General features: G+C 39.9%; 2 protein-coding genes and 1 long non-coding RNA gene across 5 annotated transcripts in view; all 3 read right to left on the reverse strand.

Moving 5' to 3' along the window:
* LOC135327293 (uncharacterized) overlaps nt 1-7,651 on the reverse strand; it is an 11,601-nt gene extending 3,950 nt beyond the window's left edge. Inside the window, exon 1 of the long non-coding RNA XR_010387396.1 lies at nt 7,470-7,651. This is a non-coding gene — a long non-coding RNA (uncharacterized LOC135327293). The remainder of the gene's footprint in view (nt 1-7,469) is intronic.
* Nucleotides 7,652-62,984: 55,333 nt separating this feature from the next.
* Nucleotides 62,985-103,966, reverse strand: STK31 (serine/threonine kinase 31). The gene is made up of 23 exons (XM_026103704.2): nt 103,924-103,966; nt 103,777-103,829; nt 102,157-102,255; nt 101,082-101,156; nt 100,258-100,416; nt 98,133-98,485; nt 95,931-96,120; nt 93,827-93,942; nt 92,702-92,861; nt 86,328-86,450; nt 83,998-84,177; nt 80,266-80,382; nt 79,111-79,230; nt 78,504-78,635; nt 77,002-77,103; nt 75,931-76,011; nt 75,442-75,567; nt 74,606-74,731; nt 74,257-74,343; nt 73,290-73,439; nt 71,326-71,451; nt 69,208-69,276; nt 62,985-64,640 (listed from the first exon to the last, which is right to left on the reverse strand). Exons 1-23 carry the CDS (start codon nt 103,949-103,951, stop codon nt 64,416-64,418), a joined length of 2,997 nt encoding a protein of 998 aa, XP_025959489.2. The 5' UTR covers nt 103,952-103,966; the 3' UTR covers nt 62,985-64,415.
* A 1,756-nt stretch (nt 103,967-105,722) lies between these two features.
* Nucleotides 105,723-118,490, reverse strand: FAM221A (family with sequence similarity 221 member A). 3 transcript variants are annotated; one of them, XM_064506312.1, is made up of 8 exons: nt 118,433-118,490; nt 116,784-116,957; nt 116,122-116,312; nt 112,887-113,093; nt 111,493-111,600; nt 110,696-110,784; nt 108,987-109,062; nt 105,723-106,405 (listed from the first exon to the last, which is right to left on the reverse strand). In XM_064506312.1, exons 1-7 carry the CDS (start codon nt 118,480-118,482, stop codon nt 109,000-109,002), a joined length of 882 nt encoding a protein of 293 aa, XP_064362382.1. In that variant the 5' UTR covers nt 118,483-118,490; the 3' UTR covers nt 105,723-106,405; nt 108,987-108,999. The 3 variants fall into 3 exon arrangements, with proteins under 3 accessions (XP_064362382.1, XP_064362381.1, XP_025959494.1); XM_064506311.1 differs by having other exon boundaries at nt 105,723-106,410; XM_026103709.2 differs by lacking the exon at nt 118,433-118,490 and adding an exon at nt 117,879-118,420 and having other exon boundaries at nt 105,723-106,410.
* Nucleotides 118,491-127,164: the final 8,674 nt, after the last annotated feature.

Genomic DNA, 127,164 nt, shown 5'->3' on the forward strand with positions numbered 1-127,164 from the left:
CAGTACAAGCAACAGCAATCAAGAGCACAAGCCAACCAAGCCAAGGGCACAGGTCAGGAAGTCTTGGCTCTGCCCTGAGCTTCTTGCCCAGCTCCGGGTGAGCTCTGCAGCTGCTTTGTTCCTGCCCCGAACCCTGGCAGCGCGGCCTGTCCCACAGCTACATGCTGCAGATTTACTAGCCAAATGCTGGGCAGTGCTGAAACAATGCAAAGGGCAGTTGCGTGTTGTTTAAGAATGGACCTTCTGAAGTTAATGGCACTTTTTAGTGGTGCTTCAAACTGAGCACAGATTTAAGCATTATAGTGATTCGGGGACTTAGACCTGTTGCAGTCAATGCGTTGCTACCAGGAGCTCCTCTTCTGTGCTGCAACACGCGGCCCATGCGCAGCCGCGGCAGCAGGAGACACGTGCCTGCGCGTGGACACCCCAATAGCACCCCCTGAGAGGGACCCAAGCATAGAAAATGCCCAGTGTCAAGGACAGAAAAGCAATTCATCTCTTTGTTATTTTGCCCGCAACACCAACCAATTCATTAGCTTGCCATATTTTTATTAAAGACCACAGATTAAAGGCAATTTATAAACAACTTCTATCCCTAGCAAGAGGATAAAAGAAATGTTAAATGGTACTTTCACCAGTATTTCAATTGGTAATATTTTAAAAAAATAAACAAAGCAGGTCTCAACAACAGTCAGTCTTTCCTACATACTGGTTAGTGATTTCTGATACTATATAATTTCTTAGGCATAATCTGTAACTGATAATTATAGAAACACGGCTTTTTCTTAGTCAAATTATGAAGCAGAGATGAAAGCAAACTCACCCGCAAGGCTACATTGATATTACATCACACTTTTAATTGAAACCATGAAACACGGCAAGGGTAGGAACATGAGAAATTAAACCCTGTGGCTTGCTCATTTCTTCCTTCTGGTTGCCATGTCAAGGAGAAAGATGCAACGGGCACCAGGCAAGTCATCTATAATACGGGCTTGGAAACAGCCGTTCTTATAACTTTACTCTTTTGGCTCTGCCGTGCACACAGACACAGAAAAGTTGTGCTAGAAAAATACCAATCTGCTTCTCCTGCTTTCTCCTAGTTGCTTTCTTTCATACTTTCATTTCATTTCTGGCTTCTCCAGATATAGAAAACTGGCCCTTTGGACACGTTACATCAATGCAATCAAGCCAGGTAAATTTTGGCAGTGAAGTCTCTCTTGCAGGAGAGCAGGCAAAGTTTCCTTGGGGGAAATGCCAGCTTAGTACACCAGCAAGTAAATAAACGGGATTAACAAGCAGGAACTAAATGTAAAATACACTTTCATCTTAGCATCACTACGAAAAAGAGCAAAAGGAAGGTAAAAATGAAACAGGCAACAACCTAGTTGCTAAAATAAATATGAAAAATAAAGATAGAGAGAGAGAAGAAGGAAAAAAGGGGGGGGAAGAGAGAAAGAGAGAAAATAATTTCAACAAATAGATGGGAAATAGCGTTATCTTTACAGGGAATCCAGCAAGGAGACATGCCCTGTCTGAACACAAGAGCAAAGCATTAAGCTTCCGAAATTTAATCTGGAAACACTGAACTGTTCCATCAGCAGGGTTTAATCCTGCGGCAGTTTCTGCAGCAGGAGCCATGGGAGCAAGCACACTCCTCAGCTGCTAGGCGGAGAAAGATATTTTCCAGATGTGCGTGCCAGGCTGCTGCAAGCAGCCCTGGCCCCGACTGAAGCCCCCCGAGATCTTTGCCACCCTGCGTCCCGCAGCGTGCCGCGCTGCAGGCTCAGCGCGGCTGCAGCCAAAATGACCCTCGACTGTCTCAGCGAGGCAGAGAGGTAGGGCCAGCCCTCCCAGGGAGCCCTCCGTCTAACCACGCGTGCCGTGGCTGCCGCTTCCCAGCAGCGGCAAAGCCGCGGGGACACCCGTCACGCCGCTATCAGCGCCATCTGCCTTTCTGCTGCCGCTCCACCGCATCGCTGATACGCACAATGCGCGCACCGATACGCGCGGCCTGGGCGAAGCATCGCGGCCCCCCAACAACTCCTTCCTCTGGCAAGTTCCACAGAGAGGGATTAAACAGCAATGCTAGTAATTGGAAAAAAAACAGATTTACACAACAATTTATTCTCATAGTATGCATTGCTGTCTGGCTTAGACTGTAAGCTCTTCAGAGTAGACAATATTTCCTATCTTAGTCAGCACATGGCGGGCACCAGTAGAGATGTTCAAAGCCAGTTGCAGCGTTCAGCCAGATAGCAGCCACTGAAATTAAGGGGTGTTGTGCATCTGAATCCCTTAGTCACCCATTTACGCTTCCCCTTCCTCATAAATCAAAGTACAGGAAAGCAATTTAATCAGAAATACATGCAGAATTAGCAGCACAATTCATCTCCTTTACGCTCTTCCCTATACTAGTTGCTTTTGATAAGTAGAGTCAGCAAACAACAAAACAGCAAAAGAAAAAATAATGAAAAATTAAAAACCCTGCTAGTATCACTGTGCTGCAACTTTCATGAAGTCCTATTCCAGTTTGAATCTGAATATTCTTCTAGTTCAGCGCAGGGCAGTTAAATAACTGGGTTTTCAATTTCTTAATAAGGATCTGATTCTAGCTGTATTACTGCCAAGCTCTGAAGTTGCAGACTATATTTAAATATTTGTTTTACAAAAATGCGCAGTTCAGTCGCAACGGTGTGACTAGACCTCCCTTACCCAGGATCCTGCTCTGATGCAATATGCTAATACGCTTGCCAAAGGAAATGGCCTGGAGGCCACGCTGGTAGCTTAGCAAAAGTATAATAGAAATGGGCAATGGCAACAAAGGAAAAAAAGCAAGCCAATTATTAAGAATATAGCAATTAATAACACATAAAGCATTACTGGAAAGGTTAGAGACTCCACTGTCTTAGAAAACAGTGCTTCTCTGTGGCTCTCCCATCTCACAAATAATGCAGCCAGACTAGAAGCCAATCCATAAGGGCAAATAAAAAACTTAGGAGCACAGAAAGCCTTTTAACAAAGCACTGGAAAGATTAAGATTACTCAAAGAAAACTTAATGAGAGTCTACGAAACAGATGTAAAAAGACAAAGAACACCATGGAATTAGCCCTTTACCCTCTCTGAAAACATAAGCCACAAGATGTACAGACAAACCAATAAAATCAATGTATTTTAGGGTGGTGGCAGAAGGTTTTCCACACAATTATAATCCAAACATGCTGTCAAAAAAATATCATAAAGGCTAAATATCTTTAATGGATTCCCAAAAGACATTATTTTCTTAGAAAAACATAAGCCTTGAAGTAATATAGGACATGCTAAAATGCAGATGGAAGATTTTAAAAAAAAGAAAAAGAAAAGAGAAAAAAAAAAAAAGTGTTTCACTAAATAAGCCAGATATTGATGGCTCTGAATTAGGAGGCAACTTCCCCTGTAGAAAGCTTATTCCATCTTATAACCCTTCAAAATCACTAACTGCCTCTGGCAACTGTATTCTTAAGTACGGCAGAGCGAGGAACCTGTGCCAGAGGTAACGCCAATGAGAGGTGCTGAATAAAGCAACAGGTAAAATACTAAATACGCCATAAGATGCTTGTGAAGAAAAGAAGGTGTGTGCTGCCTTTCGGCTGCTAGCACCAACCTGACCAGCCCCAGGGACTGGCTCCAGCATACACCACATTTGGGGCAAAAACCACAAAGAATTCGTGGTTCCTTGACCAGCTCTTTGCTGTCTCTGTGCACTCAGAGGCTGCTCCACACTCACTGGGAGTTCGTGTCTACCACTCCCGACTCCTCAGAGCCCTTCTCTGGAATTATTCTTAACACACTAAAAAATTAATTAATTCTCCTCCGTAGTAAGATGCCGTAATTACACTCTCTCTCTTCTCATTTAAGGATTAATTTACATGAGGACTCGATGGCACTGCAGGACAGTAATATTCCAAAGGCAACTGTGACCCGGGAACTTTGCAATAGGTTTCGACTTTACATAACTGCTGAGGGCTCCACACATCATCAAGAACATGGCCTTCAGCAGTATACATTTCTTATAACCACCCCAGCTTTCAGCAGTGTTGGCTGAGAAACAGATGCCTTCCTGATGATAGACGGCCTCAGGGAGAAAATAGATGGCTCTGACTGTTTTCCCCCCCGACTGAGCCTGTCTATCTTTCTCTCACACACAGAGCAGTGACCCAGCCTTATTTTAGACTGACAATGGAAGAGAATAAAATGACACTTCTTGACCTTTAAGAAGTGTTCACTGATCATCGCTAACTGACCATTTCACTCATGCTATTACTTACCTGCTTAGCTATTAAGAAACAAAGAAAGCTGAAATTCAGTGTACCTTGCTCTTTATGAAATACTACAAGCAATGTCCTGTTCTCCGTGCCACAACTGTGTGACTTCAAAAAAAGGGGGGAGGCCTGGTCTGCTGTTCGCTTTCGGCTCCCACTGGAGACAGTGGAAGCGAAAATATCTCACATCAGATAAGGCACTAAATGTACGTACCTTACAGAAGCAGACTTATCAGCAAGCTTAAAAAAAAGAAAATCAGTTCTGGGTCAGAACAGACAGCACGCATTTTTTTAAATTAAAGCCAGAATAAAACAGCAGTTAAAAGCAGATAGTTCAAAGATACAAAGGGTCCAGTTTGACTCTCTATATGCAGTGCAAACATAACCATAGAGCCAGCCTCACTAAGCAAGTACATCTCCAGTGAAATCTAAGCTTGGGACTGCAGTTTATATCCAGGCACAAGGAAGCTCCCAACTACCTTGCTGAGGACCCGACCACACTGTGACCAGGGCTACCTGGACATCAGTCCTGGCATTCAGCCAGGACCCTACGCAAGCTCTGCAGCTGGCATTAGACCCCATGTAAGGATAGTTCATCATTCTCCATATCCACATCGGACAGCTGAGGGCCACTCCGTGCATGCACAAGCTCAAGTCACAACATCGACTGACACCTAGACATATTGATGACAAAAAAAAAACAAAAAAAAAAAGAAAACCCAGGCCAAAAATTTAACATCTCATGGGAAGCACTGGATGTACCTACCTCACAAGGAGCCAGACCAGCTCAGACACACAGAACTGATTCACCTGGACATAAGAGACAGTCTTGAATTCAGCATCCAAGAGGGCGCTAATGCACTGAACCTCATCCAGGCATTAGTATGCATTCAGCTCACTGCAAAGAAGCTTTTTGGCACTCAAAGCAAACAGAAAAGCCTCGAGACTGCAGAGAAAGTAAATCACTAATCTCTCTCATGAAGACTAACTTCAGCTGAAGATGGAACTGATCGGAGACATACTCCCCATTACTGCCAGGGAGCTTCTGTTCTCACAGCGCCACTCGCCCTTGGGCAAGTGATGACTTGTGACAGGTCCTCTAATGTCATTGCGGCACCTGACGTGCTCCAGGCATCCTCTCAGCACCTCTTGATACAAATCTGAGTGCGTGCGTGCAAAACACCAGGCTTTTACCCCCACTCCCACCAACCTTTTCTGCACATCCGGTCTCTGCCAGTGTCACACAATGATTGAGAGAGGCCCAGGGATGGACTTGCACCAAAGCTAGCGATGCTCTTGGCCACTGATCTCTACCGCAAGACCAGAGGAGGAGTTTGGAGGAAAAAAGTGCAGCTAGGCAGGATGGAAGGAGAGGACCTTGGGTTTTGTCAGGAGGGTGGGGAAAGCAAGCAAGAAATTTGTCCAGTCTTGTTCAGGCTCGCTCCACATGGCGCCAGCCAGGTACAGGATCAGAGCCTACCAGAGAGCATTTCCTCTGCTGACCCCAGCTCTTCCCTCGCACTTGTACACCCTGATTCTGGCAATAATAATTAGGGGGTTATAACTGTGAGGAGTCTGGCTTGACCAGGATATTCAACACCTTCACCTTGCTGGTGACTGCTAACACGAATCTTCCATTACGATCCAATAACCTACACATGGTGTCGTTCGCCCACACAGCCTTGCAGGGATTCTGCGAGAGCTTTGCAGAGACAGCAGTTCCCACCACTCAGAAACAGGGACTTCGGCTATCCCACTAAGAATATCAGCAAGCTGTCACTCCATACTATCAGTCGCTTTTCTGTGAAACTCTACATCTACGACGTACATCATAATTCTACTGTTCCTGTGGTTTTAGGCCTTAATTACTCCACATCACTCAGTTCCTTTTGTCTTTTACTTATTTACTTACTTACTTAATTTTATATATATATAAAAAAATATATTTACACATATTTATATATTTCATATATCTACTGTTATATATTAACCAAGCAGCATGCCACGAAAACTGATATCAGTATATGTTTGAAAGTGTAGAAGCAATGATGTGGAAAATTAAGAAATAAGATTAAACTCCTAAGCGGTAGGCTGGAATACTTGGAAGGGGTATTAACAAGTACACCCATTCAAGAGCTATCACAGTGGGAAAAATCACCTTAGAGTTAAAAATACATTAAAAATCATACTAGATTTGCAGCATGAAACACAAACCAGTGACAAAATCTGGGGGCTTACTATGATTACTTTTCAGCAGTTCTGTCCTCTCTAAAAATCCTTGCAACTCTTGCTCATGTTTCTGCCACCATTCCTAAGACTGTTCTCTTTATTCACATCCTTAATGAAAACAAATTCTAATGGATTCATGGCTGAGGAAGGGTGCAACGTTCCTCGCCTTGAGGAGCCGAAACCTGCTCTGTTTGTAGCCCTGTCAGAACAGTCATACATATTCTGACCATCTCCCTATGCAGAAACCTAGACAGACATGTATGTGGGGCTACATTAGTCCCCAAAACCCACTTTTTTCCTTGCTGAAACCATCAAAAGGATACCAGCAAATAAGCACCATTTGTGAAGGCCATTTCAGTGATGTATTCACCGGTTCATCAGGGGACAGACTGTGATCCAGTGAGGATTTCTCCTCTGTGTCTATAAGAGAACTGCATCCACACATTCATCCTCTTCTCTCCTTTCCCTGCTGTTTTCTTCCTTCCTCTAAAACATACTATGTATCTTTCTCCATCTTCACGCTTATTAGGAAATTAAACACAGATCACGAAAGACTATTCTGGCATTTCTCAGATTCACCTAACAAATACTTCATTCATATTATTTCCATTAACTCACGATGTGAGAACTGTTTTTATCAAGTGACCTAAGGAAGTAATATTTGGAAAAAATTAAGACTTTGCATTAGCTGTTCAGTCAATGACTACTGAATTTATGGCTTAGTACTTAGATTTATTTGTATTATATTTATATTTTATTGCCTCTTACAGTGGTTATTATTATGGATGCAACAGGCGTGCAAGACTTTATTACTTCGTACATAAATGAGCAGAACCTGAGGGCCCAAATCAGTGAGGAACTAAGGGAGAAACAGCAATCATACTTCATGTTCACGTGGAAGGGAAGGTAAACAGAAAGCAGGATTACTAACCAGTTTTTACCTTAAAAACAAGAACCTGGAGGCACTGGAAGTAGCACAGGTTTCAGAAGGACTCTCGTTATCCAGCACATTACTTCTGAATCATGACACCTCTTGCAGTGCAGTGCTCTACAACACAGCTGATGGGAGAGGCGTGGAGGAGCGCCCTAGGACCGGGGTGGGAAAACTAACAGAGGAGGTGGCAGGAAACAGATATACGCCCTGTGGAAAGGAAGGGAAAAGAGCCAATAGGAAGAGACAGCTATTGAGGGGATTTTCACCTCCAGTACAAATCATGCATGAATTTCCTGACTTCTTCAGGCCAGGGTAGATACACAGCTCCCAGCAGAAAATGCAAAAATACTATCACACTACCGCTGTCACCACAGTTCACTAGTCTATGGGCAGAGGCAGAGCGGTCATTTTGAAAAACAGGCTGGAGGAATTGAGCAACCTCGCTGCAGGGACAGTTTCCCAGAAAGTCTGTGGAAAACATTATATCAAAACTATAATTAGAACTAAATCAAGCCTATCAACTTTTTTGGGGCTGAATTAGCAGTGAAGAATGACGGTTAAATGCAGACAAGCCTTTCAGTTAAATGTTTTCCATATCCATGCTGACCACCTTTCAAACCCAGCTTAATCCATGCTTGGCCCTGTTTCCGACTGCCCCCCGATGCACACACCAAACCACAGCGACGTGCGTCTGACCGGCTGCAACCGAGGGGCCAGAGCCTGGCACCATCCATACGGAAACGAGAACCCACCGGACGGAAAGAAGAACAGGGGATGGCAGATACACTAGTGGGACAACGCCTGCTGGCAGTGGCAAAGTCCAGCTTTTAGGGGCACGGGGAGGAACGAGAGGACAGACCGCACCGGGGTGGAGGACAGTACCTCCCTGGGGTGACAGCCAGGCCCCACTGCTGAGGGACCCTGTGTGAGACCCGCACCCGTCAGCCGAACTTGCCAACTCTCTGGTTTCAAGGGCGCTGACGGGAAACGGAATAGCAAACATCTACATGGATTCATCCATATTAGGTACACATTTCATTTATAGGTTTGTCCTTTTCAGATCAGGTGCAACTTCTTTGACTCTGGAACTACATGGAAATGAAGCTTTACACACCTCTAACCCATGAGAACTACCAGAGAACAGGCCAAGACTTTATAGTGCCACTAGACTGCAAAAAACATGAAAATGTGGCTAAGACCTCTTACCTCACATTAGTGAGAGACTACTACTACTTGATCAGCTGCCACAATCCACCAAACGCTACAGCACGGCAGCAAGCTAGAACCAAGTTTCTGAGAAATTCCTGAATTTCAACAGCAGAATTTAAAAGTTCCTATTTTTCCAGTCCTTCGTTTCTCATGAAGACAAAGCATTTCCATTCAATTTTGCGTTTATTTCCATCCTCTTTTTTTTTTTTTTTTAACAGTAAAGTAATTGCAACCACCAAAATCCTGAGCTAAAACTTTTGCAGCACACTCCTCTCCTTGGCTGTACAAGCATTTTCCTGGCTTAGCCGAACCTCTGATGGCTTTTTTCCAGCATTAGTTATTTTCTCTTGTTCCCTTCATGTTCTCTGTGCACAAAACTATAAGATGCTATTTTGAAATAGACTACATTACTTTCACAATACAGCTTCAACCCACAACTCCCCTCGAAATCAGTGGGACTGCTCGTTAATAATGCACTTCTCAGCCAGAGCAAGCATACCATCACCTGTCTCACTTGATGAGTGAAAGCAAAGTTTTCCAAGTGGGACATGCAAACTGATGATCTGCTCTGCAAAGTGAGCTTCAGTATGAGCAGAAAGCATTTAAATCTCTGCAAATTAGAGCTACTTGTTCAGATGTCCAAATCTGGCTTCAAGAATCTTCAATATTGGTTTAAAAAACGGCCTGCATTTTCTTTTCTTTTTTACAAGATGGTAATATTATTTTTTAACTATCCATTCTACATAAATATTCAAGTAGGTTTCTTAATCATCTTCCCTTGCAAGAAACATAAAAAGATGGGTTGGCCCCTCAGTACCAAGTCAGTTCCTAGACTCACCATCAAGGGAGCTTACACTGTCATATTATTTTTCCATGTGTTCCTTTTCTTCCAAATTTTCAAGACCTGAATAAAAATGAGAAGCTATTATACAGCACAGAATAAAAACAGATTGCTCTATACATTTTCTTAGAAATGACAATGTTTCACTACAAATCAGCACATTTTATCAAATCAGTTTGTTCTTCATCTTCCACGTATGTAATTTGATTCCACATCCACTTGTAAAACGGACATTTTTCAGATTAATCAGTCTTGATCTTTTGGTCACATCATTTCAGGGCACAACAAAGATTACAGTAAAGCTTCAGTGAAGTTTAAGGAGATCTGCCCACATGTCCCATGTGGCCGTGGCTTCCCCCGAGGGGCCTAATCCAGGTCTAATTTCAGAAGGAGCCAGGTTAGGGCAAAAATTTCTGAACGTGCATATGGCAAACCTGCAGACATTCAAGAAAAAAATCCTGCAGAGTCTTCCACCAGTGTTTTGCTGTACTAAAGCATCTTTGTTGCCAAGATGCATAAAGAAACCAAAAGGAAAATTTGTTATTTTGTTTGTTTGTTTTGTTTTTAACATATAATATATATCTCACCTAATGCAAACCTCCAGTGGCTTAAGAGAAAAAAGTTCTCTGTCTTCTGTTTGTCTTCAGCATCTTTTTTCCTGGAATTTCTCAAGAAGAAACATTTCCTCTCCTGGAAAAAGGACAGGTGTGTTTACTGTCTCAAGAGTGCTCCCAGCTTGCATACATCAGTGTAAAAGATAGTAGCCCTTAAGAGAGACAGGACTCTGGGCTATGGACCGGATACTCCTTAAGCTAGAGGGTATCATGCCTATGATTCACAGCTTGATTTCAGTTACTTTTCACTAGATCATAAAGAAAATACAGAAAACCAGTAGCCTATCAACAATAAATACGTCAATGCCCACAAAACACTTTTAACTACTGCTGCCTATCTCAACTGCTACATTTCATCTGGTACACACTGCTCCCCCAGATTCAAATGTATCTTCCCTACTTCAAGAAGCTTTTATTTGCTTTTCAGAGAAAAGCATTGAGTGAGGCAGAGTCAAGCTTCTGCCTTTGTTTGATGTTAAAGGTCTGAAACCTTTGAGTTTTCCATTTCCTTAACTATTTACTGACGAAATAATCTGACAAGGTCACACTGAACTATGGTTCAAAGGCTATGGTAAATTTGATCTTGATTCCATCACTGAACTCTCAAAAATTTATTTACTTATCTCCAAACCACAGAAATATGAACAAACTAGATTCTAGAGCACTTATCTTATGCCAAGATGAACTAGCAGTTCAGCAACAATCTTTCTTATTTCGCTGCTAGCACACGTGAAGAAATCTGGTGTTTAGAGCATTCATTTTCTACCTGTCAGTTACAGAATTCCTTTAGAGACTCAGTTTGTCATTATCATTGAAGAGTGACTAAAAAAATCTCTGAAAAAATGCCTATGCAAAACCCACATTGATATAATGATTCAATACACATACATTTACCACACAAAAGTAAATATTTTACTTATCTGCCATTATTCAGTTTTAATCAAGACTTTTTATGGTGACTTAATTAATCAATGTAATTTCCTATTAAACTATTTTTGCACCTTCTCTTCACAAAAAGTTTAACATGCCAATACATTAAAATACAACTGAAAATGCTATATTCTATTAAGACCAGATTTTCAAAGTTAGGTTAGGTATGGATTCCCAGAGAGCAGTGCAAAAAGTATGCTAGGCACCTTCATTAACACTTTCCAGTTCAACACACCAAGACATACAAAAGAGTTTGACAGTGCAACTGTGCAGGCACCATCACTATCGCATGGATGTATCACTCCAGCCAAAAATGCAGAACTACAAGACATTTAGTTGTGTTAAACATGCAATACCCAGCCACTACCTATTTGCACATATGTACACAACTGCACATAACTAATTGAGAGAAGTCTTCCTCCTAATGCTTTCCATTAAATTTGGTGTCAGAGACCTGCAAGATGACCTCACTGCAGCCAGCACTCACATAGATGCACTCACCTGCTGTTAGTTTAATCACAGAATGACATAATCTGCGAGGTTGGAAGGGGCCTCTGGAGATATCCAGTCCAACACTGCTGCTCCAGCAGGGTCAGCTGGAGCTGGCTGCCCAGGAGCAAGTCCAGTCAGGTTTTGAATAGCTCCAAGGGTGGAGACTCCACGACCTCTCTGGGCAACCTCTTCCAGTGCTCAACCACCCTCACAGTAAAGAAGGTTTTTCTTATGTTTAAGTGGAAGAATTTTCTGTGTTTCAGTTTGCGCCCATTGCCTCTCGAACTGTCACTGGGCACTACTGAGAAGAGTCTGGCTCTGCCTTCTTTGCTCCCTCCATCAGATATTCATACACACTGATAAGATCCCCCTCCAAGCCTTCTCTTCTCCAGGCTGAACAGTCCCAAGTCTCTCAGCCTCTCCCCATATGGGAGGCATTCCTGTCCCTTCATTATCTTTGTGGCCCATCACTGAACTTGCTCCAGTAAGTTCATGTCTGTCTCGTACTGGGGACTCCAGACCTGGATCCAGCACTCCAGATGTGGCCTTACCAGGGCTGAGTAAAGGGGAAGCTTCATATCCCTCAACCTGCTGGCAACACACTGCCTAATACAGACTAGGATACTATTGGACTTCCTTGCCACAAAGTTGCATTGCTGGCTTATGTCCAACTTGTTGTCCACCAGGACCCTCAGGGCCTTTTCTGCAAAGCTGCTCTCCAGGTGGTTGGCCCCCAACGTATAATGGTGCATGAGGTTATTCCTCCCCAGGCACAGGATTTTGCATTGCCCTTAGTCAACATCATGAGGTTCCTGTTATCCCATTTTTCCACCCTGTTGAGGTCCCTCTGAATAGCAGCACAACCATCTGGTGCGTAAGCCACTCCTCACTGTTTTGTGTCAGCTACAGACTTGCAGAGGATGCATTCAGTCCTATCATCCAGGTCACTAATGAAGATGTTAAACAGTACTGGCCCCAGTATCAATGCCTGGGGCACACCACCAGTGACTGCCCTCCAGATAGACTTCATGCTGCTCATCACAACCCTTTGAGTCCAACAATGCAGCCAATTTTCTATCCACCTCGCTATCCTCTTATCTAGCCTGTACTTCATCAGTCTGTCAGCAAGGATGTTATAGGAGACAGTGTCAAAAGCCTTTTTAAAGTCAAGGTGAAGAACATCCACTGCTCTCCCCTTGCCCACCAAGCCAGTCATCTCATCATAGAAGGCTATCGGGTTGGTCAAGCACAATTTCCCCTTCATAAATCCATGCTGATTTCTCCCAGTCACCTTCTTGTTCTTCATATGTCTGGAAATGGTTTCCAGGATTAGTTGCACTATCATCTTCCCAGGGATCAAGGTGAAGCTGACCAGCCTGTAGTTCCCCTGATCCTTCTGCTTGCCCTTCTTGAAGATAGGAGTGACATTTGCTTTCTTCCAGGCCTCAGGAAGGTCCCCCAATCACCATGACCTTGCCAAGATAATCAAAAGCGGCCTTACAATGACGTGGCGCAGCTCCCTCAGCACTCACGGGTGCAGCCCATCATGTCCCATGGATGTTCAGTCTGTGTAAATGTCCACTAACCTGATCCTCCTCCACCAAGGGTAAGTCTTCCTTGCTCCAGGCTTCCCCTCTGGTCCTAGGTGCCTGGGATTCCTGAAGGCCAGTCTTACCAGCAAAGACTGAGGTGAAGAAGGCATTGAGGACCTTGGCCTTTTCTGTGTCCTTTGTCACCCAGGCCCCTGCCCCATCCAGTGGTGGGCCCCTGTTTTCCTTGGCCTCCCTTTTGCTGCCAATATACCTGTAGACACCTTCCTTATTGTTGTTCATGTTCCTTGTCAGATTCGATGCCAGGTGGGCACTGGCTTTCTCAGTCCCATCCCTACATGCTCGGACAGTGTCCCTACAGTCCTCACAGGTCTCCTGACCCTGCTTCTACCTGTTACACTCTTTCTTTTTATGTTTGAGCTTTGTCAGGAGCTCTGCATTCACCCGTGCAGGACTCCTGCGCCTTTGCTCTATTTCCTGCTTGGCAGGATCTGGATCAGGATCAGATCTTGAACTTGGAGGAGGTGATCCTTGAAAATAAACCAGATCTCCTGGACCCCTCTTCTCTCCAGGACTGTATCCCATGGGATACTAATGCTTATGTTAGTCTGTATACAGACCCCTGAGCAAAGCACCTAATGCACTGGCAGCAAAGACCGCACAGCTAGAAATGTCTTCACGAAGGTTTCCAACTCAAGACCTGACAGCACACTGCTAGCACAAAGTCATTAACCCTGAGGCGTCCCACTCTATTCTGAGAAAGCTAATAGTAAACCCAATCACGTTACCCTTTTCTACACCCTCTCCTTGTTCAGCTAGCTCACCTTTCACATAAAGCAATATGAGTGTAGCATATGCTTTTACAGTGATAAAAACATGTTTTCTCTTTGTTTCTCAGCTTCCTTCCAAATAATTCCTAAGAGCTTATTCTGCCTTTTTGACCACTGCAAAGCACAGAGTTCATGTTTTCAGAGAACTATTTAGCTTAATTTCTAGTAATTAGAAGCCGTAAATGTCTAGGTGGATCTGTGGATCTTTTTCCACATCTGTGGATGTTTTTTCCTCACACGTATTACTTGACATTTAGCAACACAGGGCTGCACCAGTCAGCTAGCACTGCTCAGCTTAGCCCAAGATCTGGCAATCCTGACTGTTAGGCCATTCTTACAAAAATACCTTGTGAAGGGCTTAGAAGTTAGTGTAGTTATATGCTTGATGACTATCAGCACCAGAGATCTGTCTGTCTGTTCTCATGAATCTCCAGCTAACAGCAGCCTCTTTAGTACTGCCTCTGGCAGCTGGGGGGAACCACCACAGGTTCAGGATGCTCTGGTTTATGATGGGAATCACTCAATACCCACAGGTGAACTGGAATTATAGGGGGTATGAATTAGAAAAACTCAGTCTTGTAGAGCCTGTCCCTTTCAGTCCGTGGAGGGTTCCTCAGCCAGCTCTCAGGCCCCAGACTGTGTGTATATTCATACCTTTTCACAGATGCTGAGCTCCTGGGAAACTAGAGCTGAAATAAAAATGGAAGAGTGTAAATATTATTCCCCTGATACTGCAGAAGCAATTTATTTCCCCAACTGCATTCATGTTGTGTGTGTGGTGTTTAAAAAAATAATAACAATCTTCATTTTTGAAGCATTCAGTATTTCCTGGGGCTCAGCAGACCTTTATTAACCTAATAACACCCCATCTTGCCCTACAAATTCCAAAAGTACATGCCTTGTTTAATCAAGGTTTTTCCTGAAAAGGGTCTTGGAATATAAACTGAGCTTCTTTACAGGCAGACATTTCAAACTCAGAGATACACATGCATCCTCACACACACACATGCACATAACCATCACTATATAAATATATGTAACTACATAACAAGTGCTGAGTGAAAAACACATTCTTGTCTGCTCAGTTTTTCCAGAAAGCGCCTTACAGAATTTAATTTTAAATCATCTGGACACAAGGGAAATATCTCCAAGATTTCTTCCTCTTCTCCAATTAAGAAAATTCCATTGACAAAGACATTTTTGCATGGTCTCTTCAGCAGAATAGCAGTCCATGCAGTTCTCTGAAAATCTCCCAAGGAAACCAGCAAGAAATTTCCTCCTACAGCTATCACCAAAACAAAACAAAACAAAACAAAGAAAACCCTCCATACAGGGAATTTTATGTTTTTGTAAGCTCATTTTTTTTAAAAAAAACAAAAGGCATAATGCTTGCTACTTCAATTTTTTTTTTTAACACAATCCTAGAAAGCTGTTTTTTACATTTTACCTAAAGTGTTGCATATTCTGCAAAAAGGGCATGAATTCAGGAAATGAAGTATTATTGTCCTCTTCCCCAAAAAAGTGTTATTTCTTCTAAAAAAAAATTCTGTATTGTAAAATCTGGCTTTGAGCACAGTTTTGTATATTCCAAGTTTTGTATACACCACCCAGCAAGCTTATCTAAGGCAAGGGAGGCTAAAATCATTTCCAGGGCAAAATCTGAAAGGTCTGCACAGCTGGAATAGGTTCAAATCTCAGCTCCTTAAAGTATTTTGGACAGCTTTTCTTTCTCCATATGGACAGAAATTCTCTAGCGTTGATCCAAACTTCCAAACCTGGACCCTTGAAATTTCAGCGGATGAGAGCTAACAAAAAAACCCATCATCCACAGTGGAAGGAGTTAAGTGGGCCTCCTTTGGGAGGAGGTTCACACTGGAGCACCAAAACCTACACCTCTACCTAGCCAGGTTTGTTTAGATGAATGTCTCTCATTGTTTACTCTATTTCCCTGAGCATACTCCATCACTTACTGTCTTTTGCAATGTATTTGTTTAATAGTCAGTAAACCTCTTGCACTGCTTTTCTGCAAAAACAACTAGAGCCTTCCAGATTGTTTTGCAGCTATGTGGTGAAAACAGCTCTTCTGAAGCCTGGAGAAGAGAAGGCTTGAGGAGGGGGACGGGGAGAAATCTCATCAATGTGTATAAATATCTGATGGAGGCAGCAAAGAAGGCAGAGCCAGACTCTTCTCAGTAGTGCCCAGTGACAGTTCGAGAGGCAATGGGCGCAAACTGAAACACAGAAAATTCTTCCACTTAAACATAAGAAAAACCTTCTTTACTGTGAGGGTGGTTGAGCACTGGAAGAGGTTGCCCAGAGAGGTCGTGGAGTCTCCACCCTTGGAGCTATTCAAAACCCGACTGGACTTGCTCCTGGGCAGCCAGCTCCAGCTGACCCTGCTGGAGCAGCAGTGTTGGACTGGATATCTCCAGAGGCCCCTTCCAACCCCAACTATGCTGTGACTCTGTGAAGGAAATACCCTCATTTTCAGCCAACACCAGTTTTGATGCAATGTTTTTAAATGAACGCTATGGAGAGATCTGTACGTTGATGGCAACCAAGCTCTGCTGCCTTGCTGAGGCAAGTAATCTTCATGACTCACACTAAGCACTAAATAAATAAGCAAAACCTTCTTGTTGTTCCCAATATGAAACACTTGAAAGAGCTGTCTTAACACTAACAGGAAATATTCAAGTCAGTTTAGTAAATCAGGGCACTCACTGTCCCAGTCGTCCAAAAGTACAGCATAAATGGAAAGCTGTTATATGCTGCCTCTCTCTTTTTTTGGCTATCCCCCAAATTCATAATTAAGAACGATGTAAGTGGGATTAGGATATTCAGCAAAATCTGAATAGTTTATGGTTTCTACTAAGTTATTTCCCATGAATCCAAAGAGCTCATAAGATCATTCTGAATAATGAAGTAAGTTATTCTTATAGGGACAAGGTATCATTATCTAATATTCATCACGACAGAATATAGTCATGTTACAATTTATACTGCAGTATCCAAGATAGTATCTAACATCCATTATGAGCTGTGTCTTAAACTGCCTGTAATACATTTAAATAAAGATATCAGACAGGTGAGATGTTCTACAAAGATGCCATTTTAAAACAAAAAAAATGGAAAAAAGTGCCTTGACTGATATAAACACAATAAACTTCTGACATCTCAAACTCGTTATAGTGCACTAGCAAGTATAAGGACTGATGGCTATGGTAAAATCAATAGAGAGAAAGAGTTTCCTTTCCTTCTGGAAAAAGCAGTACAGTATCTTCTCTTCACTGCACCAATCCACCTGACTGTTACTCTTGGCATCTGCCCAACATGCTTCTCACTCTTTTTGTTAATGCTACATTCATAAAACAATCCTTGTTCCCCCTATTTTACAACACCAGGCTCTGAACACAATTTAAGGTTATAAGGGATGCAAATTACAGCACTGTATTTATTACTTCTAGGAAAGTAATTTAACTGATGAATTCTCTTTCAAGTCTAAAAGTTGACCAGATGATACGGCATAGCTGATATGCCAGTTCCTTCCTCTGGTTTACCAATAATAAAATGCTAAGATTATCATGCAACTAGGCAACTGGGTACCAAACAAGTTGTAAAAAAATTTTAACCCTAACAACCATACATAGATATGTAAGATTCCCCAGGTATGTAATCAGTGGGGAATGGCTAGATTCTTCTGTTGAATCATCCTGTTACCACAGACAAACTAACATTAGCCAAAAATATGTGGCTTGTGTCCCTTATGGAAAAAAGCTACTTTGTAATAATAATGGCTACTACATGTGAGATAAAACAGAGAGGGGATCCTGATGTCAAAATATACATCTAGAAAAGCGGTTTTTTTGGTGACGTTTCCCCTGTTTTGTCCCTTGCACGTCATCAGAACTTTTTTTTTCTTTTTTATCGTGCCTGAACTTTTCACAGCCATGTTCTTACCAACGATGTTGAAAAAGTCAAAGACAAGCACAGCAGCAAAATGCCCCAAACGACCCACACTTGGCAGTGCAAGAGAGGTTTCCCGGAAGCCAGCAAGGAGCTCAGAGAAGCCCTCTGCAGAGCTGCTCACGGCAAGTCCGCGCCTGCGCCAGGGCAGTGCAGAGGCCGCGCAGACCCAGCTCTGCCTCCCATCTGACCCGCGTTCCTGCGCTCCCGCTGGATACCCCATGCTGAATGCATTTATCACATGAAGTCTTTCACCTTTTTGTTTTTTTAATTGAACAGCAGGTCGGGGTAAGTGATCGAATACATAATTTGATAATACAGAACGCCGGTATTAATTAATAATTTGATACACAAATCATCATTTGCTCATCTAATGATTAGTTTTCCTTACCTTCATCCAGGTCTGGTGGCGAGCCTCTTGTGGCAGGTCCTTCTGGCCACAGCCATATTTGCAGCAGATTTTATTGCTGCTCAAAAGTTAGGCGCCTGTCCATCTCACCTCCAGGTCATATACTGTCAATTCATACAAACGAAGAGCAGCGTGGGATGGGACAGTTGCTTGGGTTTTGCCCCTTTGTAGGAGAGGAATGTTCATTTGTTTAAAGACAGAACATATGGATTCAAGGGCCCAACACAGAGATGACTGCAGCTCAGAGTAGTCCTATCAACATTAGCCTTTTAGCTTTCTCCATTAAGCCTAAGAAAAGGAAAAGAGTTAGAATAATGCAGAAAATTTTCATGAGAGCACTAGGGTCATTCAGGACACTTGATCCTCTAAAATTATCACATGGAATATGTCCACCTGATTTTATCAGATGCATCCCAAATCTGGCAGTAATGGTCCATAGGAAAAAACAGGGCTAAGTTCTTGAGGCGAGTGGGAAAACCTTCCCCCACTTTTCCCCCACTTTCCTCGGTGGGTTTACTGAATTCTTATAATGGTGAGGGGGAAACACACACGTACACCCCAAAATCATCATAGCAAAGAAAAGAACAGGTCTTGTACAACTGTCCTTTTCTTTTTTCCAAACACAAATATATATGGCACACAAAGTTTCCTCACACCTGTGACGCACTCCAGGCAGTGCTGGCCAGGCAGTCCAGCTGGCGGCGAGGGGGCCCGTCCCAGCCCACAGGCTGGCTCCTTCCACCTCTCCATGTGCTCTCCTGCACAGCCCTCCTCACCACCGCAGGGCCCACTGGGGACGAGGAACTGCTTCAGACCAGCACCTGACCCAAAGCACTGCAAGGGCCACAGCGCTCCTGGGCTGCCGGAGCTGTAAGTGCCCAAGCTCTGGGGCATAAGGATCACCTATCGTCACTGCTGAGAGCCACAGCTGGGAGTGAAAAACCACCAAAATATTTGCTCTGTTGGAACACAGGACAAGTGTTTGAGAATCTCACTGAAGGGGTGGGAGAGAAAAAAAAATTAGCCCTAAAGAGGGTGCAAAGCAAGGCCCCAACTCCACAGCGCTTTGCATGGTGAAGTCCTCTGTGCACACAGTGCAACTTACAGCACTGAGGTCAGAAAACATGTAAAGAAACCCGTTCTCCAATAATTCAAACCTTTTCAGTGCTGTTTGCAATTAAGAGATAATGCATTTAATTGCTAATTGCAGAAATCAGTCTTGAATTTCAAAAAGCCAAGGGAAAAGTTACTTCTCCTAAATTTCACTTATTTAATTGGCATACACAAGCCAGTGTATGGACTGAAATAGTAGAAGCAGTGGGTTTAGCTGTTGGAATTCATATCCTTCTTCAAGATTTAGTCAGCCAATTTCAGGCTGCTTTGATGACAATGATTCTGGCTGGATTCTGGTCTCTTGCTACACAGTAGCTCTACATACACATTAAAAAAAAAGAGAGAGAGAGAGAGAAAACTTTGCAGGGCAACCTTTTTTTTTTTAATGAAGGTATCATTCAGTTTTCACCTATCTTTCAAAAAACAGAGAGAGGGAGAGAGGGAGGGAGGGAGAGGCAAACATGCAGATAAAATGGAAAAAAGATCCTCAGCCTTTTAAATACAAGAAATAATACCCAAATTCCAGGTCTGTAAATTATTTGAAAACATACAACATGGTTCAAATTTGGCTTTAGCGAAGAAAGCTAGTCACTCTTGAGGAGAGATGCCAATGCTTTTGCAGTGAGCGATGTCATTCAAGCTGTCTGTGAGAGCTGCAAGCCTGACAAAAAAGCCTCACGGTGGTTCTGAGCTGTTGTTATTATTAGGCTATAACATATGTAAGCATCCTTGACACATTCAGCTTGTCAACACATTTCAATCTCAGGAGGAGTCTAAATAAAATCTTTGCCTAGCATGTTCAGTAACGCTCTCAAAAGGCAAGAGGGAGAGGGGAGGGCAAGACTACTGAACACAAACTGCGAAGAGATTGTGGATTTTGAATCACCCAGAGCAATAAGAGTCAACAGTGGCTTAATCTTTCATTTCCTTTCCATAATGAGCCTGTCTCTATGAATACAGTTCTCTTGCCTCTCAGCTGTTATCTGCCACTTCAGAAAGCAAACACAGCTTCAAATTTGACAGTTTTCTTGTTAGCCATCGTTCTGAAACCGGAGGAGCTCTCTCCTGTTGCTGTTGATCTGCAAAGCCAGCAGCTCTCAGCCCCATCCTGCCCTGACTGTGGTCCTGTCACTCCAGTGCTAAGGCTTTCTTCAGTTTAGTAAATTTTAATCAAAGCTTTATCTCCCACCTTCCCAACCAGAGTATCTTTATTAAACCCTACCACACTTGAGTTTCTGCCTTTCCTTTCGTAAGAAAAACCTAAGTTAGAAATACTGCTGGACAGTAACACTGCATCCTATAAATCATCTGGTCTAGAACTGATGGGGAATTTTTCTGACAAAATTTCAACTGTGAAAACTTTTTCAGGACAACAACAGTCAGAAAGAGAGTTCCACAGATCAGACCAGCATTAAGCCACAGGAAAATTGCTTGCTTCTTCTATCGAAGAAAAGTCATGTTGGGAGTTGTCACTTCTCAAAGCCTGTAATATATGAAGGGTGATAGCCAAGTTTGTAACATCTTGTTGGAACAGCTATATTTAATAAGAAAAACCGCTCTGGATCAGACAAAAGATCCATCTACCCCACGCCCAGGCTGCCACAGTGATGAGTAGCAGATGCCTCTAATAAAGAATAAGCACTGGACAAGCACACCCCAATACCTCTCCCAGCGCAACTTCCCTGCTTCAAATAGTCTCATATTTGGGCACATTCTAAAGGTGTCATCATCATCTGCTTAATAGCCAAAGGATTTTTCTTCTTCTAATTTTGTTATGTTTTGGGGTGCAAATAAGCCTTCAGGAATGAAGCCTTCTGTAATAATAGTTTCTGTTGTTAGCTAGACACTGTGCAAAGTTGTTCCTTTTCTGGTTCGTTTTGAACCTTCAACGAATGAAGACCATTTGAAGACTACTTCTTGTAGTACAAAACACATAATAACAAACATTCCCCCCCCCCCTTCACTATACCCACTCATGATTTTACATGCTGAAATGAAAAGTCTTGCTTAGATCATGGATGATGCACCACTTTAAAACCTGAGTGTGTTTTTTCTTTTATTCTTACGTTCCAGTTAATTTTCAAATTGATACTGTTAAATTCAATTGAAAGATTGAAGATTTTCATAATAATGGCAAAACAAGAAGTGCAGTTAGTTTCAATTCATGAATAATTTCATTTTCACCAAATATTTTCATTTCTTTTTGGGGACAGGCAGGGGGAAGAAGGCAAAGACCTTTAGTAACACTAACTGGAAAAAGCATCAAATTTTCTTGTCAAATCTTATTACTGAAGTTTCAGGATTCCAGCCTAAAAGTCAGGCATTCAGGAATGACCTGTAAGTATTTTAGCACAGGTAGGGTACAAAGACAACCATGAAAAAACTTTCAGCCCATTCCCCTGGTTAAAGATGCCAAATGTTGATGTGGGCCATCAAACACCATCTGTTCTGCAGAAGCTGGTACAGCAGCACCAGGCTGGTAGCCTGCCACAGACAGGATCACACTTGTTGAAATGAATGGAACATAAGAACATGCCAAAAAACACATTTAAATATGACAAAGTAATCAAAGATCCATTTTAGACATTTAGAAACTCAAGTCATTTGCTCAGGGTGTTAGCGTATTATATAACACCCAGAAAACATTGCATTACATGCACTCAGAAGGCTTTAGACTATCCAGGGATGTAGACTGAAGTACAGAGATGAAAACACACCAAGCCAGCAATGCCTGGCTTTACGCCTGAAAGGCTAGAATTAAGGAATGTCCTTTGTCATCTTTCAGTCTTTGCCCGAAGTGAAAACAGGAAGGTGCTGTACAGATTTATTAACTGAAAAACACTTGAATATTCAGAGCAGAACTGACTGCAAGGCAGCTTAGCCTCCTTCGCTCAACACTAACAACAACAGCAGGCTGCCTCTGCTAACTATCACGGTCCTTGTCCAAAACTTGTAGATTCCAGTTAAGCAAGTGGCCAAAAACATCTATCAAAGTACAGTTGTACTTTTTTGTTGATTCCAACAGTTATTAGGGAGAAACCTCAGGTGAACCTGGCACCAAAGCAAATCCCAAGTGTATATTAAATAAGCCACAATGACGAACACGTGACACAGAGCAAGCTTTCCATGCAGAGTTACTCGTCTACACTTGGGGTTTGTGCTAGCAGAAGGCTACTGAGGGCTTAACTTTGGATAAACTCCCAGTGAAGGCAAGGCAAATATACTTGTTCCCTACTCAGCATATGCACCTCACTACACTGGAATCAAACATCCTTCTGACCATTGCCCTTATTTCCTAATGCACTTGCCTATACAGCTGCTTCTAGCTCCAAAGAGCAGTCACTGAAGCAAGGTTAATATGCATGCAGGCCATTGGTGAACGTATACTCAGAAAAACATTTCAAACAGAGCATCGCTTTTGCACTTGTAGTAAAGAAAGCACAGCCATGCAGACTACTCCAATTCATCACACAAGCACACCTGAAGACACAGAAAAAAGCAGTTAGGAAAATGGTCCAAATTCAAGTATCTGATGATGACACATTTCCCAGCAAATAACATTTTGACTTCACAACAGGCAATGAAAGCTCAGATTTCAGCAGCATTAACTTCAGTGAGCTTTGGGAGAGGAGCACGGCAAAAAATAGTGGAGACCTTCCAATATTTACAGATGCCATTTTCTCCCTTTAGATTAGCAAGTCAAAAAGAAACCTACAAGATGAAAGGCAAAACCTTATTAAAAACACCACATTATAAGACTCATCAAAAATAAATGATGAATTGGTTAAACTCACTTACAATGTTTAAAACCATAAAGCTTGTTATCAGAGTGGCCCAGGTCTGGGATTTCCCCCTGCCAAGGACAGCACCAGCAGAAACCGTTAAAAAGCACTCAGGAGCAAAGCTAACTGAAAGAAAAAAAAAAAAACTTCCCAGTGGTACAGGACGGGCACTCAGAGGGGGAAATTTACTGCTTACAGTCTTAATACGTAAGGGGCTATTTGGCTGGCACTCGCGGTTCCCTCTCTTCCACACGAAACAATTGCTCTCCCCACAAACAGCGCTGCTGAAGTCAACGCACTGGCACCAAAGATACCTTGCTGCTTTTACCTGCCAAGTCCTTCGGCCCAGCAGACCTGTCCATCCCCTCCTGACACAGCTGCACAGTCGTATGCAGGGAATTAAATCCGCATTGTCACCAGAAGGGGCCGACCTGCCCCCAGCCACACACTCCTGCCCTTGTGGCAGGGTCATGCTCGTGTGGCCATCTGGTCTGCCAGATCCACAAGCTGACACGTAGTTTAAAATTAATTCTGAAAAACAAGGTTGCTGACTAACTGAAAAGAGATCCAGCTTGCTGAGCAGCTGCCTGAAAGCCAATGCTGGCACAAAGGAAGGAGCAGAAACACATGGGCGGGCAAAGGGCAGGACTGGCCACTTTGGAAGCATCACAGACTTTGATGAAGATAACCTGTTGCCAAACTGCACCCTGCAATCAATCGCTGCATCGCTTGCAAAGCACAATCTCTCAAGCACATTGGCTTTTTGCGTTTTGTCTCAAAACATTTTTGGAGCACCCAAGGGAAGGGCAATCTAAATAGGAAAATGGGAGGCATCTCTGTTTTCCACCCAACTATTCCCTTGGGCAAGCCATACAATGTTCTCTGCCCTGTGCTTCTCATCTATACATTGTGATGATACTTAAAAGTACCTGGATCCCTATTGTTTAGCACTTTAGGTAAATCATTGTTATAAAACTCCTCAGAATATGCAGAAGCATAACTCCTCCTTTTCTTTTTGTTTCCCTTTGCTTAAGGACACTTCTGTTAGGACCAAATTCTGTGGGATGAATCAAAGTTTTTCCTTGCTCTTTCACAGCCTACCTTCTGATTTACCTGGCTTGATGTAACTAGACCGTTTAGCACAAGTTACACAAGTATACGTATTACAAGTTAACATCAAGAGATAAATCAAATGTGAAAAACTGCTTTTGTTATCAACAATTGTTCAGTTAGTCATCAAGTCATTAACTAATGATTACTGTCTTCCACCCCCAAATCTCTTGAGGTTCTGGTTCAAGTCCAGGGTGCCTTCTGGTTAGCAGACCAAATTTTTTAAGCCTCAGGATACATGCAGGAGACAAATAGCAGAAGTTGGGAGAAAAAACATAGTCTGAATCACAGACAATTCAATCACCCAGTACCTAACAGGTTGATCACAGCAAACTCACACACAATTTCACACCAGGCATGAAATTACATCCTATTACAAGAAGAAGGACAACAATTGCAGGACACTGAAACCACAGATCATCTACAGCACTGTTTGCCTCAAAGATCTTTCTCAGTGCTGGCGGAAGAGCTCTGGGACTGAGTTACACAGAGTGAAATTCCCTCCAAGTAAGCAACTATCAAAGAACCAAGGCACTACAGGAGCGTGGGCACTCTGTAAGCCACCTAAGTCCCCTGTAAGCATCATTTTGAAGGCCTGAAGAAAGTATGAGTGTTGCATTGGTTCTTAAGTGCAACATATACAGAAGATGCAAATTAAGTTTAAGGTTATATTTATTTTTAATCATGCTTCAGGGCTTCATGATCTCCAAGTAAACAGGTAACCACTGCATACACATAACAGACAATTCAAGCAAAAGGACAGCGAATTTTTTTTATTTTCCAATCCCTGAAAATAAAAATAATCATAGATGCACTTAGTAATAACAGACAAGAGCATTTACCAGAATTAAGCTATTTTTTCCTTTTGAAAATTGAACAAAGTAAGAGTTGATGATTGAGCTGTGAAAACAAATGATTCAGGCCTCAGAGAAGGTAAATCTGAATTTAAAACAGTTTTACAAAAAGCTATGAAGTTGTTAGCCAACCAGTAGGGGAGGTTTTGCCTCCTATTTGATTACTGACATGAAAGTCACTAAATCCCAATTTTCCTGATGAATCACTGAGAGTGGGTTAGCACAAGCCACCATTGTGCATTTCTGTTTCTTCAAATATATGTATCATGGTCCGATACACAAAATTTTCCTTGAGTCATCAAGTAGTCAAGTATCAGAATTAGATTTACTCTCATTTGCTGAAGAGCATTAAAAGAAGAGCCACGCTCATTTAAGCCAATCAACTTAGATTGTTTTTGCTAAAGCAGACAAGAAATCTAACTTGCTCAACAACGGAACAGGGCTTTTTTTTTTTTTTTTTTTTTTAAAGAGGGCATATCATACGGCTGCTTATGCTAAACAATCAATAAGCCAAGATTCTTTTTGAATACCAAGTCCTTATGACTTCCAGGAAAGCTGTCAGTTATCTACACATCTGAATACTGGACTCTGAGTCTGAAGGACCTTCTTCCCCTGAAGATGTGATTAACAGACATTTATTATAACAGCTTGTAATCGAGACCTGCATATCCATGCCATCCATAGCTGTATGTAGTAGACTAATAGCATCTATACAGATTTGGTTGTAAAGGGGATTTTTGATAGTTGTCAGAATACTATATGCTAACAGCACTCCTAAACAACTAAATCCAAGAGAGAAACTGTCACTAGACCTTTCCTGGGATGAAGAAATACTACACGCTACTAAACATGCATCAAACCAGCTTCCACACAAGCCTAAAATACAAGAAAAAAATGTGCATGTATTTTTATAGGAAACGTCAGCAGGAAAATAAAAAAAATGGCTCTGGGCTAATAAAAGACCACAGATTTGCAAAGCACATTCCTATGCAATAAACAGCAGGCTTCACAATTGACAGCATCTGCTCTCTGGTCTTTCACACTTTAAAATGGAAGTATGTACCTCAGAGTGAATCAAGGCTAAAAGAGCAGAGACAATCCATAAAAGGAATACAGCAGCCCAGTATTAACACTTTGTTAGTCACTACTACAATAACTACAAAAAGGGAGAAACTAGCCCTTTAGATCTTGATCCACTAACTACACCGGGGCCAGGACTTTACCGGAAAAATTTATCTTGTACACTCCCAAAACCAAGGAGAGTAGCTGGGCACTGTTATGCTTCTCAGCTATTGCTATACAGTTTGAGGTGAGCAGTGCACAAGTGACCCGGGACCCAGCTCTGGGAGGCGAAGACGCACCACCAATGGCAACCAAGTGCCTCCAGCACCTTTCACAAGTGGGAACACAGTCCTCCCTGACCACACTCAGAGAGAGTCCTCCTCTCTCCCACATCTCCTTTCGTCCCATTTACTCCAAAGGTGCTTTGTCAGAATTCAGCCATGGCAGGAAAGGTATGTTCTTTATCACAGACTACCTTCTCCGTACAGATACCATCATTTTGCATTAGTCCATTCCAGCACCACTTAACAAACAAACCAACAAAGACATATGCATTAAATTGTTCATGGGAGGAGAGAGCTCTTTTCAGAAGAGCCACAGGTGATGTGCAACCTCTTAGGCTCCTGGAGAGGGATCTGCAGCTCTGAGTTATAGACAGACAAAGGGGAAATCTTGTGTCTTCATTTACAGCCTAGCCTAGGGCTGAAGCACCTGCATCAGTCTGTGACTCACAGCCTCTTCTGGAGGTTTTCTGGATCACCTTGCTCTGCTGTTTCCAAAGCAGGAATCATTGCTGTCCTTGGGGTCTCACCTGCAAGCGGCAGCACTCTCCCTGTCCTCTGCACATCATCATTGCCATCGGAGCGCTCTGGCAGCCCTGGGCTTCTGTGCCCTCAGCACTCGGGGAAGATTCAAGTCCACACACCTTCAAAGGAGCACGACTCCTACCAGCTTTTGTGGATGTCTGGGGGAAAGATGACTTGCGGGCTGCCAGAACGCATGGCCTTGAACTGGAGCTGTGCTTGTTCTCATGGGCTAGAGCACGCAGTGGTGTTTTTACAATATAGTAGCAGTTTTGGCAGTAAGAGGGAAGACCAATTCCAGCTTCAGCATGGTTACAACACTGTCCTAAGAGGGAAACAGGTGCCTAAATCATGCCAGGTGTCCCACTTCCCATAGACAAATGTAATAACCACCAACCAATCTCACATACTTGGGGACAGGGATACCAACACTCCCTTCTACCCATCTTTTTGGATAAGAGTGGTCATAATTACTACTTCCAGCTGACGACTTCTGTACCGGCTGCTCCCCTGGAGCCACAAGGACTGAACAGTAGATACCATGGAAATTCCATGGCACATGAGCAGGCCTGTGATTTAGGCCTCTATCAAGGTTTGGAAGCATCTGAAATTTACCTTTTTGGATTTAGGCACCTGATTCTGCTAAATATTACAGAAATGACTAAACACTTTGTGGTTGTATAGGATATGACTACAGGTAGGGACACATACAGCCATAACATGAATTAGAAAAGACAAGAATGAAAACAGAGCACTATTAAATACGCAATAGTAACAGGATAGTATAAATTATGTAATACATGATAGTTCACGAACACACTCTCTTTGGGATTTTGCAGTAATAAATCACGAAAAAAGATACAATAGGCAAGATTGTTTGTGCCCTTCGTGGGCCGAAAGTTGGAGCAATTAAATTTCTGTCATACCTTTGGAGAAACAAGTATTTCTGCATGTCATTATTCAAATTTATCAACAAAAACAAGTAAACCTTCTGAAAAGGGGCTATCTATAGTGCTGTACACTAAATAATGGAATATTTTGCCATTTATAAGCTATACATGTAAAATTCACTTAATTGTAAGTAGAATACAGCCTCCCCAATGAATCAAATCCTAAGTCTGTAGTCACTAATGATGAAAGCATAAATTTAATCTTGAATCCATATGACTCTTCTCTCAGCAACGGCCATAAAGAAACACCATATTTATAAAGGTAGCAAAATTTATTTTTGAGAATAGTAATATAAAGATGCGGCTTTAAAAGCAATTGTAACATTTTACTAAAGGTGCCTGTAGATTTTACTTCCAGACAGCAACATTAAAAGCATATAGTCTGAGATGCTGTGAAGCACCACTGACAGACTCCAAGTAATTTCTGCATCAAACCCCATAAATTCCTGTGGAGGCACTGTCTCTCCTTCAGAAGGCTGTCTTGATTTACAGTTTTTATATCATATCCCTATTCTCCTGTGTCACAATGGCTATTAGCCCCTTCTGTTAAATAAGCATCCCACTTACATAGAATATATGTATATAAATGGATTTATATATATATGTGTGTGTGTATATAGATATATATAAAATATATATGGACTGTGAAAAAGGCTATAAATTAAGGGATCATACAGTTTTGAGGGGAATCAGCTGGGCCTATGCTAAAACCCTACCTTAAACCCTCATTATCTTCATCCCCTCCAAAACTGAACAACTCAATCCCAAACTTTGTATCTGATTTCAAGCATCTTAATAGTCTGGAGCAACATTTTGAATTCAATTTCTTTGGAAAAGCTGGATCACATCTTTAGGACATGTGCCCAGCCCAAGTTCTTCATAAGCATTTCTCCATTAGGGCACTGTACCCCCAAAAGTCAGCATTTTCATTGCTATTGTGGGCATCTGGCAGTCTAAATAACTTAAAGGACACAAAACCATTCATTTCCTAGAAATGTAACTGGAGAACGTGTTTGCTTTACCATGGCAAGAACTTACTCACAATGAAACCAACAGGAATTTTGCCACAGTTGACTAGGAGCAGGCTTCAGGTTCCTGCTAAGTGACATCCTTTGGGTTGGACCACTAGCTGTGTTTCAACTCCAGGCTTTCCAGGCTTGAAGGCGAGGTGAGTTCTCATGAATGTGACACAACAAAGCACATGGAGGTGGTCCAAAAGGTGCAGTTCACATCTGCCCTGTGCACTCCACACAGCATGGAGAACCTGGAGCTCACTGCAACCGTGCCAATCCCACAACCAGCAGCACAGAGCAGAGGGAGGCTTTGTGCCTGGCAGGCGGCATCACATCACCCGCATCTGCGCCAGCTGCCTGTAAATACCCACTCTGGGTGCTCTGGTATGTATATACTTGAGCATCCATTTCTGAGATCTGCTACTTGCAAGGTGTTGGAAACAGAGGCAGAGCATGAGGATTTACTAGGTAAAGCCTCCGAAGGAAGAAATGAGTGAGAAAAAAAGATATCAGATTTGCTGTTATTTAGAGAGACCATCCTTGCAGATTTCAACAATCTGCCATGTAACCCAGAGAAATTAAGGCTGAATAGAAGGCAGAGACATCAAAGGAGTCGCATACAAATGAGTTGTGAATCAGTAATGTCAGGAAGGAGAGAAAACATTTTTTAAAAATGCAAAGGATCTAAAGAGAGTTTTAACAAAGTCTTTCCAAACTTATTCACACTTTAGCAGAGAACACTCAATGGTTTCATTTTTAATGCACTAAAAAGGTTTTGAAGTGGTATAGGATAGAACAACCATGTTCCAGTAGTGAAAATAGATGCCAAACTGTACAAACTACAAATATTTATCATCAACCTCTGGACTAAATCCCCTTTCGCTGTCACCTAGCAAACAGAACATTGAGCTCCACGCTCTTAGAGACATCAGTGCTTCACTAAATACAATTTGCCAAATGTTACAGTTACATACAACACCTGCTTGATGGGAAACTCCCTCATTTTGAAAATATCATCACGGCAAAAGCTGAATCTCCAAATCTCAGGAACAAGTTTGAGATTTGCCAGGACCAAGATTTTTGTGGCTTCACTTAAAGACAGATGCAGAGTATTAACCATAGCATATCATTAGTATTGAAGTAATATTAGCATGACTGAGTTTTTACTCTAACATACCTCTGTAAATTTTTTTTTTTTTAAACATTCCTACAAGGCATTTTACAGAAGTGTATTTCTGACAAGTAGGCCCTGAAACACAGCTGACCACTTCTAGCTGTTCATACAAAGTTTGGATACAGGAAATTCAGAGTGCTCTGATAGAAGGACTGTTCTGTAATATATGGTTAGTGTGGCCCAGTCCTCTAGGATACAGAACTTTTAGTCTTAGGAAAATATCACACAAGAAACTCAAGCTCACTCTTTTTCAGTATTTTGCAATATTTGGAGACATTTCAGGTAGCAAACATATGGAATGAGAGAGAAAAGATTGGTCTGGGTTTGAATCATGAAAATACTACAGCCTGAATGTGAATGATTATTCTGATCGCTTTAAACACCACTGTTGCAGAGCTCAAGAAAAAGTTTGGCCACAAAATGCTGCACTTCTGAAGACTAAGCAGTTTCCATAAGTAAGAAAACACTTAGGGAAAAGTAATCCACTCAGTTGTCCACAGGCAAGCTAGAGTTCAAATTTGGTTATCTGAAAAGCAAAAATAGCCTTCTTCATTTTCTAGCTGCGGTCACTTTCTCTCAAGAAAATCTAAATGAAATATTACTGCAGCAGTTGTCCAAAGGCATTTTTCTCTGCTCTGCCCTACTTTTTATTTTCTTCCCCTCAAGTAATGCACAAGGATTTTTCTTCTTTATTTTTGTCATGGCTTTGTTGTGACCTTGCTACAGCAAATTCAAATAGCATTCCTATTTTCATTAAGAGAATAAATCAAAATTGAGATGGTACATAATTATTTTAAGCTCAAGGAAAAATGAATAATCAGTATCAGTGATATTCTGAAGTGCTTCCAAGTGGTATGTAGTCTAAATCCGATCATATAGAATCACACCTTTCCAGCTCTCACCAGCGCAGTCTTCCTCCTGATCAAAGTTCACAGAAACAAAGACAAACAAGTCTTCTCCCAGAAGAAGGAAAGAGCCTGACTGGAACCAAAGACATCCAACACACGGATCACTGACTGGTACCAGCACTGAATCGCAAGGTGTAATCCCACAGATTAATACACACAACCGTAATACATACATTCCCGTCACTACCTAGCTGGAAATTACTTTTTTCGTTGTTCCCTCTCCTTTCCCCCTCCTCCTTTTTAAATCCTCATCATCAATATAGGCAAGTAGTTGCACAGCTTTGGGCTCAGCAAGAAAGGGATGAGCACTGAATAAAATTTCAAGATCTCTGTGGCATGCATTTAATCCCTGATATGTAACTTTTGCCATCCAAAGTCAAACAACACTTCTGAGATTAGGCCCCAGAGAGAATGAGCCTAAGAGCAGGATAAAACAAGCTGAAGGTTTCATCGGCACAAAACCAGCGGGTGAAGGTGGGGTTTTGAATACTGTGCTCTGTTTTCTTTAAATCTCTGTGAAGAATGAGGGCACTGATTGAACACAACTGTGTTTGAAAGCTGCTCTGACTACAGTAATTAGTTCTACAGTTGCTGCATGCAGGTGTTTAATTATCAAGGTCCCGCTAGCTAGATGTTCTACTAGATTGGCTTTTTCCTTTTGTGGCCTTTCACTGATGTGTATTCAGACCTGGAGGGGATGGTACCCTCAAGAGAGCAGATCCCTGATCTTTAGGGTTTATTTTAGCTGTCTAAAGCAAATTGAATGAATTAGCAGCGGTCACGTGCACGCGCTCCCTGAGCCAAGAGGCCTGGTGAGAACGAACAGGTTGGGCAAGCAAAGATTACCCAGAACATGTGGCAAAGCAAGGCCCTCTACTGCATTTACTGAAAGTCATCAAGTAATCAGGCAACTGAAAGTTAATTTTCTCTACACACAGTTGTTGATTGCGGCAGGTAGGCAGAGAGGAGAAAAGCTGCTCTTTGAGGCTCCAGGAAAATATAAGGCAGGGTCCCCACAAAAGAGGCTGCTGCCCGAATGTCTGTAGAGCAAAGAGGGCTTACACCGGTCATACATCTCAAAGTCATCCTGCACTTCCATTCCAGGAAGTAGCCAAGGAAAAGCAAAGAGTATAGCTGCTCTGAGCATTTCCGGCTAAGTGAAATTTCACCCAGAAATTTCTGAATTCAGGCTGCCTTGCAGCTTGCACATTCATTTCAGCAAAGGAGACAGAACAGCAGGTGAAGCAGAGCACAGAAACACACCAGGCTTGTGCAATCTGCTCACTACGGCATGTCCTGGGGAAGGAAGAGACCTAACCCCATCTCCTAGGACCAAGTTGTATCACACATCACTGTCAACCAGGCACCCTGGCATCAGGAAGCTGTTTCTCCCCAGTCAGGGCATCTCCCAAACTGCATGTGCTCTGCCAATGTTTGTGCTCTGCCAATGTTTGTGCTCTGCCGATTTTATCATGCCATTACAAAAGTTTTGTTCTCATGCCACATTAGACCAAAGGCTATAATAGAAGGCTTTGAAGTATAAACTACAACAAAGAGATCTTGGCTAATTCCCATAAAAGTTTAACATGATCCTCCGCTTTACTGCTTTAAACTGCCTCTTCAGTGTCTTGAAAAGTCTCAGAGTTCCTTCTTAAACAGCCATCTGCAGAGTCAGCTTCAGATTTCTTTGCAGGAAGCACAAAATTCATTTGTTTTACTGCTATGAACAAAATAATCTTTATGCTGAGACTGACAACTAAGCGGTTAAAGCCTGGTACAAACACCTCAATCTGAGCAACAGAAATAACTGCCTATCCAGCTTGCAACTCTCTCCTCAGGAACGCAGATGATTTAAAAGAAACAGAGCTTATCTTTGAGCAAATGGAGCAAGCAAGTATTCTTGAATATTTCTGCAAATAAAATCCAACATTCACTATCATCTGTGACCCCTCATCATCTGGCTCACTTCTCCTTCCTTTTCAGAAAAGCGGTCAGTGACTATAGCTGAATTCAAGAGATTTCATAAGAAACATTCTCAAGACCAACAGGAGCACACTTCCCTGAAGCCATTCACACCAGAAGTGCTTTCACAAAAATCTCCTTATAAAAAACAAACTTTCCAAGTTATTGATTTCGCTGACTACTTTGCAAAAAAGCAGTGGAAGAAGCTCTTCTTTTATTAAGAAAAAGTAATCACTCAGGAAACAAAAGTAGCGTAATATGACATACAGAACGAGGAACAACAAATGTTTGTGAACTTCTTTTACAGCACCTAACCGAGCAAAGGGTCTGCACACTCCCTGATCCGGTGACAGAAATCAACATGACCCACAAAAAGGTGCCCATTGCTTAGCCTTCCCAGGCTAAGACTTGCATTCAACAGGTAATTTAGAAACAAAGAGAGCAGCTCGTGAGCTAAATCACAGCATAAAAATCTGACTGAACAATTGTTCAACAACTGTAAGCATCAAATGGATTTGTTTTTTTTAAAAAAAAAAAAAAGTCATGCACTCCTTGCAAAGACTGTACAAGCAGGAAGAAAAACTTAAGCCATCTATTCTCCAAAAGAAAACACCTTCAGAAATGTTATGGTGCAGCAGACAAAAATTATAGATAGATAATTAGCTACTTGGCTTGCATATGTTTTACTAACTCCCTCACTATTCGGAGCTATTTTAGTTCGTTCCTGTAGAAAGAATTAGGATCACACAGAGAGTGTATTATACAGAGACCTAATTCCTTCAGGCTTATCTTGTATTTTAAATAGCTTCTCACTGAGTTGGGATTTGGGGACCTGGCATTTCTATTAGACATGAGCCTGAGGAACAACACTCAGAGACAGATAGAAATCAGCACAAAGCAAAGGAGTATTTGCCTTCTGGACTTTGGTTCAGCCAATTGTCAAGTAGACCACCCATCACTCATGGCAGAAGTGTGTGATGCAAAGTTTTGGTGTATATTCATGTCTTATTACCCAACTACTTAAAATTAATTTATTTTGTGTTACAGTTTATGCAGTTAATGGTTAAATTACTGTTTTCTGCTCATGAATATAAACATTGGAATAATAACAAGTTCTTAACTCTTCCAAGCATCTCTGAAACACATTTCACAAGACTAAAATGGGATATCTTGTTAGAACAGAAGTCTACTTTAACCATTTCAATCCAACCCCTGCATCATGACCGCATTTGACATCTTCCAGAGCAAAGAACTAAACCAAACAGTTCAGCACTAAACCCATCACTTCTGAGAGAAGCACAGCACTCATTTCAAAGGCATTTAGCCCTGCTTTAAATGCTGGCAAATCCATGACATCCAACAGTAAGTTGTTTTGTTAGTTAATTACCTTGGAGCCATGTGCACCTCAAACACATGAATACTCTTAAAAATCTAATGAGAGATATGGTACCTCAGCATGGTGTTATCCCCTGAACCAGCCTCCTCATGCTGGAGGCAGACTGCTAATCTTCAGACTCATTAAGCTGTTTCATGATTTGCATGCTGCCCTAACTGCTCTCCCAGGTGAAGGCAACAGATTAGATGGAAAAGCCCAATAGATCTGACCTAGCTTACAAGCCACTGCATCACCCCAGGAGTCCTTTCCACGACAAGCAAAGGACAGCTCTCTGCAGTAACATGGACAATGACAGCAATGGTAGGGTTTTGCTTTTGTTTTGTTTTCCCTGGGTTTTGTTCGTTTGTTTGTTTTTTTAAAGCTTTAGACAGGATTCTTAAACCACTGGAGAGATCACTCCATAGCCTAATAGTGCTTTCACCCTAAGTGTGCATACAAACCGAGAATTTCTTTCATACAAAATCCTTCTCCTTTCTTAGCACCATCACCATTCAAAGACTTGTAGAGCATTGCCTTTTTCAAGCAATCTTGAAAGATTTGCCTCTCCGAAAGATCTGCCGGTCCTCGCAAAGGGGAAGCTTAGTGGAACTCTGTGACCTGTGTTATTTGGGAGAATAGGTTAGAAAATCTCTCTGGTGTCCTTCCAACTGGCAATGCATCATCTCCATTCATATTCACTAATAATTAAAACTTTGCAAAAACGAAGTATGAATTTCAACTTCCTCAGTAAGATATGTATGAGCAAAGAACCTAAGCAACAGAAACTTCCACAGTTGCATCTTTTCCTGTTTCCAATGAACAGCTGACACATGCAAATCAGTTCTATGAAATACATGAGAGACAGTGCTAACACAGTAGTCATGGCACAAAACAGTTAATACAGCCTTGTGAACTCACTGATAAACCATAACAGGCTCTCTTGTACCCTAGTCTACAAAAGCTGGTACTCCCACTCTGGGCCACCTGCTTATATTCATGAGGTCACCTACAAAGAGCTCTCACTGCGTGCCCACGTGCCAGCCCACAATGACAGACAGCTTACCCAAGTGGTTGTGACAGACATGCCCTGTGCTCATGCCTCACTCATTTCCCAATGGTGGGGAAGACCAAACATGAAAATAATGCGACTGCATGAGGAAGGAGTGCAGGACCTAGGTAACAAAAACAAGGGGAATCAAGTCCTCTCAAGATGCTATTAGCACTACACTCATGCCTCTGCAAATAATCATTCGAATACAATCATGCAACACAAAGATACTCCTGCTCAGCTGTGGAAACAAGGAACAGATTAAAGAAGCTGTTTTGCTCCTGGGTTTGCCACTGGTGTGACCATTCCTTCAGTGGAAACACGGTGAGGAGTGCGAGAACATCCCCCCAGGCATGTCAAGCTTCACTTCTGAAGCTCAGCTTGCCATTCCCTGCTGTAAATAGTTTCTAATGCGAAGTTATGAACCATCCTTACAGTGTGCATAAGAACATCAGAGGCAGTCTGTCAAAGGAAGGCTTTCAATCAACTCTTTTTCTAAACCATATGACTTAATCAAATGAAAATTATTGCAGGGAAGCCTTCTGAACCGAGCTATGGAAGAGGTTAGATCTGATGATTTACTCTGTCATCTGCATGAAGTTAGAATTAGAACCCTGACCATGCAAACATTGTGATGGACAGACAGGCTGTCTGAACTACACCCTCTGCTGCCAGCTTCAGAGGTGCCTTTGGGACACAGGAAAGGAGGCACTTTTCCCTGTTGCTACAATTCAGGACTCCCATTAAGGTGTTCAGAGACCTGAGGGGGACAGTTAAGGAAGCCTGTAGTGTCTGTCTCCTCTCAACAGCCACAATTTTGTCATCCAAAGCCTGCTCATTCAAAACCTTTCCCCAGAGCTACTCTAATCCAAAAACAGACATTATACATACAACTATATGTATTAAAAATATTTTTTTCAAAAATATAATTGTGCATATAACATTGACTTTACCAAACTGAGATGGAAGCACTAAGGGCTGCAGTTTCCATTTTACTCCCAGCAAAATAGAGCGCCTACTCCCAGGAGACTGAAGTATTCACTGCCATACGTTTGTCACTCTCTCCACCACCTGAATTTGTAAAGATGCAAAAAATCCATATTAAATACATGTGTAAAAACATTAAGATGAATTCCACAGAGCGCACGAACATTGTGCTGGGTTTATATCCAGTTTGGACCACCAGAATGAGGTTTGTGTCTCTTCTTGCCTACAGTGGACTTCAGCGCTGGCCTGCGCCCTCTGTGGGGTGTTGGGCTGGGCCAGCCCACGGCCAGAACAGATCAGGAGGGCCTTGGCAAGCATGGAGATGCCCTCAGACCACCGCTGTGCCCGCAGAGCACATGCTGTCCACAGACAGGACTGAGAAGAACGCTGTGGGACAAAGTTTGCCTGAAAATTGTTTTCTGTTGCAGTAACATTTATGGCAATGTAAAAGTGATTTGGCAACAGAGCACAGTGGGAAATCTGAACCATCAGAGGCTAAGTGGGGCTCATCCAGGCTGCCTCTCATCCACGTATGTGGCCTCTTTTTAATAAAGAATTCTACATGGTCTGTGTCTTGATGAAATCAACAGATCTATCCACAAAACAGGAGCCTTGTTTTTATTAATCAAGACTTCAGAAACAAAAATACAGGTCTGAGCAATCATCCTCAGAGAAAAAACGAAACAGCAAAACTGGAACGCATTAGCCACAAATGAGGCAATTAAGTCTAACCTTTGCTAACCTGACAGGTCAATGGTACAAACAGTATGCCAGGAGTTATTTGGGTCCTATAGATGCCCTTTAAAAAGCCAATTATCTGGAAATGAGTGACTGTCAGATTACGATATACGGTTCCTTCAGAAAGTGCTGGGAGGGCAGGGGGGAAGGGGCTCGCAGCCTGGCCCCCATGCAGCTTTCCAGTATAATCGAAGAGCTCTCACTGCTCAGAGGAAGGTTAAGGTTTCTTTCCACAGAAGGTCTTTGGAATTAATTACCCTGCCTCTTACCAGGGAACGTAGGGCATGCGTTCTTGGATGCTATGTCAACATATGAATAGGTTCTTAAGGGGTATGAAAAATTACAAAAGCCACACAAAAAAGAGGGACGATGCAGCAAGCTATGTAAATAAACATGCCAATTCTTTTAAAAATGACAGGATGGGATGAAACCAAACTAACCAAGCTTTAGTTATTAAAAAAAGAAAGTGTTAAAGTGGCTGTCATGGCAGGAGCCAGCAGAGGGAGCGGGAGGTGATGCAAACTGCAGGAAATGAATAGGCAAAAAAGTCACTATGTGCAGTCTCTGCCAGTCAAAGGAACTTCCTGCAAAGCAGCCAAAGCCTCTTAGAGAGAGCCCTTTAAAGCGCAAGCCTTAGGATGCCCTGGCCACGTACCCTGGAGGACAAATCTCCAAATATTATATCTGTGAATCAAAACACAGCCACAAAGCCCACCGAGGCAAGCACTCAGAGCTCTTTCCAGCGAGCCGATGAGACACCTTGCAGTCGCAAGCACTGCAGCTCTTCACACTGTGCCTGGAAATTGATGGCTACCTTCCCGCATCTTCCTGGCTCCAAAGGGCGAACTATTCATCATCCAGTCTCCCTTAGGGCATTCGTCCCTGCTGCTCTGAATGCGTCCCTGCAACTCACAAAAATCAGCACCATTATGAACTAGTTTAACACAACAGGAATTTGGAAGTGAGCAGGACTCAGGCCACTTTGGCACAATACACAGCCATTGCCAGAGCAGTAGCGGGCCTCCTGCCTGCGCGCGCAGGTGGGAACCACTGCTGTGGCCGCAACAGACTCTAGCTCCCTAAGCCAGAACCCCAAACAATACAATATCATTGCTGTTTGATACAAGACAGGCCCTGACTGTTCGTGTTATATCCTGCTCTTACGGACTCTTCTCAATACCACTTTGCTTCCTGAATTTACGCGTGGTAACAGGTTGGTGCACGTTGGCTCCAGTGACACATAACACTCACTGCACGTGAAAAGTCTCTGGAGCAGGAAGAGCATGAAGCTGTCTGAGGTTAGGAAATTACGCACAAAAGCACCATTGCTAATGTAGGCTCCTGCCCTCACGTGTACCTGCCTTCATGGGCCAACAAGAGAGAACATGAAAATCCATAAAACATCAGCAGAGAACAGGGAGTAATCGGAAAATATGAGATCATAAAACAGCACAGTGCTGCAAAATCATTATATGCTCAACTTTGACACAGACCATATGACTCCATCTCTGAAAAACAAAACCTAACTATCACAGCATCCAATGAAAGTAAAGCCAGCAGCAAAAATGACCACATCCCTCAGCTCTATAAATACCCAATGCAGCCCCCCTTAAAATATTTCATAGGCATTTATTAGGTTTTCACCCCAAATTAAAATTTACAAAAGCAGCTAGTATCTCAGGAGACCTTTACAGCATACTCCATCAGCCCACAAACAGCTACTAATCTAACAGCAGCTGCATCATACGCTAGGCTGTAACACAGGTAAGCTGAGCACAAAGCATCTCCTGCGGTGTTACACATTTAATGAGCTAGGATCTCTTAACAGAAGCAAATTTACAAATTTTATATTTATTATAGTCCTCAATATAAGCAACTAAAATGCACAGACCATTAGTTAAGCTGCTTTTTCAGTTGATTACTCTATGTTATCACAGCTCCCTATGGTGATATGACTACACATTACCCTATATTTAATGGCAGTAACCACTGGTGTACCTGATCTAACAATCAGAGCTTTATAGCTTCTTTCCTCAGAAAAAAAATCTCCAAAAGTGACCCTTGGTCCTTTCAATGAATCGTAACACAAAGAGCACACTGGGTTCTTCTCAGCAACACTAGTCGCCTTTGTTATTAACTTCCCACTCAATCCACTTAATGCATGTCCCACTGACACTGGACCGAGCAGCTTGTTTCTTCAAGCACTTAAACAAAGTCCTACCAGTTTCCATTTCATTCACTGCTTAGCTCTGCTTCCCCCCTCCCCTCCAGTCTCCTTTATTACTGTGGTAGTTTTAATACACCTCAAGCCACCTCCTGTTCAATAACCACTGAAGCTTCAAGGCTGCTGCTGGCTACCTGTTGACTTGGTCCGGCTAAGACAGCTCCAGGATCAGGTCTGTTCACGGTAACACCAGGAGGTGTGCTGCCTTTGACTTATAATGGGAAAAGCATACACACAGAGGGTCAAAACCTACAGTCTCTATATAGTACTTCTTAAATCAGTAAGAGCTCTCGCTCAGATGTGACCTTTAATCAAACAACACAGAAAACAACAACAACCACCACCACCCAGAGCCCTAAGACTACGGACAAGCAGCATTAGTAAGTCACAAAAGCCCAGGAGATACTCTCAGAAAAACATCAGAAAATCTGGAGGGCAGACCTAATCAAAATACTTGGAATCACCATAATACTCTGCTGCAAGCTAAGAGCAAGACTTTCCTATTTGTGGATGAAGTGTTGGGATTCAGTTCTGTGTGCTATTTAAGCTCTATCCACTTCAAGGAACTGGCAAAAGCAGGAAACCCAAGAGCAAAGGAAAGAAGTTCACGGATTTTCTTTGGAATACAAATTGGGTTTGAATCTATCCCAAATTACTCACTCCTTCAACATTTGAGAACAAATCCTGTCCTACTGAAGTCATGGCAAAGCTTTTACTGACAAGCAACACAGATTGCATCCACAGGGCTTTCTTTACATACACATGTTCTATTCTGAGATTTCTCCTCCTCTTCCCCTTATTCTGCATTCAGTATAGTTTCACTTCACATGGCAAAAACGATCAGAACAGATTAGAAGCACCAGCAGTTTTGTGGCTGCAAATCTGGTGTCTAGTGACAGTTCTCACTAGATGTTGTACAGAGATAAGCTTGATCTTTGCCTGTTCCAAAGACTACATTTTTAACCTTCATACCACTGTTCCCAGAAATAAATCTTTGTCCACAGCACAAGCCTCCAGCATCCTACTTCTTGATGCTTTAGCAAGGGACTGGCATTAGAAAGCCTCCCCACCAGCTGCAGACACCTATGTGATACTGCTAATTCTCATCACCTAAGGGCAACGCTTGCTTTCTTTCCTCTCTGCCCCCAGTCGGCTGACTTTCTCACAGGTCTCCGCTGCACAGCAGCAGTGGCTGAGAAGCAGCATTCTCCTGCCTGTTTGCACAGCTTGCCCACCCCAGGGAACAGTCTCGCCAAGCAGATTTGCCTGGATTTGTGCGGGTGCTGGAGGGAGGTCTGTCAGCTCCCTCCTCCCACTCTTCCAGATTTTCTGCTCTTTCAGAGCCTGGAGAAGTCATCTTTCTCAAAGACATTTCTTTAACACCACTGTCCATCTAACCTCTTACTATCTTACATTTAAACCATCTGAATCCCCTCAAAACATCCTCTACACTCTTTGCTTTTCTCGTGCAGTTTACAATGTTTTTCTTCCATTTTGTCCAGTTTCTTAATCTTCTCTACGTGGGTACCTGACCAAGTCCATTCTGAGCATGCAATGTTTCTTATTTTAATCCAGTTCTCAATGTTCTGGGCATGTTGTTCCTTCACAGATCATTTATCTTATTTCATGTTTTTAACCTTCTTTTCCTGGCCATTTTCAATCCAAAAAAGTTTTTCTCCCCCCTTCTAAAGGATTTTTTTTAAAATATATTTTGTTGCTTAATTACATGTTGTTCCTTGTTGCTTCTGGCCAAAGACTCAAGTAACAGGTCAGAATCAGCATGCTGTAATACCGCAGCTACCCCCTCTTTCCTCTCCTTTTCTCCTCTCTCCTTTCTAACTCCTGCTGTTTGGTCAACCCCACACGCCAACCCCACGCCTGGGATAACAAATGCCTATTTGCTAAGTACTCCCACTGTTTAAGCATGAGGAGGACCACGTGAAAGGTCAGCGTGAAGGAACCCAACTGCACACAATTACCCCAAAAGCAGCATGGACACTTAGTGTTAGACCACTCAAAAGTGAATAGTCTCAACACAGGCCCACTGGCCTGCCAATCTCTCCCTGAAAATCCCACAGCTTCAAGAGAACAAGCAAACACCAAGCAGTCATGTCACCTCGGTGAAAGTGTGAAACACACCACAGCAACATCTAAGGACGAGGAGGGAGGAAGAAAAGTGGGGCAAAAAGGAAGAACAGAAAAAGTAGAAGCCACTTTATCTGAAAGACTCTTAACCAAAAGCAACCTTTATTACTAATCCCCACGAATCACAGAGCTCCTTCAGTAAGATGACTGGTGCTAACACTTAGATTGAAGGCAAATCCTTGATACAAAGTTTGAACTTGGAATTTTAGCAAGTCTTTTTGTTTAGATCTATACTAAATCAAGGTTGCCTGCATTCATACATCAAAAGTAACCAAGGACCGGCTCCTCTTCATACGTCTGGGTTATTTTTGCCTCACAGTGTTGGAATGAACACTAAACTCCCCATCCATTTTCCCCCTACAAAATCAAATGACTGCCAGCAGTTTGTTTCCAGACCCGCACACTTAAAAAAAAAAAAAAAAAAAAAAATCACATGGAGCCATGCACTCCTTGTGCAATCTCTACAAAATAATTCTTCTTCTTGGAACAAGTTACAGTAAAATAGGTCTACTTAGGTAGAAACTTAGCAAACAAAAAACCCAAAGATTATGATCTCGTTTTCTGCTGTTTGTCCTGAAAAGGCAGGCCAAAGGGGTTTTCTTCTTAAGATCTTTTTTTTTTCCTTCATTTATCAGGACTTTAGATAAATATACTTTATAAACAACACAAAAAGCACTGTAAACAGTCTTTGTTTAAACAAATAATCATGCTGCCTCAGTTAACCAGATTCATTTGTTTATAATGCCATGATCCTAGCAGTACTCTTTTCAAAAAAATGGGGTAGGCAAGACATAATTTTTAATATGAAAACAAACAGACAGCAGTAATTCTAGATGTAGTTCTAATACATCTTAAAAAAGTAAGCAAAGTCAGACTCCTTCCCTTTTGCAAATGACGTTTAAATCAATCACTTAAGAAATGCACTGCCATATCGAAAACCTTTTTCTCTAAAACAGAAAGTTTCAATTAAACTCATTAAATCCAATTAATTAAAGCTGCACAATTTCTATACAGATGCACTTGTTTTTGTTTAAGCTTAGTTAGTTACTTAGTTTTGCTCAGTTCTCTTTCTAATGAACTTAAGCAAAATCAATAGAAGGGCTGCTACAGACTGTTGGCAGTACAAGGATGAATTCCAAGTCATTTAGTTACAGTTAATTTGGGAAAACTTTCTTTACTACACAAAGCCTACCCAAATTGCCATCTTCTCTCATCAGAGAATCAATTGTTTGGCTTGATGCCAAGGGAAGGACAACAAACCCCTTTACTCTACAGTGCTAGATAACTGATGTTTTCCAGGTAACATTTTAAGTGAGAAAAAGGAGAACTTAGATCATAACAACCTGTCAGGGCTTGAGGAAAACCCTCTGTCACACAAAACGGCCACAGCTGCTCTGCACCAGCAGAATCAGAGTCCTTGTTTTTCAGCTCCATAAACGCAGGCCCATATTGCAAGGGCCAAGGAAGAACTTCATATTCCCTGGGAAGTCAGCCCTGCAGAAACAATATTATCCATGCAAGCATTCAAGCATCAAAAAACCATGCAGAAATTACTTCTGCCATGGTGGACATAGACCTGGTCCTCCTAAGGCACCAAGTTCAACGCTGGGGAAGTCAGAACTTCATTTGAGCTTTGCCCAGCATCACGAATGCTGAAGTGCAGCTGATTTCTTTGCAACTGCTTGCAGGCATCTGCTAGCCGCCCACATGAATAGCAGTGGCTTTGCAGCAACTAGAACCGTCCTAACAAAGGAGCTAGAGCAGCCCTACTCAAAGCTGCAAGTTGTGTGGGCCAAAGACAAATCCCTGACACTGCCACGAGTGACGGGAGTGCCAACAAGTCGCTCCACACAACGCCTAACATGGAAGGCTTGCCGTAATTTTGACTCATCTTCCCTCTCCTCCCACTCACATCCCACGGGATTTTCCAAATGTTCTTCATTCAACAATTTTTCAGGTTTTTCTCTATTTCTCCTACATCCGCTCCTGTTTTATCCCTTTTCAAATCCTCTTTTGTCCTTCTCTCCCTTTGTCTCCTTCCTTCTTCCAGTTCCCTCCCCATTTTTCTCTCTCCTTCAAGTCTGTTCACAGGCATTTATAAATGTGACTGTGCAGCAGCCAAGCAGAAAAGGAAAACCCAAGCATCAAGGGAACCTTACTGCTCAGGCCTAACCTGAAATAGACTGACATGGGAGCAATTAGAATGCAACTTTATGTAATAAGATGATTTATTCATTAGTACAAGGCAAGCATAAAAGCTTGCAGCTGATGAGAGAAGCAGGTTTGTTACAGCTGTCAGTTCCGCCAGCAAAATGTATTAGTCATATATATATATATTTTTTTTTTTTTTTACACCAAAAGCATCCTATAATTATGTGTATGTGCCCTTCCTTATAGAAGGAGGTTTTGCACTGAGTTCTTTATTTTCATAATGAAACAGCAACAATTAAAGTGTCAGAAGATGATTGGTCTGTCAGTGAGTTTGATTGACCCACGTATTCCTAAAAAGATTATAAGATTTTGGCCTGAAACTCAAAGTATCTACCTGCTTTTCCGTACTAGGAAGCTTAACATTGGGTACTTTAGATGCTTTCTATCTAGAGCTGAGAGACCTACACAAAATTTCAGATGGTTTCTTTTCACGGACAACTGTAGTAACAGGAGCAGCTCTCGTTCCCTTTCCGCTTTTGAAACAATTTCAGCAGAGAACTCAGTAACAACATCTGAAGTGCTTCAGAAGTTCTCTTTCCAACCAAAACTGTTGAGTCCCAAAAAAGGATGACTATAAATAAAATCTGCACTGTTGGTGGCATGTGGAAGAGAATGAGACCTTCAAGGCTTTGGTTCCTCAGCCTCACACACTAGCCACAAGGCCTGAGACTCCATGGAAAGTTCTGACCATTCAGCTCTATTTGTTGGTGCTCATGGCAGGAACGCACACTTCCCCCTTTGCAGTGGCTCTACTAAGAATTCAAGTTGGACAGGAGCTCTCAGAAAATCTGTCCCATTCCTACCCGCTGTCAATGAGAACACCTGGACCTCAGCAAAGCGGTACCTGAACACAGACTCAACACTTTGCAGGACTGAACCAGCAGAAAAAACAGGATGGATTGTTGCCCAGTATCAAGTCTCCTGGGTCATTCCATCCCCCTCCAAGGATCTGATGTTCTTAGGAACATAACATTACGGTCTAAGCACCAAAATGTACTTAGCTATCGCAGAAACTGTGGTCCTGGTGGTTCCCTTTAAAAGCAAGTTTCCCAGCTTCTATGAATCAGACCCTGTTCCTGATATTCAGCACCCAGCAGAAGTGCAGCAAGCTTAAACATTACCAGTTCAGTGTGCTATGGAAGAGCAGGAACCAGAGCAAATAAATAAATATTATTTTAATGTCAGACCCCAGTAAACCTATTAACATGTACCATGCTGTTAACGTTTCAGATAGTGGAAGAAACCCTGGGACCCAACTTGTGATAGGAAGGGAAGCAACTGGTGTTTTGTGGAATCAGCCAACTAAGGCAGGCAGAAAGACATCACACTAAACAGAGTGAGACTTCAGACCAAAAAAAGTGAAGTGTGACAACAGGACAGTCCTCTTGTCAAGTGAGGGAAAACAAGGAAGAACACGCTCCATTCATGGATTTCTCAGTGCAAGCAGGTGAAGTTGGTGACCCCATCTTGGATGGACTTTGGACTGCTTTGATGACCTAGGGAAATTGCTAACAACGCAATGTCAGCTTTGAAAGAAGAGTCTGAAGTCTAATTTGAATAGGAGAGCAGGTGTTGCACTTGCATAAGGAGCTGTGATAGGTGGGTTATATATCTGCATAAATCTGTGGAGAACTTAATCTGAGTTGTTTTAAACAGAATTAGGAAGGTGGTTAAGTACTGTCATTAGATGTGCTTTCTTAATGCTCATTTTGTGAAAGAGAGAGGTACTGGCAGAAAGAGCAGCTCTTTAAATAGAAATACTAACATCTTTCTGGTGTTAAAAATCCCATTCATAGCATCCCTTACTGCTAAGACACCTCTTCCTTCATGAGAAGAAAATAAATTTTCCACTGTAACACACTGGTCTTGTGACACTATTCGAAAAGAAGGTAGCAATGGGGGAAAGGGTGCCTATCTGTATTTAAACTGCAAAAGCAAGCTGCACAAAGAAATAATGGGGAGGACTAGTCACATAGCACATAAGACACTTTCTCATAAAGTGCAGAATAAAGTATCAATTACAGAAGGAGGAGGTTATGAAAGCCCGATGCTTTGTACAGACCACAGTGAGCAATGCGACCAATAGCCCAAATGGGATAAGGGAAGAGATCTTGCAGAAAATAATCCATTTTCATTTCAGTTTGACTCCATGTTTCATCATGGCTTGACACTCACCAGTTAGCACATCCAGTGCATTCTCAGAGCACTATTTAGAGACAGAAAAGACTTATTTCAAGCAGCCTGCTATAGGCTTAGTCCTAAAACAAGCTACACTCCATCGTTACCCATTCAGGCACGTTCTAAAACTTTTTGCCAGTGGATGGTTGACACATCCTTTGCAACAGCTATATCAGACGTCTTTCATTTTTCTGTGCAAACTCCATACCCGTCCCCCAGTTACAATAAACACAGTACCTCCTTCCAACAGCACAGCTACTTGTTTACCCCTTCTAACTAGCTTTAACCACTCATTTTTCCTGTTTGCTTGTCTTTAGCTTACGTGCACATGTCTTTCTAGACAATTCCCAGATATACTTCCTGGTACCTACACTCTTCTTCAAAATCCTCTACTAGAGAGCACCAGTCTCATAATACACTGGGCAGAACAGAATACTATCATCCAGCTGCGATTACGTGAGATCCATACACAGACATACCTACATCCCTCAAATACTACATGACTAGAACAGTTTTGTAACCTTAAAATTGCTTCCAGATCCTCCTTCACATATACTCCTTGTACAAGGAGAAAAAACACTAGAAAAGTGCATAGGCCCAGCTTACACAAAGACAGTGGAAAGGTTGCGGTTCTTCACCTGAGAACACCAAGCGAAGGCTGTAAATAAATATTACAGAAAACCTAAGTCTCATAACACATGGCAAAAGAACATTTGATGGATTTAAGTTGGGAAATTTAGAAGCTGTAAAAAGCAGACACTTTTTCCAATCCAATCTCAGCTTTTATCAAAGATAATGGAAATCAGATACATAACTAGACACCGCTCATAGTGAGTTCAAAACCAGGAATTCAGTGCCTGCTGTTACCACAACTCCTCTTCCTACGATGCCACAGTATTTCCATTCCATAAGCAGTTGAAACTTCAGGGGCATTTTTTGCCCTTTAAGACCAGGGCTCTAGATCCAAGCTCTGCCACCCAAGACTTAAAAGTTCTTAACTGAAAACCAATGCATTTCCATTAGCTTTGTACAGAAATAAGCCTTCAAAGGAGTCCCTTTGGCAAAAGCGTCCCATTTAAACAAATGTCAAATATTCTGTCAAGATATTTCAGAAACAGTCATTTACTATATTAGGTGCAAAGCATCAGGCTTCTAAGTCATCAGATTCTGTGGCAATAAACTGACAAAGCCAGTCATCTCCAGGGTCAGCAGTGCTGGTGCCTGCGGATTAGCTGTGGATGTCTCATGGTGTCAGAGCTGAGGACAATTAGTTAGTTTATAGCAGCCTTCAACATGTTAGCCTGAAGATATGAATGTGTGCATGTCAAACAGGCTCTTTCAGGGAAACATTAGTACAAACATTCCTGCTCTCTATATAAACACCATTGCTGTTCAAAGGTTTAAGGCACTGGTATACAAAAGAAATGATAAAACACTGTGTTGACGGTGTATTGTAAGAATCAGAAAAGATATTCTGCAAACCTTAGTGTGAAAACATTCAAAAAAGTCAAAGAAAAAATCCAAAAAAAGCAGGACTGTGTCATGCTGGATCCATAATAAAGAGAATATAAGTGATATACACCTCCTGACAGCCCTGGTTTATTAGAAATCTTTGTTTCAGGTTACCGATATAACCTGAAAAAAAAAAAATTATCTCCACTTCACTCACAGGTGGTAAGGACTGCCATGAAAGCAAGCACCGGTCACCAAGGTGACATACTGAATTACAATGTGAACGAATAGCCTCCTCCAGCCAACAGGCAAGGATACTGTACAGTTATTGATTCAACTGCATAGTGGTTTTCAGTACCTGTGCAGCAGGCAAATGACTGCCTAGACTGAGGTAGCAACCAGAGATTCATCTCAGGCTCTGGGCTTTGTTATGCCATACAAGACGTTCATACCTGCAAAGCCCATGCTCTGATTTTTTCCAAAAACAAAGTGCAACAAATGAATAATAAACAGTAAGAAATGAAGAGAGGAGAAAGACTGAAAACAAAAGGATATATGATTACAAGTTCTCACTGTGTGTAAGCCAGTAGCAGCTCCAGACTGGATTTAAAATGCACATGTGTCCATTATCTGTATCTGTCGCTCAGTCTGGCCGTTAGCTTAATTTCTCATCAATGTTATGGCAACGTTAGTGCAAATCTCCACATTCACATTCATCACAAGGATCCAAACCTCCTACTGAAGTGCCCACATCGCTACCAGTACATCACCCTTTTTCATTCAAGTGACAAAAGATTGTTCCTTTCAGCTTAATTACAGCAAGTACTTTCAGACTTACACTTGCCACCAGCAAATATGTATTTACCAAGATCACAAATGCACATGTGCAAAGTACCTACATCCACGTGGCTATATAAGTGCATAGCAATACATTCAAATACCTCATTTTAGGTATCACGTATTAGGTAGGAGGGATCTTCCCTTCACTGAGGCAGCAGGGAGAATAACCTGCTTGTGTTAGCTGGAAAAGCATCACCAGCAGGTCAATGGAGATGATCCTTCCCCTCTACTCAGCCGTGGTGAGACACGTCTGGAGTGCTGGTCTAGGTCTGGGCTCCCCAGTACAAGACAGATACAGACATACTGAAAATCCAGCAAAGAACCACAGAAGTGATTAAGGGACTGGAACATCTGTCCTACAAGGAGAGGCTGAGAGAGCTGGGACTGCTTAGCCTGGAGAACAGAAAGGTCATGGGAATCTTATCAGTGTGTAGAAATACCCAATGGGAGAGCGTACAGAAGAGAGAGCAAGACTCTTCTCAGTGGTGCCCAATGACAGGACAAGGGACAACAGGCACAAACTGAAATACAAGAAATTCTGTTTAAATGCAAGAAAAACCTTTTCTACCGTGAGAGTGGTTGAACATGGAACAGGTTGCCCAGAGAGGCTGTGGAGTCTCCACCTTTGGAGATAATGAAAATCCAACTGGACATGCTGCTAGAGCAGGTTGCTCTAGCAACCCTGCTCTGAGTAGGGGGTGGACTAGATGATCTCCAATGGTACACTTCCAACCTCATCCACTATGTGATTCTGAGACATACTGGTTCCAGGTGCCTGTTAGTCAAATATTCAAACAAGCAAGCAGCACTTGGGGGAGTAAGCACATAGGACATGCAGGATAAATTATCACAAAGTTTCACAATTCTTCATTTCTTTACATAGCATGTACACGTTATACATCTGTCTACCCACACACACCTGTGACTGTTGCGAGGTCTGCTTTGGCATGCCCTGAGTTGTTCACATCATTCTGAGGAATATTAAACTAAAATGTCAGCTTTCAGATTAGATACATTTGAGTGCCTTTCCACATCTTTGTCAGCAGCAATCTTGCAAAGATTTGGCATATGAAGTGTAGACTATGAGGTCAGCTTTCATTCCAGTTCTGGAGATCACCATAAGGAATATATGGAGTGTATATTATTTAACAGATGACCCTTTTTTAAAGCAGCTACCAAGCTTACAATCTTACCTGTAAGAGAACTAAAATCCATGTTAGAAAAGCTGATAACTTTCCACCAGATCTTTTAGCAGTAATAAATTAAAAAGAAAAAAATCACTATTCCTAGACGTTGCACTCCAATCTTTAATCCCATACAACTGTGAATATTGAACACTTAAAAGTAGTTTTTAAAGTATGATGAACAGATGAACAATGAACTTCAGAAAAAACCTCCAAAACACCAAGTTACCTTGCAGTAAAATTTTTGTTTTAGGTCTGCATGCAAGAGGCCAAACTTAAATTCTGAAATTTTCACAATTTTAAGTTAAAACATATAGAATGCCTTTCAGCACTCAAATTGTCATTAAATAGATATATTTCCAGAACAAAATAAAAGACAATACATTGTTTGGTGCACAGACATACTTCTTGGTTGTATTTTGGCAGTATTTTGACAGTAAGATTCCTTTACTATGGCTGATAGTAAATATCTTTTAAAGTCAGTTCTTAGATCTGCTATGACCTGCCTCTACCACAACTCAGGCTTATCATGTCCCATTTGTCACAGGTAGGTCAATGCGGGCTTAGTAAAAGACATCCATCTCAAACTATTTTAGTGGAAGGCAAGAGGAAAGAATGTATAGATGTGGCAGGATAGTATATTTTTCCAAAAGACACAATGCAGAATTACACTGTTGGGGAAAACACAGCTAACTGGATATCTTGCTAATAAGCATCAGTAAGCCCCGAAAAGATAAACGGTACAGATAAGGGGACAAAGAGGACACAAACAAATGAAGGATGTAACAAGAGGATACTGAGTGCTTCCCCTTCTACACACAACAAAGTTTTAGGCCTCTGTTAGATGGAAACCCTGTCATGACCAACAGGGAATCCTCAATAGGAGAAGAGAGAAAATAGTTAAGAACTGACCACGGAAGGAGAAGATAAAGCAGCACTCTCCTCCTGTCCACCCCCTGTATGCCCCAAAAGAATTAGGAAAGTAATCCACATTCCTTATATAAGCAGATTTCTCAGGCTCCAGTCACTTCCAGCCATACAGAGCAGTACTGGAGCAAGCTGACAGCCAAATGCTTTCACTTCTATTAGCAAACTTCTGAGTAATCTGTCGTGGTTCAGGGGAGTTCTCCACAAACAGGCTTAATAGCATTGAACAAAAGGGAAGAACTACGTTTCTAGTAATCCAGAACTACGTTTCTAGTAATCATTCACATTGTACTTAGCTAGCTAGAGTTAGCACTTCTTTGTATTTTTGTCATCATCATCATTTGACATTTACTGTCATAAGCCTCAGTCCTAGCCCTCAACTCTACATAAAGGCAGTTCAATAAAGAAGCAAGAAGCTGGATCCTGGTAACCGCTGTTTGTCAGGGCTATTACAAAAGACTCTCAAGAATTTCTCCAGACACTGCAGAAAAACTCTACTTTGGTTCCAGACCTACAGTACCTATGTGAAAATCTGAGGAGGCCAAAATTGAGTCTACCATAGAGACTCATGACAAGTACCTTTAGAAGTGGAGTGACAACTGTTTACTGTTCCATAACAAAAAATCTCTCAGTAGCATGCACTCACATGGAGTGCAGTCCTGGTTCCTTTTTCACAGGTCTATTAAGTTCAACTTTTTATGAAGAGCAAACTCTAAAAACCTGCCTCAAATTGAGCACTAACTTCCTATTTCCTTCCCGCCACCTCAATTGTAGATGCATTTCTTCAGATTCTTTGCTTATCTCAGCTTATCTCACAAGCTCTCAGGCATTCCTCCCCTCTGTCCTACAGATGTTTAGTTTCTGAAAGGATTATGGAACTAACCATCATCTTAAATGCATCTTTTCTGCATGAAGGCAATCAATGAACGGAGTGCTTTGCACAGAACATGATCATTGTCAGGAGAGTGTTTCTGGAGGCACATTACAAAGAACAGGTTAATTCACAAAAGGTTCATCATGTACTAAGCTCTGTAATAATGCCAGACCTCCTCTCTGTGCCTTTATGGAGGCTATCCTATTTCAGTATATTTTAACCACACATTAATGGTTAGATCAGTAACAAGTTTAGAGAAGCGCACTTTCGACCTTAAATATGATGCCCCCTGCCCCTCACTTCAAATACACACATATCTCCCTACTATTTTCCGTTAACAGCATGTAAAATTTCATCTTCATTTCAGTTAAACTTTTTGCAAAGACTCCAAGAAACTTTACAAGAATGCCATTTCAGCTTTCACCCCCATGAAGAAACACTGGATTACTAACAAAAAAATAATTACAAGACATTTCCCAGATATGTCTTTAGATGCTAGAATGACATATTTCCTACATATTCAGAAGAAATTAATGTTCTACAGGAAATTGCAAGCACTTTCTTCTGTGTCTGTTATCTGGGAATTATTACAGAAGCCACATGTTAATGATGTAGCCTAAAAGAAAATGCACATCCTTTTATCCAAAGTATTTCACCCTGGGTCAGCAATACATCATCCATATTATTCCACAGTCCAGAAATGTCCTGCACAGAAATCAAAACATTCCCAAACGCCTTTACCCTCAGCTAAACTTACATGTACTAGTTCCACAAGTGGATTTAAAAAGCAGAGGAACAGGAGCGTGTACACGAAACATTTCAAAGTTGCGTCCGTGTTTAAGGAACCCTTCCCCCCTACTGCCCCACACTGGAGCACAATTGTAGTTTCATCATCTGCATGTGCTGGCTGGCAGAGGAGTTCAAGACACTAGCTTTAATTTATTATTAAAAAGAGTTAGTTACCTGAGAAGCTGCCACTCCACAGAACACATTCAATATGATATACAGTCCTCTCCTTTAGCTTAAGGGAGCTGCATTTGCTACAGCTATATTTTTGTTTAAAAACAAACCCAAAGCACGCAAAGCCAAAACAAAGAACACAAACCCACATATCACTCCTCAGTTTTGGAACCTCTTTCTGATTTTCCAGAGCTAGGCTCCATTACACTACTGATAAACTGAAGAGGTCCGCTTTTGTCAGAGGAAAGAGAAGGAAATAGGTTTATGGATATGAGGAAGAAGCTGTGTAAGGGATGTGCAGGAAAGCCGGAAAGGACAGGCTGTTTTTAACAATTAAAGGTGTTAAGCTGTATAAAGCACCAAGAGTACAGAATTGATACCAAAGTCTAGATGTAAACCACAGGGGTTAAGGGACCATAATAAATGCAAAAACTGTTCGGTCAAATAACACACGTTACTTTGGGGGAGAGGGAAGAACCTGTAAAACCTGCTTGGTCTCACGGAAAAACTACTGTTGCGATTTAGAACAAGGTTAAGCATCGGACCTCCCAGTCACACATGCAAGTTGCAAAGCTCTGAGTACACAGCAGGGAAAATAGTGACACTGGCCCAACTTCACCAACCGGTTCAAAATACCTGTTTAAATCCTTCCCCATTCAACAAAGCATTTAAGCACATACTTAAGCACATTCTTGACATAAAATCTTTCTGACGGGGTGAGAAGATAATGCACATTCAGAAACAGAGCGGGGACACATGGCGGGGGGTCCTCAGAATTATCCCCTGGCATTAGCCTGTATGTTGAAGTCACTGCCCGTGTTGGACACAGCTGTGCCCTGTACCTTAACTAAACTCACTGCCATCTCCAGGGTCACATCAGCTGACTGAAAGCTCTTCCAAGATAAACTCAACTCCGATTGCATGGATGCAGTGAATAGAAGAGTACTTGCTACTACAACCAACAATCTGACCATGCAAGAAGGAACATTTTAGTTTCTATTTACTCGATTCAATTGGTGCAGAGAATGGGGTGGCTTTCTTTACCTTTTTCTGGTTCAGGATTCCCCCTCAGCCTTTGATTTTCAGGCTTCCTGAGAAAGAGACCAATAGTAACTATTCAATACAGAGATAATGGTCTAAAACGCTCTACAAATTGAATCTCCCCTGGAACACCTGGCACATCACTCCCTTTAAAAACAAGTCTGCTTGCATCATATCTGTGTATTGTTGTTTTTAATACTACTCCCACCAGGGACAGCCAAACAAAAGCAGGAGGAGCATTTCTCAGAAGTTCACCTCCTTCTGCTGCTTTTTCCCCCCACCTGAAGGCAACTGTGACCAGATCATCATAACTATCTCCACAGCAGATATGCCAAACAAGCTGGTTAGAGCAGATGGGGAATCAACAGCGGGAGATGACCTGCAGAGAAAAAGACCCTGTTTTCATTATCAGATACCCTTTTGGGACACACACACACACACACACACACACACACACCCCAAAAAACCAAAATCCCACAGCACATGCCCCACACAACAGGAAACAGAATTTTGCAAACTTTTCTCAAGAGGCAAAGATAAATCCCACTTAGAAGCAGATTTTTTTTCTTTCTTCTGGTCCCATATGAATACTGATGTAAATGCAGCTTCCTTTCCAGTTCTATGACAATCTGCCAGCCAATGGTGGGTTATCTGACAACTCTTTCCCCATGGGAGATTAGATACACAGACAGGATACTCTAAATAGAATGTTTCCCAGCAGGATGAGACATCCATGGGCATTTTAAGCCTTGCATCCAAACAAAGCTCAACATATTACTAATCAAATACCCATAATGTTCTGGCCACACAAAACAGTTCTTCTTGCAGCGATGCATTTGATAGCTAAGGACAGCAGCCCTCTGTATCAAATAAATTAAAATGCTTTAAAACTGATTTACAAATGTACTGAGCAAGACTTAGCAATTGATAACGCATTTGCTGAAGTCATCCTTGCAGGCAAAACTTATTATTTTGAGCACTGCAGGTCTTTGCAAATGTCAAACTGCCTTTGATACAAAGCAAGTCATGTGGGCAGTTTCCAAAAAAAGAGAAAGGGCTAGCCACTGCTTCAGCTTTCTAGAGCTAGAACTGCAGAAGCATTTGGATTGCATGCAGTTAATCCAGGTCGTCTTTCCTTACCCCAACAAGAGAGACATTCTGACCCAGGTTTCTACATTTTAATCTACCTGACTCAAGGTATAACTCCAAGTTCACATGTTGCCATTGCTCTTGCTGGAACCAATCTACCTAACTGTGATGCTGTAAGGCAAAGTAATACATTTAAAAGAATGCTAAACTACAAAAGACAGAGCCAAATAGAAAAATAAAAAGGTAATCCAGTCTCTTTTCCACCCCTCATCAGTTATACATACCTATGTCATTCCTGCCGGACATCTGTCTTGCATTAATACAGTATGGAAGGCTCCAAGCCTCCCTAAGCAATATGGAATAAATATTCTACCTAGCTATGCTGAATTAGAATGTTTCTTTTTCTAATGTCTAACCCAAATTTCTTTTGCTGTAAAATTCAGCCCACTAAGTCCTCAAAAGGCAGAAATAGCAATAATTACTTTATTCAGCTCTGTTGTATATTTTTAACCTCTTTGAAGATTTCTCTCTCTCCCTGACTCCTTTCTTTAGGTTTTCCTTTTTTAGCTTGTATATCCTTGTTCATAGACCTCAGTCTTTCTCACACTCTTCTCTGAACTGTCTCTGATTAGTTTTTAATCTTATCCAAATCTGGAAACAGTACCTAAAACCAAGAAAAAGGCTATCAAGGAATCTCCATTATTTTACTGAAAAAGACAGACAGTAGCTCTGAGGTCACCAGAGATGCTTTAGTCTCCAAAAATTCTGTCTTTACTGACTGATTTACTCTGAAGTTGTCTGTCATTTAACTCACTAATGCTAGCTTAACCTGCTTATGAGGCTACTAGGATGATTACCGCATGGTCAAAAGACACAATTTTGTGTATTCTTTTGAAGTGACCCAATCTTGCATAGCAGCTTGCGCAAATGAAAATGAGTTACCATGCTAGGGTTTTATCAATTGAAAAGCAGAAATCTTAAGACACAGAGCTGAGGAACCACAGATCGTTTCAGAGTTAACACAGTTCTTCTCATGGCACAGCTGAATCACTTAGTCACAGAGCTCCTCAGAAAACAGATATAAGTGAATGAAACGAAAGCTGTAAAACAGCAGTCCTAGTGGAATCTGAATACAAATACCAAAATACGCATACATAGGCACATATATACACACACACACACACACACAGAGGATACAGTTAGATCTTTCTGAACACTGTACAGACATGTAGCAGAAGGGGAGTCTAGAAGCATTTTATAAAAAGCAAGGTTGGTTTCAGTGAAAAATCACTTCTTACTGGCACACTATGATTACATTGTTACTTTTGGTTATCAGGAGTCAGCCTCTGCCAAGAGCTAGTCCCTCCGCACTTCAAGCTTATATGACATTTACCTTAGCATAAGTTTGGAAGCTTAACAAGAACTGAGGAAACTAATTTTATAATGAACTACTGGAGGTGTGAACATGTCGGCAGGATATTTATACACCCGTAACTTGTTTCTGCTCACCACACTGGTTCCTGCAGAAGCAATGTACGTTATTACAGCAAATTCATTCTCCTGAATGCTGCAAGTTCTACTTTAATAACATATCTATATCCACCCATCTATATGAAGACTAGTAATTCCTGTAGAGCTTTTCACACCTCAGAATGAAGCTACTAGATGCCTGGCACTTCTAAACTATCTCTGGTTTGGCACCCAAAGAGAGAGGAAATTACAAAACAAACGATGCCACTTTTGAGGATTCTAAACTGAAAGTGAACCCACAGAATGTAATGAAAAAGACTGTATTTTCTCTAATTAGAGACATCAACAAGAGCATGACAGTATCTCTGCAGTAGTGCTGACTTAACATTAAGCAAGTGTTGATTCCTCCTAAGCATAACTTAATCCAGGAATATTCCATAGGAGTCTATGCACTGACCTTTGGTGGTAGCTCACCTTCAGAAAAATGATTAGATGCATTTCAAAACAGTTTAAACAAAATATAAAATTTAAGTTGAAGAGACCAGTCATTTCATGGTCTCAGTGTCTTCACCAGCAAATGTTCTGCTAAGTACAGGAAGTTATTCTACCGATTTAAGAGGTCAACGCATACACACAGAAGTAATCAAAGCCATATTCTCTCCCACGAATGCTGTGACACAGGACAATTCTGCCACCTTACTGTTAAGCTATTTATCTGATGACACACTAAAAAAAGAAACGAATAGACTTCTGAATCATAAAATGATACTAACTGCAGCAGATGATGAAATTCATGACTCAGGCTACTAAGATCACCATGTTCAAATTACACTACTTGCATCTCTTATGTATTCCTTTGCTGCTGGTATAATTTGTAGTTACCATCAATTAAATAACAGTCATAAATGGAGCTTCAAAAGATAAAAATGAATCATTATGTTGAGCCAAAAAGCAAATAAAAATGTCAAAAGATTAACTTTATAAGTGCCCTGAGGTATAGTACAAACTCTTCAAGATATTAACGCAACATGTTGGTCTGTCAGTACTCTTCACCTACAAAATATTTTACATTTCCAATAACACAAATTCAGCATTTTGGCTCTTCTAAAAGCATTAACAGGTCGTTTCCTGCTACTGTGTTGTTACAAAGCAGAAAAGCAGTAACTCCTTGTAGCTAGGACTAGCAGAAAATACCATCACCAGAGGATTTGCCTGTGCTTTGAAACAGCCTATGTTTTTAAGTACAAATACTATCAAGAGCTCTTCAGATGTACTGCTTAAAACAAGTTTCAGCACACATTTCTTAAGCTTCCCATCAAAAGCCATCTTCTTTTAGAAATGCTTTCACTGAAGTAGAAATACCTAGAAGGAATAAGTAGTGTTCAGAACAACATTACTGTTATCCAGTATCTCCTTCAGGTCCTTGTGTCATTTCCATCTCTGGCAGGGGGAATGGATGACCAAGTAAAGAAAGTTTGAGGTTTTTAATCGTGATCTTTAAACATTAGCTGCTTCCCTAGTAAAACAGTGGCACAACATGCAGCACATCTAGACCAGGCTGGAAGTCTATTATTAAACTGGAGGGGAAAAGGCTGGTCTGTGACAAATCATTACAGCATAACCAAATAATCAGTCTTACATTTTATGCACATTAGCAGCCACATTACTAGCAAATGGCAACAGGCAGTAAATAACAGCATCTCCAAGTGACACGACCACCAGACCATTCTTGTCCTTTACAACAGCAGTGTTTATAGAGATAACGTACAGAATTAAACACTAAAATACCAAGGCTATTGAATCATAGCTACTGTACTCTGAGGGCCTGATAGCAAAAGATGTCCAAAGAACTTAACAGCTATAGAGATATATCAGACTATAATACAACAATGACAAGCTCTGGTTAATAAAATATTTCTAAAGAATATTAGGGAAAGGGAATTAATGCAAGCAGGCTGTCATGCACCAGTAACACCTCCTGAGCTATTCTTTCATGTGATGAGTTGGAAACTGTGACCTTAACCCTGCTTATAAGTCACAGGCACATTTCCTCCTGCTGCCTGAGCATCCCGCATAAATAGGTACAAATGTTAGAGCTTGCCCAAACACTTCTCAGTTCTTGAATGCTCTCCAGGATTGGAAGGAGGAGGAGGAGGGGACTCTGAGGAAAATAACGAATATGCATGTCCTTCCCAGAGGAGAGGTTTGCAGATGATGCTAGCGAAAAAAACTTGTGCTATGTTCTCTGTGAAACTATCTAGAGAAAAAGATGATATACAAGGAGTATCCATCAGAGGCTTGCCTCTCCCCCACTTTCCTGGCAGAAGTTATTGCTATCAAGAAACATCTATCAGAGATAAGAATTGTTATTTTTTATAAATAAAGGTACAGCTCTAGCAATATTTTTTTTAATTAAATCAAGCTTATACTCATACCTTGAGGTTCTAATTCCTTCAGAGGATACAGGGAAAGGAAGTTCTGAACCAGAAGGAGCAACCAGAGAAAGTGTGGGGAGAAAAAAAGTGGAGGACAGAAAGAGCAAACAAGAGATGAGAGTTAGAGCAGTCCCTTTATTTGGGAGATACAACAGAGTCAGAATAACAGGGAAAAAGAGACTCAGAAAACATATGCAGAAAAAGAAGAATGCCAAGAAGGAAATCCAATCTGTTTAACTATGTTAGCTGAAGAAGTACAGCTCCTCTGAGCATTACCCAGAGCATCCCAAAGACAGAATAGGCTTGCCTTGAAGAGGAGAACATCGGGCTGCAGGAGCCCCAGTATTCCCTAAATTAAGCAAGCAGATCCTCAGGGTGGGGAGAACAATCACTCCACAACCAACAGGATGGGTTCTTACCATGTAACTAAGAAGATCCTGCTACCAGAACCATGCATACCACAGCAGGGCAAGAAGCCTCATAGCTTTTATTTTCTTTGTCAAGCAGAAGAAAGGTTCCCTTTGCTCTAATATGTCGAGCGTCTCAGTCCAGGATCAAATCTTCAGAAGAATATCACAAGCCCTGCTGAAAAGAAGAGAGCTGGGAGAGGCGTAAGTTGAAGTGTATTCAGATGCTACAAAATTCAACATGCAAGTACAAGAATTGATCTTTTTCACCAAAAAGGAAGAGGCATACAGAAACTAGGTAGCTGAAGCAGTGGAGAGGCTAGACACAGACAAACAAAAGGTTAAAACCAAGTTTAAAAAAAAAGGGGGGGGGAGCAAGGGGACTTTACAGAGGAAAGGTGACAGCCTGAAGAACAAGTGAACAACAGCTCCACCTCTAGCTGGCAAGGACAGAGGATAAAGATTTCAGGCTGGTTTTGGTCCTAATCCATGAGTTTATGACAAATGCACAACCATAACATGAATATTCAGAAAATACTTAAAAAAAAAAGTTTTAAATTAGAAGGAAAAAGATTCGCTATGAAACAGATCTGCATTTCCAAACAGTGGACTCTGACTTTAAACAAAGTCATAATTGGGGGGCGGGGTGGGGGGAGAGCCTTCAAATTGAAACACTTCCAGTTCTAGCAGGCTCCACGCGCATCTCCTGATAAAGAGTTTGGCAGGCGTTCGCTTTTGAGCATTCATCAAGCTTTCATCAGAATAGCTGGACCGAAGCATCTTCAATCGATTTGCTCCAGCAGAACTCTCCTGGTTTCTCTCCTGAAGGAAACGGAACCAGTTCTGTAAACAAAACAAGCTACTTACCTGTACAGTAAGAAATCCTTTGAGTTGTACTGGCTACATGCACTTATATTGCAGATGGCTCCTTACACATTTGTTCAATCTTTTGATCAGTAGGACTACCACAGCATTCAGGTGCTCTGCAATTAACCATGGTTCACACGAGCAGCATAAAAACATGAAGTGTGCTAATGGCAACTTGAAATCCCTCTACCAATAGAATCCACAAAGAACCTTGAGACACCCGAGACACCTTCATCTAGCAGATACGTAACTTTTTCATTCTCCCTCAACAGTTGTCCATGTGTCTAGTCCACTCCTGACTTCTTTTTGATCATATAACTTAACTGGAGGGTACATAAGGCAACACCATTAAGAACTTGCATTTCAGAGATTCTTCAGGCTCTGGTAACACCACCACAGAATAACAGAGAACAACAGAAAAACCATATTACCAGACTGAGGATGAGGAGCAGAAGAAAAGTTCCCAATAGGCTGGTTAGAAACAGAGGCTGCAGAAATGTATGGAGGATACATTAAGCAATAAGGAGGATATAATAAGCATTCCCTCAGCCCATAGAAATAACTTCACACAACTCTGTAATGCCTGAAAGGCAAAAATATGCACTTTAATAGAACAAGCATGCTAGACTACATCTGGGAGAACAGATAGTCCAAAGTCATAGCGTGTAAGGAAAAAGCTGCTGTTGAGTCATCTAGAGGAATAAACTCTTGTATCTCAAAGACCCAAGGCTTATATACACTATCTTACACATTAGATAAGGACTCCTTCCAGAGCTGTCAGTCTACCAGTATCTAGCATACTGAAGTCAAAGTGGTAGTCACCTTGGCTTTGCTGAAACATCAAGCCATTGATTTGAAAAATAAGCCAAAGAGCTGCCAAATTGACTGAGAGTTTCAGCTCAGAATACCATACTCAGAGAATACCAGTAACTTCTGGCCTGCACTGGGACTGCCAGGGCAAGACAACAAAACAGATCCCATCTGTTTGACCATGCAATCAATCATAAAAAAATGCAGGAAAGTTGAATAGCTAGAAGCTCACAAATGAGGGGGAAAAAAATGTAACTGTCAGGGAGTTCTGCCTAGCCTTCCTGGCTCTGTTGTAGAGCAAGTGGAAGGGGTTCCTGCCTGTAGACCTCAGGCAGCTAACTAGCTACAAGCAACACAGGGGTGTACCAAATACAAATGAGCAGCATTTCTTCACACAGCAGGGCAAATCTTGTTTCTCATGCCTTGCAGCAGTAGACACACAGATGCCAGACAAAAGGAGGAAAAAAGAAAAAAAAAAATACAAACAGCATATTCTGACTCAGATGGATTTTAACTTTGAAGATGCTTTTGCACAGTGTGATTTTGACATGCTGCAGCACCTGATTCTTCAAGCTTTCACAAAACCATTCCAACACCTGAGCCTGTGTGCCCACTACCACAGAGCAGGCAGGCAGTAACAGAACCAAACTGTCCTGAAACAGCAGATCTGCCCACAAGCTTAAAGAACAGGACAACTTTTCTCATTTTATTCATCCATGATATGTTTGCTGTGAAACACACAAGATTCAAGGCAACTGCTGCAGGCACTGCAAGTGAAGTATGGCATGATGTGTAATCTTAGTGTGTCAGCATACACGCTGAAGTCTGAGGAAAAATTTCACCAGTTTTAGATTATATAAAGGATTGCTCTCAAATAGCAATCGGGTCTAGAAAGTCACTGACGTACAAGCTACTATACCCCTGATTTACTATCATGATGAATTTCTACTCATTTCCTTGCAAGCTGGAGAAATAAAGTGAATAGAGATCAACTACATCTTTGCCCCATTTAGGGGAAGTCCTTGAAGGAGTTGTCTGTAAAGAAATATAATTTAACTCACAAACTATATAGGCTGCAGCCACCATCATCAGGGAAAAAGCACAGTTAAAATACCAATGATTGCTGATAAGGTGGCCTCTATACTGGCACAAAACTATCTCTAACAGAAGTAGAGAAGAAATTTCTCAAAACCACTTGGGCAGAAGTGTTAAACTCTGTGCAGTGAGTGGCAAACCCCATGAAAAGATGTAGGCAAGTTATTGTTGATATTAGGGTGACCATACAGATTAAAAGGCAGGGAACAGAACAGCAGAAGGCTTTCAGGAAGTGACCAGAAATGTGGCATTTAGAAAGGAGTACAAGTTCCCACAGCTTCAGCTATACCACAGGTAAGAAAAGTTGATGTTCTCCAAATCTGCTGAAAAAAAGTCCTCTTCCAAGAAAAACAGTCCTATCCCAGGTGTGCTGGCTGCAAGATTCAGTAGAGCCAGAGCAAGTGGTTGTCTGCAGATGCCTGAAGAAAGTGCTTTCTCTTACATGACTTTATTACCAGATCTACAGATCAGAAGCTGAATGTAGTAGCTGACTTGGAGATTATGCCCTGTGCAGAAGCTGAGATTGAAAAAGACACCTGACTGGCAGGCATGAAGGCCAGGAGGGCAGAGAAAACACAATACTAAACAAGTAACAAAGGTCAAAGTCCTCCTGAAAGGAAGAAATTGTCAGCATGAACACTTGGCCTCTAAGGGTAAGTCTGCAGTTCCAAGAGAAGCTACAAGCATCTCACATAAGAGCACATGGGGCACATGAAAGCAACCGAACACCTGATTTCCAAGTGAAGCAATACCCAGTCTCTGAAGATCTGTGCAAGGACATTACTCAAAACTGCACATCTGTGGTACCCAAAGGGAGAGGGAGGTAAGTTTTGCTTGGGCTTCAGAGCAGTAGAAGCTAGTGAGCAGGTTAACACACAGTTCCCACAGGATCATTTCAGCCTCTTTTCTCTATCCTTTGAGTTCCCTTCTTCCAGACCAAAATGATGCAGTTAAAAAGGTGTGTGTGAAACTAAGTACTAGGCAGTCTGTTATGAAGGATTAATACTCAGTTTTGGTAGGACAGCTGGGCAACTTGACCCTCAACCAACCTCTTTCTTCAGACATCAGGCACACAGATGATAGAAATAATATAGATAAATAAATAAAAAATAAAATAAAAAATAGAAAGAAAACCAAAGCTATGAAATTACCATAGAAAAGGTTGAGGTAGAACCAATCAGAACAGGTAATATTGCAAGACTAAACAGCACAATTCAGCTGGAAAGGGCTGTCCCATACCCTGACACTCATATGTACAAAGAAGGTTTCAAAGGCTTTAATGCAGGTATTTGAAATAATCTGATTTGAAAATTGCAGTCTTCTCAAAATCTCTTCATCAGCTGTACATAATCCAATTTTGATATGTGAGATGAAACATATGCACAGATTTTCTTGGATCAGAAATTAAGAATGTCAGCTATTTGGGGATTTAAGTATGCTTTAGGTTGTGTAGATGACGGAGCAAGGGAACTGGGCAAAAATTTATTCGAATAAACAACATGAGACAAACTATCAGGTTAGTTCTGTAATCTGTACTCAGTGCTTACTATTTAATTTTAAGTAAAGTTAGCTTTTTATTAACAGTGAAAGGCTGCAATCAGTATTTAGAAAGAATGCAGCAGAACTGCTACAAACTTTATTTTCATTGACAAAAAACAAAGTACTATTCTTCTGTGATTTCTGTAATAATACATTTAAATCAAACTGACCAAAAATCGTTAAGTCAAAACTATTTTTAACAAAGGTTTTGCCATCACTGATTACATACACTGTACAAAAATTGAAGTCATTATCAATGAAATGAAATGGAAAAGCGCCCAACATCTCAAGGAAGCTATTCTAAGTAAAACGAAGTCAGAAAAAAGTAAATGATTTAAGGATGGAAAAAACAAACAAGTATAATGTCAGCCACAGAACTGTCAATGTGATATCTTCTTTCCATTGCGGACTGTAGCGCTGTACCTGAGGGTTTCCGAATTCCCCAGTGCTCCTCCTTCCCCATCACACAAGGTAGTTTTTACATTCTTCATCTGACACTATTCAGTAACTCCTCTACAACATACCAGTCTGCCAACAGTACTGTCCAAGAGCAACACCCAGAGGCCAAATATATCCCTACAGGAACTCTGCACTCTGTGATCCATTTCTTTCAAAGAAAGAAAAACTTCCAAAAAGATGAACAGCAATTCCTGCAAAAAAATAAAGAGCTGACAAAACTCTTCCAATGACAACGGCAAAGTGTTTCAGACAGACAAAACCTGTCATCAAAACTGAAAACTTTAAAACTACTGTGAGCAAGGTTTAAGAACAGATAATATACACACACTTTTGTAAAGCAGATGAGCAGTGATTTTTGCCATATGCAGGTGTATAGTATTTTGGCTGGCAGCAGCACTATAAAGGAACAACTCAGATGATGCCTTCTGCCTAGAAAGTTAACTGCATCTCGCTTGGACTACAAGACAGAAAGGAGGCAGCCTGCTCCCCGTTTCCTTAACCAGCTGTCAAAGCAGCACCTACAGTCATTAGCTTGAAGACACTTTCTGTGGGAACATCTTGGCTATGCAACAAAAACACTCCAACAAAACAGTAATACCCTACCATCTTTAATGGTAACAATTAATCTGGAATGACAGCAAGAGGGATAGAAAACTGGATACAAAAACAAGTCACAAGGCCTTCATCCTAAGACTTCTGAATCTAAACAAGACTATTCTCTGTAAACTAACATCTACGGAACAGAAAGAAAAAAATCTGACAAACTAAGAATGCAATCAGGAACAGTAGAACAAATTAAAGAAACACCGAAGTTAGTCTTTCTACTGAGAAGGAACACAACAGGTTATAGCCCTGAACACTTATTTAGAACTAAATGTACTCAAAATAAAACTCAGTGAACATTGTGTAATCACAAAACATGACTACACCTACCAAACTTTTTATATCTTGAGATTTGAGATCAGGACAATTAATTTTGGAAATAGCCAGTAACAAAAGTCTTGAACACCTGTTGAACATGTTCTTCATCTACGCAGAATGGTTTACCCCATTTTCCTCAGAGTTATTTGCCTTCTCTTCATTTTTATCCACCTTTTCACAATCATGCTCTTCATGTGGCTCAAGTTCTTCACTCTGTTGTGGTGAAACTGGAATCGTATCAACTAAGAGGAAGCAATCATCCTTCAGTACCTGCTCAGCTGTCAGTCTGTTACAGCACAGCAAATTCAGGAGAAGAGATTTAACTTTATCATCCTAGAAACAGAGGGAGAAGAATCTCATCAACGAGGGAAGCAAATATGAATCCAAATAACAACTAAGTATTTGATGAACACTCCTCTTAAGTGCTCAGGGCCCAAAGCTATCACAAAAGGTTCTACCACGCATTCTCAATGGTCAGCACACTTAACAGACCTAGTGCTCGATCAGAACAGAACAAAAGCAAGCTGTCAGCACTGTCAACCTGGTGCCAGTAGATTTCACAAAAGGGTATGTGTCATGTTTTAAAACATCAATTCCCTGAACTACAATAAATTAGAGAAATACTGAAGTTAGTCTTTCTACTGAGAAGGAACACCACAGGTTCCATTTACCTTCTACAACGAAAGTTAACTTCAGTCACGTTTCTTTATCCCTCTGCAAGAACACAGAAAAATAAAGAAATTGAACTAATGGGCTGTAAATCAACAGCAGCTATTTTGCTATTAGCCCATTATTTATACCCAAATTCCTTAGTCTTTTCAGAAGGGATAAGTGCCTAAATGCTTAGCACCTCAACAGCGCCAGACCCCAAATGTAAAACACAAAAATACAGCTGCGACACATATGCATAAATATTAGCTACTGAAGAAGAAAGAGCACGCACTGGATTTGGACAACAGGCCTACAAGAAAGACACCCTTCAAATGCTCAGCTAGAGACCTAGAGGACCAAAGTTCAAAGTAAACAGAACCTTTCCATAAGAAGTCTTGCTTGTTTGCAGTCTCCCCAAGCCAGCATCTTCTCTGACCGCAGTCAATACACCAACGAAGCACGGAATACCTGCATGCCCCCTTGCCTATCCTCATTTCATTAAGAGAGTCTGAATCAGTGACTGAAGCAGATTGATCAATCACTTGTAAACATACACAAGTAGTCAAAAGATCTGGAGACAAAAATAAGCAGATAATTCCCAGCTCTTCCATTGATTAGCAGAGTGACGAGGAAAATTAACCTCTCCCCAAATAATCTGAAATTTCAGTGAAAAGGCGAGACCTGAAAACTGCTCATCTTACAGATATAAAGGATTGTGAATTGTTTACAAAACTTTTAAAATGCTCAAAGGAGAACCTCTAGATAAGAGCATTCAAATATTTGACACACTAAAATGCAAAAGTGAACTACGTGACCACGTACTACTTCTACAGAATTAAAAACGAAGAAAGTCTGAGCATTTAAATAGAGTTAAAAGCTCTGCACTTACAAATTTGCATTTTGCAATACTGTCAAATGTCTGTCAACAAATATCCATTTCCCACCATCTTCTGACACTAAGGAAACTGAAAAATGATCCTACAAGTAATACTGCTGTAGGACATCTCATTGTATTCACTCCAACTCATTTGCTCTTATTTACTTTTTCTTTTTTTTTAGTAAATACGAAAAACTGGAAGCTGAAGTACACTGAATGCTGGCATGACTAAAAGAGTGGCTAAAAGATCCTATCTCTAACTATTGTTTCTCCTCAACAGTTAGCTTAGAAAGTTTAACACCCACTTGTAATGCTTGAAGTTTTTCCTGCAATTTTACATTTGTGGAAAACAATCAAAATTGTATTTGCTGAAAGTGTGCGAGTCCTCTCGGGAATGAGACTGAGATAGAAGGGAAATTACTAGCCTTTCAAGAGCCTGCAGATGGGCATGGAGATTAGTTCTGAGTAAGCTGATTATAGATAAAGCACTTAAAAGCAAAATAGATTTTCCCTAAGAACTGGGGCAAGGATTAACAGCCAGAGGTCTAAAAGATTCTCCAAAAAACACCTGACAGATATTTATTAATATTACATTTCTTAGTAAAACCTTCTTATGGGAGTTCTTGTGAACCATAGGCAGCATGGATTACCTTCCAATGGACTTTGGTGGTTGGTGCACATGCATGCACACACCCAGGCTGAATCCTTAAAAACTGCCAACAATGATAACATCAATTAGGATTATATCGTCTATCAAGGTCAAAATCTAATGCTGTTTCCTTTCATTGATGAATAAATTGAGAAACTTTCTCTTATTAAAAGCTGTAAAAATGGTTCCTTGCTAATAACAACGATGGGTAACTTCATTATTTGCTTCTGAGATAAAGCAACTGTTCACACTTCAAGAGACACCCACTACAGTGAACACAAGAGAGCATGATGAGTTGAAACTGGCCACTTAAATTGTGATTTACATACTTCAGACAGTATTTGTAGAACAGTATTACAGCAGATATCTTACAGAAAAGAGAAGTGAACCAGCTCCTATCTTTATGTCCCAAGAAATTCTTTGCCATTTCCTTAAACAATTAAGTTTTCTGTATGCATCAGAGAAAGTTAGTTTTTTCAGTGTTTAAGGATTATGATGCATTAATCCTGAATGACACACCAGACAGATGGTTCTGTACAAGTTCTGGGGAACATATTTAAAATACTACAGCTAACTCTGATGGTGGATCATAAAGTACTGAATCTTCTTTCCTATAGTACCATGTGTTTCATGATATTCATTTGATTTTTAAATTTAAAAAAAAAAAAGGAGCAACTTTAGCAAGTGCTTTTTACAAGCTCACCTCCCAGCTCAAAGTCAGCATTTTTTATTCTTCCTCCATAATTGCATCACACCATAAATAGATTTCATATTGTTAGATGACGTGTCTCCTCTACAAGTGTGTCCTTTAATAACCTTCTTTCAACAATGTTCTACCAATGAAGAAAGCACCACTGAATGCACAGGACCAGCTGCAAAATCCCTATGCCAAATTACCTACACTAATTGTGCTATGTAGAGATACTCAAGCTACTTGGCCTGGACACCAGAAGCACTATGGCTGCGTTAGCACGGTACTATGCCATGACAGTTTCTCAACTCAAACATAGTACGCAAGATATACTAAGACTGGAATGAACACAGCACTAGTAAACCTAGACCGATTCTAGCACCATGTTACCAGGTATCTCTGCAAAGCAGACACATCATTAATACACAAGCACAACCAATAAAGAGAGAGATTTAATATTAGTGTTTTCTTTTCCCTTGACAGAGCAACCATAACTTATCTGACCAACAGCAACTCTAAGTAGAAAAGTAGAACAAACAACAAAGTGTTTTTGTACTTTTCTAGAGAATATTGGGAAGATTTAGAGGTAAATCGCCATATTTCTTAGAAAGCTCTATCCGTAATTTAACACTTACTTAAAAGCTAGCAAGTCACCTGCTTGCAATCTTTTTAATGATAATATAAGCCTTTATTTAAGAAGTCTCATGGCATTCTCAAATCTACATAAAGCAGCAAGTTATCACTTCAGATGAAAGTAAGAACAACAGAACTTAGAGTAAAAAAAACATAATGTGAAAAGTAGACCACACTGACTAAAAAAACATAAGAGTAACTCACTCAGGGGAGATGGGAGGGACACAGGACAAGAACCAAATAGTCAGTAACTAGAAGAGCATAGATACAAGAAGAGGCTGAAGTAGAAACTAGTCTGGGAAGACTGGTGATTTGAGAAAGGTCTATAAACTTCCCAGGGAAATTCTTTAAACTATATATGTTGGCATAATAGTTGGAATAACACAAGACACAAGGAGTAAAAAGAAATCATCTATAGCAAAGGCAGAAGAGGCTGAGAGCAGGCAACAATAAAGGTCCTAAGTCTTGGCCAGAAGGCTGAAAGCTTACGAAAAAAAGAGTTACACAAGGAAATAACTTCAAGGAAAGAGAGAAGCTCAGGTAACTAAGGCATACAGAGAGATGACCATAAAACTATCTGCTTATGATTAATGTCCAAGAGACAGATATATTAGTGAAAGGTCAATTTCAAGGTTGGACACCGAAGCTGGGAAACATGAAGGCACACAAGTCTACTCCTATTCTCAAAGCAGCCACTGGGCAAGGATGAATGTCAAAAAAGGAACTGGAAGTAATGTTCCAGGTGGCAACAGTGGCTGACAAAGGGCAGACAGAACAACAGTTGAGAGTGAAGACAGGAAAATGAAAGCAGCAACATAAATTCACATCATGAAGGGTCCACTTAACGTCTCTGAATTTGTATCATAGGCATAGAAAAGGATAAGTTCCACAAATAATTAAAATTAAAGCAAACAGTAATTGGCATGGTACACTTTCACAACTGCAGTAAGTGTTTAAAATGGAAGTTGACTATTTTATTAATGGTTAAGAATTGTCCAGCAATTATGGTAGAAGACACAAAGTCAACATCCCTGACTTTGAAAAGACAACACCTGTCTTTTCAAATACCTCCTTTGATTATGAATCTCAATAACTTATTCCACAAGTCTGTAACTTGGTGCCACTCAATTAAGTTATCTGTGAAGATATTTTTCCTCCCGAGGCCAAAGTCAAACATTAAGAAAACTCTAGAGTTTTCTGCCTTCTCAAACAGAATTTTATTTGTGCATGCTATTTAGGACATCCAAGTGTTCAGTTAGGAACATTTTCTCAACGCAGCACTTACAATCATATGTTTGATCAACAACAACAACAACAACCACCAACCACCACCACCACCCCCCCCCACCACCTCTAAAGCAAGAGCACTCTAATCTTCCTCATCTGGCAGTTAACATACCATACCAACCACATCCACCTCTGGTGTTCCATCTTCCTTTATGCCAAACTTTTTGTTTTGAGCACAAAGCTGCAAATGAAAAAAATACGTTATGTATAACACTATTTTTTAACTAGAGGAAAAGCTAAAGAAATCTATCCACAAGCATCAGTCAAGGAGATTCCATGTTTTAAATGAAAACAGACTCCCCTGCAGGAAAGGGGTGGGCTCTTCTGTAATTTCACAGTAGGGTAAAACATATGTGGGGTTCAGGTTCCCCTTAAATGAGTACAAGAGGAAACAAAACAAAACAGAAAAACATTTTTAGCATCAGAGAAGAAACTTTTAGAGGTGCTAAGACTTAAAAATATATATATGATTCAAAGGCCACGCCCAAGCTGTACACTTGATTATATGCCCCTCAATTTCCCCCTCCCCGCCCCAAGAGGATTAAGTGCCCTCTGAAGACAAGCAAATGTGAACCCTTATCAACAAACACAGTAAAATTTCCCCAGGCTTTACTATTATCCAGAACCATGTCTGAGCACAGCGTTCTTCAAAACTGCTGCCTGCAAGCTAAGCTGAACATGTCTATTCTGAACAGTTACAAGGATACTGGTGACCTATTTAATCAGTGCTGGGCTCTTGTCACACAGATGAGCTCGATACCTGAGAAAAGCACTGCCTCAATTTTAGAAGCAGCACTGCTGGTCAGGAGAACACAGTTTCAGATAAGTGCTGCATGAACCTGGCAACTAATTAACATAAAACTAACACTTGAGCTAAAATTTTTGCTCAAATGATCAATACAGCAGAAAATCCGAACTGAACAGATCTGAATGAATCTGAGTTAGTTACACACTGGTTAGTCTGAAATTCAGCTGGAATACTTAAACAGAAGAGGCTCCAGAAGACTGGAGATCTTGCTGCAAACCAAATGTGCTCTTTGAGCACAGCCAGCCATTACTAACCCTACATATTTTTAATTAAAAAAAAAAAAACCCTGACTTTTTGTAAAAGTCCTTTTTTTCCTAGAACAGATGAAGATCCAAACAGTGATACTGAAAGTGTTCCAACTAAACCTTACCACATGAATAAGTTAGAAGCATCTATGATATTAAGCTACACTTTAGTTCATCTATCTCAGTAGAAAAGCTTGCTTAATTTTATGCAATAGCTTTCTAAATCTGGAACAAAACATGACGAAGAGCATCTTTTATACAAAGCAGATTCATCTTCTCCACATGAGTAACTGACAGTGGCTACCTACTAGCTTGCAGTTTATTTCTCTATTAAAGCGTTCCAAGATGCTATGGCAGAGAAAGGGTTACTGAAGCCATTACTCTGCAGCTGATTGAACTGACTTTTAACCTTACCAGTGTTTTCCCAGAAGACCCAGGCATGCACCTGAAGCTCCAACTGGTGCACAATGAACCCATTCCAATAGGTCAAGGGCTCATGCAAATATCATTGCCTGGGAACACCACCACTTGCTGTGTAGCTCATGGCTTTCAAGTCTGAGACTTAAAGTCTTCCATTCAGAACAAACAGTACTGGCACCATGAGATGGGGAGGCAGCAATACAGAAGTGCCAGATGACAGAATGGAGTAAGGGAAAATGCTGTATAACACACCACCTAAGACAGGAAAGTGGACTGTTTTCTCCTCCCTGACACAACACACACTAACAAACAAAACACCCATCCAGGCACTGCTGTCCGCAACAGAGCATATGATAATCCCATCCTTATCCAGACCAAAAGAGAGAGGATTGATGTAGCAATTCCTCACTGACAAAGCTACCAAAAAGTATTACTATTACTAGGAATTATTACTAAGAAAAATTATTACTAGGAATGGATAAGAATAGTAAAAACTGAAACTGCAGCATGAGAAACAAAAGCATGATTTTAGTTCATGTTACTGTATAAGTTATATAGTACATTTTATGGAGAAATGCACTGCCTTCTGCCCATAAGCTTAACTCCAGTTAGTTCCACACATATCACTCTGTTTAAAATATGAGCACTTGTTGCACCAGAATTGTTCAAAACAGGAGTTAAAGAAAATATTACTATTTATAAAGCCTACTATAGGTCCATAGTAGTATTATAATTTCTCTCATAAGCTGTAACTTACCCAGAGCAGAAGGCAGCCATAAGCATACATATCAGAAGCTGGAGAAGCTGGTTGTCCCATCTTCAGTTCAGGAGAAACTAAGCTTAGCGTACCGACAACCATACTGCTTGCAGCAGCACGTTGTTCCTACAGGGAAAAAGAGGTACCTATAATTTTTAAGCAAGAATACCCTCATATTGAAGCAGACATCCCCACCTCTCCCCTTTTAGTCTGTCAGACACCTTTACCAAGGTGTTCTGTGCTGACCCAGACCACGCAATTAAAATCCTGCTTTACTGATGGAAACAATGGCATGTAAAGGAGAAAGCAGACAAAGCCACACATCTATCATCTGTTACTGCAACAAAAGAACAAGGCTGGCAGATTTTCCTCCACATCAATTATTAAAAGTTCCTAAGGCATTACAGAAAACAAGTTACGAAAACTTCTCAGATCACTGCGGGGGGGGGGGGGGGGGGGAAACACAACAAAAAAAACCCAATACAAAAATTACAGTCCACATTAAGAAATGTTCAACACCACTCTGGGAAGCATCAGTTTCCTATCAATTTTGCCAGTTTTCCTGTTTTTTTTTCCTCTGCCCTTCTGGCCTCTGCCTGAAACTAGCTGCTTATGGTAGAAAGGTGATGTTTTAGGACTCTACTGCCACAGCAGAAGCTAGACCCCAAGTTTCCATCCACCTCTGTGACAGCCATAAACACCAGCCACAGCCGCGCTGGAGGACACTGGTCTCCAGGCTGCTGAGAGGACTCAGTAACGCATCAGTTCCCAGCTTTGCTCTGCCCTTTGTAACAGTGCAGTAAGTACAACCACAGAGCAATGCAGCCACCCTTACTGGGAAGGCACAGACTGGATCTGGCCCAGGAACCATGAGTGGGACATTCCTGCTCTGCTACACAAGCTGCTTGTTGCAGCACAGCCCACACTTGCAGGGAGAAATAAAGTCCTCCTCAGATCTTGCAACTTTCAAGATGACACCATCTGCACCAAGTACGACCTTTCAGAGATTTCAGCTGACAAAGTTTTAAAAACATCTAACATTTTGAAAACTGAGATTTACTGCAGGGGAACTATGAAGTGTCCAAAGATGGGAGACTCTTCATGAGATTAACAGAAAACACATCTCTAAAGTGGAGATAAAGGCTCTCAATAAAATGTGTTTTTATATAGACATAAGCTATATATAATCTATATATTTATATAACTGTGTGTCCATATGTATATATAAAGTGTTTCCCTGTGCTTGTGGCACGGCTGAGCCATTTGTTTTCTTTTTTAATAAACATGAAGCAAACATCTAGCATAAAAGAAGCTTTAGCTCAAACAGCTTGAGTTTAAAAAAAATTAAAAGGTGACTACAAAAAGATATCTTCATTACATATTTTGCTACATAAACGCAATGAATAGTAAGAACAGACTGTGTTCTTAAAGACTGGATTTTTCCCCATGAACAACTACAAAATTCTTTGCCACAGAATCTGAGGACTAAATATAAGTATAAATACTGGTCAGTTTATACGGATAATAAAAACATGTGAATTTAAAGTACTAGAACAGATTAAAACTCATTAGAACCCCATTACCAACCATATAGAAGGCAAATACTTTATATGAGAGCTAGACTACTCTTGCTTCTTCTAACATGAGTTCTTACACTCACTTCTGATGATGCTGATTACCACTGAATACAACAGACAGAAACAACTATGGTAGTTGCTACATTTCAGTTCATTCCTTTGCTTAATTAGTGCCTAAACTCTAAAGTCTTCTCCCTGTCCAAGATTATATTGTGTTTACAAAAATTTCAACAAGATTCAAACTGCCCAACCCTATTCAGAATAGGGAACAGGTGTCCCACTGCTGGGCACACATTTATCAGTAAGTCTTATAAACTGCAAATGTACTTGTCTATTTTGATACATAATTTTGATCAAAAGTCACTGAAGGTTTTTGGTTTTTTTTACCTCTGATTTCGTGAAATCAAAGTCTCCAACGATTCCTTGTTTTCGATTCACAGCAAAAACGTTATTTCCGTGCAGAGATCCATGAACTATACTAGCTCCATGCAATGTGTGTAGACCTTGGGCCACTCCTTTCATCACTTTTAGTGCTTCCTAAAGATTTATATTTTTGGTGTTTATTAAGATAGATAGATACAGAAAAGCCAAAGCAAAGCATGTTTCCACTCCAGAATTAAGACAGATGTATTTTTAACTTTCTACATATTCAGAGTTCCTGCCAATACTGTTTTATGAAGTATGGATTAATTCCCAGCAAGATTTTGATGACTTGCACAGCCAATCAAAAGAAAATACAGTCACTGCTTAACAAGTCACTAACATTATAGGGGGGAAAACAAACAAACATTTAATTAAAAAAAATAAAATAAAAATAAAAATAAAAAAAGAACATGCTTTGGGACATAAACAGTTATAACTATCTCCCAGCAAACAGAACTAGAGAAAAGACTGCATCAACTGCATCAGCTTCTGGCTACTGTTTTTTTGAAAAGAGAAGGTTGCCAAACTGACTGTAAAGAACTTTGGACAAATTAAGAAGGGGCAGGGAGAAATCCTCTGAACTAGAGGAATGCCTGCATTCCCAAACATCTGTAGCATGTTAATTCCAGCACTTTTAAAATGTAAGCGCATTTTTTTCCAAAAACAAAAGAACAATATACCACACTTAAAAACAAAACCAAACACACACACACCATGCATCCAAGACTCTTCTAGGAAGTTAATTCTGACTGACCAGATGCTAAAAATATTAGCCGATCTATCTTGTAAAAGTTTGTATACTCACTGTCTGCCACCAAAGGAGGTTACATTGGTGGAATACTGTGAAGCAGCAGAAGATAAAGCAAGATGAGAAGAGTTTGGTTCAAACACACAGAGATAAAGTGCCAATATTCTAAGGAGTTATACTTACTTTTAAAGTTAAAGGTGTATCAGTCTGTAAAGCTTCCAGACTTGCCCCTGGATAATATGGGACCATTAAATACACCAGAGGATCAGACTTCAACAGAAAAAAAAGAAATAATGATTAAAACAGATTGTTTCAAATATCAGAAATATTGGAAAGCTTAACACACACTAGATATACAATAAATTGAATATGTTTACTGTGAAGCTAATTTATCCAAAGTAAACTCAGCAAGGAAATGCTTTTCTGATTCAATGCTTAAAATTTAAAAAAAAAAAAAAATTAAAGCTTTAAAGGCCCAACTGTAAGTCTTTCAACTTAAAACAGAAGTCAAGATCATCAATTTGAATCTTGCCTTGCAGAAAAGAAGAAACATCAGTTGTAATAATCCAGAATTCTCCTTCTGCTGACCCCAAGCTCTGTGGTATTTGGCAACTCTTTCTATTGCTTTGGCTTCTGAATTTGTATCTACAGAATATCCCTGAAAAACAAAACAAATACCCAAGCTACAACTCCTAATGCCTACAACATTACTGCACAACACTTTTTAATTAGAAAGGCGTATCATTAGGTTCCAATGACCTTCTCTTGTACTAATACACAATTTAATTCCAACTGTCACAGACTATTCCCGTATTTACTCATTAACACTTAGAAAGTCTGGATCAGCAAAACAGGGAGTGTTTCTCTAATTTGAGATGCATATAAGCCAAGCAAAAAGCAAGGAAATCTATAACTATGCCTCTCATAATACTATATCCCTTAGGTCTCCCAATTGCTAGCAGATCAGAAAAGAGTCACAGCAAGGGAAAATAAGCAGTTCCCGAAATCTGACAGCAAAATCATCAGGAAGACAAAACAGCATCTGGAAAGAGAAACAGGAGTAATGAACAGGAGAAAGGGTCCACCAAATGCCAGAAAGAACAAACAGTAGAAGGAAGCACCATTTACAACTGCTGTCCTCAAGGAAGAAGAAAAAAAGAAAAAAAAACCACAAACCACAGAAAATAACAGAAACAATCTATGGACAAGAAGAAAAGCAATGCTTTGTGTCTAATAGGCTTGCTCAACAAAAGCTGTTCAGCTTCTGGTGAACAGGAGTAAGAATAGCAGAGTTCAGGCAGAATCAGTATGTTAATTAGCCAAGGGCTCACTTGCAGCGCTTTATACTCAAGTCAGTAACAACAATACCTTTAAAAGAACCTTCTGCTCTTGAATTTCTGAACACACTAAAGGCCGCTTCGTGCTCAGTTCTTTCATGGGTTCAGCATCTAAGAGGTCTCGCTCCAAGCTGTGCGTCAGAAGTCCACCAGAATTCTGAAGTACATGTACACACAGTGTAAGGGCACCGCATTTAACAGCTGCTGAGATTCAGAGACTTTGACTCTCTCTCCTCTTCCTCAATAAACTCAAAGCACAGAAATAGCTTGGACATGTTAAAAATGAAGTTGCAGTACCTGCTACAAGAGGCTGGCTGTATGAAAAATGCCATGGCAAGACAGAAAATGGAACACATTCCTTGAACATCATCGGGGGGGAGAGGGGGGCGCGTAGGAGAGAAAAGGATATTCAAGAGTACAAATGGACAGGGACTGCGCAGAGTGTTGCTGCTGCAGAGCCTTGATAGTACCCTAAACAATAACTGACAGTGCAGGAAGCACTCAAACAATCTCTGCTTACCATATAGTTCAGAATTCCTGCTTCTGGATGAAGAAGTGGCAACTCAGGGAACCATTTCTGCACCAAATACGTAAGCTTTTCCTGAATGAAAAAGCATGGCCCACAGCTTCAAGTTGCTAGCTTCTGACATACACACTTGCACTAACATTTGCAATGTATACCCCACATTCAAAAGTACATCCACCATGACTATACTCTTACCTTCTTTGGCAGCATCACTCAGAATACAGCTGCCATTTCCTTTTCAAATGAAACAAAAACCAACAACAAAAACACAGACCAATACAGTAGCTCAAGATGGATACGTTTCTGAAAGCCCTCGAGGGTGGGTAATTGAGGCCCTAAAGAGCTCATGCGCTATCAAGGAAAATGTTCCATCTTTTTTGCAGTAGGCCCTAGTAGGCCTAGCCAAAGAAAACAACCTCACCAGGAGTAAATGGAGGAAGACAGAAATCAAGTCATAACAGACCAGGACATCCAAGGACCTTCAGGCCTCACACAGCTGTACACTCAGCAAGTTAACTATTGCACATACACACACACACACACTACATCTACAAAGGTAGATGTATCACTATCAGAAATCCTGGTGCCTTGCTACTTACTTGCAAGACAACAGTTTCCCATTTTTCCCTCTACTTAGAGCACTTAGAGAAAGGGCGACCTCCTTCCACTTCAGGAAAAGCCCTGCTCTCACCTAGTCATAAGGAACAGCTTTCCTTCTTACAAGAAATACAGCCTTTCTTCAGCAACTGAGCTTGCTCTGTCACCTGCAGCAGTTCTGAGCTGAGAACTACAAGTCACATTTCCACCTCCCCATCCCTCACTTGTCTTGGTAGGGCCTTAAGAGACTATATTCAAATAGAAAAAAACAAAACTCATCAGCCTCCCTTCCTTTTTCCAGAAGGGCACACAATCTCATTTTAGAGGCTTCACCCAAAAAGGGCCATATTAATATTCAATACTATAAAAATCACTTTTTATTTTACCCAAAACACACATTAAAGTAACTGAAATGCAGATGCATCTCATACAGCTTTGCTTTAGCTGCCTAAATAATTTAATACTTACATATTCTTCTTGTTCCTTGTATATTTCCTGAAGAACACTATTTCGCAGTTCAGCAATTTTATCCTTAATTCTTGTCATTTCAAACTCACTGTAATCATCTGACTGCATAAGGAATAACAAAAGTTACTGTGTATAATTCTCACACTGCTATTCTACCAAATAACCTACTATGTAAGGATTAAAGAGCAACTTCAAAACTGTGATATGGAAACTAAGTGCATTCTCAAATGCATATTTTACTCAGCCTCCTTCCTGGAAATCCAAGAGACTCTCGTAAGACCTAATCACTGGAAAAGCTGCTTGGTTTATCTTTGTGACAGACTGAATGTTCTAGCCCTCTGCCTATTTGTTTCCTAAGTCAAAGAGGATTTTTTTTTTTTTAAATTAGCTGATCATGAATAATCATAGCAGCAACATCACTTGTCTACCAGCAATGCCAGCCTCCATTATTCATTCTTTCTCCCCTCCACCCCCATAAGAGGGTATTTTTTCCATGTCACCTCACTTACCAGGAACCCTCTTCCCAGTGGGTTTCATTAGCATCACTCATTTTAAATCCCTTTGGAAGCTCGCTGCCCCTTTACAAGGCTTACAGACACACATACTTAGGTTTTCTCTCTTAAGCATCGCCAGAATGATTTAATCACAAAACTCTCACGTTAAATGAGGCAAATGGCACTGATGTTGTGGCAGTATTTACGTTCTTTGAACTTATCTGAGGGGTAGGAAGGGAACCCTGAAAATTAAAGCAATGTTGACTTTTGTCACCAAAGGAGAGGTACAGGTGTTACTAGCAGTGGTTGGGGTTGAGAGTGACAACTCTGGTAATGAAGGTTCAACAGGTAGAAAATATCTAATGTACTTGCTCTTATATACTTAAATAGGAGAGGCAAGACAGACTTCAACCATACCAAAGTGAGAACTAAATGCAGAAATGTCACCCTCTGGACTGATTAGTCTAACAGAGGCATTATGGAAAATGGAAGTAACCATAGAACCAGCAGTGAGAGACTGTGTCACCAGGAGGACCTCCACACTTCCCAGAAGGACCACATTCAGAGCTGGCTCAACCTTAGCAGGGGCAGGATTTTGGGAAGGATTTCATATCACTTGTAACACAGTATCACCTAACCACAGTTCCTAACTTGTAATGAGGGAGACAAAGGCATTTAGCTCTCCACACAGCCAGCTAAAAGAATGGTGCTGTGCCTTGGGAGTGAAATGGGAAAGTGGCTACATATTACATCCTTGCAGAGTGGCTATATTTTTATATTAAGTCATTCCAGCTTAGTCTCAGGGGCCTGAAAGACTTTTGTAGTTAAGGGCAAATTCAGGTCAAGCAACTTCAAAATGCCTGTTCATCAAAATGCCTGTTCAGTCAGGACTTAGAAGAACACATCTTTGAAGTATAGAAAACCTATTCTATGTAGTTACCACTTATTTGGAATATACAAAATTAATGTTTCTAAACCAATTTCAAAAAGACTGCAACACTTCCATACTTCCTCAAAGTTGCTCTTTTCAACCATCTTCCATCTTAACTGGGCCTTTAAATTTTTCAGAGTCTTCTTAATTGATAATAAGTTGTCAGTATTAGGTCTTCTATTCAGCCATTCTGCTGCCTGTTTTCTGAACTAGAAAACAAACAAAAAAAAAACAAAAAAGAGTCAGAAAGTGTTCAAATATTCTATTTTAAATACGCTTTAGTCCAATGCCTTAGAGAAACTGTCCAAAGCCTACATAAATTTTGCTTTTCAGGGTCTTTCCCACAGAAACAGGTTTTTATTTTGTTTAACAACCTTCTGGAAAACATTCTATTCATGGCTTAATCTCCTTAAAATACAAACCATGAATTTGTAAAGAATTAAAAATAAAGAATGGAAGCAAGAGTCTTTTGAAAAGTGCCTTTTATTTTTAAATGAAATAAAGCTTTGGCTGTGTAATGGACAACTACAGTTCTTATGCTTTAACTCAGTCTCTCATCACCAACATATTCCTGTAATTTCCAATAGGAAAGAGGAAAGAAAAGGACATGTTTCGAAAAGAAATTAGGTCAGAAAGGGTTACTAATACAGGTCTATGAGACAGACAAATAACGTGCAAACTAACCTCAGCACTGGCCAAGTATTTACTCTGTATGACAGTGATCAGATGTTGCTCTTGACGAATCTTATGTATAACTTTATTGTAAGCACTTGTAATTATTTGCTCATCTGCCTCATCGTGCTCCTGGATTGAATTACAAACAGAGAGAAAGCTTAAAGGCTAGGAATCATTCTCCACTGATAAGCACCAACATTTAAGACAAAATCTTTACTGAGAAATTCCAACTGTTAATAGAAGAGCCCACATATCAGATTTTTATCCCTGTTCTTGAAGATGCCAGATATGGAAAGTTACCAAGTCTTAAAGAGCAGTTTCCAGCAGTTTCAGCAGAATAAAACTGACTGGCACTTCTATGCAGAAACTCCATTTCATATTTCACATGCTATGAAAGAATTTAAGGACAGCATGCTTAAATAAATACAAAACATCAAGCATGCAACCTTTCCTCTAAAAGAAAGTCACCAATTTTATTGCAGACAGCAGTCACAAGCACAGACTGAACTGGTGACTTATCATTAGTATGACGCTACATTAGTAGAGGACACATTCAACTTGTGGTGATGTTACTGTTCTTCTGGCACAGTACAGAGACACTCACTGTAGACAAGGCAAGTACCTCAAAAAATTAGCAAAAGAGAATGGAAGAAATGCTTTTCAGAAAAGGTGAAGTAACTAGAGAGAAGGTTAGCATTAGAAAAAAAATCCTAATAAGGCAAGAACATTTGTTTGAAGCAAAAAGGTGATGAAAAGCCATTTATCTCTTAAGACTGAAAAAGCAAATATATTCATAATTATTCAGAGATGCAATTCCATTATTTTAAAGATTAAATTTACTTTTCATCATCTACATTTTCAACACATGCACTGAAACTCAGAATAGTCCAAATAAAGTTTCTCTGTACATATAAAGCAGAGAACCAGCTTCCCCAGTAGTTTTTAGTTAACTCAGTCATAGGGATAAGTTTCTATAACCAGAAGTTGACCTCCAGTCATTACCTGGAAAATGCATGCTTTTCCCTTTCTGAGGAACAACCTTTCTATCACACTTCCACAAAACAAAAATACTGCTTCGTAATGAACAAACTCACCTGGTATTTTAAGAAAAGCTTTCCAATAAAATCAAAGATTCAGTAAAAGTCAGAGATAATCAGAACTTACAGCTGAGTCAGTCTCCAGTTCTTTACAAATATCCAACTCAACCTTTTTTAGGACTTCATCCACATTGCCGATCACTTCCTCCAAATTCAGAGATGCTTCTGACATCAGGTCAAAACACTTGGGGGGGGGGGGGAAGGATGGAAAACAGCATTGCAATTGGAAGTTAAAGTTAGCAAGCAGAGAGGATAGCAAAAAATAGGCAAGAAATACAAAGGAAGAGTGAGCACTACCAAAAATCTAATCAGGATTTGTGTCAAATATCACCTTTAACTAGCTGACACTTGAGCAATAGAACAATTTCTAGAACTAACAGCACTAAAATTCACCAGGCAAAAGCAAGATAATTCTTGCCTTGATCAGGTTTTATTTTCCTAATCTCACTTTCATTTATACAAAAAATGTAACAGCAGAGGAATCCCAACCCATCTCCTATCGAGTCAAATGTCAAAATTAACATTGTGTTGCCCACACAGTGAAACAAAAGATGTGCACACCAAGGCTTAATAGTTTCATTATTGAGAGGGCTTTACGTTTTTATTATTTTAACATGTTTTCCTAGTGAAAGTGGTTGAAAAAATGGACTTGAACTAAACCAATTCCCTCTCTGTATCTTTGTTTCTGCACAAGTTTTGAAGGCTTTATTTCTAAGAAAGCATCCGCCCATACTAGCAATGCCTGTAAGTTGCTTGCAATTCTTCTATCAAAACTGAATAGAGATAGGGCAACATTAAAGATAAAATTAATCATCACTAGCTCCCTATATACACAGGGCAGCACAGGAGAAGACACATTCCCACAGCAGTGCATGCTATTTTGAAAACGTTAAGTGCTCCAGCAGTACTATTATTTTCAAACAGGTCAACAAGCAAAAGCCTTATCTGAACTTTGCACTGAATGAACTCATTTCAGCCTCATGCTTCAATGCAAGATACATGCCTGTGGCCCAAGAATGCATGTGCTGAGTGGAGTGCCCCACTTCAATTTAAACTGCCACACGGAGTGCTAACTACTCCATTACCCACATCTTTCATTGTTTTGAACTCTAACTAGAGGAGATCTGATTACAGGTATCATTTGCATCAGAAAAATACACATAGTTCATGAGTACAGCTGAGCTATTATCACAGGAACGCAATGCCTTCTTTAAAATATTTGTTTAAGATTGCTATAAGAAAACTCTGAATTTGATTTACGATTATTAAAGACAAATAGGCAAATTCAAGGTAACTGTTCAAAGCAACTGTTCAAAGCAACTTCCAGAAGTCTCCAGATCATCTACTTATGTAAACAATTAATAGCCATTGAAAAGCACTGCAATCTAAGAGTTCCTGTACATATCATTCCCTCTTATATAATACTGAGAGGCACACACACACACACATTTGGGGATCTATTTTACAGTTGATTAACTGATCAATAAGGAGGAGGGAGGAAGAAGTTAAAGATTTTACTAGGAAACCCTGAGTGTTTTCACACAAGTCAGAAATAAAGTAGCTTCTGGCACATAATTCTGTAACAGAACATCTGTACTACTAAAACTAAGGAGCACTTTGTAGACTACATCAAAAAAACCCTACTGTGTTCGTCAAACTTAAATATACTGAAAAAACCCTCTATTCCTAGAGGCCGGCCTATCTATTCACTTCTGCACAGGATACAGAAAATACCAGAGAGAATAAATAACTAATATCACCTCATAGTTACACTGTCAGAGGTAAAGCCTGATGTTTTGGCAAAGTTTTGTTACTCTTACCTGCAGAAGAGATATTACATGGGCAACCAGAAATGAAATGAGAATATGGTGCTGTAATTGGCACGCAAGATGCACAGCTGTAACAGACACCTGCAAATTCCACCTCATTCCTTCACTTACCAAGCACAGACATTCCACTACAGCTAAGACTGTGAGAACATTTTATTGTTTCAATTTTAAAGGAACCAAAAATAAACAGGTAAAACTTTTAACAGCGCTGGTTTGAAGAGAATACTGTTCCTCAAAGCTTCAAGTTACACAGTGGCAAGGAGCCATCCAACCTCTGAAAATAAAAACATTTTCCTGTCATCAATGCACTTCTATTGTAGATTTTAATGGATGCTACAGTAGATTAATTTGGATTGAGAAATACAGAGAGGAAGAGGAGTATCTGTTCAAAATAACTTTAAAACTAAAGAAGTGTTTCTTCTGCTCAGTTGTTCACTGCTTTCCTTAAGACAGGAGCTACAAGTTAGATTAGCTGCAATAGAATAATTGTGTATCAAATGCTGAAATGAACAGATCAAGGAAAAAATTTTAAGTTAAGTTATCTGATCTACCTACCAGTCCCTTAGCAACCAGTGCTAAAAGTCTGGAAGTTCTCTCTCTCTGAACTGTTTGTGGAAGAGTTCAGATTTGAAAGCGGTAAATGAGTCAAAATGCAACATTACACTAACAAACTTAACCTACTTTTTGCATGCAAAATGCCACTCTGAATTGCACACAGCAATCACACAACCCCCACCTGCATGGCTTTTGCCCAATCTAACAACTGACACGGTCCTAAACATCTACAAATAATTACATTTACTAACACTATACCACATACAACATACACCCAGTTTGCACTGCTGAGTCGCATTTATCCTCAGGTCATGGAACACAACCATCCATAATGGCATCCAGCCACTGTAAATGCTCTGGGAACAAAGCAGTACAGGGGCAGAAACAATTTATTCACTGCAGACAGAATGGCAGGACCCTCGTGGAGAATCCACATGGTCAGAAAGGTTCTTCTGACACAGGCTGAGAATATTTACACACAAGTGAGTGACAGGAAGGAGATCAGCAAAGCTGGGCCTGCAAAAGTAGAGGGAGAGCAGCTTACAGTCTTCCTCAGAAGATTAAGAGTCCTAAACTGAGCAAGAATAATAATGACAATAAGCACAGGGACAGAAGAGAATCAAGAATTTATTTCCCCACTTTGCCCTTTCTTTATAAACAAAGAATGACATCCACTTCCACTGTCAATCCTCTTTTAAAACAAATACAACACACACACACCCCTTTACTTCAATGCTCCAAACCTCTTACAACTCAGAGCAAAAGGGACAGTGCATCAGAATGGTATTTCATCAAATACTGCAGGACACGCAAATAGAAGTGGACAACTTTTTACTTGCATAAATTCTCTATACTCAGCATTTCAAAGGAGGGGAGGGAAAACAAAAAAAAATTGCCTGTAATCTGTAGCTAGATCATTTCAGGTCAGACTGGCTTTTCCAAATGTGTTAAGTCCTCATTCACAGTGATCTTTCCTTAACTCTTTCAGCAGCAACTCCAAACTAGCACATTTTAAAATTTGAATTCTCTCCATCCAAAGGCTACTTGAAAGAACTAATTGCAATGTTTTAATTGCATAATGAATGGAGACTATACCCATACAACAGTTACATAAAAGCAGTGATCTTTATACAGAAGATCTCTCCACCCTGCCCCATATGAAAGCAGAAAACCTCACTCAGCACCACCTCACTGCAAAGTAACATTAAACATAGGGGTAATTTAGCAGTCCATTCCCTCAACACGTACGCTTCCCTCTGTATTGAGGCACTACAACTTAGTGCCACTGTTCATATGCACAATCTCACTGCCGTAGGTAGTTGTTCCTACTAGTGTCCACTGGGCAAGAGTTCAGTTTGACACAGCACCATACTTCATCTTTTAGACTGACAGGATAGAGGGACTGCTTGCCTTACCTTTATGATGACACTGAACCAGTCAGTGAGAATTTGCAGAGCAGCATTTGTATCATTTCTGACACGAATGAATTCCTCTGTTTTAGCACGCTTCCACTTAAAGAATTGCTCAAATACCTCCTCAGACTCATCTGCTTCACAAACTTGACCATACACAACCTCCAGGGAAGTGGACAGCTCCTATGCACCAAGTAAAGCAAACACAAAATATCAAGTTTGCAAACCAGGAGAATTCTGTGACAATGTACTGCACCTAAAAATCAGGACATTTAACATAGAAAGAATTAGCATTACCTGCTGGCATGAAATTATTTCTACCTCAAAACCTCTTCTGCATCCAGTTAGTATCTATTCTCTTTGACTTTCCTCTCCAATCTACTGAGAGTATGCTACCAGACAACTCAGTGCATGAAAGGATCTCACACCACAGTGTGATTTTCCATTCAAAACAAGGAAGGAAGAGACATCACAACAAGCATAATGGCTCATAAGAAAATATTTCTATTTTAGACTCTGCTTCCCTACAGACTGGATTTTCAAGTTACACTCCTCATGGTAAAGAGCAAAAAGGGGGTCAATTTACAATGCTCCTTGTTAGAAGTGTTCAACTGCAGAAAACAAAGTGAACTTGTCATTGAGAAACAAGGTGGGCAACCAGACACCCAAGGAACGCTTCTGAACTGACACCTCACTTAAAGAGTCTCTAACCAAACCTCTTATGATCCACCATCATCACACAGACTCACTCTTAGATGGAACTGCAGTTACCCATGTGTCTCACACTTCCAAGGCCCTCTGAAATTAGCGTTCCAGTCTGGAAACTTCTACTTCTGTCTAAAAGTATTCTGGAAGTATATGAAGCACAAGGTTTGTCTCCTTTTGACTTGTATTGGAAAACAAACCAAAGTATTACACTTAAGGGAACAGCACTGAGGCAAAAGCCCAGGGCAAACAAAATCACTTTTAAAGAAAATACGGTCTGTCAAATGAACTGAAAAAAAAAAAAAAGTGGGAGGCAGAGGGGGAATGTACCAGTCAATTATCTGTCGAGAAGTTCTGACAGTAAGCAGCCTTTGCATCTGGCTAGGAAGTCCCATGATGAAAAAATGTTTGAGTGCTACATTAACGTTTGTAGGCAATCTGCTGTAGTTCAAAAGATAAAACTCTCCCTAAAGACTGGCATTTGACTGGACAAACCTGTGCTTTTGTGCTAAATGGCATCCTTCAGCTTTCAAAATCCATCCTAAATAAGATGCATTACCTCATTTCACCTGTCTGCATTATTCCCTACCAGAAGATGACTAAAGAAACCCTGAGGAACTGTTGACAGTTTGCTTAGATGCAGTGTTTCACTTTCTTTTCTCAGATCGCAGAATATCTGAGTTAATATCAGAGACCTTCCCAAGGAACAGCTAGGTCATGAAGAAAGAAAAACACCAACACACTCATTTTTCCCTCATAAGAGAGGTTTTCATCTTAGCTCACAGTCAAATTTGGAGACCTCCTACAGACTCAAAAGCCAACTAACACCATCGAAAAAGCAACTTGACACAGAACTTAAGTCACTTGTCAGGAGTCTTTAAAACACTCGAAACACCAAGAGGTCATAAGAGCAACCAAATACAACTCAAAGTAAACAAAACAGACTGTCACACACTATCAACCCAGGCCAAAACACAGCAGCTCTGACCACCTCGAAGTGGTCGCAGAGAGGACTGCGGGTACTGCTGAGGTGAGGAAGTGAGCTAGATCAGTTTTGCAGAACTGCACACAATGCCACAACTCTACGTCCCAACTCTACAGACGCACCATAGCAAGATTTCAAATCGAGGCCAAAAGCATAAGAGTTTCCTCGCATTGAATGCATGTTATCGTAAATAGCTAAACACAATGATCATGAGAAACCATTAAAATACTATTACATAAAATTATAAAACTAATTTCATAATGTTACTATAACGAACAGCACTTGTTCAGTACAATAGATTGCTAAAGCAGCAATTTCCATCTGAGCCAGATGACATGAGCTATGTATAAATATGCTTGTCTATAAGTAAATAGGAGTAGGCTTGTGCTAAATTTACAGAGACTGTTTAAAACAGCCAAGTGCACAACACATTTTGCCTCAAGAAACAAAATATCTAGGAAACCAAGATCACAAGCAACCCTAAGGAACTACAGATGTCAGATGTACAATCTACCTCAAATACGATGTAAGCCTTCATCTACTGCTGTTGAGGTCTCAAACTATAAAACATTTCTATTTAAGAAAAACCCCCCCACAGGTTCTCAGTTTTTAAGACTCAATAACCATAAAAGCTCATTCCCACCTGCAATGTTCTTGAGCGCTCAGAGAGGGGCAATTGATCCACTTCCAAAATTAATTCTTCCACTGCAGAATACAGATTCTCCTGCATCTCATTTCTCTTGATAATCAATTCATCTCTTTCATCCTATGTAGAAGGAAGTGCAAGTTAGCAGATCACATCCAAACCCCATGCACACAGGCACAATGTAGAAAGTGACTGAAGGGGAGGAGTGAGTGTGATTCCCAGCAAAGTATGAATAGTACGATACAGACCTGACTACGAATGAGTGAAAACAGGTTTCCTTTTACCTTCTGCTCCTGTGACATAATGACCTTGCACAACTACTGACTCCTTAACAGTCTAAGTATGACTGCATCATCAGAACTAAAGCAGCAGTTTTTGCATGACTGAGTTCTTGGATAGTGAAGAGTCCTAACTGCTACTATTAAAAACTTAAGTGTCCCAGCTGTCCTTCTTATAATTTGTATTACCAAATTTAGAATTTTGATTACACACACTTTCGTGCATAGCAGATTATATGCACAAAGTCACACTGCAAAAGCTTCCTTGCTGAAGAAGGAAATTCTAGAACCAAAAGACCTTTTACCCATTTTTTCCTTACCTTGTAGCAGGAGAGACAAGCGACCTGTCAACTCCCTGCTGATTACCTGCAGAAACATCACTAAAATAAGGGCAGTTTTCTGGAAACAAAAAACGAAGTTTGCTATGGGTGTCTGGCAGGATTAATTCTGCTAACAGGAAAAGAACCCCACATTTACATCTGATAAATTACATAACAGACTCACCAAAACTAAACATCCCAAGTTGAGTAGAGGAAGTTAAAACCTATATGCAGAAGTATGTTTTCAGTGTTCTCTTAACAGTGTTTTAACCCAACACACCAATAGGGGTATGAAGATACATATAAACAGGAAAAACTAAACTACAGCTTTACAGACCTGCTGTAAAGGCTCACATCTCCAAAAATAAAAAAAGTAAATGAGATGACTCAGGTGGTTATAACAGTGTCCTGACACAAGAGTGCCAAAAAATAAAATAAAATAAAAGTCTCAGGAAGTCTGGTGCAGAAGGCAATTAGTAAAGAAACACAGGAACAGGAAGAAACAAGAGAAAGGTTAATTAGGACACTAATGTCAGCTTCCAGTATGGCCAATGAACTTTCAACACAACCAAAGGAACATTTCTTACTAAAAAAAAAAAGGGGGGGGGGGGGGAAAACTCTGCTTGTGTGCATATATACAGATGTGTCCAGAGACTTTTTAAATTTAGTTTATGCAGTGAAAGCTTAGACATTCACTAAGTCCATGTAAGGTAGACTAGAAACCTTTTGGGTCTACAGAAAGGACAGAATGAGATCAATGGCTGGAAACTGAAATATAAACTGCAACTAAAAGAAAAACCCCAAGCTGCAGCATACAAGGGGATGTAAAACCCAGATCAGCAATTTAACAGATGCTGCAATTCTGCTGCACATTAATGGGCTTGATAATTTAGAAAAACAAAAAAAAACAACCCCCCCCCAAAAAAACAAAAACCCCCATAAAAAAAAAACCCAAAACACCCCCCAAAAACAAAAAACCCACAAAACCCAAAAAACACCCCCCCCCAAAAAACACCCCCCCCCCCCAAAAAAAACAGCACATGAAGTTCTACTATGTCAGGTGAACGTAAACAAAAATACCTAAGAAACATCAGATTTAATAGGCACTTATGCACTTGGTGGACATCTCTGGTGACCAAAAATATACAAGATTTTTATAGAGCTCCTGCTGTTTTGTCCTCATAAGACAGGAGCTAGCTTGTAAAAGAACACTGTAACATGCTGCATAAAACATGAAAGAATTTTTTGACATGAAAAACACTTTCCAAAATAGATTTTTACAAACTATTACTTCAAAAACCAGAGCGATAGAAATTTAACATAGTAAAAGGTTCAATCAGGCAACCAAACTCTAATTAATACCCATTTAAGCATCAGGGCTAAATTCAACAGCCTACACAAATCTGAATGGCAAATTGAGAATTCAACAGATGGCTCAGTGGCCACAGGAACATCTGCCATTTAACTGGGTACCTTCAGCAATCCACACTTCACCAAACAATGTTCTTAGTTCTCATCTAACAGGTAGATACACAGACATTGTATTGTCAATATATAATATCCACAGTATTTTAAAAGCCTATGATACAAAGATGTAAGCTCATCATAACAGCAAACAGCAGAATTTCATTAAGCATATCATCCTTCCTTAAAACAAGCTAAAGACTTTTCCAATGACACCTATAAAATATAGCTTTATTTTGTATCTAGTCTATCTCATCTCTCTCAAACAAAATAAAATAACCCCCAAACACACCACAACCACTGCACTGCGTCACCCTGAATGCCAAGCCAGCTTAGCACCTTGTTTCCAAGAAGTACAGCATGCATATGGAAGAGTGCAAGAGGAGGGTAGGTATGATGCAGTCATCTCACAGGTGTATTCTTACTTTAGTGTGATTTAATGACCCCACAAGCAAGAGAAAAATGCATACAAAATACTGTATTGAATGCCACCAATATATTTATCCCCTGCATGGATAGGTCAAACCCATTTTCAGCCCAATTTTTGGCTCCATTCCATGCGAGTTACCAAATTCCAATATGCAGTATACAAAATAGTTAAAACTAGCTCTAGAATAAGCACCCTCATTAAATGCCTCTACTTCCTCCTTCCCTCCCTTTTTTATTTTAAATTAGGGTACTGAATAGTTCCTTTCTTAAACATTGGTGTGATTACTTTTTCATCCTTCCCCAAAAATGCTGAATGTACACATACTACAGTCTCTCACAATGTCAATCTTGAACCCGTTTTTAAATCTAAATCCTAAAATCGACCAAACTTATCCATAAAACACCATATACAGCATCTGTAATTATTTGTATTGCACCTTATTGTTATGAGTATCTGCCTACATTGCAATCAGGGAAACTTCTAATTATCCCTGGGTGGGTTTTTTTGTTTTGTTTGTTTTCTGTTTGTTTGTTTTGTTTGTTTTTTAAAACCTATAAAGCTGCCATCCTCTCAATAAAGTTTCATAGGACAGCTGGTCTGGTGAGCAATAACACAATCCTTCCTATTTGGGACAGAATTTTAATCAGAATTTGATTAATCTGGAATATATTTTAAGCAGTTCTACTCTAGAAAAACCATCTCTTTCTTTTTTAAAATAATGTAAACTATGTCCTAGTACTGCCTCAGTTCACTGATTATCTTCTTATGCTACCAAGACATCTATTATTTTAATCTATTTAATTATCTAAAATATTCTATCTAAGAACAAATGCTCCATTCAACCATCTTCCTATTTTGGGAGTTATAAAGTCAGGATAAAAAGAAAAAAGTTTCAGAGTAGATGCACAAAAACCAGGAGATATCCAGTTAAAACAACCCAAACCAACTATGGAAGCTCAGACAGAAAACTGAGCAGGAGAATTGGACTAGATGATTTCCAGAAGTCCCTTCCAACCTCAACCATTCTGTGATTCTGTAAAATAACACCATTTACTCTGCACTCCAACTTTATCGGGTTTACTCACACCTGTGACATCAAGGTGTGCTAAGTTTCTCCCAGAGCAAGACAAGATGTTCACTCCCAAGAACTTACAAACAAGTGAGACTTGTGACAGTGACAGAAGGCATCAACACTCTAGGAAAGTTAAAGGAAGATCACATTACTCGGTAAAACCAATTCTGACAGCTAGGTTGACAGATAAAGCAAACAGTTAAAACAGTCTGTTACAGTTTCATCTATCTATTTGAGTACACTGGGTTTCTTGTACACTAGATTCATATGTACCCCATTTTAACTGAATAGGAAATAAAGTCAGTAACTCCAATACATTCAGCTGCACTACCAAAAAGATTTGTTAATGTATCTACAATCAACACAATCCAAATAGGGATGACAAGAAGAAAAGCAAGCCCAGCATTTTATTGTGTGCCTCAAACATTTTATTTATTTGAAAACATGGTAGCCAAGGTTCTGGGGCATATTGCAGCACTTGAAAACTATTTTTCAAGATCAAAGAGATCCTCAGGAAGAGAGAAAAAAAAAGTTGTGTCACCACACTGCCTATTAAAAATAGGATAATCTTTTTCATACAAAGTCCATCTTAGCTCAGGTTAATTACAGCAGCTCTAGCACCACACTAAAACTCCAATTCTATACACTTCACCTCCCAAAGATTTCAGAGTGTTTGAGACAGATTCTACAAGCACCACAAAATATCCTGCTTCCAGCTGCTACTACTTCATCTTGAAAATTAAATTAATTCTTCAGGCAGCCCTACGCTTAAACAACATCCCCACTTACTCCCTCTGCTGCTCTCAGGTACTCTGGGGATTACTTGACACCTGACAGAACTCCTGTCTACTCTATTTTTTTACTGTTTAAAATACTTGTGACATTACCATGACATCTTGCTCTCTTCAAAGAGCAGGAATTTTGAAAAGTGATGGCATGCTCTTGAACAAACATAAGATTTCACACCACCATCCCTTTACACCTCAGCAAGATCCTATGCAACAACAGTGACAGAATAGAGAGAGGAGAAGGGGCTGCTGTTAATCTCTAAATAAAACTTAGTTTTCAGACCATATGTGAGGCCACACCTCACTAACACAAAACGCAGGGCTACACAAACACATGTTGAGCTACCAAAGGCAGCACAACACCACAATCTCATTTCAATACTATTTCAGCTACTTTTAACAAGTGCATTGCACTCATGCAGACATGACTTTACTGTTAGCAATTCATAACAACAAGGAATGGCAACAGCAACATTACGCCTAATGTATTCCAACAAGTCAGTCCATCAGAAAATCCTCACACTAAGAATGAAAACTCTTTTCATAGTGTTCCTCATGGAAGAATGCTGCTTGCTAGGTCTGACACACTCCCCATCCATCTGTCCCCCTCGCCTCCCCCCGCCCAAAAAACTGGCATAAAAAGAGTGACACCTGAGTGACACCAGAGGAATTCTCCCCCACTGAATAAATGCACTGAGACTCCCCAGTCATGTCACTGCATCTGTCCTAATTCTTGTCCAGATTAAGATTTTTCTTCCCCTCTCCCCGCCCCCAATCTAAATGAGTCAGAGCAAAACTGGATTAAGCATGAAAATGAGTTTTAAGATGGCTGAAGCTCAAGTTTTGCCCCTGGAAGTAGATCTTTGCTTTATTTGTCCACTGATGCTCACCAAGGCTTACAAATCTGCTTAAGCTCGATTATCCCATGTAATCTCTAAAAGATTCCAACCGCGACTATTTCATGTGGGATCAGGAATTCACCCAAGGAAAGTTTGTTTAAATAAATCCTTAAGCCTAACCCAGGCCCTGCAAACACGCTCTGCTGCCTACTCCCTGCTGCAGCGTACCACACCGGGTTCCTGCATACCTCACAACCTTGCCATTCTCTTCCTATATGTTACTTCCCCACACAAGACAACACCAAAATGTCGTATGTTTGTTAACAGTATTATCTTAATGTCTTCATGTTTAAACGTTTGACTTAGGTTTTAGTACATAAAAGAATTCTTAGTCACTTACAACAACCAAACATATGCCACACTATAGATGTTTTTATTACTTCTCTCTATGGTTCTTTTCATTGCTCATTTTCTACTCCATTTCACAAACAAATCAGCGTAATACAGCAATACTCCTTAAGCAAACACATTTAAAATGTTTTAGGTTATTACTTAAAAATTTCATACCATTTGCTATCTTCTTCCCAGATCACAACTACTTTCTCTTCTCTGCCTTACCACAACGCCTGTCAGACCAGGAAACCTTCCTACTCTCAAAAGCAGGTACCTGGAAGGTGCAGTATATAACCATCACTTTTCTCAGTACCCAGGCAGGCTTTTTCAGATCGGTTGTTGCACAAAAGTTACGCTAGATGGCAGCTTTCCCCTGTACAAGCCCATCTTCCTACAGAACTCCCAAATTACATACTGCCCTCCCCATAGGCAAGGGGCATATACCAAGTACCAGCATGCTGCTTTAAAAAGGTTTTCAGGACAGATGCTGCAGATGCACAGCTGAAGTGTTTTCTAACTATTACAGCACAGTAACTCCTTAGCTACTACATTCTGATGTCCATATCATTTTAAAATCAAAGGCATCAAAAAAGCCTACAGTTAACTGTAGGCTAACACTCCATTAACGTACCAGTTGCTGGCAAATACAGCAAAGCCTCCAATATTACCTAACAAAGGGCAGATTTTTCCATTCTGTGCTCATGATATCCAGCTACACTTACAAGACTAAAATACTGTCAATAGCTGTTAAATTATAGCTCTTGATGCAAAAGTAATTCCAACCTACCACATTTTTGCACAACTGAATCATCTCTTGAGCCAAGTCATATTCCACCCAAGTCTTCTGCAGTTTTTCCAAGGAACACGGAACAGTGAGACATCCTTCTGTAACCACTTCTATAGCTTGTGAGAGGTCTTCCCCAAAACGAGTATTCTTATTTGTGTGCCTATGGGGTAAGGAGGAAACAACATCTGACCTGGAAAATGTTTTTTTTTTCCAGAACTCAAATATTTTAAGTCAATGCTATTCAGACCCATCGTACATAACTATTTTAAGACAGCACCTGCCACGTTAATAATCTAGTTTCTTTCAAGAGGTAGTAGCAGCAATTTACCTCATTCAGCTCTGTAAAATCCCTTTTAGAGCAGAAAGAAGGAAGCAACATGAATACATTCATTATACCTCAGTACTGACGAGACTGTATAGGCACATTGTCTCTCTTGCTCTTAGTTTTCCCCTTGTCTCATTTCCACAGGTGTTTTGGAGGGGGTTTGTTTGTTTGTTTTGGGTTGTTTTTTTTTTGGTCTCCTGCAGACGTATACACCTTAATACAATCACCTTTTGGAAAAAGCACTCATCTATACCAGAAAAGAGATACTCCCTCTTAAAAGAGTCAATGATCATTTCTATTCCAAGTCTTCTCCCCACTGCAGTTTTGCCCCTTCTTTTAAAACTGATGGGCAGTTTGGGCTAGCAAATGAGATACACCTTTCACAGCAATCTAGGTACCAAAGGGACTCTGACTGCCCAGCTACTTTTAAAGACTAGCTGCATTTAATTAATAAGTATCTTCCTTGAAGCTGGAACTGAAAGCTCTTCTCACAACAGCTGCAGGAAAGAAGCAGAAGTAGTGAATTAAGGAGTCATCTGATGAACATTCAGAAGCAGGCAATGCAAATCCCAATGTGACAGAAAACTCAACTTTCAGCCATGGTTTTAGGAAACAGTCAAACTCTGTATACATATTGAAAAAAGAAAACAGCAGAATAAAATAATGTTGTATTTTTTCCTTAAAAAGTAAACGGGAAACAAAAAGCATGCAATGGTTTCAAGAGATAAACAGACTAATTATATATATACACTTTTTTCTCTGGTTGTTTCTAAAATAGTAATATATATGTTTGCACATACCTAATTTCTTTCAGTACCTTCACATTAGCAACCAAACTTCTCATTTTTGTTCCCACGTATTTTCTTAAGGTTTCCTCAAAACGTTCAGCAGTTTCTCTAGATGCTTCCTTCTCTTCCTGAATTATTTTTCAATTTTGGAGGAAGGTTTCAGTAAAGAAAAATATGAAGAAGGATCAACAGGCAGCCAGGGTTACTAACACACAGACCATAATTTAAACTTTCAAAAACTAGGAGATTAAAAAAAGACCATCTTTGAGTCACCAACAAAACACCCAGAAACATATGCAGAACAATGACAATCATTTTTTTCTAAACAGCTTTTTAAAGGTTAATGCTTCATTTCTTTCCTCTTACTTCAGTATGTTCAGGAGAGTAACACTTTTGTATTTTGATCATTACACCCCTAATTGCTCACAAGTTTTCAGAAAATAGATTTTTTTTTTTCTTTCCTCATTGAGAAATTCCCACTTATTGATACAGGAAAATGAAGTCCAGGATCTCATTAACCTCCTTGCTCTCATAACCACTACATCTCAAAGTGGTGCAGCTAGAATTCTTGCTGTATTAATAACCAGTCTTACCTTCTCACAAGGAATTTTCTCAAGACACACGGAAAAAACAAAAACAAACAAAAAAACCCCACACATAAGACTGTATTCCTCCAGGTGCAACCTAAAGTTAAAAGCACTTGCTCACATACCACAGAGATGCTTTTGTAAAAGGATCACTTTAGGTGATGGGGAAAAAAAAAAAAAAAAAAAAAACACAATCCTTGGATTTTATTAGCCTTCCAGACTTACCATATTTTAAATAAGTAAATAAACAAACACCAAAACATACCCACACATAAAAGGACTTAAGCAGTTTTTTGTTTTACAATAATTTTGCATCCAAAGTCTCATGACTGCAGGTTTTTTTTTTCTTTTGGAAATACTCCTCAGAGTGAAAAAGCACATCACACTTCTAAAACACATCACTCCCTGCTAAAAAACACTTCACTCTGTGTGCAATCATGGGAGAAAAGACTTTCATACTTAAAATAATATCCATAGCCTTTTCTTCTAAAGTAGTTTACTTGCAGTCAACATAAAAAAATATATATGTATCATTAAACTTTTTAGGAGACAGTCTTTTGAGAAAAAAGAAAAAACAGACAAGAAATGCTTTAAGAATTCCTTGCATTCAATAGATGTTCTTAGCTGCAGACAAATTTTGTTGCTTGTTAAAGTTACTTTAGCTTGCACAGAAGTGCACAAACACAGTATCTTCAGCTGATCTATACAATGACAGGTTAGCATGTGCAGAAACACAACTGTTTTCTTAAGTAGAGGCAACTAAGTAGCAAAGCTTGTTATGAATAGTTTTATTCCAGTAAGAAAGGAGGAGGAAACAGCCATGTGCAAGTTCAGTTTTTGGGGTGTCGAACAGATTTACACAATGGCAGGTTTTCCTTTCTTAACAGTAGAGATGCAAGAGCTCACACAACTTTTTTCCTCAAATCAGTAAGAGCCTAACACCCTTGCAAAACAATCTCTTCTTATTAATGTCATTTATCGAACTAAAAACCATATAAGGCATTTTTAAGCCTATTTACTAAGTACGGTGCTTATTAGCTTGTGCTAAAAGCTTCCCCTGTAAAGCATGATACGCATCTGATATCTGCATCTTTTTTTATTAAGCAAGAACTACGAAACCAGATAATTTTCATCTAGTTCTACAATTCGACAGCTTGTTAAATGCTTAATAATTTTCAGCCCAATAGACAGAAAGTTGTTTTAGCCGCTAAGCTGGAAAAAAAGATGAGGACTACATCCTTATACACAAAGAATGTTTTTAATCACCCAGCGTAAAACTCTGAGTTCACACTGAACAGCTAGCTCCAAACAAGCAACTGCATCAACAGGGCAGTGTCACGAAGTCACACACTAAGAGCATCTCCCTGCACTAGAGGAAGTCAAGTCTTCACTCCACTGGTTCAGTTCTGCCGTATTCCAAACGGCACAATGTACAGCCTTGAGCTGCAGTACAATGAAACAACAAGACAAAAGCATTTTCAAATGCTTTTCCTCCCCCACCCCTTTTTTTCATATGCACTTCCATATACCTGAAGTTCATGTTTCAGCTGCTCAACCTTCAGTTCTAGCTCCTTCTGCATCTGTAGGAGACTTTCATTGTCCTTTCTGAGAAGTTCTTTCTCCACCTTAAGCTTTTCATTTTCTTCAACCAGCTTCTGATCTTGTCTTATTTTTTCCAAACTGCTGTCTAACACTGAACCAGAAACTAGCATTTTTTCTCTTTTAAAAAAGAATTAAGAAGAATTAATCTAAAGAAGTGCAATCTTTCATACTACAGTAATTTGAACAATGATTACAGATCCCCACATCAAAAATAGTATACGAGCATCTACACAATCATGCTTTACTTCTTCAGAATTTGTATCCCTGTCCACTCCACACAACTGGAGCTGAGGAGTATCTGGAGTAACACAAAAAACTGATACACAACACTGGGAAAGAACAGAAAAAACATTAAGAAAAAAAAAGACAGAGACAGAGAGAGAGACAGAGAGAGAGAGAGAGAGAGAGACAGAGAGAGACTTGAAATTAAGTTAACCCTTTATATGTTTGCACTTTCATTTTAAATCAAGTTAATTTCCTATCCAAAAAACATCTTACTATACCACATTGCAGCCCCAGAAAAATCAAGGTTCACTGTAATTCTACCTACTAAATAGGCCAGAACACTTAAAACTAGGGTTTAGGATCTACAAATTAGAGAGAGGGAGGGTTTTTTGTTTTTTTAATAACTAAGCACAGCAATGTGAAGCAGTTTGTCACAGCATACCATTCAGTGTTTCACTAGACCCCACTTCAACTTCACCCTCAGCTGCACGGCTTCAGGTATACCATAGTTTCTTTGTTTCCCAGTTCCCTTCACAGGCCTCCCATCATAAGAAGTGCTGTGATATGTAAAAAGTTAAAGGATACTAGAACGCACAAATGGAACGGAGGATCTGCTGGCTGACAGCCACGCAGGCAGTCAGGATACCTTGGTGTACAATGCAGTCACAACACCGAGCGAAACAAAGAAAAAGGATTTTTCTTCTTTAAATCAGATTCAGAGCATCTCCAAAATTCAGAAAAGAGGCCAGATTCAAAATAACTCAGCATGAGACATTTTACTATAAATTTAGGCTTTTTTAAAAAAAAAAAAAAAAAAAAAAAAAAAAAGGCATCTTATTTCATGTCAGTTATTCATTAAGAGCATAGACTTGCCTAACTGATCTAGTTGTAACACAAATCTGAAAGACATTCCAGTATGTGGAAAGGTGCACATTCAAGTTTTATTATAATGTTCAAGAAGTTCAAATTATGGAACATTGGCAAATTCTAAATAAGTTTTGGGGTTTTTTTGTTTGTTTTTTTTTTTTAAAGAACATTACTTTTTACACTATCTCAATTCACTGAATGCCAAGCACCATCTTTCCCACCCACAAACATTTTTCTCAGCAGCCTGTTGCCATGACAATCCTAGCAACTGTAGGACAAATCTCTTTTTAAAGATTTCTGACAACAACTCTAACTGCTAACTTACCACCACCTCTTTCAATGTAATTATAAGTTGCAGAGACAACATTACCCTCTAAAGCTTACATCTAACTGTGACTGCTGACTTTATTTCTTATAAGCACATACTGTTACACTCCTACACAAATAAATAACCAAAATATGTTTGTCCTGCTAGGTGAGTGCACTTCTATGTTCCACATTTGTGTCCACTGAGTTTTTAATACAGACAAATAAACAGGGGCTAGCTGCATAAAGTCTCAAGAACAAGCTTGCAGAAATTACACAGAGGTTTAAACAAACACTGCCATCTACCACTGCAAAAATCTTTTGGAGGCCTGATGTCCTGCAACCTTCACCTTTAAGTAAGCTTTATTGTATCTTCTCCTCTGCCTAATAGTCATTATCCCTTCTTTCCTTCTCAAAATCTATTAAGATATATAAGAGTATGTCTCTGGAAAACAAGTGAGGAAGAACAGTCTACTTAATGAGCAACAAAACTATTGAACTGGTTTTCTACAGATTGATGTCTTAATTCCCATCACCACACCATACACACACAGAAGCATGCATGCCCTCCTTCCACTGAGTACACTACTATATGATACCGGAATGAAAGAAACTGAACTTTGTATTTTAGATGTTTACTTCCCCCTCAATCTTCTCACATACCCAAACCCCAGCAGCAACACTAATTAGTCCACACACACAAACTTACTTACGATATCCCATTGCCTTACTTTGTGACAAACATATGGCTTCCAGTAAAATTCTCATTCCTTGCACTGGCAACTACATGCTCAAAGCGTCCTCTTGGTCTGCTGAGTGAACGATTGGGTCTGTTCATCCACAGAGGAACTGGAACTTTTACACTCCAAGGTTGGTTTTGCATAAGATCTGCTTTTTTCTCTTCCCCATTTTTAGTGTTTACTGCAGATCTGCATTTTTCAGCAAACCCTGTCTTAGCTACCTCTTCTCCAATATCTGTTTTTTCATATTCTGCCTGGACAACGATGGTACCATCCTCATGCTTGGCTTTGTGTCGTATTTTTATTTCTTTTTCAAAAACCAGGCTGTCCAAGAACTTCTTCCCCTGTAAAATAAAATATACTTAAGTTATGCATTAGCCACTGTGAATAATTGAAATCAACCACCTTCCGGGCGGGGGGAGGGGGGGGGGGGAGGGGATCCAAAGGGCTGCACAGGTAAAGCTTCTTACGTTTAACACATTTATTCTGAATCAATGCTGCACCTGTACAGCTACAGCTGTACCTGATCTAATCTCTGTCAATGTCAGACTGGACATCAGCACCAATAGCTCTCCCTCACTGTTCAATATTCAAGAGTTCAGTATCATCAACAAGCAAAAGCCCAAAATTCCACCAATTCTCAATGGAAGTTGGCAACCTGGTTATCTTAAGTCTTTTTTTAGGATCTAGACCAATTATTTAATAGTATTATACAAAATAATATGAAAATTATTGTAATTAATACATTAACAGCCTTTATCAGGCTCCAATTTTAAGCAAGACATTTTTAAGTGAAAGAACAAGATGGACGCAGTGCGCATTACACTATACATCTTCCATTTAAATAAAGCTGAAAGAGCCCAAAGCTAATTTAAAATTGTTCAGAAGTTGAAATAGAACATAAATACAAAGGAACTATTATGTACAGCTGTCGTGTCCAAACTCAAATCACTCATTCAGAAATCACAAGAGTGCCAGAATTGAAGCTCTCAGTTTCATTAGTAGTATCAACGAAAGACAGGCTTGAAAGACTGAGGAATGCACACCAGACCTTCAAAAGACATCGTGGAGAAAGATAGCTTTTACTAATAGGTTTCTCCCCCTCCCCCCTTTTCATTCAAACATTTCTGCAAACATGCTGTTTTTGCAGAAAATTAAGAAGGGGCAGGGGGCAGGGCAGGAAATGGGCACAGTTTTAGACAAAGCGGAGCTAGCAAATAAAGTTTCACCTGAAGCAATAAGAACTGGCAGGAAAAGAAAAAACTACACACACAAAACACCGAACTGAAAACCCATTTTCACCTAATTGCATTAGCAATGTTAACCGGACCATAAGAAAGAGACCATGCAAAGGAGTCGTAGATTCTCTTTGAATAGCACAGGGATCCGAAAGGCCAGGTATGACCGCCCCTTCCTGTGGCCACATCTCCTCCTCTGGTAACTGCCGATCTCAAGTGACCAGCTGGTGAAGCAGGGGCAGTACCAGTATCAGGCCAGATGAACCACACAGTAAAGACTGTAAAGTGAGCGGTGTCCAGGAAAAGATGACCACCGCTAGTGAAAGGGGACCAAAAGAGCACCCTGGTCACCAACGCCACTCAGAAAGGCTCTGCGCTTTCATCAGTCACATTGATATCAACTCTCGAGCCACATACACTTGTTACTGACAAGGGATGAAAATGTTGCAACCATTCTTTCTACCAACCCAAAAATTTTGTATGGTACTTGGCACATAGCCTTTGAGCAGCTCACATCTGTTAGTGGATTTATCATAACTTCTGTAACCTAAGGAGGTATTTTTCTCCCCAAAGGGAAATAAACAGAGGTACAGTGTCAGAAAGAACTTGCAGCAGTCAGAAATAAACCTGAGACTCCAAAGACTGCAAGAATGTACTCTAAAATCACCTCCCTGGCACAACCTGAAGTGATTTGTGACAAAACCATTTCAGTTTCTAGAGGACATTAAGGGCAAGAGATCAGACAGTATCTCCCAGCATGTCTCGCCTTCACAGTTGAACATCCGGCTCCTACAAGAATCTTCAGTAACACTATGCTGATACATGGCATCATCTGTTGCACATTTTATCACCTTAATCCTTCAAGATCTGTAACTCACCTGGTCAAACATGTTTAAGTTTTGATCAGTTGGTATCTGCAGTCCCCAGAGTTTGTACTTCTTGGCAACACTCGGACATTGCAAATTTGCTGGAATTTCAACTATTTCTGATCTGTTTAGAATCTCAGAATTTCCATAATCAATGTACAATACCTGACACTGCAACAACAATATAAAATAAATATAAGCATTTAAAAAATACATGCATGTTGCAGTACTACCTTAAAGGCACTATCTGGAACACCCTTCAGATGAAGTAACTGAGTTAGAGAAAACTCGAATTTGCATCTGTCTAAAAATATAACAACAGAACTTTTTCAGTGACGAAACAGACTTTCACAGGTTACGATTATAATCAATATATAGGCCTCTCTTCAAAAGGGATACAAAACACAGTAAGAAGTGACCATGTAAACTGGAATTACTAGCCTTTTCTGTCAGCCACCTGACCACAGAATCCTTTCAGAAGCCATCAGCACTAACATGTCAGTATATTTTACCACCCACACGTGAAGTCTGTCATTTTCAGTTCACATAAGTTTTGAAATTAAATTACACTGCTTAACAACAACATTAACTGTATATTGTATATCTTTTTTTCAAGAGATAAAACATGATATACTTCTGAAATGCTGTGTGTGCCAGTCTTAGTAGCTTTCAAAACAACAGGTCACTTAAATTTGTGCCACATATGCATATTCACTGATTCCAAATGTATTTAGACAGCGAGTTTCAAAAACAGAGGGAGGAGTTGCATTTTTTTCTATCCTCCTGCATGTAGAGGTGATATAGGACTAAAGACTACACGAAAACATATTTCCTGCCTTTTCATCATTGATCACTTGCTGTACTGTACATCTGTACCAACATCCATCTTCAGAAAAACACCCACCATATATCTGTAAATCAGGAAAAGAAAAAAATGGAGTAGCATTCTGAAAAGATAAGCACAGTTCAAAATAATATTCATAATACATTACAAATCTTATTTTCACAGTCTTCTCTAATTACCACAACAGCAGTATCAAAACAAAGTAATGCTTTTAATATCCTATCTCTAGTAATGGCATTTTTAAAGCATCTCGCATATGCTAAAAACTCTACACCAGAAAGGATATTGAAGAAAATTTTGCAGATCAATGGCAGATTCATATGTATTTTCCTACATATGTGGTGCTACAACATTTTGACACCAACAGCTTCATAAACTCAACAAAGGAAGAGGCCAGTCATGCCACAAACAGCAAACCTAGAATGTTTTTCTTTTTCAAGAAAAACATAGGTGACATGCCTGCACACACTTACAGTTCAAAAACAAGGTGTCTAATGTAAATCTCACTTTACAATAAGCCATCAGTAGTTCACACACACAAAAAGTTGCTATCACTTTGCATGCTTACCTTATCACAGAACTGCTATTAAATATGTACTTGTTATCCTTAAGAATATTTTACCCAGCATACTAAACAATACAAGTTTTCATAAGATCTTCTACACTTTTAGAAAAGAACGGAGAAAAGAATAACCTGACAGAAAGAGTGTTGCTGTCTTGATAAAGATAACCCATAATGGACACTGGATAAAAAGAAAGAATTCAGCATTCTGTACATAAGCTTTCTTGTAGCATTTCCTGAGTGTGCATAATTTAATTCAATTAAGTCTGAAGTGCAGAAAGATTTGAACTTGCTGACAAAATCAGCAAAAAAAAAAAAGAAAAGAAAAAAAAAAGGAAAAAAAAAGGAAAAAAAGAGAGCCAGGAGTTTTCAGAGAGTCTTTGAGAGAATAAAACCCACAGTTTAATCAAAGACCAAGAAAAAAAACTAAGAAAAATGGTTGCACAAAGTAAAAGCTTTTACATGCAGGTGAAAAACAAACTCCAAATATACACAGCCTACTTACCTTACTAAAATCAGGCTTGCCAAAAATTGCATTAGCCCGAGGACAAACATCAGCCAGCGCACAACTTAATTTCAAGAGGTCATTACATCTACCGATATTCTAAGTGTGGAGAGAGGTAAGAGTTATTAACTGTCACTTTTAATAGTTGCTTGATGGCTTTTCACAGCCAAAAATTAAATCTAAACACTTACACTGCTGTTCAGACAAGCAATGCCCCACCCTAAGCTTTCTATCATCACAATTTTAGTTGCATTTATAAGCCCGTTCTCATTTTCTTTCAAAAATTAAAAAAAAGAGATCGGGGCAGATAAAGTACCCTGGAGAAATAGTTGGCAAAGAGTATTTTTAAATTAAATTACCAGGCTGTGAAAAGTATGCAGATCTTACTAAAGTTTGTGAGGACGGATTAATAAGTATGTATTTGGTGTTCTTTTTCTTTCTCTTCTTAATATGAGAAGAGAACAGCTCTGGCATACTTCCATTCTCCTTACTTGAAAGACTTGTGTTTTGGTTTAGTTGAAAGAAACAAATCCTTTTCAATTACAACTTGATATCTAAACCGTTGCAAGACTGGGTCAGTTCCAATAACATGACATTTATTAGATGTTATTCTACTTGTAATTCAAAGCAAAGCATCCAGAGCTTGGAGCAGGAAAGAAAACACTAGTGTAACCAACAATTTTGTTCTTCTCAGAAATACACTCCTAACTTTCATACCTTACAATATTAAGTAAAACACTAACTTTTCCCACAGAGTCCCCAGGTAAAAAACTGCAGGAGGAGACATTATTAGCAATAGATCTAACCCCTCCACATTTTTTTTTTGTTGGTTTGGGTTTTTTTTTTTTTTAAAAAAAAAGAAAGAACAAGTTGTTCTATAAACAGAACCAACAAAGCTTGGTCCATCTCCCACTTCTTATCAGCAACAGGGAAAGAGGTACCATCTACTGTGACTGGTTCAAAGCAACACAGGTGTTGACTAACACATACACACCTATTAGCCAGTAGACTGAACAGAAAAGGTAAGCATATGGACTCATCCTGGATCTTCCCCTTACTTCCTCTCCCTGCCCATCCCTCACATTAATAAAAGTAACTAAGTCTTTTTTAATCCCTGTCCTTCTTCTCCCCCCACAAATATCCTGCTGCCAATTTACACAAAACCTCAAGGGACCTAGTACCTTTGAGCCATCTCAAGCTTGGCTGAAACTGCCCAAAAGGCTCAGCTGTTACAGACAGTCAGAGGTCCATCCTGAACAGGACTCCAGATGCCAGCAATTATTTTAATCCTTTTCTTTTCCCCTTTTCCTTTTTGCATAGGGCCAGCTGAATATCCAAGAAATCCCAGCTATAATCCAAATGGACAGATGGATGATGAACAGGTCTCTTTACCATTTCAGAAAACACTATCTGATCCCAGTTTAAAGGGGTCAGAAAAAATCCTTGAGACCTACATGGATTCAAAAGTTCAAGTTCATATTACAGTATGTTCTTCTCTGAGATCTAATTTTTTTAAAAAAATATTCAAATAGTACCATTCTCACTTATACAGAAACCTGCCACTGGGGGGTGAGATAAGATTAGACACCTTATTTAAAATAAGTACTTTTCTGAATTCACCTGTGCCCAAAATGTTACAGCATCTTCAACATGGCAGCCGACAACATCTTCGACTTGATGGGGGAAGGGGGGGGAGAGAGATATTTAAGTTACTCTCAAATGTGACATCTAAAAAAAGAAAAAAAGAAATACATAAACTTGCATTACCTTTGTTGTATTCTGTGTCTCCATCCATGACAAGATTCTGAAATGTTACAAGATATCTATTGTTAAACAGAAGTTAAAATATTTTTCTGAACAGATCCATAAATCAGAGTTTTCCACAATGGGATACTATGTGCATCTGACTAGTACAAACGCTCAGCTGTGTTCTTCTATCATGAATAAAGTTGCCCTAACATGTTTCACAGATTAAAAGGGAGAATTTGCTTTTAATAGCAGTCCTGAAATCTAATTGCATTTATTATAATTACCAAACTCTTATCAACTCTTCTATTACTTGATCCCCAAATTTCTCAGTTCTTCTGCCTTCCAGTGGAGAAACATTATTTTTTTTAGCTAAAAACAGTTAGAATGAGGTTTTTTTATTTAATAATAAATAATAATGCATGACCTTATTACTGTCATGTTTCAACAACACAAGCTGAGAAAAACCGGAACACAAAGAGGACACTACTACAAAAACAGACGCGCTACATGCAGGCATTAAATCATATATTATACACACACACGTGCAGCCTACTTCCCAGAGACTGAAGTCCCCTTTGTTGAAACTTTCCTGCTGAAGCAGACAGACACGCCCGTTTTTCAGGCATCACCACTAACTCCGGAGAAACTCAAACCCGAGAGAAACGCTCCCCACACGCGGCCCGCAACTGCCTCGGGGAATCCCGTCGCAACCGAAAAGCCTCTCCAGCCGCCTCCCCAGCACGGAAACGGCAGCGCGGGCTGACGCAGGAGCTATTTAATACCACAGCGGCGACGGCCACGAGGGAGCGGGGAGGGGCCGGCGGGAGGGGCCGGCAGCCGGCGCCGCCCGCCAGCCCGCGCAGCGCCGCTGCCCGGCGGCTCCCCAGGGGCCCCTCGGAGGCGAGGCCGCGGGAGGCAGCGCTGGACACCGCCCTCGCCCCGGCGCCGCTACCTGAGGCGGGCAGAGCGGCCCCGCGCCTCGGCCCGCGCCGCTGCCGCACGTGCTCGCGCCGCTCCTGCTTTCCCGCCCTGCGCATGCGCGCGCCGCTCCTGCCGCCGAGCAGCGCAGGCGGCGGCGGTCTGGGCCGGGCAGGGGCCGCGCGGCCTCCCGCCGACGCTAGGAGGAGAAGATGGCGCGGGGGGGGGGGGGGGGCGAGGGGCGGCTCGCGGGAGCGCTGCTTCTGGCACGGGGCGCCCCGGCATTAGCCCCGGTGGCGTCAGCAGGTTCAGGCGACGGTTGTCCTGGGTCCTCCACAGTGCGAGCGCACTTCCGGGCGGGCGCGAAGCACCGTCGCTGGGCAGGGGACTCCCGGGGGGGAAACAGCGAGCCAAACTGCGTGCAACATGGCGGGCCGGTACTGCACAAGTGACCTTTTCATGTTTTAGTTTTGGACTTCCCCTAATGAGATCATTTATGAAATAAGTCAGCTTGCTGCACAGCCAGGATCTACCTGTAGCATTTCAGTGTGTGTCCTTCCATAGGCTATTGGTATTTCCTCATGGTAAAAAGACATCATGATAGCATCTTTGCACTGATTTGTTAGAAGTGGGTCACTCAGTAAGACTTTGAATTTTTTCTAGCTTTTGAAATTATAATATTAGATGGTGCTCTTTTATTGTATAACACTATGGCACATTTACAGCTAAAGTAAAATTTGAACTAAAAGTAGTTTAACAACAACTGCTGTCCTACCAAATACTCTCTTCCCAAGTAACCAGTTATTCTACCAGAAGACAAGTGCTAAGGACTCTAAAACCAAAGTAGGCTTCTAGACAGAAGTAGTATCTTTTATTAGCAAGAAGCAGGTACACATGAGTAAAGTCTTTTAGACTGGAAAACTTGTTTATTTTTTTCAGTTATATCTGATAGCTAATAAAAACATTATTACCTACTGTCTATTTCCTTGACCACAATGGCTATAACAAAAATACCACTACAAACTAAAGACCTGCAAACCTTTCAATATGCGTAACATGCTTTAAAGACACTGACAACTTGACAAAGTAATTCTGAACTGATACCGTTACTACGTGTGAATTCACACATTCCCCTTCCTTCCAAACCTGAGAAAGAGACAGAGACGCATGCATTTTATATTTAGTATCACAGAAGCACAGAATCAGAATGAACCCCTTACCCTTCACTCAGGATTAATCATCAGTTCTCTAATGTAAATAGCCACATTACATATACGCCCTTTCATAGGATGATTAAAATTAGTAAAATAATGGTGTTCCACACACAATGCATGTAATAGTAGCAAAATATTTATATGAAAGCCAACTATTTTAAAATGAAAAGGACATAAGCGTTGCCTAAGACTTACACAATTACACAACACACCATCTCTCACGTGCCAGAGCCCTTTGGATTACAGTCAGAAATAGTTAATGTGTCTAGCTGAATGACAGATACATGCCCGCACATAAATCATACAGATGAACTGATAACTTCTTTGTTGCGTGCTGTTTTTCTTTGTTCTGTGTTCAAAGTTCACAACTTCTCTTAGAAAAAAAAGAAAAATCAACAGGTACATGTTAAACCGAGCATTTTATTTAATGATTGCTGTTAATGGCAAACACACTAGCATCTTGTCTCTGCTTTTACTTTTTAAAGCGTGAAGAGATTTTTCAATAGAATAGGAGGTTGCAACTTTGATCACGAAAAATTACTTTTTTCAGATAATTTCTGTCTGATTACTTTGAATAAGGGTCACTCCAGTTACGTCTGCAAATTTTACTTCAGACAGCAGTCTCAAGTTTTTACAGCAAGCAATAGTCTGAAATATTTTGTACCTATATTTTCCTGTAAATTGTATACCTATTAAAAATTCTGCAAAAAATACTACATGTGTACCAAGAAGTACACATGTATACTATCTAGTAACAAATTGAGTTTAATTTTTGCTTAAAAGGTCATCAACAGTGGTGAAAAGTGGTCAGAACTCCTAAGCAATATCTAATGCGCTTGACATTCTTACGGCCCCACATTTTTCCAGCTAAAAAAGCACCATTAAAAAAAAGTTACATTTATTTCAAGTATCATACAAATGGAAACTTTAAATAAGTTTAAGCACAAAACTTTAATTGTTTGCTTTGATAAAAACAGTTCTTGACAACCAAAGTATAGTTTAATAAAACTGAATCTGGCACAACAAACATGTAATTGACAAGCATGTACTTCTAACTCAAAATCTCAATAAAAGCACAGTAAGTTATTTCCCAAAAGTAAAATGTAATGTTATCAGTGTAAAAAATAAAACAAAAATATAAGTTGTTTGTAAATTGAAAGAAGAAACTACTATGATCTCTGACTATAACAACATTTTGCTGTTGGATACCACATAGGTTTCTGGAACTTCATTCCCTAATGAATGTAGCCACGGGGGGGGGAAATAAACCACAAAATTATTAGAATAAACTTCCCCTATTTGGTTTATTCCCCTAATAATCTCTTTGAGGAATAAAATCAAATTATTTTCCTATATTTTTATTTACAAATATTATTTACATTTTTCAGTTTCTTGCGATGCTGTTGTGAAATCCCCCTGAGAGTAAGGTGAGGATCTATAGCAATGATTGCTCATTAAAACCAGTAGAGGGAGCTCAAATTAATGTTTTTATTTATTACATTAAAGCACTATGTAATAGGGTAGATTTTGATGGTAAAGGTACATTTTAAACATTCAGTAAACATTTTGGCATTTAATTTAAGGTAACAGATTAACCTCTCTGATTGACATCGCTAACAACAGTATAGCAAAGAGTAAGTGGACGTAAATAACCTTTATTTCCACTTTAATTTGGGCAGACTAGCCTGTATTCCCTTCTCACTCAGATTCCAGCCACCTCCATCAGTCACTGTGTGACTCACTCCCAAGAACTTGTGTCATTTCCTCTACCTGTCAGGTACATGCAAGTATCCCAGTGGCATCAGTGTCTATGACGGGAAGCAAAGCTTTGCAAGCTTCTCCCAACTCTTGCTATAAAGGCACAGTACACAAATATGACCTGGGAACTCTTCAGTCCATGAGACATCTTTAGGTATTTTTAAGGGCAAATTGGCTTATACCTCTCTGTCCATTTTCAAGGGAGCCTAGCAAAGTTAACTCAGGGTCTGCAGCAAAGTTAACTCAGGGTCTGCTTTTGTCCCTTACTTCCACCCACATTGGAGCCTCACCCAGGTATTCTGCACTAAGTTCTTTCCGTGCTGCTTCCCAGATATAAAACACCATGTAAACTTACCAAAGTTTACATTTTTCCCTCCACGACCTTTCTTTTATATCATGTCCAATTCAACGCAAACTGCGAGTCCCTCAAGATGGGAGGTGCTTTTATTTTCTTTGTGCATATTCAGAGCTGTGCAACATGTCTTAAGGGATTCACAGGCTGCATTGGATTGGACATGATACGAAAGAATCTATTAGGTAAAGAAGTTTATATCAAACAGGATATATGATTGTTTCTTTATGTGCAATAAATAGCGTATCAATTTCTACCTAAGGTGCTCAAAGGTTTAGTGTAATAGAACTAGGAAATCACTGCAATGGACAGTGCTAAACAGGATTTAGAGGACAGTAGTTAGAGAGGTCTGGGATAAAGCATACAGTAAGATCCCTTCAAATAGCTATGAATCTCATAGAAATGGGGTTACCAGCATACAGAATGTCAAGTGTAAAGAAAAAAAATTATATGTTGGCAAGAACAGAGCCTACAGAATTGAGACAGAAGGAAGGTGTGTTTGAGTTTTATGCAAAGGAGATGAAGCCAACAGGAAAAAAAAAATTTAAAGAAGAGATTGAAATGTCAATGTTAATTAATAAACAACAAACCTCACCAAGTAAAAACCCATGAACAAGATGAGTAAGGACTCTACAAAAAATAGAAAGCGTGTCATAAAAGTCTAATAGGGCATTCAGTATTTACCTGTATGCTTACACTCTCAGAGCTTAAATAATAGTTCTGTAGAATACAGAATTTATTGAGCAGAATAAACAAATTAAGAAATAAAAGTATGCAAACAAGCACCGTGAGAAATACTCTTCAATATAATAATAAATAGTACTGTGCTATATAATAACCTTTTCATTAATCTCATGGCTTCTTTGATTGCACTGGACTTTTCTCTTTCTGTTTAGCAGCCTTCTCTTTTTTCAGCTGTAACAAACAAACAAAAACAAGGATATATCAATGTTTCAAGCATTCATTTGTAAGTGGACTAATAATGCAATATCGACCACCTATAACCAGTCACAAATATACCACAGTGATTTATGGGATAGAAAGTGCTACAGATCCTTCTTAGCCCAGTCTAACGGTGCTCACTTGTGTATCATGTGACAAAGGAGCACCTGCATAGCTCTGCAGCTCCTCCCTTATTCAAACCAGGGCTGCCTCTATCTCTGATAATGGCAATTTAGCAATTTACGTAGCCCTCAAGACCAAAGTGCCTCACGAATGTTCATGATTTTATCTTTATGTCAATGAAAGTTAAAGAAGTTTTATTACAGATGTATAACAGATACAGTTAGACTAACTAGCATACACAGTTTCACAATGGAAGTTTGTTGCTGAGATAGATGCTAAACCTGTACCTCAGTGCTCGTTGCTGACCCACAAAGTCATCCCTTCCTTTTAAAAAGTTTTTCTACACAAAGTTCTTACAGCACAGTATGATTTGCCAACACATGTACATTTAACTCTGCCATCTTGTAGTGAGACTAATTAATTAATTCAAACAAGAATAACATAACTGTTACTTTAGAAGCAACAGTTGTTTTCAAGTATCATTAGGTAAGAACGAAATACTATTTACAGCAACTATATAAAAAGCATGCATATCATAAGGTATCTTGTACCTATCAAATACGTAAGAAAAAAATAACAGAATGTTTTAAAATGTTTTTTGCTATAAAACAGTGTCAGAAGGAAGTAAGGCTCCCGTTCTGATTTGGGCACCTACAGATGAACACACTGCTCAGCAACCCTGTTGTTCATCTACGCAGCAATTATTTAAAAGCTTTTCCGTACTTGGAGGCCTGATATCAGCATCTGAAATTCCTACCTTTTGCAAAGAAAATAAAATCTTTCAGGTAAAAAGAAAAGCAATTTGGATTTAATAGTAATGCTTTTTTCCCCCACTATAAACTGATACTGTATTTGCAACCTCTTGTCACTTTAAGCTTTTATAACCCAGGTAGTTGTGCAACATTGCCTTGCAATTCATCAACAGTGAAGACATACTTCCAGCTGAGATGGTGGAGCTAAGGACAATGGGGGGAAAGAAGAGGTATTTCAGCATCTAAATAATGTATACTGTAGGGCATTTAATCAGTACAATCAGTGGAGTGGAGAAGGCACTTTGAGACGGTGATCCTGGTCATCTAAGAAAGATGCACCAAATTTAGCCCAACTACATAGATCTTCCTAAGCGAAAGAGTATGAGGAAGCTTTGTGTATGATGGCAGCAAATATACATGTTAAAGGGGATTTTTTGAGAGTCTATTTTGTTTGGGTTTTCTGTCACACGCATAGTAAAATATTTTGGTTTTCTGTAATGGAAGTTTAACTCAATAAAAATCTGCCCAGATAAAGCAAATACCATCCCAGACATGACTGGCCTCTAAAATCCTACAATACCATGTAATTGTATTGCAAAGCTCATTTTAAGAAGCTAATGTTTTCTCAGAAGGGGAACAAATAATAAAATGCATTTATGGCCCAGTTCAGTCATATGTTTATCTTTCTTAGCCATGCAATAAATCATCAAGCAATAAATGTGACGACTTACCCTTTCCTGATAACGTTTTTCAAAATAAGCCATGTCATCATCTTCTGAATGCCTTTCATGAGGAACTTGCATTGTAGCATTAGAACCACCTGAAGGAAAAGAACATTTATATGAATGATATTTGCTATTCCATTTGTTATGTTTTACATTTGGAAAAACACATTTAACAATGAGAATTCCCACCAGATGTAGTAAAAAACATTATAGGTAAGTAATAAACCCTAATAATTAGGACTAAAGAGTATAGGCTTGTAGTTAATATAAATAGCCTTAGAGGAGCTCATCAGTAATGTTAATTGCTAAATACGTATACTAAATGAGGGATATAAAATGAAACAAGTATAACTGACCCCTAATTCCATGCTGAAAAGACTTTCTGGCAGAAGGCAGTTTCACAGGATTGTAATGAGTGTGCGTGCGTGTGCATACATATGTGCATGTGTGTGTGTAAGTATATATATGTACTATGGATTTAGATATGTTGAACTTTTAGTAGGTATCAAAAAATTAAAAAACTGGTCCAATGAATAAGTGATACTATTGATGAGGCCAATATCAAATGCAAGGGAAAAAAAAGTTAAAAACCATACCATTACCAAAGTAACAAGCAATAGTAATACAGTTATTTTAAGCACTTAAAGTACAGGAACGTTGTACTAACTTTTTAGATAACTAGGCTTCAATATTCATTTTAATTTTCAACTTGATTTTACCCTTAAACATCCTTTAACTCATAAATGAAAATAATTAATTTTATATGATACATTTATAGTAATAAAACAATATTAATACACCACCTGTTATCGGTGAGCTGGTTTGAGCAGAAGTAGGTCCTTGAAATGCTTTTAGAAATGGATGATCCATGTTGGTAAGAGGAGATTCTAAAAATTCAGTGGAAGGAGCCCCTGTTAGAAAAATAAATTGATTGAAAACAATAATTAGTTTCACGAGATGTATTAAAAACATACATGATGGGGTCAAAACAAGGCTACAGATTCAAATCAACAACACTGAGTGCAGACCAAATAAACATGAGTTAAGAAAAACATTTCGGAGGATGGCTTCAAAAGAAATGAAAAAAATCTGGTTCTTTAGTTACAACTGCTATGCTATGGTTTCTGAACTTCAGACAGATCAAGGAAACCAGATTATAATTTTAAAAAGAAATAATAAAATGAGTACATGACAATAATAAATAAAGGAGTATTTCAGGATAAAATCAGTCCATTACTACATGATGCAGAACCACAGAGTAGCAGAGGTGTCAAGGCCCGCTAATGCGATGTCGAAGTTCTACAAATGACCTCTTTCTTTTTAAATGCTTAACAGTTATTAATTGAGGGTTTACTTAAGAAATCATTGTCCAATTCCAGTTGAAGTGTGCCTTACACTGGAAAAAAGAATCATATATCTAAGCTTGCTAGATGGCAAACTTTAAACTAATAACAAAGAAAATGGGACAATACAACAAAATTTAATTCCTATGGGGAGCAATTATCAAATGTGATTTTTCCCAGCAAGTTTCTGCAGGGAACCAGTTTTTGGCCCAGTGTTGTGACCTATAAAAAATACTGCCAGTAAAGTCTGCAGATGGCATAAAAAATGGTTGAATGGTAAAGAAGAAGGGTAAATCAGTTATGTAGAGCAATCTGGATTATTTGGTAGATAGGCACTTTTAGACAGCATGCATTTTAGTACACCTTATTGCAGAGTTCAGCATCCAAGAATAAACTATGCGAATTGTACTTACAACAGGAGGAGGAAAAATTGAATCCTAGAATCTATGAATTCTGAAAAAAATGTGGGAACTGTATAATCAAGGAAATCTCAGGGCAGTATTAGGGTAGAAGGATTAACATAGGTATAAAATTAATGTATTAAGGAAAAAACAGAAATTATAGAGGTCTTTCTAAAAGATATGCTGCAATTCAACCAGAAGCTACTAGGCTTAACACCAGAATTATCAACAAAACAGTTTTTCAAAGGATTTGCTCCAGGAAGTTGGACAAGACAGTCACAGTGGTCTCTTCAGACCTTAGGATCTCAGAAAATAAAAAAAAGTCTGTGTTTTTAAGTCCTACTCTTATTGATCCAGGTTGCCTCCCAACTTCTAAAGTCTATGTTGCATTATTACTTTCCAAAAATACCTAGTCTGACAATTGAAATTTCATTTTAGGTCAACTGCGCTTACCTATTCCACTGTCATCAAGTCTCATGTAGCCTTCTGCTAGTGAACTAAAACCAGTCAATCCTCCCATAGCAGCATAAGGTACATCCTGCCCCACAGGCCTTCCTTGGGCTAACCGCTCTTCTTTAGTTTCCACTACTGTTTCATGACCATATGTTGGCTGACCACATCCACAGGTAAAGCAGCTATGAAATCCTGAGCACTTGGAACCTAAATAAAACATAAATAGGTATTATGAATGAGATGATGACAGAATATATACTTCACAGCTGACAAAGCTGTTTCCCTAAATTGATCATGTCAAGAACTACAGAGTTCCTTCCCCACAAAAGCATCTAGTCAGACTTCCTATTTGGAAACTTGTATGTGACTCTGGCAAAGCAATCAGCTGTCATTGCTGGAGCCTTTTATAGTCTTTTTCATCATGATATGAAAATGCTTTATAAGACAGGAGAAAGGATGAATGTGGGGATTTGATCACGGGAACCACAAATCTGAATTCTATTCTTGGAGTCAGTCCTAGGGTGGGGCCAGCTATTATACTGACTATATATTTTGTTCTCACATTTGATGAGGGGAAATCAACAAGGTAGAGGCAATTTAGCTAACAACTTGTGAGTAAAATCCACTGCTCTAGGGACTGACAACAACAGTTATCACTCACCTTCCATGCCAAATTACTCCAGTTATTTCACAAAACGGGCAGAGAATCAGATGAGTCACAGCAGCACACAGTACCTGGATGGTAACCAGCAGGAGGATAGGTGTATTTGGGATACTGAATGGTTCTGTTGATAGGTGACAGGGTCTGACCCTTCAAAATTGCAATTCCTTTTGCAAGTTTGACATGGCGATTCAACATCTAACTCAAAAAAGTTACTTTTCTCCAAGTTCCTGCTATTTTTGCCTTCTCTTTAAAGCAAGAATACTAACTGATCTTGAAATACAACGAGGAGGAGGATACAAAACCAGAGTATTAGTATGGATGCTTGAATCTGGAAACACGGTTACATTCAAAACTTTCTCATTTTATTATTCAGTGATACAACCTCCTTTTAATTTTTGCTAATTTTCATCTTTGGTTCATACAGAATTCCCTAGACAGGAATTCTGAAATTATTATATGTGGCTCTCACAGTAATGCTGGCATTATGGAAAAAACAGAATCATGAAATAATTAAAAGTTAGAAGGGACCTCTGGAGGTCCTCTGGTCCAACTTCCTGCTGAAAGTAGAGCAAAATTAGAGTGGGATGCTAAGGATCTCATCCAGTCAAGTCCAGAATATCTCCAAGGATGGAGATTCCACAGCCTCTCTGAACAGCCTGTTCCAACATCTGACTTGTCTCAGGGTAAGCACTTCTTTCCCAGTATCTAATCAAAATTTCCTATGTTTCAGCTTGTATCCGTTGCCATTAGTAACACCCTTCTCTTTCCCTCCCCTCACCCCAAAATCAAAAAAAAAATCTGTCACTGGGTAGAGAAGACAAATTACCAGGAGTCTGTCAGGGTTATCTCCAAATCTCTACAGCAGATGTTAATGCTATATGGCCAGAATACTTCTAATCCCCATTTATGAACAAATCACATCATTTAGATGTCTTAAAAATTAGCAAAATGATCCTGGTAGTAAACAGTGACTGTAGTAACAGCAAAATAGGTTTGACATAGCAGTACCATTAGAATGGCTTCCAGGTTTTTTTAAGCGTATATAACCACTGGATATAGTTGATACAGTTATAAAAATGAGACACTCAGAAACAGAGTGAAGTGGTACATCTGTCACAACCAGCAGTAAGACTAAACATCATCAAAGCCCTACTGAAGCAATGATGTGAACAAGAAATTGAGGAATTGGTTTTGCAAGTTTCATTATTCAAATTACTTTATATTACAAATCTATTTATGACCTGCCTCCAATTCCTAGTTACAGTTCATTTTGCAGAGCAACACAGAAGATTTTGGGGGGGGGGAGGGTACTCCTCAGTAACATAACCCTCCCTTTCTATTCAGATACAGAATACAGTACATACAATAGATACAGTGAAACTGCAATATCGCATCAATTATAGAAAGATTACATCTCTAATTTACTTATTATATTAGATTTACACAATACTGAGTTAGACTAATACCAGTAAACTAAAATGATACAATTTCAGAAGTGAAGCAAGTCTTGGCATTCCTCTATATAATCTTTGCAACCCACAGAAGTGTCAGGTATTTTGAGAAACACTGGAAAAATTGCCATGAATAATGTAAACAATTATTAAAAACACTGTGTTCTAAGAGTTCAGTTTGAATGATCCAATTTGTTTTACAATTACACATTTAAGACTTTCTCACACATTAGTTGGAGCAAATTCTTGAAAGGCTGTCATATTTTATGTATTATTCTGTTGGATATTATTCTCTTTTCATCCAGCTAAAGCTGTTTATTATTTTTCTGTACAGATTAGACAAGCTTCATGAAAGAAATTTACTAACAGCACACAGAACTCTAACAAAAAAATTTTCAGTTTATGTAATTCCAGGTTTCAAAGAAAAACAACTTTATGTATTATTTAATGTCTATGGTTAATAATTACTGCTGTTTCAGTACAATAACCTTGACCAACTGAGGCAAAAAGCTTCTTAATTTAAAGAATGATTTTTCCCTCACAAACTTTTTGCTTGAAAACCCTTTGCATTTCTGGACACACAGCCAAAAAACAAGGTTTGGGATCCGCTTTTTTTAGAGTGTTAACAATAGCGCTATTTGGGAACAGAGTGCTGCTTCCTATTGAGTTGAGAAAAGATATAAAAATATGTTAACATTCTATTCAACTAGGCAATAGAAGATGGAAATTAACACCTCTCTCTCTCTCTCAAACTACCAAGTTCAAGTAGAAAAGTCATGTGCACGGACCAGTGAAAGTAAGAAACTGCAAACAGGGTGTTTTCATGCTGCCTAACTTTAGGTGGCTGGTCTCCATATGTTCCTAACCTAATCAATCAGAAAACTTATGCTCCTTTGAAGAATTTAGGGAAACTAAGGATGCTCTTCTAAACCTTCCAAAGCAAAAGGCCATGCCTTCCTTCCCATTTCTCATCCTTCCGCAAATGGCTAAAACAAAATCAATGACAAGTGCAGCACATACCTAATACTCTAGGCAGAATACAGATCCTTAAATGCAGACCTTAAATGTTATTCCTGTTAAGTATCTTGTAAGAAATGCTACAACCATATAAGCAACTTACAAGAGTTACATGAAAATCCAGGCGCTGCACTGTGCTGATCATCAAAATGTTTGCATCTACAACGAATGGGCTGTGTGCCATTTTGAGCAACATAGTGATAGGACTGGCACTGACAACAGTTTACTCTACAAGGCGCACAAATAGGACGATCTTTTGGAATCACTTCATAGTCCGTTTTGTGTTGTTTATATCTAAAACAGACAAAAGTAAATACTAACAGAGTTATAAAAGTCATTATCACAAGACTAACTGAAAAGCTTGTAATTTAGCTTACAAGTTCTGTATTGAAATACCTTTAATTATCTTAAGAATTAACAATTAATTTTCAATTAGATACACAATATCAGGTGCTTTTACATTCATACATTGTATGAACACCACAGATGCTGTATTTGGACAGCAGTATCAGTTTCTTTCTGGTCTACAATAGCTCACACCTTAAAGTTTAAGCTGAATTTACTGAAGACTACAAAATTTTACTGGTCTCAAAAAACTTGAGATTTGTATTTAAGAACATTTCTTATAATTTAAAGCCTAATTTTTAAAATTCTTTGACCCTACATTAACTTCCCGATACTGTACTGTAACATATCTGGAAATATTTTACATTTCTTTAATTTTTAAAAAATACACCCATGAGGAAGAAAAGAAAAGAATCCTACCGATGAGTACAAAAGCACTGTGTCTCTGGACCCACAAGTTTACAGTCCATGCCAGTTGGTGATCTCCAGCTCACATACAACCTGTTCTTTAACCGAATTGGTAATACTTTTCTTTTGTATTCTTCATATTCCTCAGGGGTAAAGAGCTTTCCTCCATCATCATCACCCACAATTCTGTAAGCATGTCATAACAAAACAAAAAAAAAAAAAGAACACAAAAGTTGGATTCCCAAGCTATTTTTACAAACAATACATAACAGCAAATCAGTAAACAATGCTAAAAATTGGAGACACATATTTAGGGGAACCATAACTGATTTTTAGACAAATTATTTGAATAATGCTCTTTTAATAAATTTGCTCTGATGTCTGAAAACTTTCTCAATGGGTGTTGTAAGAAAAAAGGAAATTAATTAATACAGCAAACTGTCAAGCTTCTTTTTACACTGCAGAAAAAGGACTTGCCATCAAAAGTTGTACAATCAGCTTGATCTCTGATTAGTCACTTCACCCATCTACACGTCTGTACTGCAGAGTTCTATCAGATTATCTAATCTGAGTCTAGTTTGAGTAAGAATATTCACCCAGGAGTAGGAAACAAACTGCTATCAAAGAAACAAACAATACCTCCAAGTTACCTTCCAGCTTGCAAGAAGACTATGTTAGTTTCTGTAAATTATTTTACTTGCAGCTGTATCCCACACCTCTGCCAGGCCCATTTGTTTAAAGTATCACCACATTCAAATTGAAAGTTACTGGACAGCTGGGACTCAATTGGAGCAACATTCAAACACTACATTTACATAGACAATTGAAGACAGTAAGTAAAAATCTGTAAAATATGATTTATACTTAATTGCAGCACATAACAATGCTGAAGGTTAGTTTAGCAATGCCTGTAAATATTTCAGTTACTATTTGTTGGGTGTATGAAAACATATCTAACATGAGTGATGCTCATCTATTCTGTGCATTTGTACATTATCAGTACTGTACAATACCAGATTAATATTTCAATATATTATTATTTGCATGCATCAGTGAAGCCGATACTTAGTCATCTTCACCGCTTGGAATCAATGCATAAATACTTACATAAGAAATAGGAGCATGTGCATCTTCAATGCTTTAATGAGGCTTTTTTAAGCCAAGTTTCTGAAGCTACATTAACACCACGTTTCAGTATAACAATTGAGTTCACGTTTATTTTTGCTTCAGGTAAACTCTTCAACAGGAGAGACAACTAGATGAGCAAAAATACTTCAGAGTACAAGGGGCACGCATTCATACACAACAAAATACCACAGAAGCTTGAATTTCTTGAAAAGTAATACAGTTGGCAGATTATCCTCTTACACCATTCCACAAAAACGTACACCCGCACGCGCAGGCAGGTATACAAACGGGCCTGAACGCGGGGAACGTGTTGTTTCACCCACAAGTTTCGCTTGATAGCCAACACTTAGAAAATGAGTTTTCACAGGCTGGGTATAAAGGACGTGCGTGCCAAAAGCTCGCCTCTGCCCCCCGGCTGTCTCAGGCCGATAAAAAGGAATTTTCTTCTCCTTGAAGAAAAAGCAGTCGGAGGCCGCCCCGCCACCCCGAGGCGGGTGTCTGGCCCCACGCCGCGGCACCCGGGCGGCCCTCACCTCCGGCACTCCGCGTACGCCGCCGCCGCCCCCTCCGCCCGCCGCGCCATGGCCCCGCCCCCGCGGCCGTTGGGCCGCGCGCGGGGGCGGGGTGCTCGGTGTGCATCGCCCCCGGCGGCCAGGCCCGAGGCGAGGGCAGCGGGCGCGGCAGAGCCGCTCTGCGCAGGGCAGCCCGCGCTGGGTGCCCCTGAAACGGCTCCTTCGCCATCCCGCTGTAGCAGGCCCAGTCCCAGGAAGGCCGAACCCCCTCCAGAGGCACCTTGTGGGTGCAGGGATACTTCCACAGTATCCTGGCGCGGTTGTGCTCTTTGCCCACAAAATGCCCCCCAGCCTCCCTGAGCTGAAAAGGCTGCGCTGCGTTCGCCCTGGAGGCATGAATGCGATGATCTCTCATTGCCCTTAGCCAACGCTGAGAAAGCTCAGCTAGCTGCACTGAGATCAGACCCGCGCACTGATGTGACAGCACTTCCACGCAATATGGTCTAGGTACACCTTGCTTTTCTCTGCTCTGGCAGTATATATTTGTTCAGCGTCTACATGTTAGCTCGGAGGTATGTGTTTTCAAAGGCACTTATATCAACCGTACTAACGCTATCGCTTGCAATCATTTGATCGCAGTAGTCAGGCAAATTTCTTTTTTTTTTTTTCTCCTTCTTCTGAATATAAACAGCAACTCTGCGGTGCTAAAACTATCTTCCTAAAAGGTGAGTGCACTGGCATCACTTCGGTCCCACTAGGAAAGGAGTGATTTGTTTGTGTCGGTAAGGCTTACTTAGGCCCTGTTTGCTGCCACAGTTCTGTTTAGCCTTTAATAAACAGCGTTAGTCACCAGTTCTAGTGAATTCCTTGCTCCAGACAACATACCTCCCTGTTTGCTCCTGACACTGCTATGCTGTGCGCTGTAAACAAGGAAAGGCCCTGGGCACGCACTGGGTACGAGAAACACTAACACATTCACACATGACTTTGCTTTCATTCCTTATTCAAACAATATAATAAAAGCTGACAGCATTATGCTGTGGATTGCCGGGTGTGGTTTGTAACTATGCTGATGAACCCAGCTGACTGCTGGTGACACGACTTCCCTCTGTTGTGGGTTACCAGATTGGTTTTGCAAAGTTTATAGGGAAGAGGTAATGTCTTTTATTAGACCAACTGCTACAACGGGAAATAAAAGGCAAGCTTTATGGCAAGCAAGCAAGCCTTTCTTCAGGTTTAGCTTTGGCATACAACTCCTGCTGCAGAAGAAAGTTTCTTCGGTTTTAGAGATGAATGAGCTGATGGCAAGGAGGCTAGTAAAAGAATATGCACTAATTCAAGTGTTAAATTTTTAAAATTCCAATGTCCAGTTTGTTAATTAGACAAAGTTTATACACTAAAAATGTTATCGCAGTTGTATGTTGCTTATTGAAAAGTGAAGCCTGAAAATGTGATTTTAGCAAAAACAACTGTTCTTCCACATTTTCACCCACTATTCCAAGTGGTTTTAATTTTCAGTTTGAATAAAAGGAGGTGACTTTGTGAACAAATTCATTCTAGATATTTACTTTGCAACAAACAGCTTAAATAATTAATATTCTGAGGCGGCTGCAAAGAACAAATCCAACAGTAGTGTAAAATGCAATGTATATTCTTTTAATTCTTAATGTTTAACATAATGCATTATTTGACTTGACTCATAACGTATAAATTTAACAACAACAAAAAAAAAACACATCTGGATTTCCCAACACCACCTGCCTACCCTTCATTTGTTTTTGTAGGTCTTGAATCTCCGGGTTACCTCAGCAGATGAATTTACACCTGCAGAGAGCTTTATTCCTAAAGAATTGAGGAATTTTTAGGGAATGTGAAGAAAAGATCTGGTCACAGGATGAAGGAACTCAACTGGAAAACTCCTCAGAACAGAGGCAGTCTCCGTCTTTGTATTTTAGAGAGAACGCAGAGCTGTTGATCCTAAAAAAGATCACTGTTGTTTACCTAGAGCAGCCTGACAACCTGTTTCATCTAGAACATGCAAGCTACCTCTTAAAAATCATAAATCTTATCTCAAGCACCCTGATGTTCTCTGCTACCTCTTCCCTTGTAAAATGTGTGTATAAAATTAAATGTATGCTTTCTTCACAGTTCAAGACAAAACGAGGCCAGCTTTGGTAAACCTTCATAAATGGAAGGTAGTTCTTAGATTGGCAACCTGCAGTTCCCATTCTGTCTCCACGTACCATAGACAGTGCCATCACATGGAAACAACTCCTCCACTGTGTTTAAAGGCTGTAGTAAATAGACCGTGGGCTGCTATTTATTTTACTTACCACACTATCTTTGTAAATTAACTGCTTTCTCTTGATACAAACATTTTGATCAGGCTTTACACATAGTGACTCTGAATATGTGAGCAAAAAAAGTAGTATTTTTTTTCTTAACTGAGCTTTAGCAAATGGATGTTTAAATTGTGCTCTGCAGGTTACCATAAGCTCTGAGCTTTCAGCCTGTCAGAACAAGAGCCAAGAGGGTAGGCTCCTTCCATGCAATAAAGTGGCAGATGCCTGTGCACAGAGGTCCAGCAATTCAAGGACCGATTCAAGGAGTAATTCACGCCCCAGATTGTTTTGCACTGGGCAAGCCACCAGCCACAGACCAGAAGGTGAAGAGAGGAGTCACAAGGACCAAGGCAGTGTTTTGCCAACGCTGCCCCCAGAGAGAAATGAAACAACGGGGAGGCTCTCAGGTTTCCAGCACTAAGTAAGATGATAAGGCATATGGTTTGGACATTTGTCGTGTGGCTGTGCCACGCATATAAGAAGGGCACATGGATGTTCTGTCGCTCTGAGATCTGAACCCAGAATAAGTCTCTCTTGAAGGCAGAAAAGACATGGGGGCAAGTCATTGCTGCAAACAACACATCTTCAAGGAAGCCAGCTGAGGAAAATAAACCATACAAAAATGACAGGATACTTTCTCCAGGGAAAGGAAAATTCCTCCTGTAGCCAAAGGTTTGGAAAAGAAACAGAGAAGGGGAAGGGAACCTTGGAAGCAGGAAAAGCAGCTCTGCAAACACAGAAATAGAACATACTGAAGAAAACAGCATTGAACAGGAGCTGCCCAAAAACTGGCAGTCCTTGAGGTGCCTTACCTGTATGTGTATGCAGGTTTTGCTGGTGCCAGAGATCCCAGATCTGCCAATAAAATGGAGAGAGAGTCCTGGCAAGCCTGGTTCACACAGAATGAGCAAAGCCTCTATGACATGGGTTTGGTGTACTTAATCTGAACAAAATCTTTGTTAAAAACAGTGCCATTAGATATCATTCAAGCTTAGAGAGCAGAGCCATGTCGCTGAATAAGGCTTTGGTGAGGGCTACAAGTGCCCATTAATATTAGATTACCTATACTTAAATATTCAGGGCTGTGAACCATCAGTGTGAAGATGTTGAGAGTAGGAAATGAAAAGTAATTTTTTGTGGGGCACCTGTTCTTTCAACTACCTCTGTCCTCTAACTTATAAAGTGAGGATTTATTATCAGTTTTGAGCAAAGAAAGTGTTTTATGGGATAAAGAGCCTGTGTTCAGTTCATTGGGACCACAGCATCTGCTTGAATCCAAATTTGTGCTCATAGACTTCCTTGGGAAAATACTTGTAACTTAAGCTTCCCAGTCCTTTCAGATGTAAGAAGTGAAGAACTTTATAATTGGGAAATAGAGTTCTTAACTAATAAAGGTATTTCAAGCACTCATTGCTTTACTGTCACAGCATGAGTATTAGAATACATTTTGGCTCCAGAAAATCTCCTGTCTCCTCTCCCTTCTAAGAGATTGTTAACAGACACCTGCAATAAAATTAAAGACTAAATTAGAAAAACAAATTTTCCTTAGTAAGCTGTCAAACAATTTTGAATAGCAGAAAAAAATGATTTTCTGCTACTGTAAACAGAGAGCACCACAAGGTAGGTCAAAGGAACAGAAATCCAGATGGCACGCATGTGGCCTCATATGTCTGTGATGTAGCATATGGATGCTGCTGGCCCAAGATCTCGGAGCACAAAGTGGACTGAACATATGGACACTCACCTATGGAACAGCTCTGGGGGACCTAAGGTGCTGCCTACACATCAAAAGCAACAGCTTAATATTGCATAGGGTGTCGACACTATCAACACCCTCCATTAACAATAAATTGTGTGACTTTTTTTTTTAAAAAACAATCCTTACAAGTTTGACGAGTGCTTTAAAATTCATCTCCGTGGAATACTTATGTACATTGAAGATAGCAACTTCATTAATGCAAGAATACATAAATTAGAATAACTTTTAGTATTTTTGACTACAAGTAATCATTTTGAAGCAGTAATTGGTCATTCTACCTCTGTGTACTTATTCTGTTTCTGTGTTTTTGGTCAATGACCATGTCCACCTGTTCTAAAAATGAGAAGAATTAAAGAAGCACAAAAAATAAAAGTAAGCATCCATCAAATGGTTTCCTCTGTCCATGTTATCAATATTCTGATCTACTTAAAAACAAACACAAGCAATACTCTTTACAAGCTTCCTACCACCATAAAATATGCTCAATAAAAAAAAAAATACATTAACCCTAGTTTACAGGCATTTAAAAATGTCAACATGTATATTTTCAGTTTTGCTGTTAGAGAAACAGAACACGATCAGACATCTACTGAACAGAATAAGTTGATAAATGCCACAGGGAATAAGCAAGCTCATATGCAAGCAACGGTCAATTAATAATGAAAGGTATTTACCAGAGGTACTGACAGAGTTGGGAAATTTGTAGTAATTAAGATCTCTTACGGAGAAGATGATTCCCTAGCAAGTGATGACACTGGTGTTTAAGTGATGTAACTACATATATGCATGTAATCTGAATTCTTTGAGTTCCCCCCCACACACACACTTTAACTTGGGCCTCATTTTAATAACCTGGACAATATTTTTACACAGATACAAATACATGTGTGGATCATCCCAGACAAAGAGAGGTTTCATGAAATAGCAATTTAATAACAAACTATTCCCTGAGAAATATTGCAAAAGTCCAATTCACCTTTTTAGCTGCTATAAAAAGAAGTCTTCCATTTCCCTCTCACCTTTGCAAAAATAAGTATTTGAAGTACTATCAAGTGCATTAAACCAAACCACACAGATAACAGATCACTGTTTTGTGAAGGACAAACTAATAAAAGAACACAGTCCCAGATTACAAGGTCATATTTGGATTGTTTGATAAAGATGTCAATTGACACCCTACATCATGTTTAAAAAAAACCACACCAAATGAAGTAATGTTTTAGCCCTTTAGCTCATTCCATTAACCTGCATATTCTGAGAAAGAATTTTCTAAAAGTTTTTTTAAGAAAACATAATAAACGAGTCTTAAAATTTATGTTGCTATTTTTCCAAATCAAACTGTTGTACAGGTTCCCAAACTTATTGTTCTTCCCACTCCCACCAACAAAGGCTACAGCAGCCGCAGTTACTCCCAGGTAGGTACCCACACAGCAGGCACTTGGCCAGTCAGGCAACTTCCACACACCACTAGGCTACTAGTGCAGTTTGGAAACCTCTGCATTAGCAAATATCCTCAGGTAGAACTTGGATATAGCTAGCGGGCCCTTTGTATGACTGTTAATAAAGTAAAACAAATATTTAGCAGTTACTTGAAAAAAGAGACTGTCCAATAGGTTCAGCAATTTACTGGATATCAAGACGACTGGTATTTCACCTCATTCACTACAGGAGCTTCTTCATCCTTGTGCTATGTTTCTTATTTTTCAGGATTTTAAAAATTGTTTTATTAAAAACAGACCAGAAAATCTCTGTGATCCTAAGAGTGGATAAGTAAGTAGAGTGTTGTGAGCAGTCTTGGTGGGTTTCAGTGGAGTATTTATCAATCCATCTATCCCAAAGGTTCTTTAATGTGGGACTGCACAGCGCTCTTTCTTCTTTACTCCTGCTCAAAATGCAACTGTGGAACAATGTTTACATCTTAGTTTCATGAAAGTTAGTATGTTGAGATTCAGAAATAGCTTCTTTATACGAGGAAAGCAACAAAAAAACTAGAGAACCAAGACCATGTCCCCTAAGAGAGACTTGTTTGCCTGCTTATTTGGTTTTAGAATTCAAGAGCTGTATTGAGCCCTGTGGTCAGGGCAAGGCCCTTGCCCTTGTCTCCCCCTTAGTGCACACTTGCTTGAAACTTAGTTCTGCTGCTAAGTTTGCCGAAAAGTGTTATCAGCTCAGCAAACAGGAGGAAGATCAGCTTCTACCCTCTGCACTGCTGGAGCACAGAAATCATGGCAGTAGTACTGCCCCACACAGACAGTGAAGGGAGAGCACAGTCAGAGGCACGGCATGGCCATACAGCATAGAATGAGACTGGCCATAAGAAAGAGGAAAGACTAATATCACAGACATTGACATATTGCTCTATCAATCTCTAATACTATTGGTTTCACCAGGTTAGATTTAGGCCGACAGTAGAATATTTTTAATATGCTTCTTGATAAACAGTAGCTTCAACTGTATTTGCCAATGGAACATTTGTGTCATAGGCTATCAGTCTCCTTAAATATCTGTCAAGTATGATCTAATTCCAATGAGCCACTGTTATACTAAAACCTAAGAGAAAAGCAACCGTTTGCTAATGGAACCATGAACTACTAAATAAGAAGTACATAACTGCATATAAGTCAGTATATACCTATCAGTCTCCAAAATCCTTCCATAAAACAATCTGTGTGTGCAATAGTGACAAATACTCACCTGGCAACTTTTCTTATGCTTGTTTAACAATCCTCAATAATTCTGTTTTAGAGTTCACTTACCCTTACAAGAAAAAGAAAACTCACCTTGTATGCACATGCAAAATCTACTCAGATTAATGTTGATAGCACAAAGGCACACAACCTACCAAGGTTTTACTTGGTAGAAATTAATAAGCACTCAGCATAGATAGATGGATATAAAAACCTACCTTCACATTGTCAATTGCAGGCTTGCAGATTCAATAGAAGTTATGCGCCTGTCTTCTTCACTCTTAGTTGTCTTCCCCATTAAAGATCAAAAATAGTCATTTTATTTTATTTTATTTTTTCTTCCCCCTGTTATCCCCACCTCTAACCAGAGGAAAGTGCAGAGACATTAGAAGCTGAAGAGCAAGAGAACTCATTGACTGAGCAGGTTGAACAAACCAGATAGAGTACTACTAAACCTAAGGTGTTCTTAAGTTCAGAGACATACAGTTTTCAAATCCTAAAACATCTAGAACACACACAGTAAGAATGACAAGACTATTTAAAAAAAAAAAAAAGCAACAAGAGCCTTCACAAATCCAATTAAAAATTTATTTTTCTCTTTCTGCCAAGAAGTACATGTTTACGCACAGTATGACAGCAGAAAAATCAGCTGGACACTAACTAAGGCTGTAAGTGTATTTTCCTTTATATTGGAATATAAGCAAGGAAAAAGAAACCCAGAAAACTTTGGATGCTACATCATCCAGCACCTCTGGTTTTACTGTTTTGTTTTTGTTTTCTTAGTATAGGATTAGAACACTCCAAATATAACCCACAGAAAAAAATCTAATAACCAGCATATTTTTGGCAGAAGTGCCTGAATATACCCTCCCTTCTCTCTAATGATGCAGTACATTAAAAAAAAAAAAAAAAAAAAAAACCACCCACAGACTCAGTGACACTTTCATATAGCTTGAATAACATTTTGAAATACAGTGCATACTCTCTGCAGTTCTTTTTGCTGTAAGGCTAACTTAGATATAAGGCAAATATTACCTTTGCGCTCAAATATTCCATGATAAGACACTTTCAGTAAAGACACTTTCATCTCTGTTAAATCCAGAGATACTTTGTTTCCTTCATTTTAACTCATTGCTCTCCCTCCTGATCAAAAAAGCAGTTCAGGGAGATGGTGTGCTATATTCATCACAAATTGCAAGGTACTAAAAAGTTAAAAAGAAACAGTAACGAACAAAAATAAACAGTATTCACATATTCAAAACTGATTTCATCACTTAAATAACTTTTATCTGCAATTACAAAATACATACACTTAAATATCTTTGTAAGAAATAATCATATAAGATATCACAGATTATGTTTTGCTTTTGATAATCTAACTGCCCTAATTCTGACCCAAGGATATACTTGGACAGTGTTACTACCTAAGACTTTTCCCTATTATAATTGATTTTCTTAAATATACAGTAAATTCTCTCTAGCTGTTCTGACAGATAGTGCAAATAAAGACATTCTTTGGGTCACAATTTTAAAATATTACCCCCAATGTTATCTTCAATTTAATATCATTTCAGTAAATAAATGAGTAACAAAATACTGTAAGTATACACATTTTCTAACATCAGTTTAACAATACATTTTCCTTAGTTACCTCTGTTTAAAGCAGATCACAAAAAATGAATAAGCTACAATACTGCCCACCTATCCAAAAGATATGTTATATTTATAGTTAAATAAATATATTTAGAAACCTACCTATACATTTCCCAATGCTTTCCATTTATTGTTAGCATCCCATGGTATACTACACTAAATCATGATATCAAAATATCTTTAAAGACAACAAAGATCACTTTAGAAGAACTGCTCAAAGGCAATGAAGTAATGCTTTGAGAACCTTATGCACATGAGCTAGGCCTACAAATATCCAGCACATTCTATAACAGAACAGTGTACATATCTTTT

The sequence above is a fragment of the Dromaius novaehollandiae genome, chromosome 2 (assembly GCF_036370855.1).
Source record: "Dromaius novaehollandiae isolate bDroNov1 chromosome 2, bDroNov1.hap1, whole genome shotgun sequence".
NCBI classification, from domain to species: Eukaryota; Metazoa; Chordata; class Aves; order Casuariiformes; family Dromaiidae; genus Dromaius; species Dromaius novaehollandiae.

Bases quoted from the DNA above. Each gene is read 5' to 3' on its own strand.
- FAM221A (XM_064506312.1), bottom strand. From the start codon at position 118,482: ATGGCGCGGCGGGCGGAGGGGGCGGCGGCGGCGTACGCGGAGTGCCGG. The intron at 116,958-118,432 runs GTGAGGGCCGCC...ACATGCTTACAG, and splicing joins GCGTACGCGGAGTGCCGGAG to AATTGTGGGTGATGATGATG. The intron at 111,601-112,886 runs GTAAGCGCAGTT...TTTTTCTAACAG, and splicing joins ACTTGATGACAGTGGAATAG to GGGCTCCTTCCACTGAATTT.
- STK31 (XM_026103704.2), bottom strand. From the start codon at position 103,951: ATGGATGGAGACACAGAATACAACAAAG. The intron at 101,157-102,156 runs GTAAGTAGGCTG...CCTGATTTACAG, and splicing joins GCAAGCCTGATTTTAGTAAG to ATATATGGTGGGTGTTTTTC. The intron at 74,344-74,605 runs GCAAGATTCAAA...TTTCTGTTGAAG, and splicing joins TGTTTCTTCTTTTCTGCAAG to TCTGATCCTCTGGTGTATTT.